A 144179-nucleotide genomic window follows, 5' to 3' on the forward strand; every position below is an offset into this window, starting at 1 on the left:
TGGTAACATGCAAAAGCTACTATCTCTCCCATGGTTAAAGGAAATAGAGCTGTTGACTTGCATTGAATTTCAGGATTCTGAATGACCATAGTTTACAACATTTATTGACCTCCCATCTCAGAGCTAAGAAGTATTTTAAGACTAATTAAAAACATTCTCTTCTATCTTTTCAAGTAGATTAAGTCCAACATTAAATCAACAAGTAGAAAATACTTAACTAGAAATTTGTCACCAGGGACAAATTCAAACGACAGCTACTTAAAAGAAATTGAGCCATATCAAGGGAAAGAGAAATCTTGATTTTCTCAAAATAATATTGAGAAAAAAAAAAAAAAAAGAACTATGGCTTCTCCATAATCTTGGGATGACCATCAGTTTCCCTTACATTCTCTTTTATTCTCTGGTTCAAATATGTTTGAGTTTTTATGTGAAACGTCAAATTATGTTTAACGTCAAATTATCCTCTACAGAAAGTCTTTATAGATTCGTGCTGACGCCTTTACTATGTGTTTAATTTAGAGCATCACAAAATGAGTCTTGCATTGAAATAAGTGTCAACATCCTTAGAAATAGGAGAAAATGTGTGTTTCAGAATCCCGTTAACTCTCTGGCTAGAATCCCAAGTGCTCTGCCCGTGTGACTCAGGGACCAGCCTTTTACAAGCCACTGCTCCCCAGTCAGTGGAAGTTTAGAGCCTCAGTGCCTGCTGGCTTTTGGCAGCCACGGGGGAAGGAAAGCATATCACTTCAACTTCAAAACAAAACCCCAAGAATGTGAAACTCCACAAGCAATTCTTTCCTTTGTATTAATTTGTTACTGAACTTTAAACCTTCAATTTTTAAATGAAGTTTGTTGGTACATTTTAAATACACATAACGATCATTTTCATCATAGGAACTCTGCACCTATACATGACTTATCTCAATTCCTCTTTTTTCTCATCCCCTTGCCATCTCTTTAAGCCTTCTTGTCATCCTTTTTACAAAGCTTTGTTTTCATTTTCTCCTTCCATTTTCATATTTTCTCTTCCATCCTTTCTCACTCCTCTGTGTCTAGTTCTCCTTCCCAATTGAATATTTTCTTCCTATTGTGTAATATCTAGTGTACATTCTGGTTCACATTTGTACTTTCTGTTCCTCACAACAGTGAGATACTGTGCTATTTATCTATGTGTGTTTGATTTACTTCACTTAAACGTGTGTTCTCAAGATCCATCCATTTACCTATAAGCATCTCAAATTTATCCTTCTTTATGACTGAGTAGTACTCTATTGTATTACAAAAAAAAAAAAAAAAACCCATATTTTCTTTATCCATTGATGGGCTGGTGGACATTTGGGCTACTTCTAAGATTTAACCATTACAAACAGTGTCACTGTAAACATGGGTGTACATATATTACTGTGATATAGTGTTTTTAATTCTTTAGGGGAAATACCAAGAAGTGAAATAGCTGGCTCAAATAAAACGACTAGTTGGGGTTTTTTTGTTTGTTTGTTTGTTTGTTTGTTTGTTTAGGAATCTCCACACTGATTTCAACAAGGTTATACAGATTTACTTTCCCACTAAGAATAGGTCAGAGTTCCTCTTCCCCCACGGTCTTGCCAGCATTTGTTATTGGTTGATTTCTTGATAAATGCCTTTCTTTCTGGAGTGAAATGGAATCTCAACATTGCTTTAATTTGTATCTATCAAATGATTGGTGATGTTGAGTAATTTTAATGCATTTATTTGCCATTTCTCTTTATTTATTCAAGGAGTATCTGTTCATCACAGATGGTAATTTTTGGACTAGATCTTTAAATTTGACTGACTTGATTTTTTTGAGTTCTTTGTATATTCTAGATGTTAGTCACTTGACTGTAGAATGGCTGGCAAATATTTTTCCCACACTGTGGGCTGCATCTTCATTATGTTGATTATTTATTTTGCTGTGCAAAAGCTTTTTAATAAAATCATATTCAGTTGTTGATTCTTATAGTATTTTCTTTGCATTCTGGGATTTGTTTGTAAAGGCTCCGCCTACACTGACATCTTCACGAGTTCTACCTATTCCATCTTCTAGCAGGTTTACTGTTTCTGTTACAATTTTTAGCTTTTGACCCATTTTGATTTTAATTTAGACCTGGGTAAGAGACATGGGTGGGTCTAATTTTTTTCTTTGGCATGTGGAAATCCCCCGGCATCATTTAAAAAGATATTCTTCCAGTGAGGGTGTTTAACATTTTCCTCAAAGATAAGGTGACTGAGCTGTTTCATCATCTTCCGATCTTTTTAAGCGATCCTTAGGTATGCTTTTTTCTAATAGTACCATATTGTTTTTATCACAAAAGGTTTGTAATATGGTTTAAAGTCAGGGATTGTGATGGCCCTTGCCTTTCCTTTGTTGCCCAGAATTGTTTTTGCTATTCTAGGTCTTTTCTGTTTCCAAATAAGTTTTAGGAATATTTCCTCTAGTTCTGTGAGGTATTCTATTATTTTGATTGAGATTGCATTAAATCTGTATAACAATTTTGGGACTCTGCTCATTTTCATTATGCTGATTCTTTCTAAGTAAGGGATAATTTTCTTTTCTTGGATAGTCTATTCCATCTGCTTTTTCAGTGTATCGTAGCTTTTGATGTAAAGATCTTTTACTGTTTTTGTTAGGTTGATTTCTAAATATTTCAGTTTTGGGATGATATTGTAAAATGTGTTGTTTTCCTAATTTCTCTCTTGGCAAGTCTGTTACTTGTGTACAGGTATGCTGATTTTTCTGTGTTGACTTTTTTCCAGCTGTAGGACTGAATTTCATTATAAAATCTAGAAATCTTTTTGTGGAGTTTTTGAGGTCTTCTATGTAAAGGATCATGTCATATTCAAATAATGATAAGTTTTTTATTTTAAAATCAAAAAAGAACAAAAATTAGGAGACAGAATTATAAAACAACATAATAGGAAATTAACAATAGTTAATGTGTTATACATTGTTATCTTCTAAATTGTGGAAAAGGAACCATACCTCACTGTTGGCAGGAGTGTAGTCTAGGACAACCATTGTGGAAGTCAGTGTGGAATTCCTCAAAAACTAATGATAATTTAACTTCTTTCTTTCCTGCCTGTATTCCTTTTATTTTTTCTCTTGTCAATTGCTCTAGCTAACATTTCCAGAACTACATTAAATAGGACTGATGGTAGTGGATATCCTTGTGTTATTCTGACTTTAGAATTAAAGCTTTTGGTTTTTGATGATGTTGACTATTGGTTCATTGTAGATGCCTTTTCTCATATTGAGATAAAGATCATGTGTTCTGTTTTCTTTAGAGGTTTTATCATAAAAGGATGTTAGACTTGTCAAATGCTTTTTCTGTAATCATGTAATTTTTGTCTGTTAATATGGTGTACTACACTTATTGACTTATGTTGAACCAATCCCTACATCTTGGAATAAATCCTACCAGGCTATAGTGAATAATCTTGATGATTTGATGCATTTTGTTTGTCAGTGTATTACTGAGGATATTTGCATCTATGTTGATTAGGGAGATTGGGATGTAGTTCCTTTTTGTTGTTGTTAGAATCTTCTCTGTTTTGGTATCAGGGAAACACTTGCTTCCAGGGATGAGTTAGGGATATTGCTTACCTCTTAATTTCATTAGAGTCAGAGGTGTAATGCCATTAGATCTTCTCTAATTTTCTTGTACAATTCAGTAGTGAATTTAACAGGACTTGGTCTTTTCTTGTGATAAATTTCAGTTATACCTTCAGTTTCCTTGAGTAATATTGGGTTAGTTAGAACTTTTATAACTTCTTGACTCAGCTTTCATAATTCATATGTATCTAGGAATCTTTCCATTTATGTGTTTTCCAACTTATTAGAATAAAGTTTCTTAAAATAAGTATTGATAATCTTCTGGATTTCTGCAGGATTCATTGTGATTTCAACCTTTTCATTCTCAATTAAATTTTCTTTTTTTATAAGTTCATCTAAGGGTTTATTAATTTTATACACTCTTTCAAAGAACCAACTCTTCAATTCAGTGAGCATTTGTGTTGTTTTCTTAGTTCCCTGTTGCAATAATTTATGCTCTGATTTTTATTTTTTCACTTATGTGGTTTTGGCTTGACTTATTTTTACAGAAGTTTGTGGTTCAGCATTAAGTTATCTGAGCTTGTTCTGTTTTCTTGATGTAAGAATCTAATGGTATAAATTTCTTACTTTGGGATACTTTAATTGTATCTCATAGTTTCCACTATGTTGCATCAGGATTATCATTTAATTGTAGATACTATTTAATTTTTCTTTAATTTTATCTGTGCCCCATTGGTTGTTCAATAGGATTTCATTTAATTTCCATATTTTTGGAATATTTGTGGCTTCTTTTGACATTGTTTTCCAGTTTCACTGAACTATGATCTGATAATATGCATGGGATAATTTCAGTTCCTTTGCATTGACTTAAGCATCTTCTACAAGCCAGTGTATATCTATTTTGGAGAATATTCCATGTGCAGCTGAGAATAATGTATATTCTGATGTTGTGGAGTAGTTCTAATATTTCATTACTGATTCTTTTATCTAATTGCTTTATTTGTGACAGTAGGGTATTGAGGTCCCCATTAAATTTGTGTTAATGCTTATTTGATCGTTCATGTTTGTTAATATTTGCTTTATATAGTCAGTTGTGCTGGTATTTGGTGCATATATATTTATGATCTTTATCCTTTCTTCTTGGGGTTTTCCCTTAACAAGTATGTACTGACAGTCTTCATCTCTTTTGTTCATTCTTGGCTTGAAGTTCACTTTGTCTACAAATAAAATAGCTAACCCTGAAATTTACTGGGTCCCTGTTGCATGAAGTAGTATTTTCCATTGTTTGACTTTAAGCTGAGAGCTTGGAGCAAAGCATTTCAAGTCTTGAACAAAAAGAATCTTCAATCTAAATTGGTGTGACCTACAAAACTGTCTTTGAAAATCAATGTTGAACTAAGATAATTTCATGATGAAAAACAACTAAAGAAATTTATGACCACCAAACCAATTCTGCAAAGTGTTTCAAAAAATATTTCAGACAGAGATAATGAAGACTACAATCCCAAGAACACCAATAGAAATAAGTCACCTGGCAAGGCAAGCAGTTAAATAGAGGAGAAGAATAGTGAACCAACAATAAGAAAATAATGTCAGTGAAAATCCATGCCAGTTACAACCATCAACATAAATTATCTCAATTCACCATCAAAAGAAACAGACTGTTAGGATGGATCAAGAAACAAGATCCAACAATATGCTGCATGCAAGAAACACATTTAACTGAAAAAGAAAATTCACTGTTGCTGAATTTTTAGATGATCATTTACACCATAGGGTGACCTTTTTCATAAGATGTTTTCTTAATTCTAGGTGTTATTTCATCTGGATCAAGAGAATAAGGTGGTAGGATCACTTCCAGGATTTAGTGATCTGAGGTGCTATCCACTGGTCCCTCAAAGAAAGTGCAGAAATTCTATGGTAACAACTGAAGATGTTCTTCTGAGTAGTAAAATAGGACCAACTGGTGTCAAAGACATTGTGTCACAGGCAGCATATAAAGTCCTACAACAAAGTGCCATGAAAAAGTGTCAGGCAAATGACAGATCTAAGATTCATGAAATGCAATTTATTGGGGGACTGTTTGATCATAGTATGAGCCTAGGTTGGGAAGAACAATTTGTCAGTGAGAGGGGAATATACTACATAATTCATGGTCAGAATTACTTCACACTAGCTGGAACAGATCTGATTTCTCTTATGCTAATATCAAAGAGTAAGGAGCTAGGTTCAGTTTTAAATATTCACATATCACATTAATGGTTTCTTTTTTTATCGGTACCGGGGATTGAACTCACGACTGCCTGCTTGCAAGACAGGTGCTTATGCTGCTGAGCTAAATCCCCATCCCCAACATTAATGGTTTCTTTTACTGGCCATTTTCTAGGAAATTATTCAGAAAAAAAAGTGGCTAGTATCATTCCAAGGCAATAATAGTAATTGTGATTCAAACTGATTAAGTCAAACTAAACCTGTACAGGCCGATTCCCATTCTGTTTCTGTAAGTAAAGTTTAGATCCATGTGAAAGAAAGATTGCAATATAGTATAGAAATCACAATGCTAATGGTTATTAATGTTTATTGAGTGTCTATTATGTGCCACTGTCTTTATTATGATATCTACATAATCATCATAGCAACAGTAATATACAAGAGGTTCTACTTATATAATAGATCTGAGAACACTAAGACACAGATTAAGTAATTTCCTCAAGGCACAGAACTACAAATGAATAGTAACCAACCATTCCAGTACGGTAAGCAAGACATGTGTTTTTGATTTGTGCTGTTGGTTCAAGGCACACTTGAAAGTAAATGTACCTGGATGTTACCATCTCAAATATGTGTTAACACATGGATATAAAAGTGATCATGGATATAAAAGTGATACCTGAAACACAGCAGTTCCTGAAACTGCTCCCTTATGCTTGCCAGTCAGAGATGTTGAATTCTACACAGCATTCCTGTCCCTGTAAAAAAGCGACTGTTGTGCGTGTGGAGACTTAAAAGCACAGGACATGTGATAGTGTTCAGTTTATGATACTGCTGTTGCATACCATAGGAAATAGAGTAGAGGTAGATTTCTTTAATAATAAAATGACTTTGCTATCTTTCAGGCAATCTAAATGCTCACTGCTGTAGAATTGGAGTGAGTTTCTCTTACTTATATCATTTATGCACATATTTGCCCTGAATAGATTGCCTTTACTTTAAAATGAAGTCTTATTTTCTTAGATATTTTTTATTGTTAAGGAAATTGAAGCTCATAGAAGCTAAACATTTTGTACAAGATCATGTAATGAATTCTAAGAGCTGAGGTTTAAATCAAAAATGTTGGTTCCAGAACCAATGCTTTTCTCTATAATATTATATCTGCCTTTATAAGAAAAGGGTTGAGGTTCATTGTTTTGGATTCATATTGCCTCTGAAAATAGCAAGCCACTTGGGTTCCTTGGTGTAATGAACTCTGAAAATGACAAGCCAGCTGTCTGTGGATTTTTTCTTGTCTAGGAAGATCGGGGAAATTAATAGGATCATTAGCAAATTCTAGACTCGCTATATTCATGAAATACAATTCAGCAAAAATATTGGCTATTTGTAGACTGTCTTGCTGTAGGGCATCATCAGTGTTGTACCAGGGATCCAGAAATTTCTTTTCAGCATAGCTAGATGTTATTGGCTTTGTGATACATCCGGCTGGTGTCTAAGTTTCAGCTCCTTGCTTTCTCTCTGATACTTTTTGCCACTATCAAGCCCACTTAAGACAGCTGGGTACTAGCAGTCTCTAGAATCTCATTGCTGGCCCACGATGCAGAAAGTGAGAATAAATCATGGCTATAAGGCTGGCTGGGTTATATCACCTGCTCACGTGGCATCATAGTACCTACAGCCTCTCCCTCCCTCAACTCCTTTGGCCCCTGAACCTCCCCACCCATCAGCACAAAACCAAAGTAGGCTTGTGTTTCTACCTGATCAAGGGAACAAAAGACCTTCCCCGATTGTGTCTGTATCTCTTACCACGTGTTGTGAGGTCATCATAGTTCCCTAGAAGTTTCATGACTTTAGCATATCTTGGTCTGGTAACCTGCCTTGCCTTTTCTATACTTAACATATTTTCTTATATTTTATATTTGACTCAAGTACCATCACACTGGAGGAAGTTTTCTTTCCTCTGCCATTTATCCCCTGAAATGTCACAACTCCTTCATTCTGATATCCCATATCACAGAAGTTAGGGACATACAAATCTAGGTTCAAAAACCAGCCTCTTCAATTACTAACATCAACCATGAGAAACATTAACTTCTCTGAGTATCTCTTCACTTATTTTAAAATGGGATTTATACTAGCTTCCTCAGGAGACTGGTTTAAAGATAAATGCCATAGAGTAATAACATATCCAACATGGCACCACAATAATACCAATCTCTTATAGCAATTTATTTTATTTCTTTGGCCACAAATAAGATTTCCCACTTTGTACATTGCAGAGCAGTTTTTTGCATGCATCTTATAGGCTTACTGCAGCCTACATTTTCTTAGTGTACATAACCTCTGAGCCTCCCAAAAGGACTGAGCAGGGAAGGGAAGAAATAGAATGAGAAGACTAAACCACAAACAGACTTTTATTTGTCACCATATACCCAGCAGAAAGCTCCTGTAGATTCTGTCTTTTTTCTTTTTCTTGGTATCAATCTGGATGCACCTCAGTCTTGATTCTATTCCCAGAAGTCACACTCTGGAGGATAAATGATTTTTTATTCATGTTTACCACACCAGTGTCTAGTACAATGGTCAACGCAGCGATATTTAATGATTGAGTGGGTAAACCACTGAGGCTTTCCCAGTCTATTAAATCTATGAGAATCAAGCACAAGATTTCTGTTAGGGCAGGCCTGCATTTTGTGTATTTTGTACTAGCCCTCGAAAATGGGTAATAGTGCTTTCATGCAAAAGGTTTCATATATGATAACTAAAGGAATGAATGGACAAAGAATTCTTTTCTGGAACTCCTGGTAAAATTTGTCTTTTTTTCTGCTCTGAACCTCTCTGTCTGATGATTTTGTCCCCCCACAGGCTTCATCTGTGTAGCTTACACATGTTTCAAAATGAAGATGGCACAATAATGTCTTGGGAATACTCTCAACTCCAACTACTATTTTTAAAAAGAACAAGAGGAATTATGGTTACAGATTTATATGAGGAACAGCAGGAGTTTAGTATTTGTTGGTGCTGTGGAATAATTCTAACATTTATGGCTCATTTCTCCCTTTCTCTCCTCATTGGGTTTTCTCAGTTTTCAAGCTAGATAATGTCCTGCCATGTTATGAGAAAAATAGTACTAAATCTGTTAGTGAGTCTGTCGAGTCTGAAAACGCATTTCTTCTCTCATCACATTAGTCAGGGTTCTCCAGAAAAGCTGAACCAATAAGCTCTCTCTCTCTCTCTCTCTCTCTCTCTCTCTCTCTCTCTCTCTCTCTCTCTTTCTCTCTCTTCTTTCCCTCCCTTCTCTATCCATCCTTTCCTTTCTCCCTATCATCATTCACAGTGTTGAACCCAGTCATCCCACTGTGAATAATGCCGTGGGCAGGCTTATGTGGTGAGGAACTACAGCTTCCTGACATCATAAGAGTCAGCATGGATCTTCAGACTTGGTGGTGCTCTAGAATATCTACAGCCCAGGGCAAATTTTTGGCTACAACTTCAAGAGCAAACCTTAAGCATAATCATCCAATTAAGATGTTCTTGGGTTTCTGAATATCAGAAGCAAGTAAGAAAATCAATTTTGTTATTTTAAACATCTAGTTGGAGGATAACTTGCTATCCAGCAATAGTTAGCTATGTAATACTGCTTTATCACTAGTGCAGAAAGTTGAAATAAAATACACTGGGACTAGTTTTACCACTTGTTAGGCGTGTGACCTCTGTATTTTCCTGACCTCTCTGAGCCCCAGATTACTCATTTTAATATACTAATTTCATTGTATGATACCCATCTCATAGAGATAAAAAATGTTGAAATGCATATAAATGCACTCAACACTGTGTAACCAGAGCTCAGTGCTAATATAAAATTTCTTTATAGAACCACACAATATAAATCTAAATATTTTAAAAAACATTTTTATCGGTACTTAGTATAAAGTTTTCTAGTTAAAGAACTGGGAGAAGACATATTTGCAGTAAGAATCAAATAAATGTAATATAGCCATCATGAAAAACAGTGTGGAAGTTCCCAAAAGAATTAAAAATAAGCTGTCATATGATGCAGTAATCCTGCTCCTGGACATATAATCTAAAATAAACGCAACCAGTATGTCAATGGGGCATGTATATTACCATATTCCCCGCAGCACTGGTCACAATAGCCAAAATAGAAACAACGTAAGTGTCCGTGAGCTGATGAGTGGATACAGAAAAGATGGAACATACACACAATGGAGTGCTATCCATCCATAAAAAAGAATAAAATTCTGTCATGCGCAGCCACATAGACGGAACTGAAATAAGCCAGGCACAGAAAGACAGGTACCATATGATCTCTCTCACATTTGGAATCTAAGAAGTCATTTTCTTAGAAGTTGAGAATGGGATGGTGGCTACCAGAAGCTTGGGAGGATGGGGATAAGGAATGGGATAAGGATAGGGATGGGATAATTGATCAAAGGATCCTAAAATACAGTGAGTCAGAAGCAAGAAGCTCTGCTGTGGTTCTACCCAGTGTGCAGACTATTGAACTTTATATGTTACACATTCCAAAAAGTCAAAAGAAAAGATTTTGAAGGTTTTACCAGCAGAGAAAGTGTAAAAGTTTCAGGAGATAAATATAGTTAACTTGGTTTCAGTTTTAGCCAATGAGCACATGCATCAAACATCATGTGATACTTCATCAATATATATACAATATTCTGGGTCTCATTTAAAAATAAAGAATCCAATGAGAAGTGCACTTGAAAGGGTCCCATTTATAGAAACTATAGTAGCAACTTTTTTTCTCCTTTAAGGATGGTTTATCCTCAAGAAAATCCTCATTATATCTTACACAGATAGAAACTTAGAGAATGTAGCCACCTGTTCAAACAGATCGCTAGGCGGATATGCATGGAATTAAAATCCTGCTCTTTTCCTCTACATTTAAACCTTTCACCCCCTCTCAAAGGATCATCCTTGGGCACCTGAGACACAATGTCTGATGCTTGCTTTGCTAGAAGTGCAAATGTTCAGTTAAGTATGGTAACTTATATGTAACACTTGTTAAGTAAAATTCCAGCCAAATGTATTGCCTGGAATTTCCACTCAGTGTTATGACTTTTGTTTTCTATTCTAAAATGGAAACTATGCAGAATTTTAGCACTGACAAATATTCATTGTAATTTACCCTGCTGTGGCCAGATACATTCTGTGGCCATATTTAGGCCAGTTCCATCATAATAGGGTCACTGCTGACCTTCCATGCTTCTATGCTATTGGAGTTGCTGATTAAGTGCTGGATGCCCCTGATTTTATCAAGGTTCTGTGATGCTGAAGATATTGCTGAACTAGACACAGTTCTAAAGCACCAAAGGTACTGCAGAAATTCTCACAGCAAGAAGCAGCTTGCTGAAAATTACAGCTTCCCTGTGTATTTAGCAGTGGGTAGGACTTACCAGTTCTGTGCTCACCTTGCCCATGAAAATTACTTCATGATTACAGCCCTAATTAGAGGTTCAAGAGTATGCAGTGGTTGCTGGATTTTCAGAATGATTCTTTAAGACTGACAATTTCATGCAAACATTTTGGGCTGTTTTCCCAGCTTTCTCCAACTGGAGACCCAGATATGGGGATTTGTTAGATTACAAATCATTTACAGAAGCATGTTCAGTATAAGGACCAGCTAAAATCACTTTTATTTTTGCAAAGAGCCACGTTGTACAGTTTAGGAGGGCATGGCAAGGTTGAGCTTGGGTAATACTTACCAAAGAATGTCAATACATTTTAGGGTCTCCCATCATAGTCTGCACTGTCACCCCTTCAAGTAATTTTTCCCAGCTTTATTGAGGTATGACTGACAAGTGAACACTGTATAAACTTATCATGATGCTTTGATATATGAATACATTGTGAAATGATTTCCCCAATCAAGTTAATTAACCTATCCATCACCTTACACTTTGCTTGATGAGAACACTGAAGACCTACTCTCTTAGCAAACTTGAAGTGTAAAATTCATTTTTATTAACTATAGACTTCATGCTGTGCCTTAGAGCTCCAGACCTCATTTATCATATAACTGAAAGTTTGTACTTTTGACATACAACCTGTGTTTCCCACGTCTCTCAGTCTCTAGAAACCTCCATTTTTCTCTTTGTATGTAGTTTAAATGCTTTACATTCAACACACGGCAAATTATGCTGTATTTATCTTTATATATCTGGCTGATTTCAGCTAGCATAATGTCTTCTAGATCCATTCATGTTGTTATAAGTAGTACAATATGCTCCATTTTAAAGACTAATATTTCAAGGTATGCATGTGTATTCTTTTTATTGGTACCAGGGATCAAACTCAGGACTGCCTGCTTGCAAGGCAGATGCTTATGCCGCTGAGCTAAATCCCCAGCCCCCTGAATTTTTTTGTATGGATGTGTATGTTAATCTTTCCATCTGGTGATGCCCATGTGAGTTGTTTCCATATGCTGATGGTGGTGATAATGGGGCCCTGAACACGAGAGTGTAGATGTCTCTTCAACACACTGCTTCTTTCCCTTAGATACATATCCAACAAATGGACTACTGGATCATACAACAGGTTTGAGTTTTTAAAGAAACCTCCACACTGTTTTCTATAAAGATTATATTACTATACATCCCTGCCAACATATACAATGGCTACCTCTTCCTTTCAAACACATGGGTGGCTTTGATTTGGATTTCTCTAATTATTAACAATTTTAAACAACTTTATGTGCATTTCTTGACCATATTGATCTTTTCTTCAAGAAAACATCTATCGGGTCCTTTTGTCCATTTTTTGTATTGTTACTTTTTGTTCTTGTCTTCTTTTTATTTGTTTGTTTTGCTATAGACGTGGGTAAGCTCCTGATACAACTTGTAAATCAGTGCTCTATCACACTTACAGTCTGCAAATATTTTCTCCTATTTTGTATGCTGTCTTTTCCGTATGTGGTTTCCTTTACTGTACAAAAACACCTAGTTTTACAGAGACCCATTTATTTATTCTTATTTTTGCTGCCTGCGCTTTTGGTGTTATATCCAAAAATTCATCGCCAAGACAAGTGTCAGCAGGCCTTTTCCTTAAGTTTCCTTCCAGGTCTTTTTAAAGTTTTATACTTTAATACTTTAATCCATTTTGAATTGATTGCCTGTCAGTGTTTATACCAATGCCATCTGCTTGGCGAGGCCCTTCCTGGCCACTTTGTCAAAAGTGCACCTCTTCCCCAAATGCCTCCTTTTTCCTTCCTTGCTTTCTTTTTCCCCTGAGGGCTTATCAACAGATAGCAAACTAAATCGTTTGCGTATTTTGTTTAAACTAGCATATGTTGTAAGAAATGAAGTTTGTCTATTTAGTCTGCATTCTTAGAATCTAGGAGAGGGTCGAGCTTCTTGAATATTTTCAGCAAACATTTATTAAATTCATTAATATGTATTGGCAGAATTAGAGAGCACATATTGCTTTGCAATGTTTCAGTGTCACTAGTGTGATATAGCATTTTAATATTCACAAAATCCTTCCCATGCCTTGTTCTATTTTGATCCTCATTTAAGGTTGGAAAAGCCAGAGCAGTTATTATCACTTTATAAAAAGTCAGTCACAATTTCCTGAATTCATGTAGTTAAGAAGTGACACAGTTCTGACTTGAACCAGACTTCTGGCTGCATGTGGCATGACTTCTCTTCTTATAGATACAGCTAATGATTTAGAGGTGACTCAGAAAAGAATTCTGACAACTAAAATCTCTGACACTTTTCATGTCCAAATCTTATGCTTTTCCTTCTTTTTTTGTAAAAATAATTCATCAAGCACCAACTATTCTAGTAGGGTCATAGATCAAAAACAGAAATAAAGATCTCCTTTGTTCCCTCCTTTGGCAGTTCTGTATACTGGAAAACATCCAGATGAAAAGCACTGGGCAGCTTTAGGGTACATAGTGGCTCGGGAGGACTGTGTCTACTACACGCTACAAGAGTTGATTTTCCTCCCAGCTTCCTCTTGGTTCAGCATGTGCATTGAAATGAACTGTGCTACCAATGGGCAATGGGGCTTCCAAAGACATGCTCAGGCCTCATCTAAAGAGCCTAACACAGAATGAATCTGTTCAGGATCCTCCAGGAAAACCTTTGTTAATTGGAGCCAGCAAAGTGCTCTGAGTACAGATGACATGGGTTCTGATCTCAGCCTTGTCACTTGCCATCTGTGAGACCTCTGGAAAGTTAATTAACCTTTTCAAACTTTGATTCCTTGCATAAAAAAATAGTGTCATTTCTAGTGTCATACTCCCTGACCTACAATCCAAGCTTCTCTAGTAACAAGTTATGCAGAGGCAGAGCCATGAGCAAGACTGTTAATATTCTTTGTCTTGCTTTCCTTACTTGTAAAAGGGAATAAATCTGGTTCCTTGATTATTATAGTACTTTGATAATTAAATGAGCTAATATATATAAAGCCCTTGGAAAAGTAAATAAATATTATATTTTATCTGACTCATTTGTTTGTTATTAGCATCAAATGAAACACATATATTGTCTTGTGTTAGTATCTGCACAAAGCCAACCTGGCAACAAAGAGGGGATATTTGCCCTGCCTCAGTTCTGTGTGATCCAGCTTCCAGGCAGAGTGTGTTCCTGAGACCATAAGAATCAGAGCTTGAAAACAGGGTACAAGGACTCCATGATGAGCAGCATCAGTGTGCAGAGATGAGTGTTAAGGGAAGTAGGTGACCATAGTTCTTAACAGTGAGACAGTCAACCTGGCTCCTAACAGGTTTTCCAACAAATATTTTAAACCTCCCTTTAGTATTCCACACAAATGCCTATGGCCAGATTGTAGTCTTTTTTGTCTACTCTGACTGTACCAGGAAATTTCCTCAGAAAAAGTAGGACAGAGATGTGAAGGCAAGTGGCTCATTTGTGACAGCAGAAAACAATAGAGGAGATAAGAACTGATGTAAGGATGACAAGACAGCCAGTAGAAAGTGCATAATGGATGGGGCATGCTGTGGGCGGGAGGGTTCAGTCCTTCTGGGCACACCTGAGGCAGAGTCATCACTGCAGAGAAGCAAAATGCTGCAGTGGTATTGATCTACTGAATCCCTGTCAGTCACCATGTGATAGCTGTTTCGGAGCATTTGCTCGCCAGTGTGAGGAAGAAATGTTAATCTCACACTTGGCTGTCATATTGGAGTACTGGGTTGCTAGCTGTTAAAACTCTGCTTTTCCTTAATTAGGTATTAGAAGTTAATGTATTTTGCCGGCTTTTAAGTACATGTCCTCCAGTGTATCAAAAAGATATGATCAAGTTCAGGAAAAGGGTAGTGCAATTTTGCCACTACCACCATTTTGTCTCCACTTTTCCATTAAGACAACACTGGCTGAGTCCTGCTCCATCTTGATCTGTGAAACAGAAATGTGTTTGTCTGACCATGATTGACCCTACACTGACATCTATGTGATCTACACAGACGCCCTGCCTGGCTCTCTGGATGAGTGTCTTGTCATTCATTGATTTCTTTTCAGTGCTGTTTGCAAGCTGCATCCATATGGCAAGCACAACCCACACTAGAACCTGCAATTCTTATTGCCAACACCAAATACATTTACAGGAATGTTTTGGGATTGAGTCACAGAAAAAAAAAAAAAAAAAAAAAAAACCTGAGGTTCACATGTGTGTTGGACCCGGTCCATCCAGGTTGAGTTACATTTCCTTTATAATTACATAGAACAGACAGAGGCAAGACATAGCAGACAGCTGTATCTGCTCAGGGATTCCCTGCAAGTTGGAGAGCATTCCCCAGCAGGAAGTGAGCAGTGCAGAGGTCAGTCCAGCGCTATCACTCCCTGCATATGCATTATGAAGCTTCATCTTGGTGCAGCTACTTCTGAAAGAACTGGGAAGGGTATCATCTTTGCACTTACTCTTCCTACAAAAAAAAAATCACTGGAAGAAATACTTCTTAATATTTTTGATTGGATTACAGAACACAACTGTTTGCAGTCTCACTGTTTGAATGTTCAGTTTGTATGCTTTGATCCTGTGACCTGAAACACTGTTTCTAAGATGATAGCGACGGGGCTGGGAATTTAGCTCAGCGGCATAAGCGCCTACCTTGCAAGCAGGCAGTCGTGAGTTCGATCCCTGGTACCAATAAAAACGAAAAAGACGAAAAAAAAAAAAAAAAAGATGATAACGTGTAACCTATTAACTGGTGATAGCTTACTGTTTTGTTTTTTTTTTTTTTTTTTTTGTAGTTCTGTATTACTTGTACCCTTACACTGTTTTGTTTTGTTTGCTTTTTTTCTCTTTTTCCTTTTAAATAAAAAAAAAATTTCTATTGCTAGATACTCCTTTTACCCTTGCACATTGTTCATAAGGCACTCTAGGTTAAAGACTGCTTGCAAACAGTCACAGTACAAACCCATGAGCTCTGGTCTGAGTCATTCTTCCACCTATGATACATTGTCTCTAGGTAACATTGTACATCTTGTGAGCCCTGACTCAAATGAATTCTTTGTCTCCATGTGACTCCTGTCACTTATCATGGAATCAGTCTGTCTCTTATTCTTGGTCTCATTAGACACAGTGCACGCTTAAATATTAACATTTTCACTACTCCATATAAACACTTGTTTCTCCCAAAATGCTCATAAACTACCTTGAGTACTTGGTACTGGAAATTCACTGAGTACTAATCTTTATATGCTATATAACATCCCATACTCAACAAATCCGTATTTTTATTAAATGTAATACATACAACTGAAATGAAAAGATATGAATTACTTAAAAAGAGCCAGATAGCACATCCACAGATGAAAACAGTTGCAAAGCACCTCACATTTGTAAGAGACATGCTTCACAGCATGGGGCAAAGGTCATACACAAAGTTCTTCAAGGAATTGGAAATCTATTTGAAAAGATAAATGGACAAATACCAAGTGATTCTTTGTAGCATATTATTGATGTCAACTTGGCATAAATTATAAAATATCAAGATATGGAGGGAAAAACAGAGTTCTTCAGATGATAAATGAAAGATAACTATATACTAAATTGAGGTCTGAGCTAAGCCTTGAAGGAGGAGTAGAATTTAACCAGGTTTGAAAAAGAAGCTTATAAAAAAAGAAAAGTCACATCCATTCATATCCTCACCATCACAAAGAAAGGCAAAAATTTTAGTCTGTGATTAAGTCACTTCTGCCAAACTATATAGCTTGCTCCTACCTATAGTCATGTATCCATTGATAAGCACTTCTCCCCTGGATCAAAATACTCTCAATTGTGTTGTGCATAGGGTAATTAGGGTGCTGTCTTTAAACAAGGTCTTGGGTTGTTTTTTTTCTGAAGAAGAGACATTTGTATTAAGACTTGGATACAGCAAGGTCATCATTCAAAGCATAAGGGAAGAACACTAGGCAGAGGAACAGCAAGGGTAAAAGCTTAACGGTGGTAATAATCTTGACTTGTTCCAAGGTGTAAATGGATCATTATGACAAGAAAAAGCATGTGATTAATGAAGGTGTATGGTAGTAAGAAAAAGATGCAAAGGCCAGCAGGGCAGGGAAAGGAGGTTGGGTTTTATGCTAAAGAAACAGAAAACAGTTAAGGAAGTTTGCAGACAACCTTATGATTTCTTCTTTGAATAATGTGTGGAAAATATTTTGAGCCAGGGACAAAAGTGAAAGCAGCAAAGACCCACAGAAAGCTTTCTCTAGGGAGTGATTAGTGGTGTCCTGGACTGAGGCCACCATGGTAGAGATGAGGATGAATGGATGGACTCACAAGGAACAAGAAACCTTTATCCTAACCTAAATCACCAGTATGACATGTTTCATCCCAGCTCACCCATCCCTGCACACTACAGTCCTCCCACAAAAGACAAAGCTGTCACCCTCTACTGTCCATATCAAACTTTAAAATGATGGTTCTAAAACATTGTGTCCTCTTGTGGCTCTGTCTTTCTTTAAGACCAATAAAAAACTACCATATTTTTTTCATTAAGTGTATCTCCTTCCTTCCTTCTTTCCTTCTTTCCTGCTGTTTATAACCATTATGATAATTTTCTTTAGGGTGGAGATATTAATCTATAATGTCTTTCATGTTGGAGGTTAGATTCAATTGTCTCTCTTGATACTAATTTGGATGCAGTAGACACTCCATAAATGTCTCTTACATTAAATTAATGGAACTGAAATAAATGGCAAAAGTCTCATTTTTCATCTCAGAGAAGTTCTTTTGGAATGATGAAATCTTGAGAATGATAATAATGATGTCGATGATGATCATAATAATGATATTGGTCATGCCATTTATTGAGCATAATAACAGACACTGTGCCAAGGACTTCACACAATTTATCCTCACAGCAAAACTATGATGCAACACATATTACCTTTCTCATTTTCTACATGAGAAAGATGATGGTCAGAGAGGTCAAGAATGTCACTCCGGTTTGTACAGATAATGGTTCAGTGTGAGAATTTAAGTCCAGACCTTTATTCTTAGAAAACAACATCATTCAAGCTTGGAAAGCTTGGTACAGTAAAATAATTAAGAATGAACTACAATGGAAAGGAGAGGGGCCTAGAAATTACTAGGGAAGGAAGTTTCTAGAAGGAAGGGAATGGTTTTACAGAGATCAAATAAAGCATATTGGTCAAGGATTTTGTTACTTGGCAATTGTTCATTCTTTTCAGCCTCTAGATAAAGATATCCTTTATTTAAAAAATCAACACTACATATTTCACATTATCAGAGAAACAGAGAGAATACAAATGTTTTATTCAAACCACAGTTGAAACAGAGTCCGAGGAAAAGAACAAAATGGCAAAGCACAGAGGACCAGAAGGAGCTCAGAGGCTCTGTTCTATGCTTCAATCTGTCACTAAAGGTTTCCTGATTTTAACACTTTTTCTAGACATCATTCTTCAGAAATAGTTCCTTAATTAGACTCCATCTTGATTGAATATGTGATTTATGAACCTAACTTTAGCATTTATTGTAGTTTTTCATTTCTATAAAGAACTAGTTATCTGACATCCACCTTGGGTAATCACTTTAGGAAAACCAGCCCTTTTGGGTCATCAGGCTCAAAATAAAGCACCACCTACTTGGCAGCCATGTAAGCTAATTGCAGGCAATGTGCAGAATTGGAAGTATAGGATTAGCAGTAGAATAAGTGGACACAGATGTGAGCAGAGACTGGAGACATGTAACCTAAGATGTTATAAATAAAATGCTCTCAGAATACTACCTTGTCATTTTGCCTATATGTTGTCTATAGCTGCCTTTAAACTCTAGTAGCAGATCTCAAGTAGCTGTGATAGAGAAGCCATGATCCACAAAGTAAAATAAATTTCCTATCTGGCCTTACACAGAAAATATCTGCTTGTATCTATTCTAGATTTTAAAAAGGAAGAAAATAAAATAATATCTGAAGGATCCAAATAGAGATGCCCAACCTAGGTTAGGAGAGTTTTCTAATTCAGAGTCATGAACCCATTTTTTCAGTATGAAGATCACTGATTTAGTGCCAAGAAACTTTTAATTGGATAAAAATCTAAGAAGTAATAATGCTAGATAACCAATGGACCAATCAAACAATAGAAAATATTTTTGAACAAATGTAACATTTATTATTTTCAAAAAATCATCAGTGTATTCATAATATAAAAAATAAAATTGATTTAGAATTTAGAAGTCACTTTTTACTGTTACTTTGAACTGAAAAGGGCATGTAGGGGCACAGAGAGGCAAATTCAACTCTTCTATGCTCCCTTAAAGTCCTGATTCAGTGCAAGGGAGAAACATGTTTCCAGAATCAGGTATTGGAAGCAAAATGACAAAAACTTTGCAACTCATTGCATCTATTCATGTATTTTTCTTTCAAGCCACAACTATCTTTGTAGATCCTAACACATCTTTTTCTCTTTCCAAAAACCTCTTTTTGGCATACATTCCAACCCCATTATTTTCTGTTATTTTGGGTAGATTACTTACCTGTCTTTGCCTCATTTTTTCTCATCTATAAAGTGAGCTAACAGTACCTATTCAGGATATAATTTACATAAAGAATATAAAACAGACCCCAGCACAGATTTAAGAAGTCAGACAGTGTTAGTTATTTTAAAAGTTCAATACACTTTCCTGAAAGAATATTTAGTAAGAACTGAAAATATATTGGTAGGAGTCAAATCTACTCCAGTTGGAAATTTTTTTCCAAATAATAACAGCTCTTTAAAGGTAAACCATGTGCCATGTCTTAATTAGTGTGATTTTTTTTGAGGGGGCTGGGTACTGAGGCTTGAACTCATGACCTCACGTTTGCCAGGCAAGTGCTTTTGCTGCTGAGCTAAATCCTCAGCCCTCCTAATTTGTATGAAATACTCTTTTATAATCACTTTTCTGTTAGACTATAGCCACTTTTGAAAGGATTTTAGTCCAAAAGAAAAGGAAGAAAAGAAATTAGCCTCATGTGTCAGGTTCTGTGCTATGCTGATATTACATAAATCGCCAGAACAGTGTTGCATGGTAGGTATAATTCCCAGGTCACAGCAGAGAAACTCGAGGCTGAGAATAACTTTGTACCTTGCTCAAGACATCTCACTGGTGGATGACCTTGCCATGAGTATAAAAATTGGCCTGGGTTACCTCAATTTTGTCAATGTTTTCAATCAGGGGTAAATTTGGCTTCCAGGGGACACTTGCCAGTGTATGAATGAAGTGGTGAATCAGGTTACTGATATCTATAGAAGCCAGGGACTCTGCTAAAGAACCTACCATGTACAGAGCAGCTGCAAATTATCTGGCTCAAAATGCAAATAATGCTGAGATTGAAAAACCCTGGGCTGTATCATATTGCTTCAGACATTTATAAATGAAAAGAATATACATGCAAATAGGATTTCTAAAGGACTTGCTGAAATAGTTTCATTTAATTATTATTCCAAGTTGCTAATAAAATGTACTCTTTTTAGTCTTTACATCAGGTTTTTTACATTTATTCTTCACCTCATCTGCTGTTTCTTGAGACTTGTTAAAATGATTCTTTGTAAAATGCGTGGAGCATTTCAAGGAGAGATGCTGTTATTTGGCATTGCAAATACTGTATAGATATTACCGTACATTAGTAGAATTCCCTTAGAAGAAACTCAGGATTCCAGACACGATTCTTAAGCCAATCATGAATAATACTGTGCCAAGCAATGATACTTAGTTAAGATGGTTCGGACATTAAAAAAAAATCCATTTGTATCTGTGATTCACAAATTTTGGGACAGTTGCAAATATGAGGCAAATGCTATTGGTGCTACCTTCAAATATCTTTCCCAGGATAGTGGCACCCTCTACACCCCAAGGTGATGTGAGGTCTTTATTACTAAGGTCTCCTTGTTTGGGAGAATTGTCTTCCTTAGGATGAAAGTGTCCCTCTAGAGTGGCCACGTCCACCCCACTGAGTAGTGAAAGGCCATGATCTGATCAACAAAGGAGTTACAAAAAAGTGGCCCTTTTGCCTGTCTTCCCCTATCCTATTCTGCTTCTAGAGATCCCCTTCTGTGAGTGATCCTTAAGAAATCACTTTCACAGAAATATCTACAGAGAACTCTGGATCTGTGAAACTTGAACCAAAACACCTTGAGTCAGGAATCCCATGATGATGAGTAAGATATCCCTCCTTGGTAACAGGACCTTCCCTCTGCTCTGTCCCCATTCTTTAGGGAGTTAGAACCAGGGAAGAAGTGGGGCTCAGAAAATTTTAGACAAAGACAACAACACACTCTTCTTGCTGATGAAAGGACTACTAGAAGTTTGTCTATCCCAACTAGAACTTTTCCTGCGGACAAGAAATGTACCTCCCTGGCTAGAAATCTGACCCCAAAGCTAGGCAAGTCAGCTTGTCATATTCCTCTCACTATGCACACCAGTCAGCTTCCTTTCCTCCCAGTATCAAGCCTATAATATTCCATTAATTATAACAACCAAACTTGCTTTCCATAATGCACTGGGATATGGTGTTAGCCCCAGTGGACAATTTGGCTTTACAATGAGAAAGTGATGTGGTCAGGTTTGTAGTGCTAAGATCATTATGGCTGCTGAGGAGAAAACACTGAATCAGTGGAGAGAAGACACTTAGTTCAGGATTCTAATGCAGTGGTCAGTGCCAAGGATGATGATGGCCAGAGTGAAGAGCTATCAGTGGAGACAGGGGATATAAGCTGTTTCTAGTTTGGGGACATAGATTGTAAGCAGAGCTATCAGGATCTGTTGACAGTGCAGAGGAGAGGTACAAAAATCTAAGGCTACCTTTTATTACGGCCCTCAACTTTGTGTAATGTAAACATTATAAATAAGGTAGGCAGCTATTTGATCCTCTTGTGATCATCTTCACATACATATGTGTGTTTCTCTGTGTTTATGTATAATCCTTTACATTGGAAAGTGATCTGGGCTTCTCAGTCTTAGCACCACCTTTTAGGGAGCCATTTTATGCTTTTTGGGTATGCAGTAGCACTCCTAGCTTCCGTCTTCTGGATGTAGACAGTACTTTCTTTCTTGTTATAACAGTAAAGACTTTGGCTAGTTTTCCCTGGAGGTCAAAAATGCCACCAGTTGAGAACCACTGTCTAAGCAGAAGTGACCATGAGTCTGTGGTCTTGGTTCCGCTTGTCAGTATATATATATATCAGTTGGGGAACCCATTAAATCTCTCCTGGCTCTATTGCTTTCTATATGTTGATCATAAACATGAGTAAATGCTTCTGTTAACACAAGTTAAAAACTGTAAATTAGTTAACTAACCTCATCTTTCTGTGGAATTAACTTCCACTGAATTTTAAACGACTAATGCCTTTAAATGACTTATTAATGTAAACATAAAATTAGATTTTTCTTTTGGAAATAAAAATTGCCCCCACCAATTATAGGGCAGAGTTTTCTCAATTTGGACTTTAATTTGAACAGGCAAAATTTGTGATTAGGCATTTTTAGATTTTGAAATAGCTTCTGAAATATCCAGTTTTCAAAGGGCAGTTGGGGACGTATCACAGCTGTCTTTGTAGGTTTTTGTGGGCTTTTTTTGTTGGACAATTTGATCCAACAAAGTTTGGAACTCAGTTGGAAATATTGAATAATCACAGGCACTGCTGGGTGTTATTTTGCTAATCACATCTGTTCATTTGCCCAATTAGAGCTGTCCATGCAAACAGATACAATTGGCACAAGAAATGTAAAAATTTAATAGCAACCTCTTTTAGATTATGACACATAACTCCTAAGGCTATCTTGAAACAATTTATTCAAAATAATTGCATAACTTTTCTTATCCACTACAAAATTTAATGTTGAAGAGGGTCCATCTTTAAGCAGTTGATCTTTCCTTGAATACACTAAAGTTGACATAAGGTTCAGTTCTTGTTTCCAATCAGAATGGAGTTGAACATAAAGGCTAGATCTCTCCTTAGGTTTGGGCTTTACTTACTATCCCTACAAAATCTACTCCCTTGCCATATTTTGAAGAGATAGATCAGCACACAGATTTTTATAGGATAGCTTATAAGGGTTCTTTTACAAAATCATGGACAAAATACAAGATCAAATAAAATTTCACATTTTTGTGCATGTGTTATAAAATTACTAATATCTATTCTCTGTGTATGTGTGTGTGTGAGTACGTGTGTGTATGCTTTCATGGTATGGATGACCTATATGCAGGGTTTCTACTTTATTAAATCTATAGGTGCTTTTTATTAAATGAAAATGTTAAATCAATATTCTATATCTGTGTTAGCATTTTAGCTTCTCTAAACTTGGCCATTGCCAGAACCTTTTAAGAAACGCAGAGTCAGCTGGAACGTGTCTTCCACTTTTTTGATTTTCCTGAATTCTAGGGACCTAAGATTTCTTTCTAGTATAAGAAGTCAATGCTTGATGCTAAATGGTGGATTTGATTTATGACACTAGTTACACCAAATTAAATATCTGCAGTCCCAAGAGAGCTAGTTACTGTGACTTTGTTTCTGGCCCTGGGGGTGGAAGCCAGGACTTATGTATGCAGTGCAGATTGGTGTCTTAGACAGAGACAACATTGAGATAGCTTTTTTTTGCTGTTGTTGTTCTCTTTGAGATTATTCACTAGTCACCATGTTGCTTAGGTTATTGTAGTGACAGGAAAGAGTTAAGCTTTAGGAAAATAGCATTGGGCTGAGGATTTAGCTCAGCGGCATAAGCACCTGCCTTGCAAGCAGGCAGTCGTGAGTTTGATTCCTGGTACGGAGATAGCGTTAATGGTTGCCCACCAAAAAGAAGACCCAAGATTCACTAATCATCTCGAAACTGAAAAACTGTGGAAATCTGGCTGCAAAAGAAAATAGTCCACATAGGTCATCATCATACTTGTTTTTTGGCATACTAAGGATTCAATCTAAGGCCTTCTTATTGCATTGAAATATATTTCACTCCTACCCCACTGATTTTTTTTTTAGACTATCTTGTCAGGAGCTGAATGGACCAGGTTGAGGCAATTCTTTTGCCTCAGCCTCCCAAGAGTGCTAGGATTTCAGGCATAGGCCACCGGGCCTGGATTATCAGTATATTTTAGAATGCATTCATCCCAGGGTAATTGTTGGAGATTCTAAATCTTTCATTAATCAAAGGAATGGAAAAGAGAGGATCATCCTTTTATTATTTCATTTAACAAATTTGGAATAGCTGGCTTCACAGAGCTTAGTGTTAGACAGAAAGGGAAAAACAGGGCAAATAGGAAATAAAGCTTATGCTTAAGGAGTTTCCAAAGTTGTATCACACTGTCATAGACAGTTCCAGTTGTACTATGTATACAGGAGAAAATGAAATGCATTTTGTGATGAGGAGTCATTGTAAAATAATAAAAGAAAGAATAATTAATTCTATTTGTAAAAGGAACAATGCATGCAATATTAATTAGGATGTTTCTAGCTGTAAGCAATAGAATAATCAATTAAAAATGGCTTAGATTTGTCCTGGAAATGTGGTTAAAGTGAGGATTCTAATTCAATACTTCTGGGATGATGCTTAACATTCTCTAGTGTTAGTATGCTCCACATGCTATTTGTACAGATGACCCATTTGCCCCCCTTTGATTAGAAAAAAAATGAGTTTGCATTATCTTATATAATGGACATAGGTGATTATGTGTCTGGTTTAATAGCTCAAATGATGTCAATGAAAACAGAGGTCCTTTATAAACCTCCTGTTCTCTATCCTCAATCTACCAATTTTTGTCTTTGGGGATTCCCTCTAATGGTTTCACAAAGACTGCCCTGATTCTGGCCATCAAGGATTGACAGCGAAAAGAAGGATATTGCTCCTCTTTCAATCCTTTTATAAGGAGAAAAATTTTCAATGTGAAAATCCAGAAAGCTTTCCTTAAGCTCCATCGGTTCCAATCATGTGTAATGCTCATCCTCCACCATGATGTTTCTTAGAAAACTTAGACTTTCTGTCTCTGTTGTGAGATATAGTCGCTTTACGAAGGAGGCTGGGAAAGACAATGAAGCTTGGATGGCAAACCAACTGTGTTGGCCCCAGTAGGACTGGGATTCTGCTGGCCATGGGACTCTTGAAGGATGGGGAATGCTTTACTACCTTAGCAAATGGAAGGGATAATCAGAATCATTAATAGTGTGAGTCACTTGGATGAGGTCATAAACCTTAATTTATCCTGAAACGGTCTCCTTTTATTGGCCCACTCATTTCCTAACTTTTGTAATAGAGTCCTATACCACCTCATTACTCCTTGCCTCCCTTTATAACTTCCTTACATCTTTTTAAAATTGATTTTATTAAGTACAATTTAGATACACATAATGATCACATTCATCACGGAGAATTTGTACCTGTACATGGTATATCTTGATTTCTCTTTTTTTCCTTTACCCTCCTCTTCCTCCAACCTTTCTTCCCCTCTTTCTTTACAAAAGCTTTTTTCCACTTTATCCTTTTCTTCTCATTGTTTTTTTTCTTTCCCTTTGTTCCTTTCTCCCTCCCTCCTACCTAGTTCCTCATTCATTCAAACTATTTCTTCCTATTTCACAATCTCGAATATATATTTTGGTTTTTATGTACACTTTCAGTTTCTCATACCAGTGAGACAATGCATGTGTGTCTAATTTATTTCCCTTAAGAGTAAGGTCTCAAGTTCATCCATTTACTTAGAAATGTCTCAAAGTTCAATCCTTCTTTGTGTTTGAGTAGTACTCCATTGTGTAACAACAACAACAAAAAAAACCCCACATCTTCTTTATTCATTCCTTCATTGATGAGTAGTTGGGCAGTTTCTACAACTTAGTTATTACAACTTAACTGCTATAAACATGTATGTGCATATATTGCTGTGATATGAGGCATTTAATTCTTTCAGGAACATAGCAAGAAGGGGGATATTTCACTCAAATGGGACTTCTAGTCCTAAGGTTTTCAGGAATCTCCACATAGACTTCCAAAGTGTTTGCATCAGTTTAAACTCCAACAGGCAGTGGAGAAGGGTTCCTTCTTCTCACAGTCTTGCCAACATTTATTATTGGTAGATTTCTTGATAATAGTCATTCTTCTGGAGTGAGATGGAATCTCAGAATTTTTAAAATTTGCATCATGAATGACCAGTGATATTAAACACTTCTTCATTTATTGGCAACATTTATTTGCCATTTGTACTTCTTCATGTAAGAAATATTTTCTCATTTCAGATGCTCATTTTTTGATTGGGTCTTTAAATCGGGTGGTCTGACTTTTTAAGATTCTTTATTTATATTCTAGGTGTTAGCCATTTGTCTGAGGAACAACTGGCAAAAAATTTTTCCACTCTGTGGGTTGTCTCTTCACTCTGTGAGTTCTTTTTCTGTGCAAAAGCTTTTTAACAAGATGAAATCCTATTTTTATTGAGCCTTCATAATATTTCCCTGTGATTGAGATTTTGTTCATAAAGTCTTTGCTTACAACTGTGTCTTGAAGCATTCTGCCTATTCTCTCAGCAGAATTAGTGTTTCTGTTTTAGTATTTAGAGCTTTGATCCATTTCAATTTTAGTTTAGTGTAAGGTGAGAGGGATACTTCTAGCCTGCAAATGTGTCTGCAATGCACCTTGCTCAGGATTTTATAATAGCTTTTATATCTTTCATGATTAAATACTAACCCCACAGCATGCTCTTCAAGACTTATAATAATTTCTTTTCTACTATTTTGTCCAGACTCACCTCCCATGACTTCCCACTAAAAATTCAAAGTCAAAGAATAATTTTGTAATAATCTATGATTAATATCTTGGGTATAAAATTATCTATTTAAAATTCCTTTTAGTATTTATGCAACTGGTATTTACTGGACTTCCCTTGATTAGCAACTTCTATGCTTTGTAATCTATTCCATATGCTAGACACTTAATCATCAAGATCATCCTCAAATATGCAAGAGGTTTTAGTAATAAGTATTCCAGAGTCTTTCCATTCATTAGTGGAGTAAGAATCACTTGTAATCAAAGTTCATTCCTCAATATTAACTTTAGTTTTCCTCTCCTTTCATGGTGTATTAACTTCTGATCTGAACTGAAAAATTTTCTGGCTTTCCATCATTTCAATAGGTATGACATTATTATTATTACTATTATTATTGATGGTGTTTTTCTAAATCTTTCATTAGCTTTATTAATCTCACAAATGCATTTTATGAACTATTTGCTTTTTCCTTTCCTTCCACTGCCCTCAAAATATGAGTCCTCTAGAGAAAATTTACAAAAATACAGCCAAAGCATGTATTAGATGCTTCATAATTGTTCACTCTATTTTCTTTCCTAGGCTTTTATTGAGCAGCTTTATCTACTTTGGTAATAAGGAGAAAAAGATTTCATATATGGTCTTAGTCTTCAGATTATCATGCTTGAGGTCACCTAAAAATGCTAGTTTGATGTTTGCTGCAGTGCATGTAGGTAAGACATTGAGAATGGGGAGGAAATAATTCTCAAGGCACTTGGAGAATTAGGAAAGCCAAGGCTAGTAACTTCTGGTTAAAGACACCTACAGTGTAAGGTGAAGCTGCCTACAGAATTGGAGAAACTAGAAGACATTCCAGTGGGAAGCACACAGAGACTGGAGCACAGAAGAATGGCAAGAACTAGACAAGTAAAATGGGTACACAAAGCTTGTTGGCTATGTATGAAGTTAGAGCTTTATCGTGAAAAAAATTGAGCAAGTGCTGTATAATCAGTTGCAGCCTATAAACTGCTATGAAAAGAAGCGTTGGAGGCTGGTGAGGAAATGGGCACAGCGAGGGTTTGGCAGCACTGAGATGAGAAATAATAGTGCTCTGAAGCAGCGCAGCAGTTGGGAAAGGTAAAAGATGACAGTGTGGTCTACTACAGAAATACCTGATCTCAGAGACAAAACTTGGTTTCATTTTATAGTGTGTATGGGAGGTTAAGAGCGACTGACATAAGCTACATGATGTGTGAAGAGAATAATGCACTTTCAAGGTGACTTCACTTTGAGAAGGTCCTTCTTTGTTAAATTGTTACAACATTGCTTGTACACAGAGGTGTCTTAGTCACTTACTCATTCTGGGACACAATGCTTAGCATCCACAACTGAAATGAAGAGAGATTTATTTTGGATCCTATTCTAATCCATGGTTGGCTGGCACCAAGGTGGTTTGGTTTGGTAGAGGGGTACAGTGAAGGAATACCTGCCACGTCACAGAGGCCTAGAAGTAGAGCATGAAGTGAGGAGCCAGGGAGGAAGTTACACTCTTTCAGGTCAAGTCCCCCATGACCTGCCTCTAACCAGGTCCCACTTCCTAAAAAACAAGTCAGCTTAATCCAATCATCTTCCCAAAACACTGCCTGTGAGCTCTTGAGGCTATGGGAGGAAATCTAGATATAAACAATGACAGGACCTGTGGCAGTCTAACCAATGTCTAGCTCCACTTAACTCTTGAGGAATAGAGCATAGGGATTAACAGAAGCAGAACATTGGCCATGTGTGAATTTCATGTTGTTTTTTTCTGTTGGGTACAATCTCTATTTTTATTGAACTACTGTCAGTAGGCCACACAACATTGCCAGCACACTGAAAATAGAATGAAGGCAATTACCTCAGCGAAGATTAACGCGGGGTGTAAAATTGCACTTATGTAATACACATCTACCAGGCACTGAGACCAGCACTCAGTTGATTTCTTTGTGTATGTGTCACCATCTTAATAGGATGGCACCCTTCATGCCCATGTTGGAAGCATCTATCCTCTACATTGTTCCCTCTGCATTCTTGACACCTTTTTGCAGAGCAGACACTGGAACACTTATCTGCTCCCAGTGATGATTTCCCAACAAGAAGCTGCAAACAGATGAGAGATAATATTAGCTAACAACATATCAGCACTCCTCTGGTGTTTGGCAACTACTTGTCAGTAAACTTCAGGAAAATGCCTGCATTTTGGAGAATGTCAAGCCTGAAAGGAAATTTAGAGATGATTTAGGCTAATCCTCTCTTTTAAAGAAAACACTTAAGCCTGAGGGAATTAGATGAATTGTCTCTAGCCTCCTTAGCCCCATAAATTTAGAGAAAAGACTGAAACCCTGGCCTCTGCTTCAGCAAGTGTATTTCCCTTGTATCCTTGGCTTCTCACAATGAAATAAGAAAGATCAGCAATGTTTCCTTGGCAAATCTCTAAAACACCCCCACTGGGTGGAAAAAACTTTAATACAAAAGAAGAAAACCAACCCCATAATTAGATACAGAACTGTCTCCAGACCAACTAACAGAAATAATGTGCTGGCTTCCAATAAGTGCTCCAGAAGGAAAGGAAAATCAGTACCAACAACTCGTGGCTTCTATGTGAATCTGAGGCAATGGAACTATTTTCATAAAACACAATAATGAAAAGTTCTATAATAGGGTACAAAAGAAACAAGAATAAGTAATTCCAGAGGAGGGCTACTTTCACATCAGTTGTTAATTTTTTCCTGTTTTTTTTTCTTACATTAAAAACCTCCCAGATAATACAAACCGGGTTGCATTATTGTTAACATTTTGCGTCATCATGTAGCAAAGCTTTATGACTTTTATTGAAGTATAATTTGCATACCACATAATTCATCTATTTAAAGCATACTGTTCAGTGATTTTTAGTATCTTTTTAGATATTGAAAACCATCATTCTAGATTTGAGAACATTTCCATCACCCCAAAGGAAAACCACACACATTTTTGTTGTCATTTCCTCCCCCTACTTCCAAAACTCCATTCATACCCAGCTTCAAGCAATCACTAGTTTATTTTGTCTGGATAGATTTTCCTGTTTTACCTATTTTACAGCAAAAAGATATAAAATGTAGTCTTGAAGAACTTGTCTTTTTAACCACCATGATTTTAGGATTCATCCATGTTGTAGCATGTGTCAGTATAGTTTTTTTAAATATATATATATTAATTGATACATAGTAATTACACATATTAATGTACAACAAAAGGGCAACAGTATGATGTTTCAATACATATGTTTAATGTGTAGTGATTAGATCAAGGTCTCTTGCCTCAAACATTTATCATTTCTTTGCTTTGAGAGCATTAAAACTCCTTTCCACCAGCTACTTTGAAATAATTGAATTAAATTCAACCTTTTTCATAGATAAATAATATTACATCCCATGGATATAACATATTTTGTCCATATGTCAGTTGATGATATTTGGATTGTTTCCACCTTTTGGCCATCATGATTCCAATCGACCTAATTTCAATGAAGGTCAAAATATCCAATGTGTCGCATGTAGAACTTATTGGAAAACATGAATTTCGACCTGTAATGATCTGCAAATATTCTAGTCTATCACTCTTTAATTAGTCTGATTTATCTATTTAGACATTAAGATCTTCCCAAAAAGGCAAGCCAAGTATGGTGTGTTTGTATACCATATAAACTTGCTATTTCCAAGTGAGAAGAATATAGTGAATAATGCTCAGTTTTTTGTTTTAAACCTACCAATTGAGTAATATAATGCTTTATGTTAGGAGTCTGGAGTCACTACATCAGGTTAATACATCAGCTTATCCCAGGACAGATATTTGGGATAAAACTGTGAATTCAAATCATAATTTGGGGTGTTCTGTAGTTCAGAGGGGTGAGAAATGGAAGGAAAGGAAGCTGATATCATGTTTATTTTCATGTACTTTAGTTTTGTGGCTAAATAGAGCTCAATTATACTAATTTCTTCTGGGGGACAAATTAGAACCAGCCTCAGAGTCCTACCAACAGTGGAACAGTGAGTGGAATGTTTATTCATCAGTAACTTTCCCCAGCACTTCCCATGTAGTCTTCAAGGTTTCAGTCAACTAGATGGTCCTTGCAGGTAGAAACTATGGAGTTGAGAACAGTGATTCCAAGGGATTTTTATGAAGTCCCAATAGCTACAAGGGACTGGAGTGTTACATAGTCTCTTAATGAAAACATCAGGCGAAGAAGAGTGAGCATCCATACTTTTCAAGTAAATTGCCTGGTGAACACTAAGGGCAGCACCTAGGACTTCTCATCTATAAAATGTGGACTAATTCTGTGTTCACTAAATCATTGATATTTAGAGCTTGAATCACATGGGAAGCAAAATATCAAACTGGATTCTATCACCTTTTCAGTTTATTGCACAGAGGAGATTTCTGCACTGTAGAGAACTATAAAACATATGATTGTAGTATGGAAGAGATTGCACATTTTAGAGATAAGTGATCCACAGTTCAAATCCTGATGCAACAGACAAGACCTGCATGGACCTTGGCAACTTTTTAATCTATAAGAACGAATCCTTTCTCTTGTTCATTGCTCCCTACCCATATCCTAAGTCTCGTAAGAAGTTAAATGAGATTTTAATGGCCTTTTGGCATTCAGGTAGGTTTATCATATGAGTTCAAAAATAATATTTCATATTACTATGGGAAGAAAAAAGAGGTGTGACAAATCCCAAAACTCACCACTAAATGTGGATTAAACTACTATGAGCAGAATTTTATTCTAGTTGCTCGAGTGCGGTGGCAAAAGAAACCATCATATCTCTGCCTCATGAAGCATGTAATCCAGTGAATTATAGACACTGGAACCGTGTTTTCGCATTTAAGGTCTTACTTTTATTGTCTAGAAAAATAAACTTCAGCTTGTGTTATTTACTTGGATTTTAACTTCCAAAAAAATGTAAGCTTTATATCAAAGCCCTTCCTGAAGCTTTACCACTAGAGAAGTTAACCCAATCCTCCTAGTTCTCTTGTACATAATTCCCAGGGAAGAGAGCAGTATAGTTCCAGCTTTGGAAAAGAGTTCTCTAGTAGAATTTTCTAATTGATTATCCAGGCTTATGACTACAGTGACTACAGTGGCTGACGTACTCTTGGGTCACACAGGGATCCATATTTCCTACCAAAACACAGAACTCTGTCATGGTTACCTTTCTGATTAGAAGGTATGAAAAGCAGTCCTGAAAGCTAAAGAAATGAACAAACAATAGAGCTAAAGCAGACCATGTATTCAATTCATACAAAGTGTCCTTTAATAGAAATGAAGCAACAATTCATTATTTTCTACAAATTTATTGAGTGCATTGCAAACAAACACATTTTTAAAAGGGATTATTCACCATTTATTTGTCAGGGAAGTAATAATGTCTTCATTGCATATATTAATGCTCTTCAGTGATTCTAAAGTACTGTGGAACTTCAAAATATTTTCCAGTTTCAGAGAATTAATTAACTCCCCTGTGGAGTAGCTCACAAGTAGTGTTGCCATTTTGGAAATAGAATGATGAGTTTGAAAGGCAAGGAGTATTGAATTATTCATCATTTCCGTAAGTATGTATCAAACACGTGCTTCATCCATGACTCTTGTTGTGCATGAGTGTTGTGAGGATATAAGTGTATTGATGAAAAGCTACAGGAAATTATTAGATAGGGCTGGGAAGAGAGCTCAATTCTAGAGGTCTTTAAAAAACAGCTATGATAAGCAGCCAGGTGTGGTGAGATAAGCCGAGGCAGGAGAATTTCTGTGAGTTTGAGGCTAGCCTGGGCTATATAGTGACTTTAAGTCCAGCCTTAACTACCTAGTGAGATTCTGTCTTAAAAGCAAAAAAATAAAAATAAAAATAAAACTATACAGAATTCAATTTTCACTACTTAGGATCATTACCAAATTTAGAATTTTTTTTTACTTAATTGTCTTGTTTGATGATTATTGATGAAATTATCTCCATTAATGTAAGAAAAAAATGGTCCATTTGCTTAAATCTCTCTAATGATTAGGTAGGTCACTAGTTCTGTTTGCCTGTTAGGTTTTAGATTAAAATGTGTAAAATTGCATGAAGAACAGATAAACTGCTAAAACTGCCACTGCTAAGTCATTCAGGGGCTCATTCTCCAGAGAAGGTCTGGTTACTACTACTGCCTTTAAAACGCGATCACCACACAGTGATGAAGACTGTGAGCATCCTTGGACAGATGTATATAGAAATCCCCACCTGGAGGGAAACTAATTTCTCTCCTTCTTGTTGAACTCCGGCCCAAGAGGCCTAAGCCTCTTGGGAAGTGTGTATTCCAGCTCTAAATAATGTATTTCTATTTCTAAAGGAAGTTAAACATAAGACATTAAGAAATCATACTTTCCAGGATGTATTTTTGCTGCATCTGTAATATACATCATTGACTTTTACAAATCTACCTCAGACCTAGAGTGGCTGTTGATATGAAGGTCAATGAATTTAGGACAGTCTGTTAGGCTACCTTCTCTAGTTCACTAATCAAAAGTTATAAATATAGCTTTTAATACCCCCTTTGTCTCTCTTTTTAATTGGCTGTCAAGACAAAGCAGAGGTAGCAACCAATATTAAGCATAGTATTTTGCTGAGTTGGACTTGACTCTTGGTTGCTACAAAACAAATCTAAGTTTATATCAGAGGTGACAAACTCTATGCCCTGTCATTTATCCTGTTTATAGCATGGATGACACCAACAGTCAGCAAGTCCTATTGATGTCTTGATGAACCAACTAGAGCAGAAAGCCACCAAGTCTAGGGATTTCAGTGTCAACAGTTAGCAATTAAAAAACCAATTAAAGGACAACCATGTTAAAGACACATTCTATGCTTCTCACTATATAATGTCTATTTTATGATTATTATAAAAGTTTTAGAAGATCCTCAACATTTCAGTGATAAAAGGGATAACCACTGTTAATATTGGACTACATATTATGTAGACATATATCAGAAAATGTATTGTGGTTTAAACCAATTACAGATTCAGTGATCACCAAAATATGTTGAGGTTTTAGTATGGACTATAATAATTGCTACATAAATACTACCTCATTTAAAGCACAACAACGCTAGGGGGTAAATAATATTAATTTTACAGTTGAGAAAACATGTGTCCAAGAACACATAGCCAGAAAACAGAAATGCCTGACTTTAAATCAGATCTGTTATTTCCAGATTTTAATTTTTAATATCTTATGTATGATTTATACATTTAAAACTTTGCAATTAAAAACATAACTATTACCCTGGACAATATTTATCTATTGACTTATAACAGTGACTTGATATTGTGCTAGCATTCCGTTGTCTAGATTTACAAAGTATTTCAGCATTCTTCCCTTAGACATTTGAATTTTCTTTTCTGTGAATCTTCCACAAGTATAAACAACACTGCAAAGAACATTCTAATAGTTAAATCTTGGTGTTCAACTTAAATTATTTCCTAAGTAGAAGTATTTAGTAGTTACTAGGATAATAGCAAAAAAAAAAAAAAATCCTTTCAATAACAGTGTCAAATTTCCCTTTACAACAATCATTTCAAATTATATGCTTCTAATGTATATGTACTTATGTTTGAGTCTTAAAATCTCATTTTAAAAATGCAAAAACTACACAAAATTTAAGCCATCATCTTTCCAGTCATGGTATTATAAAATCATGGAAGACAGCATAGGAGTCAGTCAGTGCAATACCCTATGGTGCTTTTAATATTGCATCCCTGGTCTGGGGTATTACTTCCTGTAATGCACAGGAAGTAAGAGATAAAGAATGATTTAAAACATTTCTAAACTACCAAGCATGTTTCTTCGTCTTTTATCAGTGAAATACAGCTTAACCTATTCCAAAGTGCATGCAAAATAAGAGAGCCTCGCTGGAAACTCGGCACTTCTGGCAAGCTTTCAACACACTTGACACAGGTCACAAATGATAAAGATTTTTTGGTTGTTCTCCACCTGGAATGGGTTTGCTCTAGGTCCTGGCAGCTGGCTGTGTAACTCTTGCCTCTGCAGTTACTCAAGAGCTTGGTCTCCGCTTGCTAATGGAAATTCAGCAAAGAAACATGAGATGGTCAGTGGGAGAGTGACAAAAACACATAAGCATATGAAATAGTTTTACATGTTTAGCAAAGGGGTTGTAAATGTGACTATATATGTCTTTCCTCCTTCAGAAACACTGAAGGTTTTATCATGAGTCCTTTTAATTCTGGGGCACTGAGATTTAGTTGTTCTTGAAGTACAAAATGACCTTCAACTGGGTAAATCTTAGTTGAGTACTTATTAGCTACAAAACATTGTTGGATGCTGCAACCTGAATGAAAAAAAAAAAAAAAGAAGGAAGGAAGGAAGGGAGGGAGGGAGGGAGGGAGGGAGGAAAGAAAGAAAGAAAGAAAGAAAGAAAGAAAGAAAGAAAGAAAGAAAGAAAGAAAGAAAGAAAGAGCAAGCAGGAAGAATGCTTCTGGGTGAGTGAGGTGATAGAAACCTATAAATATGTAAGTTCTCCAAGCAATTAGCAAATAAAACTGGCAGGAGGAGGAAGATGAATTCTGCTTGGGGTCCGGTGGGTGTAGTGGGAAGCGCTTGAGAAAGTCTGCTGAGGCTGAGGGGACAGGTGCATCTGTCCTAAATTAGTTCCTGGCAGAGATCTGATTAATAATTAAAAGTGTGAAATAAGCACATCATCAAAACCAGTACTTTTCCCCTATTTTTTCTCACACACACACACACACACACACACACACACACACACACACACACCTATCTTCTTACTTTTTAAAGAACATATACACTCCATCTCTGTAGCACACTCTAAGGCATCCCTAGAAGGCAAGGAACAATTGAATCCTAACAATTTCTGTTTTAGGAAACTAAATTGGGTGAGGACTGGCATTAAGAGCAACAACGCGGCACCTTAACTTTGAGTTGTTTGTGCTGGAAGGGAAATTCAGCCTTCAGTCCAGCAGTGTAGCCTGTGCAGGTGTGTGTGGGGAGGGGGCTGGATCCCACCTTCTCCAGCCCCCACCTCCAGGAGCCTATTACAGTGCTTGGCACCCAGTAGGTGATAATGTGTCGAACTGATTATAAATATCTGCTTTTTCCCCCATGGAAGGCAACTGACCCATCACTACATTTTGTTTCTGCTGTCAAAAAGCAGGAGAAAAGCTGGAGGTGGTGGCGCATGCCAGTAATCTCACTGAGGAGACTGAACAAGAGGATCTCCAGGAGTTCGAGGCCACCCTGGGCTACACAGTGATGACAGGACTACCCTGAACCCCAGACAGAGAAGGAGGGAGTGGGAGGAGATAGAGAGCGGAGCCCCAGCATCCTAGAATAGCTGTGGCAAGGGATGAAGGGGAGCAGGCTGGAGCTGGGGAAGGAGCTAAGGGTCCTACTTCGGTTCATCCCCTCCCGCAGCTATAGCTCAATTGCATCCCCGACTCCATTCAGGACCCCTTACTAGAAGGCGAGAGAGAACAGCCAGGCTGGGCGCTGGCAGAGCTCTGACAGTCACGTTCATCCCTTGCAGCTTTTCGAGTCCCCGGCAGCCTCACCCCTCCTCCCTCCTCCCTAGCCCAGATTTGGAGGCGATTCCCCTCTAGTGACCGAGTCGACTGCATTTGGGCGAGTGGCTTTTTGCCTCCCTCGCGTCTTTGTCTCCTCCTCCTCCTCCTCCTCCTCCTCCTCCTCCTCCTCCTCCTCCTCCTCCTCCTCCTCCTCCTCCTCCTCCAGCGAGCCTCCCAGCCGGGCGCAGGGTCTGCAGCAGCCGCCGCAGCAGTAAGAGCCAAGCCGTGCACCACTCAGCCACCCCGGGCCGCACCCTCGCTCCGTGGCGGCGCCCTAAGACGCCAGTCGCACCACGCACCGCCTGCGTCCCGCTCTCCGGCCACCGCTCCTGAACGCCGCCGCTGTGGCCCGCTAGCCGAGCTCAGAGGGCCGGCGCCGGCAGGAGTGGGCAGCCCAGCCTGCCCGCCGCGGGTTGGAGGTGGCTGCCGCTGCAGCCCTGGCAAAGCGCATACTTCTAGGCATACGCGCACCAAACGCCTCCTTCCTGCGCCAGGAGGATGGAACAGCCGTCCCTACCCGGGACTGGCGCAAGGTAAGGTGCAGCCGCCTGTTGCTTTTCGAAGAGCGCGGGATCCTCCCTGCCCAGGTGCTTAGGCCGTCCCTTCGGGCACAAGTAGAGAACTATCACCCTAGTTCCGGGGTACGTCTGTCCAAGCCTCTTGAGACGCCTGGCACTGACCCTTGGAGAGACCCCGCCTGGAGAAGGGGACCGGACCCGCTCTGCTCCTTCCTGCTCAGCCGGGTGCCATGCAATAGTCTGGAAACTTTTGTGACCACCCGCCCTCCCCGCGCAGTGCTCACCCTGTGCAGGGCAAGTAGCATGTTTAGTTCTCGCGTGCGCCCTTCCCCCAGCTCCCTGGCCAGCTACCTCTGCCCGTTTCTTCCTGTACGCTCTCGCCAGTGGACTTTTCGCTCCCTATGGCTCCCTCCCCACAGGCGAGGGTTTGGGACCAGCAGTGCTCAGGTTGCCTGTAGAAGCTGGGTAAAGGCAGGGAAGGTGACGGCAGAGGTGGGACGTGAGGCAAAGCCGCGGCCATCCCGAAGCTCCGTCCACAGTGCTGGGGGTCAGGCCACCCTTCCGCAAGCCGAGCCCAAATCGGTAATGAGACCCTCGGAGAGGCTTTCGCTTGTCCACCTTAGAACTGCAAGAGCAGATCTGGGTGGCTAAGAAAGTGGTTGGGGAGGAAACACTGCTCGGGGGAGTGCGGGAGGAAGATGAGGGTAGGAGGTGGATTCGCCCACCAATGAGAGGAATGAGAGAACTACAAATGCAGCGAGCAGCCAGCCCTGAGCGGTCATCTGGGGAGGAAAAGGGATTTAAATCCGGAGGGCGCTGGCCCGGTGTAAACACAGGTGGGGGAGGGGCTGTACACCTGGGGAGGCGCAGAGGTGCAAAGGAGCCATGAATTTTCGGGGCTCTGGGGAATTTGGGAAGGCATACTGCTGGGGTACAGCGATCTCCTTGCTCAGGAGCAAACAAACCTCCCTGCTGTAATATGAATACGCTGGCATTTTGGGCGGTGACTGGTCAGATTATGAACTAGAAATGCTTTTCTTTGCTTTAATGGGTCTGTGCCCTCACTTCCTTTCCTCTTCTGTACTCGCCTAATTCCATAGGTTTTCATTTTAGCAGCCGAGTCGGAGACCCACGCCCACCTTCCCTGCCCACTCTTGGTGTCTAGGATGTCTCCAAAGCCCTACAGTCTGGGCGGCAAGCAGAATCTTGCCCCGTAGTGGAGACCGGTGTGCAGGGCGGGCTGGGGAGAGTCCCCAGCACACAGCAAGTAGGTCGGAGTCCCAGTCAGTTGGAGGAAAGCACGGCGGCAGAGGCTGCAGTGGGAACCACCTTTTCCTCACAGCTCGGTGAACTGCACCTGGGCGGAGCAAGGGAGCCCTGTGCTGTGCAGAGAGGATCCGAGCTCAGAGTTGGAGGGCATGCAGGAAAACCGTGCGGAGGGTGTGGATGTCACCTGAGGGGTGAACCAGCATCCAGACCTAGGGCCCCACAGAAAGGCAGTTTAACCTCCTGGCCTCCAGGCAGATCTCTCTAGTTGTTTCAGATGCTTGGGGAGATAAAGAGGAAAAAAGATTTTTCTTTCATTTAAAGCGCAAGACTTCTTTCCTGAGAGAGCCTCTTCTGCTATTACAAAGAAGGGGCAGCCTCCCATCTTTAGCTCCCACAGCCCTCTAGTCCTTCTAAGGGGCATAGGATGCCACAACCCAAAAGCACCTAAGACAATGTTTCTCTAGGAGGAGGTTCACACCCCTTTCCTAGCAGTATCTTTGGCCAAATCAAGTACCTGTTTCCTCCCAACTCCACAGGCGAAGGATTTGGAAGTTTTGCAGATCTGGAGTCACACACAATTAGGTCCTTCCTGTCCAGGCCTCTCATGGGTAGGCTTTTAGTAACACGGGCTTCTTTCTCTACCTAGCCCTGCAGATGTGTCCTCTTTTTTACCAACTGGGAGAAAGGAGAATTTTCTTTTCTGGGTCTTAGACCCTTCCGAAGGAGATATCAATCTTAAGTGCTCCGAGGAGGAGGGAATACTGATGTGTCTCTATCATTAAGGAGCACCACTGGCACCTCTGGAGCAGCTAGTTCCCTGCTTAGCTGGGGCAAACTCCTGAACCCCAAAGGGCCCTAGTGGGGATTTTTAGTGTTCAATTTCCTAGAGTAGTTTCTGAACACAAAGGCCACACACTCACAGCAGCCAAGCATGACTGGTGAAAGGTTTCTGGATTTTGAATTACCTGCATATATGAGGTAGGGTCCCACAAGTAAGACTTAAGACTCATCCCACATGATTTACTTTGTGACACCCAAAGGCATGGTTTTCTCTGGGTATTTTCCCTCTGCATTTATGGTCTGGTTCCCTGAGCCCTTCCATTCCATGTAGAAACAGGTTAGAATATGTCCCTTGGGAACTTGAGAAAAGACTCCATATTCACATTGAGGTTTTCTTTATTTTGTTTTCAGTTTGCTAAACTATTTTGGGGAGAATAAAAGTAATAATAATGGGAACTACTTAGCATTACCAAGTTTGTAATTTGCGCCAGGCACTGTGGTAGGTATCTTACGTTTCTGTTAGTTTTAACTTGTATGAACAACCATAAAAGATGGGTAAAGCTATTGTTATCATTTAATAGCTAGCAAAGCTAAGTTATGGCAAAATTATTTGCTTATTGTTATCCAGCAAATAACAGCGGAGTTGGTATACCAGTGACCAGAGAACACTGGCTATTTCCCGTAATCCCAACTCTGTTTGGTCCTGAAGATTCTTTGTCTGTAAAGAAGTATGGAGGAGACTCCTCTCTTCCTCCAAATCCCAAGAGCACACTGTAAATGCCAGTGGGGCTAGAATGTGGGAGACTAATGTTGCACTTTGTTGCTTTGGTCTGTTGGGGGTAGACTTTGGAAGTATGAGGTGCTAGTACTGAAAGATGATCTAGGGAAAGATTTCAACTGGTATTGAAATTTTTTTTTCTCGATATTTTAGCAGACATTTTATTTGTAAATAGAAAGGGGAATCCAAATAAAAACAGAGATTTGTTTTATTGTGAACAAACAAGCCAATAGAGGCAATTTTAGGTAACACTTGTATTCTACAAGTGAGCACCTTTCTAGGAGTTGAATGGCAGAATGTTGGAGTTAAAGAGAATCTCAGGCATGTTCTCTCCCAACCCAGATGCAAGGAGAAGATTCGATGCTGGGCTGCAGGCTACTTGGTGGATTTATACATAACTGTTATGGACCTACTGTCTTTTGATCCTTTGTCAAATAAACTATGTTGGCACATGAATTGATTATGCCCACTTCTACCATTTTTCAACATCTTAAAATTAATTAGGGCAAGTATTTATTTTGGAAATAATGCTGTGCTTACTTTTCCATTAATGTTTCTCAATTAGCATGATAAAAAATTTAGTGTTCTATAATGTTTGAAACATAAGTAATGTGTCCCTTTTGCAAAATAAGTAAAATAAAATAAAATAAAGTAAAATAAATTTAAACAATAAAGCAAGGAAAAAAGAAAAAAAAAACTCCAGTAGAATATTTGTATCTTCAAATCAGCAAAAGTTAACTAAATGGTAGCCCTTTAATAATTCTAAATAAGAGTAAATGAATTTCTAACCATTTTAGCAAAATGCTTCTATCAGCATTGAATAACTCTGTCGTGCTCTATCTTCAAGTATTTGTGAAAACAAAGCATATATATATATAGTATATATATATGCTTTATAATATTATATTATTATATAATATACATGTTATATAGAATATTATTATATCTTAATATTATAATATTATTATACATAACAACAGAGGGAAAATAATTTTGATGAAATGAACTGATATAATTTCTCCTGGATTTTTGACCCTTTAATTAAACTTCTATATTGATGTGATTGTGAAGTAAAACAATATATTCATAGTGATTGTACCTTGGACTCACAAAGTGAAAAAATATTTCTTTGCTAGTTTCTTATCCCTTACACCCCCCTCTACAGAGGGATTTTCTCCAGTCACTTAGAGATTTCATATATCCCAGGCATTGCAGTGGGACAGAATTCTGGATTATGTCTTTTCTCTAAGGCCACAGTACTATCTTCCCTTTGGAAACAAAGCAAGAAAATGTGACTGCAGGAAGTGAGTTTGGGGATAAGAAAGGTCTGTATCTCAGAACCACTGGGGAAACAAGAGTTAGGGCATATCGTGACAATCTGTTGGGTTTTATGTCATATGGAATAGGGTTTCTACCTCTAATTCTACTCTGTACCAAGATGAAGCCCAACAGTGCATAGCAAGGAAAAATGAGAGGAAGAAAAAGTACAAGGGAAGGAAATGTCTTTGCAGGAGGTGCAGGTTGGCTGATGACGGGCACTGGTGTGACAGAAATGCCCACCATAGGAGAGCTTGTGCCAGGAGCCTTTATCTCCTCCTTCCTAAATCTACCTCAACCCCCCATCTGTGCCAAGCTGACTGATCTGAATCCCAGAGACTCCAACTTCTCAAGGGGATGCATTCACTTTCTAGAGAATTATTACAAATGTATCTTCTTTTCAGGTAAGTAGGAGACAAAAATGCATACCTGCTGCACTCTTTAGGGAGAACCGTTAAAAATCGGATTATCCCCAAAGCATAACCTTCTGGAGGCAGAGACACTGATTTAGTTCCATTATAGCAGAAGAAAAAGTAACCTTGAAATATAGTATGACAAAATGCTAACAAATGATCTCTGTTCTAGGAAAAACAGGAAGTAGAATTCTTTTGATCCTGAGTGGACATCATGGTTTCTAATTTCTAGACTTTTTCGGGGAACCAGGGGCAGTAGCTCTGTCTTTATTTAATTCACATGGTACAAATACTCTCTTTGTATTTTACTGTAGCCCCTATGGTGTAGTATTGCAAGGCCCACACAACACTTCTGGTGGCATAGGTCTCTGAGCAGATATTCATTTCAAATCATATAAACACAAGTGTGCTGACATTTAAAGTAACAATTACTATTCAGCAACATGACCTGAGACAAATGATGGAAAAATGGAAAAGGTTTGTTCAGAACATGTTAAACAAAACTGTTTATGCAATAGGCAGTGCAATTTACATTTTTATATTTTATTGGATATTTGATAATAAAACATAGTTGAGATCTGGAACATCGGACCCAGACTATTTTTAGTAACAAAAGAAGCTCAATGATAAGATTCTGCGAAGCTTGAAAGAAATGTTGGAAATTTTAAGAAAGACCAAAATCAATTTAATAAGCTTCATGACTTTTATTTTAAATAAATGTATAATATCTTAATCCATATTTAGATTTGAATAATCAATAGGACCGAGCATTCATTACATCTGAAGATTATGACTTTTACAAAATCTGTTTGAGAAATGATTTAGAACCAGGACAGAAGCTCTTATATCTGAGATAATAGTATATATTTACATATACTTTACAGAAACAGTCAATTAATGTATCTCAACACAGTATATGAAATGGTCATTTCATTTTAGGGTAAAATCTAGTTGAGCAACACCGTTTTCCCCAAAATAGTAAATTAATAATAAAGGCACATAATTCTTTAAAGCTGAATGAATAAATACTGCAAAAATAATTACTCCCAATGCAAACATTTTATTCTTTAAGAGGCTAAATGAATGGACTAGGAAAGGTTATGAAATGTATGTTTTCACTTTACCCTAATCTCTCTAAGCTACATTTTATGTTAATATTTAGCTGGTGCAAATGTCACTACAGTTTTAAAAAACGCTTTGGTATCTTCTTCTAGCAATAACATACAAACCAGTATTATAAACTATGTCAAGCCATGCTCAATCATGAAGCAATACTTGATACAATGATATGTTTTCAAATATAGTTAATTTCTTTTTTCTTCTTCCCTCTCTTCTACTTCCCTCCCTCCCTCTTGAGTTTCTTCCTTCCCTCCTTTCTTCCATCAGTAATTGACTAAGTTTTCAGTACCTTACTGGGATGGACCATTTTTGTCAGAGCTGTTATATCCCTGGGAAAGACAGGAGTGAATGGACATATACTTGCATATTTGTCCAAATCTAAAGCACAAAGTCATAGGGTTTCTTATCAACCCTTTCTCTTAGTCGTCTGACTTCAGTTCTGATTGGAGAGACATTGATTGTCCATGGTTGCTTACAAAGACTCCACCTGTTAGCAGTGACTAAGCAATACGTTTTCTGTATGCTATTCTGGGAATTTGTGCACAGACAAAATCCTGGTCCAGTGTACTCATCTTCACTACACATCTGGCCATCACAGATTACCAAGCAGAATACTTTCCACTTTTTCCAAAAATTATATTTATGCTTGTATTTTCAATGTTTTTGATCTGTTTTGGAATAGTGTGTAAGTATTTATTAGCATAGACACTCTTTTTTTCCAACTGTACCTCCTATAAATAAAATCAATTTTATTCTCGAATACAAGATATAACGAAGACTATCAGTGCCCAACAGTCAGCTACAGAAGCTGTGAAGGAGGGGTGACATATGGCCAACCAGATCACGAGAACCAGGTGACAGGCAACAGTAAAGCAGCAGCACAGAAGGGGTAGTACAGAGAAAGAAAAGCTAAAAGCATGTTCACAAGCAGAAATCAGTATTGAGAAGACAAGCTGGAAATTAGCACAACAATACTAACAGATATCTGGTAGAACACCTAATGTAAGAATAAAAGAAAAAAGTATAAGAATAAGACAAAGAAAGAGAATGGAAAAAATAAGACCTGGAGAGGAAGAGATGTACAGATTAAGAAACTGAACTAAATAATTCCTGTTTGGATTAGCCCAGACCAAGCTAACTCCTCAGACAGGACATAGTCTGTTTCTTGCATCTTCAAACAACACCTGAAACAACTCAAAAGCCTATTGATGTAGTTTTTTTAATCCCCAGGTCAAGGGGTCCTATGCTCAGTTATGCCTTTGTACCCTTTCACCATCTGATGAAACTGATGGACTCTGGAATGATGTATTTAAATGCATAAAATACAATACATAAAAGTGTAAAAATACAATTTTAACAATAACATAATTTGCTAATTAGAGAAAATACCATTGTTACTAGTGTGTGTCTCTTTTGTAAAGTGGGTATAATAAGCTCTTAGTAACAGGACTAATAACTGCCATCATTTCAGAGTGTGGATAAGCATAAATTTGACTGCAAGATAACTATCAACGGTATGAATATGAAATATCCAAATTATAGTGTTGACAAAATCACTGCTTCTGTTACTACATGTGAGCTTTATAGCTTGAATTAATAATGCAATGAAGCACTATATCATTTAAAGTTAATGTATAAAGTTGTAACTTTATCTATTTAAAATCATGAATGGATCTTCTGAATTTCATTGGTAGATACCTTGGAAGTCTGTTACCTAACTTTGCACTAGGATAGCATATGATTTACCATCTACCACAGGGATATTTTGGAGAATGAGAGAGACCTTAGTTGTTTCTCACAGATAGTAGGTGTAAATTGTAATGGACACGGGCCAGTTGTAATGTAGGGTTCTCCGAGTTGCTTTACGTCTCATAGAGTTATGCCTAAGACCAATTTCAACTTCTCTGGCCTAAGGAATTGACTCTATCTGTCCTATTTGTGAGAATGAAGGGCATTAAAGAAGTGGAGAAGATCGTTACCCAGAAGAAAGTTTTATGAGCCAGTGCCAGCTGTGGAATGCCTCTGTAAGAACCAAGCTGGCCATCTAGTCATCCTGGCTGAATGAACACTGGCTTGGATTTTAATCCCGGAAGGTCCCTATGGTTAGTTTCCTTATAGTCTAGGCCAATTTCATCTGAACCAAGGGAGAACTATCAGGCTATGTTGCATTTCAGCCAAAGGTTTCAGTCTCCCCTCCAGTACAGTTAGATTTCAGCAAAGCTCCCACTTTCATTCCCAACCCACTTCCTTGCTCTCAGGAAAAGGTCTTATTGCACACAGGTGGATAGAAACATGTGAAAAAAGCCCAAGACTTGAAAAATCCTTAAACCAAGTTATGGGGTGTTTCCTAAATAGATGGTGGATATGGTCTGATATTGGAAAAAGGTGGTAGAATGTCCCTGCTCCTTGAGATCAACATGTTTTTATCTTTTTTAATTGGTAAAATGGAACCTGTTTGTTAAAAGAAAAATAATGCTAAACAATATTTTGATTTAGCAGAAGCAGGCAATATTTCAAAATATATGCTCTTTTTGTGTATGAAAGCTGCTTGACTAGGACCTAGGTGACAGTCCCTGTTTTAGCTTTGACTCTAACTATCACGGTGATATTTGACTGGTCACACAATTGCCTTGGGTAGGACAATTTAATGCTAATTGTTTTCTAGAACCCCTTAGAAATCTGTGGTCTATAATATCAGGATGGGTCTGACAGTGTTTTTTATTTATACTCCTTATGATGGCTTCCTTGTATAAACTGGTTATGGCTTAAATTGTTGCTTAAGTCTTTTAGCCCCCAAAATGCCACAGATCCAGTAACCATAGATAGATTGGCACTTTATAACTTGGAGTGTCAGTAATATCTGGAGCACTTCTCAGACTCTAGAATAAGGGTATGAGAGGGAAAGCTGGAAAAGAAAGAAAAGCTGCTTATTTAAGGTGTGGAGTTAAAATTAGGGCAAAACAATTGATAACTTTCCTTGCATCAATAATTGTTATGCAGGCAAGAAATAAGGAAGATAAAAGAGAAATTTCTTCAAAATGACGAATGTGTTCTCATTTTATACCTCACTCTTCACAGCCATATGATCATGGCACTCTCTGCCAAAACCTGAAATGTGTCTTGGTTTTATACAGGAGGGTTACATCCTTACTATGGTCACATAGGTTCTTGGCCTGACATTTTCCTGTGCTTCCTCTATCATGTTTCTTGGAATGCTACAAGTCCTGGTGTATGAAAGTTGTCCCAAATGGGGATTATTTATAGTTCCTTCTCAATACTGGTAGCATGAAAGCAATCAAGAGTGTATACACCACAGCCACTACAACATGCCTCTCTGGAGAAATCTGTTATAAAATTTATAACACATTCCATTCCTCCTGCCTAATAAAGGATTTGCAGTCTTTACAACTGGAAGAGTTCTTTCACATCTCTCTCCCTTTGACATCCTGTTCCTTAAAGTTTATCCCTTTCCCACCTCCACCTCATTTCTCTCTTCTCCTTATTCTTTCTTTCTAGTTATTCATTTATCTATCCATCTGTCCATCCATCCATTGAAACCCATACTAATTCTTCTTTTTCATTTTAATAGCTCATTTAGTGATTGTGGGAAATTTTCATAACATTGAATATGCCTCAGTTCTCTTTACATAAAATTGGTGTAATGATAGTTGTGAAGCACAGATGAATGTGTATAAAGTACTTTTAGCAGTGCCTAGTAAATTCTTAGGTCATTCTTACTAATATTAAGTAAAATATTATTGATCACTTATGGTGGGTCCAACGTTGATTATGTACATGAGAAGAGGTCAATAAAAAAACATAAGAAAATATGCAAGAGCTCTGAACAAAGTCTAGTTAGTGGTTATCAAATTTGACTTAATAAATCCATAGGTATTTGAACTGAATCTTGAAAGATTATCACAAATTCTCATCAAACTGATAAGAGAGATAGAACCATCCTAAAAAGAGGTATATTACCTGAGCACAGACATAAGAGTTAACACAATAAATAGATTTTAGGGTTCTGCATACCTGAGCCTAAAATTCTGGAGGGTGGAAAGGTCTTTGATCAGTTTTGGATAATGACAAAATCCAAATTCTTCAGGAAATGACATGCAGTCTTCTTTTAGTTTTGTGTTTGTGTTGCTTATATCAGTATAGATCCAAGATTTGACTTTAAAAAAAGTCAAATATCCAGATTTTATATGAAAGCTCCTGATATTGGTAGAATTCATTCAATTAAAAACAAAATAAACAAACCAAAACATAACATATCTTTAAGCTATTTCAGCCTCTCACAGAAGAGTGGAGTTCTAGGTTCCCAATCTTACTTTAAAATGGTAACAAGTGAAATTGGAATTCCTTATTTGAAATGTGACTCTTTCATTAATTGTATGGCCAAAAATGAGAGCCCCTTAAGCTCACTGAGCTTCAGTTTTCCTGCAAATATGTCTCTTATTTCTTGTTCTCTATCATTGCTATTAGTAAGGTTTTAGGCCCTAGTAAAGAACTGAGCAAGTGCAAGAATTAGCTGTAGACTGTAGTGTGCTGTGGTAGGGCTGTACACACAATAGCAACTCAAATATATAGTCACAACCGATATCTAATTGTTCTTATGTGCCTTGTTAATTGTAACAGTGGGCGAGGGAAGAGAAATATAGGCACATAATCCACAATTCTTTTATTTGTTAAAAGCATCACAAGGAATTTGACATCCATTTTGGAAACCTGTACATCAGAGATCCAGTTACGAGTTATTGACTGATTCTATATGGATTCAGTATGACAGGAAAAAGGGAAACCAAATGTGTATATGGTGTGTGCTGATTATTTCATTGAGACAGGAAGAGGATTCTCTGTAAAAGAACTAACTGCATTAAGTGTTAGGGTTGTGGCAAACTACACTTGGATTTATATAATTTTCCCTCTTTTGATCCCTTACCATTCTTGGCTGGTTTTAATTATTCAAGATTTTGAGGGAGTGATCAAGCCTTAGAAATGTCAAATTGTTTCTGTGGAAAGGCTGAGCTTGGGGTTGGATTTGGCATTGATTAGAGGTGGGTATACACCCAGCCTGCCTCACTGGCCGGCTTGAAAATTTCAAGATTACTGTAATACCTGGAACATAGTGTTATCTAATTTGTGTTATATTTATTTGTTTTGTTGCCTGATTAAATTTCGAAAGAAGAAATTTTGAAGATGCAGAAAGGTCTTGGACAGGGATACCTGTCCAAGGAGGTACTATCTGAACAGGAGAACTGTTTGAACAATTTCAGCTCCACTGTGGAGTTCTTACCACCAGTGCTTCAGGAGCTAAACATTTTCACAATTCTTAAACAACCTAGGCTGTCAAGACTGAGGTTTCCGATGTCACTTAAGTCCTTTCTCTGGCGATGTATCAGGGCCTCTCCCCTTGACACTGCATGAACTGTCCCAGAAGAGCCAAGGTCCTCCTCCTCTGAGCTGGTTCTGAAACACACTTTGGTGTATTAATTGACATTATAAATGAAGTACTACATTTTGTATTAAGGAAATAGCAAAACCAACTAGCAATGAGATGATATTTGGAAATAAAGACTTTCAAGGACAACTAAGTTCATATGAGTAATCAACGTGAGGCCTCCATGGTGGAACTGCCCCTTTATAGCAAGAGATGCAAGAGAGCTTTCTTCCTGTCTCTCACACCAAGGAAACATCATGTGAGAACGAAGAAAGCAGTCATCTGTGACCCAAGGGGAGCTCATACCAGATATTAGCCCTGCTGACATCTTCTCCAGATCTATAAGAAATAAATTCCCATTGTTTAAGCCAGCTATCCTATGGTACATTGGAAACGTCTACTAAGACAGTAAGTTACTATGGCTTAGCCTGAGCACCTTATATATCTCTTTGGATGAAAATGTGCCTACTTTTCTGTACCAGTAATTGCATATAGTGGATACTCAATAACTACATAATAAGCAAATAAACTTTAATGAATGGAGTGAAAAATATCCAGTTTGAGGCTGGGGTGGTAGTACATTTCTATCATCCCACCAGTTTTGAATGCTAAAGGTGAAAGATTGCAAATTTGAGCCCAGCATGGCAACTTAGCCAGATCTTATCCCAAAAATAAAAAATAAAACAAAGACTAGGGATATAATGTAGCCCAGTGTGAAGGTCATGTGTTTAATCCCCAATAATTCAATTTGAGCATTTTAGAATTATTTGAAAGCATTTTTGCAACACTGAAGACTTCCTACAATCATGAAATTAGAAGTTGAGATAAAATAAGAATCTATATGTGTGTGTGTGTGTGTGTGTGTGTGTGTGTGTGTGTGTGTGTGTATTACGTAGTCTCAAGATATTGACCGTCTCTACTATTTTTGTTACTGGCTCACTCCATGGGGTTGTAATGATAATAAAATAAGTAAAATTGACACGCTTTTCTATTTACCCAGCATGCAAGCTAGTGACTATTTCTATGCATTTGCAATTTCTTCAAGGTCTTCTAGAACTATTCTCAACAAAGAGATGCTGAGTTGGTATACTGACCTGCCAAAACCTAATTAACTGTGAGTTTAGAAAGAGATAAAAGAAAAGTCTCCTTGTTATAAAGAATCATGGAACCTTGATATTGGCTGGGAGTTTTGAGATTCTTTTAATTTGAAACTCCGAATGGATGGCCTATCACAGAAGAATAAGATTTTTCTGACAAAAATGGTAGCTTTTGAATGCTTTCTTGCTCTGAGAAGTACCTCAGACACTATGAGGAGTTTGCCTTTGGCTTTTGCTGCTTGAAAATGGAGAAGTTGTTTCCTCAACATGCTTTCGTCTTTATTCATGTCTAACTGCAGAGAGTTTAGAGGAAGGCGGGTGGGGATTGAAGAATCTGAAGTGCTTAGGTAACAGCTGGCATGCCAGTTGTGTAATGAAGAAAATACATTGACAATATTAAATTGTGGGCTGAATCTCATTCTTGGTGTTTAAGAAAAAAAAAAGAGCATAAAAACATTTTTATAAACAATAGAGCTTTTATACCAGGGTTGTTTCTAACTATTGCACAAATGTGCTGAGAAATACAGGCCTCCAATACTTGGCCCTTTCTTCCCCCTGACTGGGTTTACTGTGCAAATACCATGTAGCTTTCTGTTTTAACTGGAGGGGTTGTCATGTTTCTGAACACTTGTAACTGAGGGAAGTAGTGTCAGTAATAAAAGATAAATTCACTTTTCTTGTTCAAGATGGAAGAGCAAACAGGTTTGTAGAAAAACTACTGGTAATCTGTTAAGTAACTCAGAAATTGCTGTTTCCTTCCCAACCTCCTATATCCCAAAGTTGCAGTCAACTTTTAGGATTTGTGCTGGTGGAATTGTAGGCCATTATGTCTTTGAAAAACCATGCTTCATTTTCTACTTTACTCTGTGTGTGTGTGTGTGTGTGTGTGTGTGTGTGTGTGTGTGTGTGTGAGTGTGTGTGTATGCACATAACCATGGTGAAGTGTGAATATGATGGTGACCTAGCCTGGTAGTGTTTGTATACTTTCCACATGGCAGGTGTCTCTAGTAACAATATATGGGTATTTAAGGTCCTAGATTAGTCAGATGTAAAGAAGGGATTTTAGTTATCCGTTGGCAGTCTGGTGAAACTTGTACACAATTTCTCAAAATATTATTTCTAAATAGAAAACGTAAAGTGCATAAGATTATAAAAAGGGAAAACAAAAACATACTGATTTTCACAGAATTTATAGCATCATGCATGGCCTATAACATTGCCTAATATGTCATCAGTAAAAAGTATCTTAACACATTTCAGTAGTTTGTTTAAATATCATACTAAGCCTGTAGCCCATATATATACTATAGTTTCAAAAAATGCTAGTAAAGAGATAAAGTTCACAGGATCCTGAAGAATTTTTATGTTGGTTATATTATCCGTATTAACCATATTAGAAATTCAAACTGTTAAACCTTAAAATGTTTGCTTTCGTACTAAAAATAACAATAAACCTACTGTACATTAACATAGAACATAATTTTGTGACGAATTATTTTACTTTCAGAAAACGGTTTTGTGAGAAAGGCATATTATGCTACTTTTCCGCACATCTTTTTCATATCTGCCTTTAAAATACCATTCTTATATCTGCTTATGTATACCCCGGTTGTTGTAGCCCATGCTAGGGAGGATTAGAGAAACCCACTAAATATTTATGATAGAACAGGAAGAGAAAAGGCAAATCCTATAAAAATAATATCCCTGAAAGCACCCTGAAAGGGACTTGAGGTTCTCCTGAAACCCCTGTTCTCACCTTGAGAGCTGGAGTGTGGGGTAGAAGTGGCTCAGTGGGCAGGCAGTGTGGCAAGGATAGAGGAGAGAGACTGTAACAGCTTAGGGGAGAAAGATGAAGACACAGCCAAGGTGTACTCACAGCAATGTTGGGTATGAATGGGAAGCAAGTCATAAGAGACAGAAGTCACAGAATGTAGTAATCAGTAAGATGTAAGACAGAAGAGAAGTAATAGTCCCTGAGAAGGTCCTGGCTAATTAGGATATCTCTGCTGGTTGTGAGTACAGGAGTGGGAATATCCTTCAACTACCCCAAGTCAGGCCTGCTCCATGAGACCATGACACCTTGACCTGAGATGGAAGAGCATTAGGAGGTACGTTCCTACAACAACGACTGACTTTCTATGGTATGATCACATGTAAGCAGGTATTAGAGTAGGCAGGGTTACTAGAAACATTCAAGGGGGATAGCCCTGGTAGAATGGTTCTTATATGCAGCCACATGGAGACATGTCACATGCTTAGCAGCAAAGCTGACAGGATGGGATCTACAGAATGCCCTTCCCCTTGGGCCTAGACATAATTAATGGTGGCAAGAACACTTAAGGAGGACTTAGAAAGCCAAAATATGTACTTATGCACAGATTATATGTATGTGTGTGTTTTACTGGGTGCCTGTATAGATTAGTGCCTTTATCAGCCCAGCCTCAGCATGGAGTAGAGGAATGCACTGTCCTGATCAAGTCATGAATGCAGCTGCTGGCTTGCTACTCTAGCCGTGAAAACTTGTACTGGGTCTCAGTGTCCTTGTGGAGGGTGTGACATGCCAGGAATCCTGCCCCAGTGTAAACCATTTGCAGGTCATGATTGATCCTCTGGAGATCACAGAGCTTCCATCACCATCAGAGTCTACCTGAGTGGCATTTCCCTTGTCTTCATTTCAGTCTTGCCCATTGAACGGTGTGGAAATGAATGAGGAAGTGATCAATCTGATGTGAGGAACTAAATATAGGAGCTAGGTTTCTGGGGAGTTGCAGATTTTCTTGCTTGTTTGTACATCGTTCCCACTTTGGCCTGATAACATTAGCACTTCTTTCTTTCCAGCTAACAATGCACAGACACACAGCACATACATACATACACAATCCCTAGGCAATCTGACCACACACTTTTGTGTCCCTAAATGCACACCACTGTGGTATGGGAGACAGTTTGAGATGTGCAAATAGTTTTGCATTTACATATACTGTATTTTGTATATAATGTAGTAAGCATATACAAATCTTATTTAGGGCAATAAATCTAAATAAGTCTAATAAAGTTGACTTTGAGAAAGAGGTGCAGAAGGGCAAGTACAGGTAGAAACTGGTATAACAAAAAACTTGAAGATAGTATTTGAGCAAATCATATATGGGAAGCACCTAGTATGGGAAGTAATCATGTTGTAGAGGCTTTTGTTTTAACACATTCGTAAAAGGAGATTGCCCTGTCAGGTAAAAGTGTGACTGATCAGAAATGTTTGCCTTCAGCCTAAAAGTTCTTGGTGGGAGCCTGAATCATTTTATATCTGCATCTTACTGGTTCTGTTTGGAATTTGTAGACTTTAATTTGGGCATAATGTCATTCAAATTAAGATGAAAAGAGATTATGCAAACACTTGGACTTTGCAAAAATGTCAATTTCATAAAGGACAAAAGAAACATGACTAGGAAACCATTATCAATTAAATGAGGAAAAATACTTATGCATATAAACAGGATAGTTAAGATAGATAGTCTTCTAGTTTCTCTTAGTTCATTGAAAAGAAAGGTTTGTTCTAATATTATTTGGGCAATATCTCATGCCTATATCTTTTACTCTAAGTAACTATTCTAATGATAACAGTATGCAATATTAATTATTATCACGCTCCTATTATCTTGTTTTGAAATTGGTTTTTTTCTTCTTTTTTAAAGTAAAAAATTGAATGGAACTAAGAGATATGCTAACTAAACATAATGTGCTATATTTGATGGGACCTGGATTAAAACTTGAAAGTTATAAAGCACATTTGGGAACACTTAAAGGAATTTGCAAAATGGACTGTTAGTAAATAACAACTTTGGATTTTGTAAGTATGATCATTTTGGAACTTAGGATAATATCTTTGTCTTAGGAAAGTCATACTGAAGTATTTAAGTAATGAAGAAATGAATATTTAGAAATAAATTTTAGTTAGTTTAACTAAAATATACATATGTGTATCTAGATTCATGCATAATGCCCATAATTATATAACTGCACAAGCAATAAATATGCATACATGTGTATAAATACACATAGACCCACACAGACATGTAGACATGTAATAATGCTCATGGAAAACAAGCCTAGCAATATGAATACCTAATTAATAGAGAATGTTCATTGTTGCAATTACTGTAAACATCCTTTAGATTTATTTAGACTTAAAATATTTCAAAATAAGAAGTTTTAGGAAAATCTTAGAAATTTTTGTCTAAATGTTTTTAATCATGTAGATCAAGAAACTGGTTTTGAGGAGAAGCAGAAAAGTTTTCTTGACTCTACTATAGAATGCCTGTTGTGCAGTGATCTGCAGTGGGTTCTCAGCTATTTCAAAGACAAGATTCCTACTCCAAAGGAACCTTTAGATCTACAGCCAAGCTCCACTCAGCAAAGCTGAGGACAGTTCTTGACGACTGCCCCGCAGACTGTGGTGGTGAACCTATGGCATGCATGCCACAGGGGGATATTTGTATCTTGTATACAAATTGTATATTGTATAAGGTTTGCCATTGCAGGCCTAGACTGTTATTAGCAAAGGCTTCACAATAACAGTGACTCAAACAATAACTCTGTACACAGAATGGCCTTTGTTATGATATATATGATTTTGGATAACAATATTTTTTCAATAAACATTCCTTGAGCACCTACTATTTACTATTTTTTCCTCTGAGGCTGATGGTAAGACAGTTAAGATTCTACTCCTCAGCAAGTTTACATTTTGGGTTGTAAGGAATATAAAGTAGCCAAGTACATAATTAAATGAATGGAAAGATTCTAAACATTGTTAAGTCTTGTAGTAAAGAAAATAGTAACGGGAGTAATGTGACATTGGATGATCATGAACAGATTTTCTGAGGAGAAGGCCAGCCAGGAAAGTCTGCAGCCATTAAGATGAGAAAACTACTTGATATTCCACGTCTCTGCTGTTCATTCCTCCCATTTCTAGCCTCTGAGTTTGCTACTGTCCTTGTTAAGGCTCTTCTGAGCCGCAGGGCTCGCTCAAGGTTTGTGTTTGGGCTGTGCTCCAAGCCAGGCACCACGGTGGCACCCATCCAAAGCTGTGCTCATTCTTGTTTGCTCTTTCTCCTGTTAAGGAACTCAAGTGCTCCTTCCTGTAACCCTCTCTTCTTTAGGATGGACGTTTTAAGTTGTTTAATCTAAAGACCACAGAAATGCCATGGTTTGCTCATACTGACATATGACTTTGAGAGGAAGTTAAAGTCCCTGAATAATGCTGCAGGAAACCTTCCAAACAACCATTTTTAGTGGTGCCACATTGGCACCCCTCTGAATTGCTATCTGATTTTGCTAATTCAATATGACAGGTTTCCAAAGCAATTTGAGTTCGTATAGAAGCAGTGAAAGAAAGGGTATTCAAACTCGTTTAAAGAAGCACTGATACTGCATTCTCCTTGCAACACCGATCAAGATCCATTTAGATTCATTTCCTGGAGGCATTAAATATGTTTTATCTTTTCTCTTTCAGTCACCTTTCCAGTTTCTCCTGATATTATATTCATTCTGCAGTGCTTGAATTTACCTCAGAGTATAGAACCAGCCAGCTGTTCCTTCAGCCCAGAGGCTACCACGCATAGGAAAGAAAGGCACATTTCTTAGTATTTAATGAAATGTCAATTTTTAAAATTCAGGCAGAAATATTCTCCTTATGTACAAATCACTCAAGAGATACACCATCAGATAAACAGAGTCCAAAGTGGATTTGTAATATTTCTATTTCTTCCATTTCCAGTTTCCACCTGGGTGAACCAATGCCAAACTCCAGATGGCAGGGGGTGGGCAAGACAGCATGCAGTCAAAGAAATTGTTCTGAGTCCCAGTCCTACCAGCAATGGCTGTGAGCTTGCTTCAAGGCTTGGCCCATAGAACCACTCCACAAAGAGGCCCTACCTGCTCCTTCTGTATCTTGAGTCTTTGTTCTCAAATAGGGAGCCCTTCTCATCTCTCCAGATTATCTTGGCCATTCTTTCTCTCAGGTCCAGTCTTCTTCCTCTTACAGAAAGCACCAAGCATATGTCTGCTTCAGAGATGCTAAACTTACACCTCCTTCCTCTTGGTATGTTCCCCTTTCAGATCACTCTCACAACTTGCTGCTTATCTCTTTGAGTTTCCAGTTCAAATGTCACTCTCAGGGCAAGTTTCTCTCCATCAGGTGCACTCCAGACTTTACTTTGATACATTTTCTTCATGGTATTGGTCACTATCTTCTCTTAATAATTCGTTTATGTTTTGTGATTAGTGTCTGTTTCTCCTTCTCAACCTTGGATTCTATGGTACCAAAGACTTTGATTTTTATGCTTTCATACCTGCTATTCAAGAAATATTTGTTGGATGGAAATTAGTTGGAACTCCGTAAGAAATATAAGGTTTCTGAGAGTACTTTGGAAATTATAAAACACTATAACAAATATCGCACTCTTGAGCCTTTGGTACCTTATCCATGAAGAATCCCTATTCATCGCTCCAGTCTTGAATATCTTTTCCATATTCCTCCAATATTATGAATCACTGTTAAAGGTACGATGTTTCTATCACGTGATTTAGTTCCCTGTACAGCTCATTGGTAAGTGTTTTGAATGAAATTAGCAGCAAGTTTAAACTTGGAATCTGCTACTAACCACAGTAATGCCAATCCTATAAAATACATAGAGCTACAGTATTTATACAGTGTCCAATATCAAAGGGAAGTTTCTTTAGAATTTAAACTGTATGTAGCTTTGATTTATCAAATTTATCCTAAAAAGTGGCATCATATCCCTGGCTTGGGGAGGCCAGAAATGTGTACAGAATAGAACTTAGAAACTAGCATGGTGTTATGTTGCCTCTCTCTGTTTTTGTGTTCTTCAGGACAATAGTGCAGTGATGAATGGTGCTGGTGATGATGGCATCTTTTCCTCATATGGTATAAGTAGTCCCCCCCCCCATCTACTTACCTTTGTGGAAAAATTTCAACCTTTACTATTTATAACCATTTCAGACTTCAATCAGTATTGTAGTATGTTGGCTTTAAAAGAGCCTGATTTAAATTGAGGAGGGAAGGAAGGGGATTGCTGAAATCTCAATCCATTATTCATGATGTTTAGAGGCACACACCTTTTCAGAAGTGCAAAAATCATCCTGATAGAGACTGACTCAGGCAGCAAACAGCACTGATTTCAGAGGATGGAAATCCCTGCTTTCCTGAGACCTTGCTGATAAGGTACGAAACAGTGCTGACCTTTTTAACCCTGCAGTCTCCTCAGCTGTATAAGATATGAAGGGAGGTTCTTTTCGTTTCCATGGAAATTAAAATCTCTACTTTAAGGAAATGAAATCGAATATTGAACCTGGGAAAACTGCTTCACCTGGGTTCTAAAAAAGAGTGTTTTCCTCATTTCTTGAAACATAAAGATTTTATATCCAGAATGTTTTCTGCTCTCCTCTCCAGAATTTTGCCCACGTCAGCTAGAATATGGGGTCTTTGTGGTAAATTCCTGAAAGGAACTCTCAAAAATGCTATGCTATGCATGCTTATGCTATGCACATAGCATAAGAATTTTGATACTTCATTCATAATATTTTTAATGATAGCATTTTTTACATTTAAGTGACTTTGAGAATGAACAGTTGAGGTACCAACTTTGTTATATGATTTGTGCCTTAAAATAAGAAAATTACCCAGATTAAAAATAAATATATGACTGTCTTAAATTTGCAACACTTATATTTCTCCTTTAGGACAACTCACAAGTAAGAATGGACATTTTTTTTCTTTTGGCAATCTATAGGTTTTCTTATGGAGAAGGTAAGTGAAGAAAGTGGGTGAATTAGTTGGAAGACATTACAATTTAGGGGCAGCCCAAAAATATAACTCATTCAGAAGATGAATTAAAATGCAGCTTTTAGAAATATTTGTACTAAAAGCTATTTTATTTTCAAGAAAAAGAATTAGAATTGAAGGCTAGGTCTTACATTCTTTAAAGAATAATTGTATTCTTTGTCACCTGACTTAAGGTTGTCCAGGTAGGGCAAACTTCTAGGTAGAATTTGCGTAGAACATTGCAAAGTGACTTGCTTGTTTTTGAGTTTGGACAGCTTCTATGAGCTTTTACAAGCTAACTAACACGAGTTCTAATGCCCAAAGAGAATGCTTTACTTCCTTTGATTTCTTCTCCATACTATGTCTTTGGGAATTTTTAGTGCAGAATTACATCAATGAATTGAAGAGAAATTTCTTACATTCCAGTTGTGTGTTTACTTTTCTCAGAACTTTCTCTTTCATATTGTTCATATTAAAATAAATTCAAACTCTGAATTTTTATTTTGTGATGTTTGAGTGTCTGTCTAGTGTCATGTATTTCCATCATAAGGTAAATTCCTTACTACTATATACCTGTGGTAGGTCTGTTCTTCCTTGTTTCTTCCTCTTTTATCATCTGTGTATCTTAGATTTTTCTTCATAAAATACGGTTTTATTTTGATTACCATCTTCTTTAAAGAATTTGGTGACTTTCACCTGTCTAAACACCAAATTTCTTAACCAGACCCATGAGGATACCTTATGGGCCCATTCTACTTCTAAAAGTTTTGTGTTCATATTGAAATACTCAAAATGTGTCTCCAAAATATCACTTGGCCTCTTAACATACTCTACCTTTTCTAGAGGCCTGATATTAGTTTCTCTTAGAACTTTCTCCCTTCTCTTCCTCTTTACTTAACCTATGGAATTTTATCCTTTTAAGACCCAGGACAATAACTAATACAAGCACTTTTATTGGCCACTCTGATGGTTCTTTGATTTTAAAAGAAACTAAATGCCCGAGGTAATGTTTTATACTCTATGCTTTCCCCTTAGTGCCTAGCTTGTCATTCTTTACATTGTGGACATTCAGTAAATATCTGTAACCTGCTCTCAGAGGTACTCCTCTTGCGAACAAACACTAAAGCCAACTGGCAAGAAAGATTTTCTGTTGAGCCTTACAATGCAATACAGTCAAACTGCTTTTCTTCCAGGATGTAGGCTACTATATTCTAGATTCTGGAACATATTGGAAAGGGAAGATGATGCTATATATGGCAGTGATGAGAGAAAGTGGCCACACAGCCCCTCTAATCAGTGGCATCCCTAGCACAGGGACCTGGAACAGCACACCTAGATACAGACAGGAAACCAGAGCACAGAAAACGTATGACTATCATACAAACAACTAAGAGGTGTTCTGCTTCTTACTATTGTCAAATGCTGGCATTTCCAAATGACATTAATGACAAAATACATTTTTATCTAAAATGTGTTATAGTGGTTACTGTTGAATTTTAATAATACGTGTAAGCTCCAAAAACAGAACACTATTATCATTGTTGCTGTTTTTTATACTGCATTTCTGTATTTACATGTTGAGCTGAAGTAAGAGGAAACATTAATTGTAAAACTGAAGAAATGGATCTTGAGTTATATTAACTATGCTATTCTCTGTGAACTGTGTCACATTTATGCTTGGCATTTGGATACTGTGATGATTTTGTTTGGCAAGTGTACATTTTACTTTATACATGAATTAGATTTGTTCTGTTTTATGATTATCATTGTAAATGATTTTGTCACATGGATAAGGAGTATATTAAAAATGATTTACCCCAAGAGTCACATGTATTAGCAATTTCTGAGCATCAGATGTGATTTTGCTTTCTGGAACCATTTCCTGGGAAGTCTCCAGAGAAGACACTCAAATATCACCTTATCAGAACGATTTTCTCTGATGAGTCATTTGAAATACAAAAGCATTTATTTCCCTTCTATGTCTCATTTTTTATTATTTTAATCCATTTTATTCTAAACATAACTTATTTTATTCCACCTGAAACATTATGTGTGTGTGTGAACACAGAGAAAAAAGAAATGGTGTCATTTTCTTGTTTAGTATTTATCTGTCTGATAGACTCTAGGTTTCACAGGGTCTGGAGATGCTTTATCAGTGGTGTAAACTGGATGCTTCTGAAAAATTCTGTCACAAAGTTAGTGCTATACAAATATGTTTTTGAGTGAATGAATGAAAGAATGAGAGAAACATCATACTAAATCCTGAAAAGAGCTCTCAGCTAGTTTCTTTTATCTGGAGCCCCTGTGCAGGAGGAAAAGAATGAAGCTGGATTCTTAGTGGGTGCAGGAAAGTACCCTTTTCCCACACTAAAGAATATCACCTTCTCAAGTAAATAGAAAATTGCTCTGCTTTCTTTCTTTTCAGTTCAGACTCTGTAATACAATTTACCTTATATTGAGAGTTTTAGATTTTTCATATATATATATATATATATATATATATATATATATATATATATGATCTCAATGAATTCTCTAGAATTAACATTTTGTAGATAAGAAAATGATGGTTTATAATACTAGAACTTGTCTTGGTCCTGGCACTAGCAAGTGCTAGGGATTGAATTTGAACCCAGGGATAGCTGCAGAGACTGACTCCTAAATATTCTAGGCTCCTAATGGCTGGAAAGGGCAGGAACAAGGTATGTGATCTCCAGGTACTTCTTATGGAACCGAAAAAGATCAGAGGTGTTTTAGCCGGCTGAGAAGTTTGGCTCTTGCAAACTGTGAAAAATGCTGTGTGTACTTGTGGAAATAATGTCAGTGCAATCAGCTAGGACTTCCTGGTCCCTGAGCTCAGAGGAGGGGACAGACCCGAGCCCTTGTGGGATACTGTCCATTTGTACCATATCTGCTACTGCAGCACTTACTTCTGCCAGCATGTGTTACCTGGAAGTTTTGGATGTCATCTCACGGCTGCCAAGTGAGGTGGAGGAGAGAGCCCAAAGGAATGGTCAGAGGAGCTGGGGAAATGAATGCAAGGCTTCAGAGGGTGGTGTGTGGGCTCAGATATAAAGAAAGTTATCCTCCAAGGCAACAGTGCACAGCAATCCCTGGTGTCTGCACAACCAGTTGCACATAAAGTGGGCGGCTTGTTTCCCAGTCTAGGTAGTATTCATAAGGATGCCTCTGCAGAGCTTCTCACTGTGTTCTGTCTTGTCTTTAAAACCAATTTTAGATTTCTTATAAAAAATAGTCCCCAGACTTTGAGTAAGCTTATTGAAAGGTGCATTTTTTTTTTTTTTTTGCTTTTTTGGGTCCATATTATTTTTATTTAAAATCTTATTTTAAATTTTTTTTAAATTTTATTTAAAATTATAATAGCATTAAAGAAAGTAAAGAAAGCAGCTCCCTAAATTTCACTATGCTAAAAAGGTCTTGTCTTTTTCTCGGATTCTTCCTGGTATAGTTCTTTATCTGATCCATACACTAACCTTAATGTGCTGAAATCTATTTCTATAGGAAATTGGTCCCCATACTACCACTGCATAGCATTACCTGGCACAAGAGGCTGTTATGGGATGACAGCATCTCTTAGCAGAGTCACACTTACAGAGATATCGCCCCAAAATTAAGATGGAATTGGGACTAAAACAATGAGTCAGATATCAAGAAAAGATGTTTAAGATTGAATAGTAAAAGTGGCTAAAAGACTTCATAAAAAATTGAATAGATATGGGTGTGGAACGGGAAAAATAAGAGAAGAAGAAAACATTTGTAGGAATTAATGAGAGGCAAATGGTTTGTGTTTCCCTGTCATCTAGTTCAGCTGTCTTGTTAGCCAGGTCCTATCCCTGTTTCCATGAAACAGCAAATTCCTGTCATTTTCTATAGACACGAGAATGAAAGTAATAAAAAGACTGGACATACATGAGAATTCAGATGGTGCAGAAATTGCACTGTCATTAATAATGGTTTAGGAGATGGTGACATGTCGTTTGTCACTGATATAAGCCTTTGGGAGGCTGAGAGAGATGAGTATGAAGCAACGTGTAACCTGTCAAAGGGAAGAACTCACAGAAAAGAAAGCCAATGGTGGCCTTTAAGCTACAGGAATATAACCCGAAAGCTTTTTAAAATTTTCAGAACTTAAACATACTGGATATTTTAGGTTCTTAAATCATTTTTCTTATTATAGGTTTGGATCAGGTATTAGATCATAAATTGTACCATAAGTTATAATGTAGATTATTATTTAGACTAACTATGAACTATTTGTTTTTGAGAGTAGACTGTGTGTGTGTGTCCTGAAGTAGTTAGGATAGCTGTATTGAGAAAAACCATATTGAAGGCAGTAATTCTTCTACTTAGTGGCATTTGCATTATAAAGAAGCAAATTTTGCTATATGGATAATGGAGAAAAGTTTTATTGTGTCCATACCTGGTGGCACCAGATGGCTCACTTTTCCATGACTAATTAACAACTTAAAATAGGCTATGCAATACATTTCCTAGATGTGGAAGCAGTCCAAAGCTTGGCTGAATTACTGTGATATTTTTCTGTTGCTGGTGGTCTGTGTCTAATAATTGGCACAAAGGTGTAATAGAAGCATGATTTAGAATCAGTCACAGGTTTGGATGTCCTGGAATAAGACTAGGATGAATTTAGAAAAGTTCTTAAGTGGATTCTTAAGTCTTTCTCCACCGCCATTCAATTTGTACCAAGATAAGGAAACAGAAGAAGCTGACTTTCCAGTAGAAAGGCTCACAGAAGATCACGTATGTACACATAGCAATGACTCTTCTAGAGATCTTTGAAAAAATATAAGTTCTGGGCTGCCCTCTACACAAATTAAACCAGAAATTCCAAGCTGGAGCTAAGGCATGAATAGTTTAAAAATTTTCCAGATGGTCATGATTTATAGCTATAAAATAAAGCATGGTATATAGATCCTGATTTAAAAAAATTTTAAAGCACTATTCTTGAGTACTTTAGAGAAATAAGAAATGCTAGACTTTTGTGGCAGGAAATGCAGAGGATTTTCTGTGCAGAGAGAATGTCAGAAGCAAAAACAGAGTTGAGAAGGTGCAGCCATAGCCTGGGGGCAGGAAAGACTAAAGAGAAAATACCAAAAAAATTCAGAATGTGTTGTAAAGGGCCTTGGATACCAGGATGATTGAAACATTGTGTGTAGTTTCAGAGGCAGTGGTAATCTGGGAAGAGAGGTTTTGTTTGCTAATGAACATAGCACCAATATATAAAGAGTGCCTTGAAGAAAGCAGAAATAAAAAAATCTACATCACTTTCAAAGAGCATTTCCTACCTGATCTTTTACCTCACCATCTCCATGACTTTCATGTAGTATTTGTAAACATTTTTCTTTAAATTGACCTAATTTTATTTAAATGTATCTATAAATGAAACCTGTCTGTTCCTCTACCTACCTATCACACACTTATATAATGCCCTCAGTGCAAAACTAGAATTGTTTTTCATAAATAGAAGTTTAACCTTAGAAACCAATACCATAAAAATAAAACAGAGTGGGTGCTCAGACTGTCACACCTGCTACAGATTCTGAGTTGGAGGCTTCATCCCTTAATGGAAAGAGAAATATGTGGATGATATTAAAGATGAAGCAGCACTGAAGAGTGCTCTCTCTGAGGATGCAAAAGAGAGACTGAAAATGAGAGAGTTCCTAAACAACAGCTCCACGTTTGCCAGGGACCCCTTTGAGACTGGAATGAAGGAAGCAGGCATTTTGTCAGCACTGGACCCTGAGAATGTGCCAGTTTCCCATGTGTCAACTTCAATGTTAAAGTACCTGCTAGCAATGTGATTGACAAACAGCATAAAGATCATAGCAACCCACCTTGAAGGTGCCTCAGACCTAATCATCCGTCTTACTCAACCTGCATAAAGGGTATCTCCTGCTTTGATACTCCGAGGAATAATGATATTTGCTCTCAGACAGATTGATCTATCTGTTCATTTTACAGATGTGAAAACCAAGAGCTAGAGAGCCTAAGAGACAGGCCAGAGTTTGTAGAAACGCATGATGGAGCTGATTTGAGGTTTGTCTTGGCTGTGGAGACTGTGACCTTGTCTGGTTTTCTACTCTGCCTCCAGATCACTGGGCCTGGCTGCTCGTTTCCCCAGATGATTTTGGATCAATGATTTATGAGGGCCCCAAAGGTTCACTGCAGGAAGGGAATTGATAGTCTGTGTGAAGCAGAAAAAGAGGCTCAGTGCTGCTGCTGCTGCTGCTACTGTCTCCAGTGAGCTGGCGTGGATGGCTAGTTGTGTGCTCCAGCTCAAAGTCTCTAGTGACAACTTATTCAAACATGTAATGACTCATACAACATAAGTTTATTTCTTTATCACATGATCTAAGGCATTTTGAGGTAGGTGTTAAGTGGGAGGCGAAGATAACTTATTCCATTCAGTTATTCAGGGAACTAGACTGACTGTGGCTGTGTTATAATCTTCAATATACAGCTTCTAAGATCAGATTGTTATTTCCATTACGGTTAGCCAAAAAGTGAAAAGGTTTACAGGACCGTGCATGGAACAAGTGCATAGATCAAGACTCAGAGAAATCCTGCATTTCTTACACTCCCTTTTTGTTGGCCAGAATTCAGACACATAGGTACACCTACATTGAAGGAAGGCTATGAAATAAATGAAACCAGCTGTCCAAGAAGAGGAAATGGAAATTAAAAGGACTCTTACCTAGGAAAAAGAGGAAAATGCTTAAAAGTAAGATTCTCAAAAAATAGGTTTTCAGGCTAGAGCCACTTGACACACTTCTTATGAGGAAATGTTTTTAAAAATCACAAAATAGCAAAGTTATTAAAGTTATTTTTAATATCCTTAGCACCTTCTGCTTAAGGGGATATTGCTGGAGAGTTGCTTCCTAAACTCCAATCTCACAGCTTAACTATCCTCTTGTGGGGCACAGAATGAATCACTTCCATGGCTGAAATTCCTAGCATAGCATGTACTGTATATAGTTTTGCCTGATTTATAATTGGATTACATTCACTTTTAAAATGCATTTTATGATACTGACAAATGTGTCCAAGTGGCTGGCATCGCAGTAGTGACTCCTTCTCCTGGGATGGGATGCAGAGACCTTACAGGTCCCGTGTCTCTCTTTTGAGGATAAGGCTTCTACCTACGGATCCCATTCCACCTTTTCTATTTGCTAAGTCACATCTCTGACTTGATGGTATTAGTCATTTAAACAGATTCATGCTTGCTTTTATACCTTGAGTAGTACCAGAATTAGAATGATTCATTACGTTATTTTGTTTTATCTTGTTGGAATCTTCTGAAGCTTCTCATTTCCAGCCATGATGCTCATTTCCTTTGAGGTTACCTTCCAAGTTACATTTCACAGTGATGATTGCCCGGTTTGGCTTTCAATTCATTTCTGGGCTCACCCAGCTATGAATCGACATCTATAGTCTATTCTTCTAAGATTGGAGTGGAATGACTCATTCTTTTAGTTTTTTGGATTGTTGCAGGTGAAGTTGCATTTGCCTTTTTAAGCTGCAGTAAGAAAATAACAAGAGAAATGGGAGAAAATCAGGAAGAAACTAGCTGCTTTGGGTTTCAGAATAATTACTATGTTTCATCCTAGTATTGGCTATCAAATTTAAATAATCTTGATTTTACCACTGCTATATAGCTAGAAGGGTATCATTCTTTATATAATTCTTTGAATAAAAGAAATTTCAAGTGAAATGTTTGCATAATGGAAGCTCTTTGTTTCCCATATTTCTCTGTACATAGAATCACCTGACATCTTCTGAAAATGCAGGTTCTGATGCACTAGATCTAAGATCAAGGGTGTGGTATGTCTGTTAAGATCCACATGGATGCTACTGGCTTAGGTACCACACACTGAGAAGGGAAGAGTGTGTGGCAGGTCCCACTCTTATCCAGGCATAAGCAAAATTCTTTTACCATTTTTTATACAAAATATTTTCGAATGATGTGGTTTCTATGAGAAGAAGCAATAACCAAGTTCTACTTATGGTAATAGATAAAGAAATTGCAATCAGCAAAGAAAGTAGGATCATTTATTTTTTTTTCAATCTACAGTATTTTTACAAAGTGTCTCCTTAATTCATTGTGAGTTTGCATAATTTAAGCAGCGCCACTGCTAAGATTTCATCTGCACTGACAGTGAGAAGGAAAATAACAGATCTTATTCCATACAAGTAGCAGTTGTGCAGGCATGAGTACAATAAATTATCTGACAAAAGAGACGATTGTTTAACTGTCAGAGTCAGTGTGAATGGGGATTCACATTAAGGATCTGGGTTAGGATCAGGTGTTAACCTGATGATTATTTTACACATTGCATTTGGATTTTTAAATAACCAAATGCAGGGTAAATATTGGTAACATAACTTCACAAATATATTCTTATGTTTAAAAGGGTAGGTGGACTCAAATATCTTTATGGTACATCAGTAATATTCATGTGATGGTGGTTACTGGTTGCCAAGCTTTTGGCAAATACTAACTCATGGAATCCTCGCAAAAATCCTTTATAGGGCCTACTACCTTGTCTCCACTTTATAGCTACACGAAACAGTCACAATAGAGTTAAGTACATTTGCCACATTGATGGAGCTTAGGCTCTGAATCTTTCTCTTGTCTCCTTTTCCCTGGTCTCATATACAGAACTCATGCCCAGGGGAGTTAGGTTCACATCCTTTTATTTGTTTTTATCCTTGAATAAATCTTTTAGCCTTTCCGTCTTATTTGAAATGGGCCTAATAATTCCCTAGCAACCTTTTAGGATTGAGAAATTAAGATAAATAATTCATATAAAATTATATAAATTTTATATGCATGATATATAATAGAAAGATGACAGATTCGGGAATTAAATGGGCAAATGTAAGTACTTCATTTGATTACTATTCCTATTGGAATTGCCTAAATATCCAACTTATCTATCTTTATCATTAGCATCTATTTCTCTACCTTATTTCTTTAGGAAAAACTTGCTTGTCCTGAAACATTAAATGAAAAACAAAAATATTCTTTTTAGGTTTACTCTAAATTTTCCTGAACCTATGATGCCCTATATAGGCTAAAAACAATGAAAAGAATGATGATTCTTCTGATTTCATCTATCTATATATACATTGTGAAAGACTGTCCCGTATAGAGTCTTCTGCGAAGTGTTAACCCATCTGGATTGAAATGATTCTCCCACACTTTCTGTATTTAGCTCCTTAGGTGTTTTGTGATGAAATCAATTTCATCATTGAATTTTGCACTCAAATTTAGCCCATGATTTTTCTGGTTGGCTTGAACCATAGCAGCAAATTTCTTATTCTGCAAAAGCCCTAAGTTTTCAAAGAGTATCAGCCTTCAGCCTGTATATACTTTTCTCACTCCAAATTTGAGCAGTAGTTAAATAAATATTCTCTAATAATTGTATTGGTGTCCTGAATAAAATTCAGGGTACCTAAGAATACAAAATTATATAACAAAAGATTATAGATTTTGCTATGTCTCAGGTTCCTGAATATATGTGGTGGAAATGCTTCCTGGCTATAGATTAACTTTCTTTTCTCTTCGGAGTAAGTCATGTTCGAAAAACAAATGATTTTCAGTCCGGAACTTTATTCAGTTTCATTTCATTTAGATCAGAATTTTCCCCCCTTTCGGCCACAGACCATAATAATTATTTTAGAGTAAGTATTAGACATATATGATTAGGTCTCTCAAACTATCAAATTCAAAACAGAACAAAGATGGAGTGAAAATTTTGTCTGTAAATAAGTAACTTTTAAAACCTTATTTAATAAAAGGAGAACTATCAGACACATCACTCCTTTAATTATGGTTCTGTAACAGTGTTCATTTAGATTTCTGAAATGGGCAGTATAAGACAGAGTAGTTTTGATGCATCTGTGTCTTTCAGAACATTCCTTACCTTCTCTGATGTTTGGATCAGAAGTTGACAAAGGAGGATGATCGGTGGGGAATACAACTGATATCTAGATATCTAAGATATCTAGATATGTATTCCTTGATGTTAAAAATTACACACAAAAGGCATTGTTGAGATTAGAGAGAACTCATCTCAAATCCTGATTTTTCCAATGCTCAGCTGCAAGAACTTAATTGACTTAACTATTCTATCTAAGGCTTATTTCTTTATTCTGACAATAGAAACAATTATGACACATATCTCGGGGTGAGGTTCAGAAGAAGATTATATAATCATGGTGTATGGCATATGATATTTTTAAATAATAAAAATGTCAACATAGGAGTTATTTTAGACAATTTTGTCCTTGAGCTACAATTAGCCCATATAACATTATAATTATTTTTCTTGAATATGTGCATAATTTAAGAAATGTTCTACAAGTATAATGAGCAGCTCTCAAGCCATTGATAGAACTGTTAACCCCAGAAGTGTAGCCATCCTTGGCTGAAATCCCTAGGTTGACTACATACATAAACACACAAACACAGCCTTTCTTTAGAATGAGATCTTGTGTGAAGCCTTTCAGTATGGATCCAAAGTAATTTCGTGCTTAAGGAGCACATTTACTACCTAAATGTGTACAATAAACATAGTGTAAGTCTCCATGCTTTATCTAAAACTCACTATTGTTGTTAGCTCATGTTGGTACTATATGCTTATTTAAAGTAATTTAGGAAAATGCTAATAAATTGGAGAATGAAAATGTGTTGCTCCAAATCTCATTCCCCGTGCCCAAACATTGTTCATGTTTTAAGTCTGAAGCATTTTGTTGTTGCTTATGATTATAACTGTGCATGTAATTTATTTATTTATTTTTTAAAAGTAGGATTAATTTATTGAGAAAGTGATAACTTCCATCTGAGGGAGACAAAAGGGAGCCTGAAATGTGAGTTGTCCTGTACATGTGATTTTCTAACTTACCTTTTTACTATACTTAAAAATGTTTTCAGACACTCAATAAAGTTCTTACAACTACCAGTTTGAAGCTGTGTAGTATCATGTTCGGTAGATACGCTATTCTTAGTCTAACAAATTCTATAGTCTAAAGTGTTTGCTATCACACATACTGCTGCCATGCACATCTGTGTGCACACTGATACACAATATTCCAGGCAGTGGTCAAACCCTCGTCAAGTCTGTGAAACTTAGTTGACTTTGGTTGATGCAGCTGTCCTTGATTTCTCACGTTAGATGTTTTAATTTTCTCACATTCCTCCAGCTCAACTCAGCACCCAAAGTTGGTCTCTGATATTTCTGTACCTTTTAAAAGTAGAACGGTCTGGAAATCACAGAACAGAGAACAGTTATTTGAAAAACTTGCACTGGGAACTTTGAATTACACTTTCTGATCTCAGTGATCCTTTGGAAACTTCCAGTTATCCCTGAGGCTAGAGGAAACTAAAGTTCCTGTGAGAAATGCTGCTGTCCTTACTGTATCGCCAAAGCATTTACTATCTGTTCCCCCATACTCCCCCCAAAAAAATCAGTCTTTTTATTTCACTATTAAAAATGCAAATTTTAGACCTTATAGAGAAAGTCCTCGGTATCTTTTTGAGTTACATAATTGAGTCAGTTTTTCTAGCTATTAATGCTAGCCTGCTCTATCTTTTTTTCTTAAACCACTATAGTTAATTAAATTCATTTGCTGTTCTTAGACTCTCTGCCATGCCCTACTTGTGCCCCACATTTTGAGATCTAGGCAGTTTTGCAGAAGAGTGTTTTTGTTTGCTATGACTGCTATCAGTTTGATACGTATGAGTTTGTTAAATTTGGAATTCATTAGTACTGATTAATAGTTTCTGCCACTCTATCCCCTTAAAGAACCCTCTTTCACCCCTTAGCTTCCTCCTACTCCTGATGTACCTGGCAATCTGACCCCTTCCTCAGAAAACCTATGATTTAACTCCTCAACCCTGCTAAAGTTACAGCATTGTCTAGGTGATGGGTGGCTGTTTAGGCTGGCAGATTAGGTGATAGATAGATAGATAGATAGATAGATAGATAGATAGATAGACAGAGAGATAATTGATAGGTAGAGAGGTAAAGATAGATAATAGATAAGCAGGTAGGTACATAGATATAGATAGATGATACATAACAGATCTGTGTTGTGTGTGTGTGTGAGTGTGTATGTGCACATGTGCATATTTTAATGCCAACCTTACCTCCTTCAAACTGGGATTTCTTGTAAAGATCTTAGCTACTTTGATGCTGGGGATCTCTTGATTCCCACACTACCACACCTACTCTGTGTTCCTACTGACTCAGCTTCCTACTTTAACAGACAGAGCAGTGTCTTCTCAGATTGATAGACGGATGATAAAGCTAATTAGTGTCACCATTATTTTTAGGAAAGTCTGATAATGGCCTTCTGCTCCTGTTACCACTCCTCCAACTTAGGGTACTAAGGAGTTGAAGTCAGATGGAGCATGAGGGCAGGAGAGATCAAGGATGTGCGCGTGCATCATTCAGGGCTCTTTCTAGGAATAAAGTTGGAGACTCGGGAAAGGGAATTGAGTTCTCATGCTGGCTTTACCACTCTGCTACTGTTACTACCAATGCGTCAGATTCAAGAAGCTCGGGGTGACTGAGATATATTTAGGCCTCCCATATTAATGTTACCGGTAAAAATACCTCTCTAGCCATTTCCACAGACTTCTCCCTTTTGCATTCAGCTTTTGCCTTCACTAATTCTGTCTTTGAGAAAAGTGAACCCTCAATGCTGATTCTTGTGAACCAGAGTGAAGTGTTAAATTTGCTCTGTTCATATAACGATTTGTGGGATTCCTTTTCTAGTTGGCCTTGTTGAAAGAGCGCATTGATTATGTTTTTATTTTTCCACTCAAACATGCTAATATGTCTTCAATTTGCTATTTGATTTTCTAGCAAACTTTTGAATATCACTATGTCTAATTCTCTTAAGACATAGAATTTTATTAATTACTGAAGTAATATTGGAAATTTTCATAAATGTTTCATTCAAATTAATCATGCATGAATTGTGTTGAACTGAAAGCACTTGTGTGTTAATTGTGCCTGGTGTTTATGTTGATTAGGCAATTCTGTATTAGTGCTAATCAGAGCTGCCTCGTGACTTTCAGCAATGACAAAGCTGCTCATTGACTGATTTCAAATATTAGTTGTGTCTCGCTTTTGCAAAGGGGGAGAGCGAGTCTCAGTATGATGGTGTTAGTCTTCACTCTGAATTGGCAAAACAGAAATAATTCTGAGTTTTAATTGCATTACTAAAGCCAGGATCCTGAATTTGTCTTTATCTTGTTTCTCCCTGTTACTTTAATATATTTATCAATTTTTTTTACAATTTTTGCCTTTATATATTTCCTGGCTTTCATGTGATCCTCTAGTTCAGGCCCAGGAACCTCTTGCTTGGTCTATCATAATAGCCTTTGATTTCATCTGCATGCTGATAAAACTGCACCTCTTTAATTCAGCCAGCGATTTTTCTACAGACACATTCAAACATATAACTCTCTTGCATAGAATCTATCAGTAAATACTCATTAAACATAGGAGAAAGCTACTTAGAAGGACAGAGAAGTTTTCTTGTGCTGTAGAACTTTGCCAGTTTCCTCATCTCTAGACCCTCTCCAATTTGGACATGACATCACATCAACACCAAATTACTCCATTCTTTTCTCTGCTTCTTACTCGCAAGTTTTGGTCCATAATTTTTGCTCATGTAATTTGTTATCTTTTTATATCCTTAGTAATCTTTATCTACATTTCAGCAGTTAGCAAAGCCTATTGACTCTTCTAGGAATTTTGGCAAAATATTCGCCTATAACTGCTGAAAATTTCACCATTCATTCACATTCTCTCTTACTGTCACAAGTGCAAAGATCCCTGAGAGCAGAGAGTTAATTTATTTTGTTATTCTCAGATTCCAGCATAAAGTGGAAAGTCTAGTAACTATTGCAGATGGAATGCCAGCTCATTATTATAACCAGTTGAGACTGAGGCTTTTAGAAAATAAAAAGTATCTTTGTTTTACTCCTCTAGAAGCCAACCCTGGTAAAGATTCATGTGAAAAATTGACTTTTTGGAAGTGGTCCTCTTAATCACTAGTAGAAAAATGAAAAAGTGAGATAGGAGTGAAGAAAAAGAGGCCAAGTAAGGTTGTGCCCTCAAGAGAGACCCATAGATAGTAATTCTGGCTCACTCTTCTGGGAGTTCTGGAGACAATGTAGGTACCACATCTAATCTGTCCTGCCAAGAACAGAGAAGCTGGAGTGTGGATAAGAATACAGGTGCAATGGCTTAGGGCTTCCTTCCATTTGAAACATAAATTTCCAATCACTTGGCTTCTCATGCGTGTAGGAGAGCAGTTCTCAAAATTGAGTATGTTTGAGAACCACATATAAGCCTTCATAAAATCCAAATTGTTGGGCTTATTTCTAGAGCTTCTGATCCAGTAGATCCAGATTAGTGTTCAAGAAATTGTACCTCCAGCAAGTTTCAGATTGATATTTATGTGGGCGATCTGTATCTTATATTTTGAGAAGCATGGGTTTAAGCAAAACAAGTTATAACTACCTGAGGCCCATTCTATAATAAAGATATGGGTGCCAGGTACTTAGAATGAAAGCATGTCAGAATTAGGTATACCTGGAAATCGTCAGAGATCCAGGGAGGTGTGAGCAGAGAGCTTCAACAGCCTCTGCTATTCCAGTTTCTAATCAAGGGCAACATTCTAGTTATAAGGATCTGCTTATCTCCAGATTTTTCTCAATAAAACTTCATTTTGCTGAGGTTGACAATCACTTATGCTAAACTATTTCTTCTTATGATCTTCATTCTCTTCTTACTTTTCTCCTTGATTCTGCTAAAAATACTTACTAGAGACACCATTTCTTTGTCTTCATATGTTTTTCTTGCTAACTGACTTCCTCATTATATTCTACCAAAACAAACTTTAAAATATTTCTATCTAGCTAGAAAAGAATGAGATTAGGTACTGAAAGAGAGGTGAAGCAACACACTGTAAAAAATAGCTAAAAATTAAATTGGTTAAATTAAAAAAACATAATAGCTAAAATAAATTATTTTGTTGCTTTGCAATTAAGCTTTTGTAAATAGGTGAAGGAACTATTGGTGATTGTGGGAATTCTAGTCAATCCTTAGGCTTACTTTTATTTTTTTCCAATAAAATCTCTCTGTATTCATACTGGTTGTTTGAAAGTGTTTCATGGAGTGCCCCAAGGCCCCTGATGTTCTCCAGAGGAGCTCATGTACTACAAAGTCTGTCTAACTTAGTGCTTTGAAATAAATATGAGAGAGCCCAAAGTTTAGTGTTCTAATTAAATCTGACATCATGCTGGAATGTTTGCAAAGGTAATAAATCATTTAAGAATTATGAAACAGTCCTTTTACATACTTGTTTATTACCTCAAAATCAACATAATAGAAACACACTAATCACTTACTCTATGTAAAACATGAGAGTTGGAGGAAAATTGAAAACACTGGGGAAAGAGGACCTTTGGCCTTAAGAAGCTCCTTGGGAGATGCCTTTGGGAGAATGTATGTTTTGGGTCACAATTTTAGCTAACTGTGTTGAATTTACACCGACTACAGACAGAATACACTTCATGGAAGAAAGTAGAATAACTAAGAAAAAAGTAGGAGGCAAATAGATTATTGATGGTGAAGAAAAGAGCAGGAAAAGATATAACCCCTCTGTGTTTATGAATACATATTTTAAGACAGTAGAGTTTTTTCATCCATGCCAAGACACAAGAGGTCCATATAAAAAGTTATCTAACAAAAAGATTGAGAGTTGGTGAGACTTTAAATGGTTTTATCATTTATTAGATTCCTATCATAAGTATGGTGGTTCTATGCTGGCTTTATCAATCAGTTCTCTCAAATACTTGGCAATAAATACTTATTTAGAATACTAAGTTAGAATTAATTTAAATAAGAAGACAATTGAAAAGTTAGAACACAGAGCTTGTATAGCCGATGCAGTTTCCCCTGTTGTTCTTATCTTATACTAATATTGTACATTTAATTATGACTTCAATATCGGTGTGTTCCTGTCAGCTGAATTCATATTTATGTGACCAGTTTCCCCTTTAATATGCGTTAGTTTTCTAGGATCCAGCTCAGGACCTACACTATATTTGCATGTCATCTTCTACCAACAGCATGACTTGGACAGTTTATTTTTTTAATTTTAAAAAAGCAAAACAGAAAAAAAGGATAGAAACAATACAGAATTTCAAAACAAATAGTAGGAAGTTGACACTAATTAATATATTATGTATTATCTTAGAAGTAAAGATTTAAACACAAAATGATCAAACAATAAAAGCACAAACTGTTCTTTAGGATGAACTAACAGAGATTAGTAATATAACTATCTACCTTGTATATATATATATATACATGCTTTTCCAGAAAAACTGAAAATGACATACTACAGTGGCACATGTGCACTCATGTTTATAGCAGCACAATTTGTAATAGTTAAGTCTTGGAAGCAATCCAAATGCCTAGCAACAGTGGAATGGATAAAAAAAAAAGATGTATTTATATACCATGAAATATTACTCAGCTATAAAGAAGGATAATCTTGACAGTTTTCAGTAATATTTGTTAGGTATTTTGTAGGACAAAAAAGGCTATTCTAATATAAATAGGTCAACTACAGTATTTTTATCAAAGATAAAGAATTTGGCTGGAAAGAAAGATATTGCTAACCACTTTTTCCAGCTGCAACAGTTAAAACTAATAATTTACAGTTTTGTAGCAGTGCATGTGTTCTTTAATGCTGGTAAATTTTCCCTCTCTAGCTCTATATTTACTGTTTTTAATGATATTTTTCAAGAAAAACAGTGCTGTATTCAGACTGTTGCCCCAATCCCACAGCTACTCAGCCCTTATGAGATCTGATAAAGATGCTGACCTTCTAAGTGAGTTTTAAGAACTTGTAAAACTTAATATTAACATTGAATTAATGCATTATTAAGTTTATTGAGAGATCTAGTTTGTATACCATTAAAATACCTGTTTCTTATGCAAAGTGCCATACATCTTTTAGAATAAAGTTTGCCTGCCAGCACAAACATCTGTAAAATATTTGACCTGCATGTAAAGAGACTTCAGGAAGATAGTCCTTTATTCCTTTTTCATCTAAAGGTGGTTTATGACAAGCAATCAAAAATAGAAAGAGAGCTACAGATATTATTTAAGAATCTATTTCCCTTCCACTGCACTGTTCTACCAACCCTAGAATGTGGACATCACCTTACTTATGGCTTTCTAACTGATAAAACTTTAGTCTACCATGTCTACATTCCATGTAATCATAGAGCAAGAGAAGCATGTCTTCTTTCACATAAAACGATTTCCTTTACGTGCAACATGGTGTTTCCGCCTTCTATTTCATTGACCACAACTTCATCCCCAGGGCTTTCCTTAAGACAAGGAAGGCTGGGAAGTATGATCTTCATGTTAGCAGTGGTGAATCCAGTAGCAATAGAATATCTCATCAAAAAAATAATGAGATGAGACATTGGAAGACACACAGTGTTGACTGAAAAACTGGAAATTTTGTGTAATAATTCCCCAATGCACAGGCACAGGTAATTGGATTAGCAAAAATTGTCACTGCACCATGACTATTTTTTTCACTCAACATATTTTTGGACTTAGTCTTAGTTTTTTTATAGTGTTTTAGGCATATACTATAAATAAATTCAATGATTGGAATAATTTTTGTGTTGCAATTAAATACAAAGATGACAAATATGGGCTTGTGCTCTTTGTAATCTACATAGGGAGTATGTAGAGTGTTAAATTGTCTATTTAGATTCATAAATGAGTCCTGGTAACAGAACTAGAATGGCTTTGTTTCACAGGATATGTACTTAGAAATGATTAAACTCTTCCTAGACATTTTAAGTAAGAGCCATGACAGAGCCAGTCACTAAAAAGTCCTGAGGTTAGAGAGACTAATGAGGCAGGATCAGGAGGCTTGTGAGACCAAGATATTGCCCTTCAGCTTAATGAGTGAAATATAGAAAAACTTCAAGAAATGTTATGGAAATATAGTTTTCTAGCCATAAACTTAGCTTTTATGGAGTCATGGTTTCAGAATATATACTCTACAATTTCCTATGTCATTCCGTAGGAGTGGGTCTCAGAAAATAGAAACAATAATTAATGAAATTTCTAGCTCATTAAATTTACAAAAGATTGTTAGGAGTTCCTAATCTAGAGGCACTCAGACCTTTTGTTTGTTTTTCCTACAGCGTGGGTAAGTATTGTTGAAAATTTGGAAGATGCAGAAAATTTGGAAGATGCAGATTACCCTAAATTATTATTGCTGGCAATGAACTATGACCATCTGTGTTAGTTACTTTTCTCATTGCTGAGACATAATATCTGACATCTAAAATTTAAAAAGGGAAGGTTTTTAGCTCATAGTTTGTAGAGGTTTCCAGGCATAATTGGCTGACTCCCGGGCAAGGTGGGAACAGTTTATGGCAACAGAAGACAGCAAAAGCAGCAAGTGAGTGACTTTAACAGCATCTTTTTGCCATTTTTATTCTCTGTCTAGGCTGCTGGGATTAGGGCAATGCCAAACCAGTCCGTGAGTTGATCATATACCCTTAATCCCAACATCACACATTCTAGATTCATACATCTTAAAAAACAAACAAACAAACAAACAAACAAACAAAAATCTATGACCACATGGGGCTTTGGAGGACATATAGACACAAACCATAACACCATCTCAATGTATAAGCCTTTGGCTCCTTTTCAGTACAGATAGGCTACAAATTTTTATAGGAAAAAGTGCTGGGATGCTATCTAAAATCTATTTTATACCATACATATTGTAGTAGAAAAGACAATTTTTAATAGTTCCCATGTGGCAAGTAGAGAGCCTTGGGGGCTCATTGATTACTACTTAAAAGGATCCTCAAACCCACAGCTTATTAAACAATCTGTAGACTGAGTAAACTAATATGTCACACGTTCAGCCACTAGATAAACATAAAAAGGTGCTATTCATTTAGATTTATAAATATAAATTTTTCAAGACTCCTACTGACTTTAGAGTAACTTGCTGCCATTCGTTAATCTTCTTTTGATGAACATTGAATGAGTTCAACCACTACTTTTCGATAGGTCCACAGATGTCCTAAGATTCCAAAGTGTGATGTTGCTTCTGAGAGTTGAAAGCAAAAATGTGATGAAGGGTTAAGTGATTTGTGGAGCCCTGATTTTTCTGTGTCACACTTCAGACCATGCCAGTTGGATCCTTTCAGAATACCTCCATTTGCTTTGATTTTTCCCGATAGCTCCTTTCCTTAAGGGGAAGCGAATTATTCACATTGTTGAGTGGTCCTTTATCCAAAGTAAGAATAAAAAGCCTGGACAGGTTTAACTACATCTAAGAAGTGAAAGATATGATTTCTAAACAAAAAAAAATTTAAATTTTTGAACATTTATAAAATAAGAGCATAATGATTATTACCTTTTTAGTACAAGTTTGCCCTAAGAGTGATGCAGGTGAAACCTAATACTTAGTAATTTCTTTGTTTATATATTTTAAGATTGACTCTTTGGTAAAAATCTCTTCTGTTTGAAGACAGAAAACTAACAACTTGGAAAATAAGAAAATTTACCCATTTGTCATTTTAAAAAACCCATTTTCCACACTCTATTACTGTTCTTCTCTCAGAATAAAACCTTACTTAAAATCATTCAGTTGTGAGTGGAAGACGATGTTTTAGCTTTTCCATAAACAGAATTAACTGGCAGATACTTCTTTCAGGCCAATTATTTTGTTTTAGTTTATTTTGACTTAGTCTTGATTCAGTGTACTTCCTTAGTGGTGAGCACTGGCTCACAGGTAAAGAAAGATCAACTTCTCCCCACACTTTCCATTGCTTGCCAATTTTAACAACACTTCCTTGAGCTTAGTAAAATATTCTTTTTCTTTCTCTGTCTTTATTTTTCCTTTTTTTCAGTACCAGGGATTGAACTCACGACCTCAACCCTGCCTGGCAGGCGTTTATGCCGCTGAGCTAAATTGAGACTGAGGATTTAGTTCAGCAGCCTAAGTGCTTGCCTGGCAAGTGCGGAGTCATGAGTTCGATCCCTGGTACAAAAAAAAAAAAAGTGTATTTTTCCTTTTAAAGTTATTTGAATTACTATTTCTGATGCTCTCTGGACCTGATTGAGTTTGCTGACAGTTTAGTGCCTCATTCTAATCATTTCTCTCCTTTGTTACATTCTTTTTCATCCTGTGTGAGCTATTAATCTATTTCATTCATCACAGCGAAAGACATGAAGCTGATTTAGCAAAGGATGTACATTTCCTAGTGGATGCTCAGTTACAAAGAGATGTTATTTCATCCCTTTGCCTTTCAGAAATAAGAGGAATTAAACTGTCCTCTAGAGTATAGAGAGACACATTGGTGTTTTCCGAAATTACCAAAGGATTTTCTTGGGTACCTTCTTTGGGATTGACACCCTTCTCCCACCCACTCCTTGCTGGAAGGTTGGTGATACAGTGGAATGCTCGTTGTGTTTTGATTTTGAAGATTTCAATTCTTATTCTCTATACTACTTGTATTTTGGAGGAATTATTTGTTGAACTCTTTAATCTTGAATTCTTTAATCTAAAAAATGAAGCAAATTATGTTCTCAAGTTGTTTTGGGACCCCATCAAATACCAAGTGTACCATTAACATGACAAGAATTATTGCCGTGTCAACTGTTTTATTAACAAGCTGAAGGCAAATGTTATTTATTTATTTATTATAGAGCAATGTAGTAAGTCCAAATATGAATTTTCAGTTCTTTTGTGTGAGCTTCAGCAAGTTACTTGATCTCCATGTCTCAGCTTCCCCAAGCATAATATAGAGAGAAGTATAATTACTATATTAACCAGTTAGGAGAATTAAAAACAGTAATTTACATGGAAAGTTCTGTGTGGTGTTGGATCCATAATAAAGGATCAACAGGTACAAATGGCAGGGAACTATCAAGGAGAATTTTTATATTTTATTTCTTCCACTTAATATGTGTTCATTGTGTATGTCAGTTGCATAACATTGTGGTGATCACTGGAAAAGACTAACATACTCCACCTTCTTATACATTTTACAAAATAATTTTTAAATGTAAGGTCATCAAGGTTGCTCTCATTTTGCAAGTAGAGTTCAAGCTCACAACATAAAGCATGCTCAGGTTATAATCACATTATTTTAAATAGAATCACATTCAAGGTCCTCAGTTTTCTGTCTTAAGATGCTTTTATGCTTATAAACTTGACATTGACATTCTTGCTTGATAGAAAACTCCCAGAAAAGCCAAAAATTAAAATGTTGGATTTTTAACACAAGATCTATTTAGTGGTTAGAAAACTGAAAACCTAGTAAACTAACAAGGACTCCTTGATAACCTCATTTTGAACATCTTATAAAGACTTTTCGAAAAGCAAAGTGTGCTGTTTGTTTCTTGCTTCCAGTTCTAGGTTTCAAGCAGTTGCTGTCCAATAGCTGCAGAATTCGTCCTCCAAAAGCCTGCTTCTTGATTCAGCAGTCAGATTCTTTATTTGTGTTTCAATTCTCATGTTTAAAAAATTGAATATACAAACATCAAATATATACACGCATATGTGTGCATATTTCTGCATATGTATTGTATAGTATAAATAAAGTTGATATATCTAAGGCAATGTTAGTCCTTTAAATGCAATTTAAGATAAAATGGAGCAGTTTGAGGGAGAGACATAATGAATTTTGGAGAGAAGAATTTTGATTTTTCAAAAGGTAAAGCAGAGGACACCAAAGAAGAGAAGTCACAGTCTTTAATTAAGTAATTTGGGGCAGGGGAATGAGATTACATGCACTGTTACCAATTTGGTTTCTTATTTTTATCCCAGATGTTAAGTCAGTTCTTAATGATTTGATAAATTTGATAAATGAAAACATCCATCTTTTGAAAGGGAGTGGTGCTGTAGTTTTATATACAGAACCATATCCCCGGTCTCTGCTCCCAATCTTCAACCTGTTCTGCCCAATGCTACTACTAGTATCATTACTGAACATGAATTTCAAATTTATTATTCAGTTTCCATCAACAATTGAAACTTCAGCCCAAATCAACAGCTCAAATGAACATAGGCATTTAAATATCTGCTTAAGATTTTTAGCTTCCATATACTTGATCTTTTGCCTTTTGTGTCTTTGAAGTTGATTTCCAACAAAACATGTTTAAATTTTTTGAGCATTTTAACTCAGAAACAACTCTATAGCATGCTTTAGAGATGGTCACTTTTCAAAGAACAAAATTACTTTTATCATCCACAAGAGCAGCTGTGCAAACGACTGTCAGAGACTGGTAGAGCTGTGGGTAAAACGGGAATGGGAGATGGTGGGTTAGGTTTATTCACTGTTCCAAAGATTTGCTTCATTAGCCCATCCTTAGAGCATCTGGAACTCAACATCTAGCCTTGGCAAATGTCATCTATGCCACATGAGATGAATCTGAAAGATTACTCTTGAATAGTCCAAACAAAGTATGCTGTAGAGGCAAGTAGTCTTTTTTTTTTTCTTGTTGTTCTTTATTTTGCACAAATGTCAAATCAAAAAAAAAAAATGAAAATGTCCATAGAGTGCTTTTATTTTTATTACAAACCATATTCCTAAAAATTAGAACATTGAACTTATAGAGTCTTTATTTTTTCCTATTCTGAGGTTTTCATTGCAAGCTGCCCTGATTGTATTGCAGGTACTTTGTGGGATGAAAACCCATTGAAGAGGGACGGTGTAGGGAGATTTGGGGATAAGAAGAAAAAAATGACATTAGAGTTGAGCCACAGAACAACAAAAATGTACTTCTACAGGATATTGTCTGCTGCTTGGGAAGAATTTGAACAGTACCCTAGAAAATGGGGCATGCAGTACGGTAGGAAGGATGCAAATGCTTACTGCTATTTGCCTCTTTTCTACCTATTTGCAGCCTACAATGTAGAAGGAAATATTGCAGTTATTAGATTTAGATCTAGGATTTTCTCCAAAAGGCTCATGTGGTCAGAGGTTGAGTTTGTAGATGATTGGATCAAGGGTGTTCTGTACTCCGTGGATTAATTTACTGAGGCGTTCAGAGCAGAATGTGCTGTTAGGGGCAGGATCAGGTTAGCAGAGACTCACTGACCTGGAAGGGTGCATCTCTTCCCCAGTGCCTCCCTACTCACTCTGCTTTTTGACTACCAAGGTACTAGAAGTTTTTCTCTGCCAAACCCTTTTTCACCACCCCCTTCTTGCCTTGAAGCCCACCAACTGTGGACTGAATCTTTTAAAAACCATGAATGAAAATCAATCTCTTTTCCTTTGAGTTGTGAATATCAGGTATTTGTCCACATGACAAAAAATGAATCAATAACTGAGACATGTTGTGGTCCACATCCCCTGGCATAGCTCAGAATGTAAACAATCTTTCTTCTCGTTTAGGGTTCTGACTTCTTTTCTCTGTGTCATATGCTCTGTGAAGTCCCCATTGTTGCCTCCCTTAGATCACCTCCATCTCATCTCAGCTGCAGAGCAAACAGACCCCTGGACTTCCTCAGCAGTTTGGGTGAAATAGGAGAATTCTAGAAGAGTTTTCTTAGCGTATCCAGAAGATGGAGTGAATGACAGCCTTTCCACTTCAGGCCTTTAGGTTTCTTTTGCTAAATTTGGTCCCTGGGTTGTGGGCCACATCAGAAAGATAGACATGTATTAGCAGGCCCAATCTCATTCCTTGATCCATCGCAGGTTATGAATAATAAGTAATAAATAGGTATCAATGAAACAAGTAAATTTAGTGATGCTGAGGTTTTGAATTAAGAGAATGGCTAAAAGTCATTTAAACTATCTGAAGTATTAGAGCAATCATCCTCTACGTTTTATAGGAAAAGCTAATGAAATTAGTTTTTGGATTAATATTGCATGACTATCAGAAATGTGTTAATGCCTTGTATTATTCCCAAAATTAATTAGTGAAGATCTTTCTGAAGTCTGTGGGAGGGCTCACTATTTCCAATTTAACAGGTTAATTTTATTTGGTAAATATATTTCATCATGCTACCATAGGACAAAAGCAAAACATGTATTTATGAATGTGAAAAACCACTGAAGTGAAATTAAATGGACTAAAATAAAACTTAAGCTTTTGACTAATTTAGCCAGATCAAAATAAAGCAAAATATTGGTATCATGCAAGTGATTTTGTACTTGGATTCTTATCTAATTTTCTTCTGAAAATGAATGAAATATGATCATTAAAATTTCCAAATGAATTACATATATCTAAACATATATCAGGCACCTCAGAAATTGTTAAAATCAAGCTTCTCCATTGAAGCAGGGTCCCTGTTTTTTACTCGTAATGCCTAGCACAAGGTTTGACATCCTATAAATACATAAATGCATGTATTTGATGACTATGGGGTTTATAAATATTTACAGGATTAACAACTTGAATATCCCATGAGAACTAAAACTGTCCACTTCTAAAGATGAACTCATTCCTGCCCCTTCCTTATCTGTTCCAACCTACAACCCATTTCTTATGCTGTGTTTTCGTTCTCAGTGAAGCATCAACAAGCCCAGCACTGAAGTGGCCAGATAGACCTGGACCTCTTCATTGTCACTCCTTAATATTTCTCTAATACAATATCTTTAAATATGACTTAAATTGGCCCAGCATATTTTATAGTAGTGTGTTGAGGTTGTATGCATTGACTTACAATGATAGAACCCCTGAACACAGGCAGAAATTACAAGGAATTCGCCTAACATTTTCTAGTCTGACTTTTTGTTTTCTGTGTACTTTACCAGTGTTTTCCCTACATGGTTCTTTCCATCTAATTTCTACTACATATAAGAGATATTTGTTTAGGTAGGTAGATATTATAGATGGGAACCTGTTCGATTTCCTAAAACAAGATGGATACATTAAGACACAGCATGTATAGGAAGCCAGTGACTCTTAAAATCAGACTAGGTGCAAATATCTGAGATACCTTGACCAGCTGACATTCAACTGCCAGATAAATCAGAATCATGCCATCAGCCTTGGATTTTAGCTGTGGCGATAGGGTCCATGTCTCTCTTCTCAAGCTAGACACACAATCTGCCAGCTCCCCACTGTCTCCCTGGCACTCCAGGAGGGGCAGAGTGGAAAACGCGGCTGGTGGCATGGAAACAATTCTCAACTTCTTTTGGTTTGCCTAGAATATTACAAGCTGTGTGAAGGAGCTCCACTGAGTGCTGTTTCCATTTTTGTCAAACAATATGAAACTGGAGATTTGATGATGATATTACCAAAAAAGAAGTTACTTATAATAGCATTTTTCTTGTATTGTTTAGCGTATCTAGTTTAACATATAAATATATATCAAATGACAGATTTGCATCAATAATGGTTACATACAAATCATAATTAACAAAACATAATTTAGGATTTTTAAATTTCTAAAGTAAGATAACATAAAAATCTTTAATCACTTTTCTTAGTAAAAGCTAGTTATTATTCTAAGATGTGTCCTTCCTATTTTTTGTAGTAAAACACAGCACTACTGTTATGAAATAAAGGTGGGATGTGGCAAATACAATGTGGTGATCCTATATCAATCCTTGGTTTATTTTTTTTCTAAGCTTTATAATGTCTAATATCAGGTCAGGTATCTACTAGCTTTGCTTTGAAAAAGGAGTCCATGCTTATGCAATGCAGGTGTTTGTGCTTACAAACCACAACACAGAGCTAATGAGAAGTCACTAGCAGACAGAAACAGCACTGGTCTAAGGGTAACAAACTAGAGTTCAGAAAATATGCACCCTCTCTCTAGCTCCGTCCTTGACAAGTCATGAAGGTGAATCACTCCTCTCCTGCAAAATGGAGATAAAAACATACCTACTTTACTCACAGAGATGTTGATCAATCAAAGAAAATAGCATGCATGGAGAATTATGAAAACTGTACAGTACTAGGCAAAAATATGCTGGCCAAACAAGAAGCCATGTTTCCCTCCGAGAAGTGGGAATGTGAGTTGAGAGGGTGATGTTGAAAATATCCAGTCTATGTGCTGCAGAGTCTGTTCTTCCCACCAGCTGCTAGGTGAAGTTGTATTTGAGAAAAGTCTGGTTGGTGACTGCAGTGGTCACAACTCTGGGGAGAGGGCACTGTTTAAAAGCATTTGCCTGTCATGGAGCTACTGCTGCTGCCAGGGGTTAAGCTCTTCCTCGTTGTCCTGCTCCATTTGGGAGGTGCTGGCAGAATGCACATGTGGAAGAGATGGTCTGTACATGTCAAAGCAGGTTGACCAGTAGACCAGTTGTTTGGAGACACTAGTAGTACCCCTGTGCCATGCAGATATTTAAGGCTATTTACAGCATATAAGAATAATACCAAAATTCCAAAGAAATGCATTGTACATATATAGCACATTATTTTTAATAGACAAAGTTGAACTACCAATATAAATAGCCATATTAGAATATATTTAAGTTGTTTTAGATATATATGAATATCCAAGAGAATTTCTTGCTAAAATTTGTAAACACCTGGCAGAGGTGGCAGAATTCTTGTTTCGTGTTGATGCTCAAGAAACCACATTTTGCATTCTGGAGAATGTCAGTATCCAAGACTTGCACCTAAGAGGGAAAAAAGTCACATAAGAAGCATGTGTGACACAGGTTCTTGAAGCTCACTCTGGATGAAGGATTGGAAAAGCACCATAGAGCCGAGTATAAAATAATTAATCTACTGGATTTAGACATACAAATGGTTTTGGAAAATATTCAATACACAATTCAAATTGTATTGAAGTTTAGCCAAAATCTTTGAGTGTAAAGAGGAAAGGAAGGCTTTCCAGGACAAAGAGATATGAATTCTCCCCATGAGGAAAAAAAAAATATATATGTTTTTTTTTTTTCCCCTGTTGTTTCCTCATCAGGAAAACAAAATGAAAACTAGAACACTTCTCAAGTCAGATCGTTTAGGAACATTTGGGTGGATCTGATGTTCACAATAGTTCTGCTACTCTACAACAAATACAATTACATTTAATGAGAAGTATCTTAACGAATACAGCATAGGATTATGTGTCTTGTGTTGCCATAAGCTGGGCAGCTGGAACCATTTATTTCCCAGTTCACTCAGTCACTGGTTTGCTCATCTAGATATATAAACAAGGAGGTAAGAAATTCTCAAGGTTGGACAGTCTCTCTCTTCAGGTGCTTCTGTAGGAGCTGCAAAAGCTTCCCCACAGCCAGAGGCACTTCCCTGTCTTCCTCCTCCTCCTCTTCCTTCCCCTGTGGGGCCTCAGGTAAGGTTGAGTCCTCAGTGAAACAGCTCATGGTTTGGTCCAAGCATGAAGCAGTTAGCCTTATGGCTAGTTAAAAAAATTCACCCTGACTTAGTTCTTACGAGTGTTCATTTCAAGCTGTTTGATTTTTAAGTTGTTACTAAATATCAAGGAAACTAAGCAAAACTTACATTATAAATCTGAGATTTATTATATTTAACTGCATTGATTTTAAAGAATAACTGTTTTCCCAAGTTTTATCTACATTTCAAGAGGAAAGGAAATCTCATCATGTGTCTTGCTTTTCCCGCAGAATGGCGATGTTTCAGTTTCCGTGCATCTCTTCCTTACTAAGAGGCGCAATAACATGAGAGCTTTTCACCTGAGTAGCTCCTTGATGAATTTTGATATCAATTCATAAAGAGCTATTTATGATTCTTTTCCCTATGTTTCCACTTACAGTGAAAGAAGACAGCCACTTCAGCAGCATGGCTATGAATTGCTGTGGTGTTTAATATGATTAAAGAATTTCTTTATCAGCTTAGAGTTCCAAGTTGGCCATTGGAATGGAGTAGAGGGTAGTCTTTTCTAGTAGAAAATGTGGATTACATTTCAAGCAGCATTAAGATCCTGTATGTATAAGTGTCCTCTGCAATATTTTTTTTCAGAATGAAAAGTATTTTCTCTCCACATTTCATTTATAAACAGCAAGTCAAGACTAAAGAAGACACTTGGCAGACCACGCAGTCTTGCTTTCATTTTTATGGTTGAGTTCACAGAATGTCGGAGTGGTTGGGTCTGTCAGTCAGTGAGCCTCAGATGCCCTCTTCCTCCCCATGATAGCTCATCTTCATAATATTCAGGCAGAAGAATTATTTGTCAAGTAGGAGGTGATGGCCCTCCTGTGTGATGTCTCATGAGTATTAGGAAGACACAGTGTGTCGTTGCATTGATGACTGAATCTGCAACTCCTTCTCAGTATCAGGAGCACCACAGGCTGCAACAGTTGGTGAATGAATTCCATTGCTATTTGCTAAGACGGATATTCTATTTTTTGGGGATTTGTTCTGTAGCAATTTTGGGGCCAAATGGACAGTAGGACACGCTGTATCGTGCTTTACTGGTCACATTCTTTCCCTCCAGTCACGTTGCTCACTCACTTTGTCCCTCAGATCTTCTTGGCTCTACCAAGTTACAGACTCAAAAATAGCTAAGTTTGTTCTTAGGATCCTCATCTTGTTTCCCTTATTAAAATCTGAGGCTTTTCTTTTACTGCTCTTCTCCTTTACACATATGCACCAATAAATGGAAAAGAAAGAAAACCCCAGGCCAGAATCATATCTGGTAAATGAAGGCTGTGATTTAGAAACAGACACAGTTTGCCACTCACTTCTCATAATGCAGAATGCAAATCCATCCCTTTGTCATTTTAAGATGCATTATTAAATTAATATAGGTAGTGTCCATGCTATGTTTGGCTGTTGTAAGGAAAGAATAGCTGTCATGAAGGGCCATGTCACTGCAAATTAGTTTCTATCCTAAGAGAGGGACACTCTCGGAGCCATACTTATGAGAGTATAGAAGTTCCAGCTGACATGCAATTTTCTCCTATTTTTATCTGCAGGCTCCCTTCATTTTCCCTCATGCTGTGCCTGTATCTAACAGCAAAATGGAAAGTTAGTACAGTGATGATGGAAGAAAACAAAAAGAAAACCTTGAAATGGGGACAATTGTTTTCCTGTTTATACAACAGATAATTTAAGTAACTTGCTAAAAGTCACATGGCTGATTTAAGTCTCAGATGACAATTTTGATTTCATGGAAACAATCTGAAATGTACTTTGTATTCAAACCTACTTTTGATTTTCTTAACTGAGAAAGAGATTCATAGGTTTTAGTATTAACTGAAATTAATCTTCAGAAAAATTTTCACAAAAGTCCAAATCTTCTCGTTTCTGCCATGTGAATTTTTTTACATATTGTTTTAATGTATTAATCCAAAGGTATCAATAACTTGTGACTTTTTTATTGCAGTTTTTATTTATTTATTTTTTGAAATATGGTCTTGCTTGTAATTCAACCTTGCCTTGACATCACTGTGTAGACCAACATGTCCTCAAATTTGTAGTGTTTCTCCTGTTCAGTCTCCTGAGTGCAGGAATTGCACTCAAGTGCCATCGGGCCCAGCGAAGAAATCATGATGTTTTTATTTGTTCCAGAGCAGAGACTTTCCTGGTAAAAAAAAATATTCATAGAGGAAGAAGATTAAATGTTCTTCTTGAAATTTCTAAAGATGTTTAAGAATTTTGCTAAGTTAGGTTTTTGAAATATTTGTATCGATCTGTTTAAGAAGTAGTTTTTGCCTTTTTAAATAAAAATTATTTAAAGAAAGAAAACAAACAAAACAGTAAAAGGGTACAAGTAATGCAGGGTTTCAAAAAAAGTAAACAGTAAGAAATCACTAGTTAATAGATTACATATTGTCATCTTAGAAATAGTTGTTCAAGTTTACAAAATTAAAGCATACAAAGTGGACGTTAAAACAGTGAGACTGCAAACTGTTGGCTTCAATGATCCAACAAAAACTTATATGGTCATCTATCTTTCACACCTAAACACACTTGCAGTTGTATCCTTTAGAGCACTTTCTTTTCCTCTCTTTTTTACAATAACAATTAGACATTTTGGGTTTCATTTCTCCCACAGTTATTACATTTTTTTGGAAGAAAATAAAACCAAATGTGGCAAAACAAAGCAGAGTCAGTCAAAACAAAGGATGAGCATAGTACATGATGTAAAAACAGAATACAAGAGTAATTTTTGTCTTTGCAGAAGTAAGTACTGATGGAATTTTTCCTGCGTGCAGTCTAAGGCTATGAACTGAGAATGTATATTTCTGTATGGACCTGGGAAAAATGAGTGCACAATCTATTTGCTGGAAGTGTAGCCCACAAAGATTACACATAGGACATCTTAGCAGTCCACCAAAACCTCTGTGGCATCCTCTCACAAACATGCAATTTCTATTCTTCAGCCCAGAGTCAAATAAGAAATAGCTTTCTATCCATCCCAAAGAACACCGAAACCCTATGAGAAACATGCAAGTATTGTTTGGCATTGCATTTGATAAAGGAAACTATATAGCTTACTTTTTTAAGGGAAAAGATTTATTTAGCTTTAGTTTGTAGAGATACCAGTCCATTTCGCTGGCTCCAAGAAAGGATGGCATTGCGGACAATGATTGCAGAGGAAAAACAGTTCATGGTGGGCAGAAGGTAGCAAAGTAAGCAAGGAGAAAACCACAGCTCGTTCTACCACTTATGGAGTACTTAAGGGAAAGTAGTACTCATACCCTAATCCTAGTGTCCTTAATCCTAGCTTTGTGCCATGAATCCATCCTAGTATCACACACTGTGTATCTAGCCATCCCTGAAAAAGTCCACCTATTAACACATAAGGCTTTGGAGGCACATCTCGGCACAACCATAACGAGTAGTTATGAGGGCTCAAAAAGAAAGCAAGAGAGCCATAGAGAAAGGCTCAATTTTCTTAGAGAACACCTCATGTCTTAGACACTTTCCCACACTGCTGGTACAAAACATCTGATACCTACAAACTAAAGGAGGAGAGATTTATTTTAGCTCACAATTTGGGAGGAATATGCCCTTCCATGTCACACCCCCAGTGGCCACCTCTCCAGCTAGATTCTACCTCCCATCATGTAAGTTATGAACTCATCAGTGAATTAACTGTTCAGTATAGCACCCTCATGATCCAATGACCTTTCAAAAGTCCCATCTCTGAATGCATAAAGCTTTTGGGGGACATTTTAGATCCAAACCATAATACTACAGTAATTCTGAATAGAAGATTTCTAGGAACATGAATGGGAAAACCCCTCTGATGAACTCTCATGTAACAATGCAGATTATGTTATTGGAAAGTGATTTTGTTATAAGTGACAAAGAACTTGGCTGAATCATGTTTGTGTGTTAGAGTTTTATGGAGGGTAGAAATTACAAGTAATGGAACTGAATATTCAGCTTAAGCTATTCCTAAGCAAAGTATAACCTGATGTTTTTCCTACTCCTAGCAACTTTTTTAAGATGCATTTTTTTTTCTTTAGACCATGTTTGCAATCCATAATGATTGCATTCCTCATGGGAGTTGGTACATGTATATAACATATCTGATTTCTTCTTTCATCCCCTTCCCTTCTCCTTCTTGTTTTGTTCTCCATCCCTTCATTTCTTGACCTTCTTCCTTTTTTCAAAAGATCCTCCTATTTCTTTTTCTATATTTTATTGTACTCTTTATTTATACCTTGGTTTTCTCATGTGAAAAAATCATGCAATATTTAAGCTTGTTGGTCAGATTTATTTCACTTAAAATTATGGTTTCAAGGTGCATGCATTTCCCTACAAGCTTATGCTTCTTTATGGTAGAATACACTTCACTATGTAGAAATTCAGCAATTTCTTTATCCATTCATAGGTTGATGGCCAGAAAGGACACTTCCAAGATTTAGACCTTATAAATTGTGCTGCTGTCAACATGGATATTCGTGCTTCACTGTAAAATGATGCCTTTAACTCTTTCAAGAAGATATCTAGAAGGAACAAAGCTAGGTTGAATGGAACTTTCATCTTCTTGAGTCACTTATGTACTCGTTTTCATAATGTTTGTACTAGTTTGTATTTCTACCGACAATGTAGAGGGGTTCCTTTATCCCCCACAGCCTCTCCAGCCTCTTTCATTTCCTAATGATAGCCTTTCTTTCTGGAGAAAGATGAAATCTCCAAGTTGTTTTAATTTTCATTTTTCTAATGGCCAGAGACATTGAATAATTTTAAAGTATTCCTTAACTATTTGTACTTCTGAGAAGTGTCTATTCATTTTGGGTGATCACTTTGGATTGGATCTTTTATTTTGCAATCTATTTTTTATTTCTTTATATGTTATAGATATTATTCCTGTCTGAAGAATAGCTGAAAGAATGTTTCCCATTGTATAAGTTGTGACTTCACTCCGTTTTCATTGTTGTGCAGAAGCTTTTTGCTTGATATGATCTCATTTGTTGATTTTTTGATGTTATTTCTTGTGCAATTGGAGTTGCATGCAGAAAGTCTTTGCCTATAACTGTAGTACAAGAGTTTTACCTATTTCAGTTTTCAACAGATTAAATGTTTCTGCTTTAATATTTAGATCTTGGATCCATTTATATTTCAGCACATAGTGATAGATATTCAATTTTCTGCATGTGAATATCCAATTTTCCTAGTACCATTTGTTAAAAAGGCTGTCTAGCCTCCAGCGTATGTTTTGGCCCTTTTACCAAAGATCAGATTGTTGAATATGCATAGGGTGTTTCTGCATCCATTATCCTGTTCTGTTGATCCACATTTCTGTTTATGTGTGAGTACCATGCAAGTTTAATCACTGTGGCCTTATAATACAATTTAGAGTCAAGGATAGCTTCCTGCTTTGTCCTTCTCTAATATTGCTTTTGTTATTCTGAATCTCTTGCAATTTTATGATTGTTTTCTCTAGTGCTGTGAGGGAAGCTATTAGTATTTGCATCTGGATTGTATTAAGTCTGCATATCAGTTTTGGAAACACAGCCCTTTTGACAATACTGGTTTAGTCTATCCAGGGACAGGAACTATCTTTCCATTTTCTGATGCCCTCAATTTCCTTTTCTGAACATTGCAATTTTCATTGTGGATGTTTTTCACTCCCTTAAATTAATTCCTAAGTATTTAATTTTTCTTGATGCTATTGTGAATGTTATTATTTTACAAAATTCTTTCTTGGTGACTTCATTATTAGTGTAACTATAGGAGCACTATTAATATTTCATATTGTTTTTTTATCTTGCTACATGGCTGAATTTGATATTAATTATAGAAGTCTTATGGTGGAATTTGTTAGATTTTCTATGTGCTGGATCATGTCATCTGCAAATAATGATAATTTGTTTTATTCTTTTCCTATACATTCTTTTTTCTCTCTTATCTAATTGCTCTGGCTAGTGGTTTGAATATGATGTTGGCGAGTGTGGTGATAGTGGACATCCATGTCTTTTTACTGATTTTAGAGAGAAAGCTTTCAGTTTTTACCCACTATGATACTAGCAATAGGTTTTTCTCAGATTGAGCTAAGTTCTTTTTAGCATTATACTCTTAAGGGCTTTTATGATGAAAGATGCTGGATTTTGTTAAAAATTTTTTTCTATGGCTACTGAAAAAATTTTATGATTTTTGTCTTTGCTTCTATTCATACTATGTATTACATTCATTGATTTGCATATATTGAAGTATCTTCGCATATCTGGGACAATGCCTACTTGATAATGATGTGTGATCCTTTTCATGATTTGTTGTGTTTTGTTTGCCTGTATCTTTTGAGGATTTTCACATCTATGTTCATTAAAAATGGGGAATGCCTCATGAATTTGGATACCTTCCTTGATTAGAGGTCATGGTAATCTTCTCTATATTGTTCCAATTTTAGTATATATACTGCCAAAATGGGCATTGGTATTCAGCAAATTTTGCTTTTTTGTAATCAAAAGAAATAAGCCAGTCATGGTGGTCAATATCTGTAATTTCAGCACTCTGGGAAGCTAAAGCAAGTGGATTGTAAGTTTAAGTCCAGGCTGAACAAGTTAGTGATTTAGTGAGACCTTTTCTCAAAAATTAAAAAAAGAATGTTAAAAAGAGGGCTGGGGATATAGTTCAGTATAAAGGTCCTGGATTTAATCTTCAATACTACATTTAAGAAAAAGAAAAAAGAAAGGATGGTCTTGCCAAACACATATTTTCAAGTATCTCCTAGAAGCTTCCTATCTAGAAAGATGAGTTTAACTTTCATCTTTCTTATTTTTTTCTTAACAGTAAGATTTTGATCTAAAAGCAAAAGCCTAAAGATAAAACTGGACAGAGAAATGAAAAATCTTTTTTTTTTTTTTTTGCACTCTTAAGTATTTGTTTTTTTCACTTGTATATTACAAAAAGGACTTGCATACTGTGGTCTGGATTTAATTGTTAAAAAGACATTTTGAGAAAATGAAAAAGATAATAAAGGGTTGAAGCCTAAATTATTGATAGTTTCCTTTCTTTTCCTTTTTATTTTTTGCAATACTAGGAATTGAATCCAAAGAATATAGAACTTTCACACTAAGTTAAGACCCCAGCTTTTTATATTTAACCTTTTTATTTTTAAAAGCTAGAATTGCACCTTCACACATGGCTGGCTATGTCCTGTTCTTACTGATATTTCCTCATACTTTTCTATTGCTTTTTATTTATGAAAGTTCTTTTAAGTATAGTTAACATGATGTCGGTCCTCAGTCACAATAAATTGCATGTACAAACATAATTATAAGTATGGATTTTGTGGGAGGGAAGCTTGCAGTATTAAATATTTAGTGCAAGAGAGAAATTGATTTGAAAAGTAGGGTTGATTTAAATGTATGCGTTAAAGTATATTAACACATACATGTAACATGTAAACACCCTCTTTTTCAGTTAGTAGGGAACTAATAGATATTATTTCTTCTCAGTAAGATATGATATCCCATAGTGTTTGTGAGTTTAGGCTGTGGAATTAGGCATATCTGGATCAAAACCTAGGCTTTACAACTGAGTTCAGCAAGCTTGTTTGAGCTTTGATTTCCTCATCTGCAAAAAGGGATGATAGTGGTTTATACTTTTCAGGGTGGCCTTGCAGATGCAATAGAATAATGTTCTGTGTGTAAGGCTTGTAGTCCAAAGTAAGGGAGAAGTAAATGTCAGCCAATCCGGTGATGTTCTTATCACTATAATATTATTGTCAATCACTGTCTGGTAGTCGAAGAGCAACCAGATGGTTGAAGGGTCGAGTATAAATAAAAATATTTGAAACACACAAATACTCTTTGTTGAATATTTTTAAATGATTCATTGAGTAAGTCAGTATATACAGCCAGAGTTAGTAGTTACTCACCTTACACTGTAGCCAGTTGACAGTAGTTTTATAACCAACTCTTGTGTAGCTCTTCTATTTCATAACCCCTTTGTTTTTCTCACACATTTTTGAGGACTGAGACCCACTCTGTACCCAGCTTGCAGCCAATTATTATTGAATTTCCCTACAGACTCAAGTTCACCTACCCTTTCTCCTTCGCTTCTCCTCCCCTGCTGTACCCCCACTCCTGTGCTTACACAGTTGTCCCTGCAAAAGAAAATGTGTTTCGTTGCTCTTGATCAAGTCACATGGTTTTCTGAGAAACTACATTTTCTTTTGCTTTGTTCCTGGTGGGAAGTACTATTTTTATTCCCCCAGGAAGTCCTGTAATTGAGACAGGAAAATATGTTGCCTGGCCAAATGCCACGGGAAAGACAGTCTCCAATCTGTACAAAAACTGAATGCTCCCTTCAGAAGTGGCTATTGTTCACACTGAAGCACTAGTGGACCTCCCTGCAGCTCCCTCCTTCCAAGTTCTCACATCAGGGATGGAATTAGCCCAGTGAGATATTTCTTCCCCTTCCCATTGTATAGCAGAGGTGGTATTTGGCAACAGTACATTAAGTATCAAAAGATTGTTGTTTTTCCTTCTTTGGCATCAATTAGCTCTCTATTTCCTCTTTTAATTTTCCATTGTGATTACCCAAAACAGTACAAGATCTGAGATTTCCTAATTTACACCCAGTATTTCTCTACACAGGCATTCTGCAGTATGCAACATACAAAAGTCAATCCCCTTCCTCATATTTTAAACCAGTGAAACTCAGGCAATAAAATTGAGACATTTTATTTATTCAAGTCATGCTTAGTTGTAGGCAATGCTGGGAATTCCAGGGCACCAGTTGGGACTAGGAGGAGGTAAGAAAGGTCACCACCTAGAAAAGGCAAGCTAAGAAGCTACATGTGGTTTCTCTTTTCTCAGCCAGGAGAGGAACACCATGTTTAGAGGGACAAAATAAAAATCATCTATGCACCTTATTTTTTAAAGTAACTTTGTATCATTCTAATTTACAACTACCTCTTAATTTACTCCAGCACTTTAATTGATGGACATTTATATAAGAAAGTTCTGAAAGATATTGGTTTCATGATTCTTTGCTCAGTGAGCAGTTTCCTATTCTATGTGTAATGCCATTCAGTGGTTCAGTGATAGAGTATGTATAGATGTGCTTCTTTGATAACTTATTCCAGTCTCTCAGTTATCTTCTCCCAGTAGCAAACATTCTCTAAGATCATATCATCAACATTTCCTTCAAAGTACAAAATATCATGTTCTTAAGTTAAAGACAATTATTTGTTCATTAATAGATGCAGTCATGAGATAAGGTATTTTCAGGTTATGCAATTTATCTTGCCCAAGTAAAGCTCCATACATGTGTTTTTTTTTTCTATTTTTTCCCTAACACTGGAACCTAATATGAGTGTCTTAATTTTTCATGAATTATGTAGCCATTACTTCTTTGTGATCTATGTTCCTTATAACTTCAACAATGCTCTTTTCAATATTTAATTTGAAACCAATTTTTTCTTCAGTTTTCATTTGGTCTTTCATAGATCTCTCCCTTTGTCTCTCTGTCTCTGTCTCCTGCATCTTTCACCTCCCTAACTTGCATTTCTTTTTTAATGTGTTACATTGGCTCTCTTTTTGAGGAATATACCAACCTTGTGTGCAAAACTAAATCTGTAACTCAGAGCAAATGATACTGTATATATCCCAAAGATTGTGAAAAAGAAAAGTAGTGATTATAAACTATGACATACATATTAAGGTTCTAGGGGAGCTGAGATTTGACATGAAAAAGGCTTATTGAGTACTCTTGGGATTGGCGTTTGTGAAAGAGATAGGAAAGACTGGAGACGAGAAGGGTAACTGTGCTGTGCACCCAGCAATAATGTAAGCTAACGCCACAAGTGTCTCAGGAGCTAGAGTAGCCCTTCAGAGCTACCCCAGATTGGGTCAAAATGGTGAGGTCTTTTTCTTGCCCCACATTCAGGCATTAGATTTGGAATATTTCTGGAAGTAAAGTTGTTCTCTGCTACACCTTCCTTGAAGGGTCCTATGCCTGCAAGCTCTCAGCACCAGCAGCATTGCCAACAGCTAAGACAGGCCCTGCACTGAAGGGGAACTTGGATGGTGATTCAGTGTGACCACCACAGTCCGATTAAATCGGGAAACTGAAGACCCCAGTCTAGTTCCTTTTGATTTCATAAATTCAGAGTGAAGAAGACAATTCTGTGTGCCGCAGAATTCCATCATCTCTCTGCCATCCGATCTGTGTTGAAGACAGTGTCTTTAAAGGTATGGAGGTATTTTTTCTTCTTCTTAATTTCCCTCTCATGTTTTCATAAAGCTCTTGCTTGCTTCTGCTTTTGCCAGCCTGGGCATAGACCTTTAACATGCCCTCCTCATTTTCTCTTTCCTGCTGTGTCGGTGAGGGCATTGTCTGCATTGCAATGCTCTAAAAATGGTCTCTTTCTCTTTTCTTCTGCTTCTGATGGGCTAACGTGCTTCCAAACAGTAGTTTGTTTAATAAAATTTGAACTACTGTCTGTTGCACGCTGCTGCTAAGCATATAATTCCTGTGCCTTTTCTTTGAAAAAGCTACCGTTGGAGCAAGCTCCCCACTTTCTTTCATCCCACAGATCATTTCCATGCAGCCCACTCGATATTGCCTGGCAGCACAAGGGACAAGAATAGCAAGGAGAACTGAAACCCACGGAAGAGCGGCAGCCTCCTCCTGCCTTGTGTACTTGTAAGCTGAGCTGCTAACAAGTGGCAGAATTGATTCATTTGAATTCCATCTCCTTTCATTTCCTCTGTTTTCCCTTTGGTGTTGGTCATAATGAGCATCGGAAAATGACCCAGAACAGAGGAGGCAGATGGAAAAAGAAGAATGGGGTTGAGATAATCCACAGTTCAAATAGTCAGAATTAGCATTCACCCCCTGCCTCCCACAGTCCCTTTCATCTCACTGTGGCCACTGCACAAAGCTACCAAGGAAGTATTCATTTCACAGGTAGCCACTGCGATGGTTTTTTGCTTTGTTTTGTTTCTCAGAACTTTTTCTTGCCTTGGTACTGTCTCATTAAAGTGTCCATCTCACTGCTCTCAGAAACAGTTCAAGCTTTCCTGGCATACTTGGGAGGACATAACACAGAAGCTTCTAAGTGAAGAATATTTAAAAATAAAACTATGCCCATAGTTCTTGCCAGCCTTTGTGGTATCTGCTCTTTTCTCCTCCATTAAAGAAGAATGGTCTCTTCTGAGTGGAACAGGTGCACATTTTAAATAAAGGACCACAGAAATAATAACAGTGATTCTTTGTGTCAGGGAAAAAAGTTCAACCTAGGCAGGAACTAATCACCAGCACCAGTGAGAATGACTGTCGCCATCATCCTCCCATAATCACTGCCTGGGAGATCCACTCCCAGTCCTGGCTGCAGGCCAGAAAATATGGTTTCTGCTATAAATCACTATCGGTCCATTGTGAACAGATCTGTTCCCATTCACAAACAGAAAAGGATTTACTTCTTGGAAAGTGGAAAAATCAACTCTTCAGGTAACCAAGACCTCAGTGTCCTCATCATAGAATGAGTACCACCTATTTCTGTAGCTGAGAGACCTCAGTATCTGCAGCTTTGAAACGTTCACTGGAGCTCCAGAGAGTTGCCGCAGCAGCTGAGCACAGGAGCCCTGGAAGCCTCTCAGATGTTTCAGGTCTCTGAGGGTTTTAATGATGTCTTTCCTCCTAAACCTCAGACAAAGGAGAGAAGGGTAAAGGGAAATGCTGGTACCATTAAGGTAAAATTTTCACTTAGTATAGATTCAGTGTCCCCTTTCCTCCATCATAAATATTTGAAGTTCACATTTCAACTATTTGCTTCCAAAATCTATAGACTGTGCCACTGTCATAGGCTTGGTACTAATCCATCCAGAACACTAGGACTAGTCCTGAGATGCTAACCAATGATAACTAAGCCCTCAGAGAACTCACCCTCTTGGTGATGAGGGCTATCTCTGGATGGATTCTGAGTGAGAGTGTCATCTTTGTGACTTAGCTAGGCATCAGCTTTAATAAATTGGATATTTCATTCCCATTTCCCCAATGAGAGAATCGTTTTGGGTTTATTTAGAAATTAATTGAACAAGTAACACCTTACCATTCATGGCTCTTTTTCCTCCTATCTCGTTTTCTATTTCCATGTGAACTGTATAGAGATTTGTGCTAGCAATTTACACTGCTAAGGGTAGGAGTTCAGCCCTTACCTCATCGGACTTTTGGGTTCTTGAGAAGCTCCAGCAGCTTTATCAGCTCCACCAGTCACTCAGCTTTCCGCTGAGCTCAATGTTCTGGGCAGGTATTGTGTCGTCAGCCCCCAGGCAGCTCTGGAAATGCCCACAGCTGTGACATTCAGGTGGTACACAGGCTCAACCACACATGGGTGTTTGCTCTGTTATGTACATTGCTCCCATCTGTGACTTCAGTAATTGCTGAATTGGAAACAGAGAAAGAGTAAGAGATGCTCAGGTGGGCTCTGCTTCTGCTCAGACTGAGTGTTGCTAAATCAGGGAATCAAGGGTACCATGCCAGCCACTTTGCCTTCCTGTCTCATAAACTGTGAGTCTGTGTAAAGCAACAAGGCTCATGGAAGGTAGAAATAACAGGTTGTACATGATTAAATACATTTGCACTGATTGTGTGAAAATTGGATTAATACAGTAGCTATGTATCACAATTCCTGAAACTATCCCACAGACAATGAAACTTGTGAGTTCATACTAATATGATGATGCTCTGCTTTGTAAAATCTGTGAAAGCATTTAGAGGAGACAAGGTGGGGATTCATTTTATATTGTTCTAGAAATAGCTTTCCCTTTTCAGCTTGATTTTCTTGGTTTCTCTGGACTGATTCTTCTCATTTTTACTTATCTTACCTGCCAGTTTGTTTGCTGAGACAGAGAAAATGCTAGGCTGGGGAATTAAATTCAGGTTTATTTAAACTGGCAGGCATGTCTGAACCAGGACATAAGGGAAGTCTTACTGTGTCGTGAAGACAATTAAATGTGCTTGGAAAGTTTTATTTGGTTTGTTGTTGACAAAAGTTAAGTCCCTGGGTAACTTAATTTTTCCGGCTGATTCCCAAAGGAAAAAAATCAAGCTAACTCACAGCAACATATTTACTTGTGGAAATTTGATGAACTGTGCAGTATGGAAAAGATAGCCATAATCTCAGTTCTGATTTCTCTTTTTCTTCTTCAGTTTCTTTCCTGTGAAAGGAACATTTCTTTTTTTTTTTTAAATTTTATTTAAAAGGAAAAAGAGAAAAAACAAAGTGGTGTAAGGGTACAAGTAATACAAAACTATAAAAAAAATTAAGAAATCACCATTTAATTACACATTTATCATCTTAGAGATAGTTGCTCAAACCACAGTATCAAAGCATAAAAAGTGGACATTCAAACAGTGAGACTGCAAACAGTTGTGGAAAGGAACATTTCTTTTGATCAGGAAAAAACCCTATGTCTAACTGAGGAGGTAAAGGGCTCAGGAGGAGCTCAGAGAGGCTGAGTATTTCTAGAGAGGCTTCAAGCCATTTATCTAAAATGTACTTCACCCTTGATCTGCTGGCAAAATTTGATAAACAGGAGTCAGCCAGTCTGATGATCCCACTGAAGAACTAAATTTCCATCAATAATATTCAGACAAATTATTTGTATGACTTTGTGTTAGCTGGTTGGTTTTATGTTTTGTCCTCTGCTTTAAGGAAGACTTTAGTTTCTTTGACAAAAAATATATATCACAGGAAAAAATAAGCAAGGAAAACTATGACTTTACATAATCTCCCATCCAATCCTTAAGAAAATAAAATTTTAAAAATTACACAGAGACAAGTACATCGGCACATGCCTGTAATCCCAGCTCTCTGGAAGACTGAGGCAGGAGGACTTCAAGTCTGAGCACAACCTGTATAACTTCACAAGATCTGTCTCAAAATAAAAAATAAGGGACCAGGTATGTGTTGTACATTTAGGATACTTAACAGAATGAAAATTGAGAACATGGAATCAAGGGAAAATTATATGAAGGTAAGAGATTATTTATACACCACTTAGCTTCTGCTAACATGGTGGAGGATAACTATTACACTTTGATGGTTTATAGTTCTTTAAAGAAAAATTATAGAACTTAAAAGAATTGCTTTTGTTATAAGGTGATTCTTGACCGCATAGACTTCCATTTTGTACACTGTCTGTGTAATCTGTTTAACTTCAGACACTTTACCTACGTCGTTGATTCTATTACTAGATTTTTGAATTTCTGATTAGGGAAAAACATTGAATGGGTGGATAATCTAAGTGTACTTTATTTCTCTATTCACCTCTAAAATGAAATCAAGATCCAGGTCTGAGTCATTCCATAGTCTCAGTGTGAGCAACTTAGTGAGAATTCAGGTGAGGTCCAAAAAAGGCTTATTGGGGAGTAAAGGGCCAAAATAAACTTCTTAGGGTTCTACTCTCCAGGTCTGATTATGAAAAATAGGCTCTATAGACTGAACATTGGAAAAGAACTTCATACTATCCAGATGCAGGCAACAACTCCTAACTTAATAAAATATTATTTGTTTCAGTGTTATATGATAAGAATTGACATACATGGCATTTAAATTCATTGTTGAATCTCCAGAACCTTTGCTTCTTTTGTAGACAACTCTCAGCTGAAGAGCTGAGAAAGCTGGAGAGAATCAGCAAACCACATACACTACATACTTAGAGCTACCACACAGGCTCTGTTTGCAAAAATGTGTTTAAAACCGAAATCCTGCAATAGGAGAAATAGGTCACATTTATTATACTCTGGTGCAAGCTCTGCCTGAAGTACTTTATCTAAATAATTTCTTTTAATCATTGCTACAAATAGAAAAAAGAAAGGCCTGCTTTTATGTGCATTTTATAGATGGAGAAACCAAGGCAAAACAAATTTATTAAATGAAGTGGGGTTTAGACTCAATATTTTTCCTGAGCTTCTGATTGCTGAGCTACATTGATACAGAATTAATTCTACACCAGAAAGTGTGCTAGACACCAGGGATAGGTGAGCAAACAATATTTAAATTTGTTATTCTGATTTGACCTTAGGATTGCACAAATGTCTTTCATCTGTGTATCATTTTTTTTTCTGAACTACTTGGAGGTTACCATAACAACTTGGAGCATTATTAACTGTGAAGGTCAGCAAAGAGAATTAAATAATTTGGTCTCTAATGACAATGGAATGACTGATGCCCTTCAGCATTTAGAAATTACAACATTTTTTAAGGAGGTCTTTATTATATTTTTATTAGGAAACATCTTTTGTGATGAGTTGTTAGTCTGTATCTGTTAAATATCAATCAAGCCTGTGACATGATAGTCTGTATCTGTTAAATATCAATCAAGCCTGTGACATGAAACATAAATATATTAATGGCATTCATCATTAAAGTAGTTATGTGCATTAATTAACTTTAGACACAAAGTAAATCTCCTCAGTATAGTGGCATTTATTATTCACAAAATGATGAGTAGCATGATGATTTTTTAAAGTCTTGACTGGGGGCATTCTTCAGTATATCGTCAGCCGCAGGTTGGGTAGCTGGTGCTAATGACCCCAGGCTAAGCTTTTTATACATTTGCGGTATGACTGGCTCTGTGCTGGAAACACTGGGTTTTCCTTTACATGCTCGCTCATCATCTAGCAGCCTAGCTGGGGCTTGTTCATTTGAGATGGACAGTGTTCCTTTTGGATCAGAACTAGCATAGTGTCATTTCTGTCAAAGAGAGTCTGATCAAAGCAAAATCTGAAGACAACCTAAATTCAAGGAGGCTAAAAATAGACTCTGCTTTCTGATGAGAGGAGGGTAAGGTCACATTACAATAGAACACAGATGGTTCAGGTTGAGGAATAAGGGAAGCCACTTTTGGAAACTGTCAAACCACATAGAACATATTATCATAATCATTTTGCAGATATGAACATGGAGGTCCAGTGTTAAGTAACATGCCCTTAAAAATCATGAAATTATTAAGTAGCAAATTCCTTGAAGTAACTAGTAAAGTGTTGAATATGAGGATTAGGAATACTTAAATATGTCACATTTGAAAGCCTCTTTCTAAAAACACCACTTTATAAGCTTTTCAAGACTTTTATTAGCTATATAATTAAATGTTATTTTCCCAAATGAAAATAGGGACTGAAAATAGTGAAATTTCAAGGTATAAAAATCTAATATAATAATTCACTCATTTGCAGTTATAGGCAAGAATACTTTTAATAATAATTAATAACAAATTAATATTTAGTTACATAAAAGTGACCTTTATTGTTTTTCATGTGTGCAGTTATTGATCAGTGTTCTTCTATGGTAATATTACATAACTGATAATAATCAAATGCAGACAGAATTCTCATTTGCAAAACTTAACACCTTGTATTCCCACAGTACATTTGTTATACGAGAGCGTTTAACTAGTAGTACCTGCAGTACGGATAGTGTCAGATACTGTTCAGTAGATGTGAATTTAGCACATGCCTCCTTCTATGGATTATTAGACTCTAAAATTAATGAACCATGGAGGCACCTACAATAGAGCCTCCAGATATTAACACATTGTGGACAAATTTATGGCAGATTCTTGAAAAGCTTATGTCCATTGGTTCCCAATGATGCTTTTTTTCAGGTTTATATGCCTTTAGGATATTCATTTGGCAGAATTTTTAAGCACCCAGTATTCTATAGAACCCTTGGAAAATTCAAAAATGGTTCTGATCTTTTTGCAGTTTTATTCAGAGTCAACAATATTTGTCAGACATCTACTATAAGACAGACATTAAACAAAAATATACCTGAAATACGTGAAATAGGTATTAGTCTCATTTACCATTGAGAAAACTGATTCAGAAGAGGTAATTGACTTAACCTAAAATTCCCCAGCTAGCATCAGAACTAAAGCAGAACCGGATTTTATCTGGCATCAGGGCTTTAACATCACCTATACACTATGCTAAGACTCAAATCTTTAAATGATTGCCCAGCAGGCTCACTGGTAAGGAGTGACACAATGTTGTATCTTTTGTAACTCCTGAGGTTAGGTTATCAGTCTATGCCTACTAGTCAATCTCTTCATTTATTACCTAGTTGTTATTATGATCATACTCATGGCAAGAAATTGCAACAGTTGGGAACAGTGTAAGATAAAAATTAAAACTTCTCAGTAAAATCAGCCTTCAGGTTCTTAGAGGTAAGACAATGATTTTTTTTATTGTTCTTCCTATTTTTTATAGCTTTTGCCACTGTGTGTTTAAGAGAATCTTCCTGTTTTACGTAAATAAGATCAAACGTACCAATTTTTTCCTCAGTAGTGTATATTTGACATTTGAAAATCCAGATTTACATATTGTTTTGTTCTTTTTATTTATATACCATGTTTATTTGGTTGATATATTTGTGATGAATGTTGAGAGTAATTGTTTCTTTTTTTACTTTATTAATATCTCTTTTTACTTTTTTACTGTAACAAACAGTAACTCAAAAAAGAAAAACATATCAACTTCTTTACAGAGCTATATTTTTCATGGAAAACACATAAAGGCATCATTTTTTCCCAGTTACTCTTGGGAAGACTAGTGAGCGCCTATCTAGAAGATGATAGAGGATCTGTACATGAACTCATTTTTAATATAAATTTTTTCCAAAAGGTAGGACACTGCTCTGCTGGCCTTCTCTGTTCTATCCAGAGGTGCTCACCGGATGCTATGATGACTAAGGTCTACAAAGTCTTTGAACAAGATGGAGTAATTCATCCTCTTCAAACTACCACCTTGCCCATGGCACAGCCCAGCTTTACCCAATTTACTTTGGATACTGTGTACAGGTACATGGAACTAGATACATGTAGACACTATGGACACAGATGCATGTAAACTAGACATATGTAACCAACTCTCTCTCCATTGAAAGTAATTACTTGTCATGTTACCCAGTGGTTACCTGAATGATGTAGACCATGAATAGAATTATTTTAATTCCATGTTATAATATAAAAATGAGAGACAAAGTGATTGTCTAATGAAATAGTACATAAATAAATATAATATAAAACTCCACTCACAGATTATGACCATTTAGAACCTGGAGAAAGACAGAAACACAAACTTGTTACCTATCCTAAATAGCATTCATTAAATAATGCATGTATATATGTCTAGAAGAGTTAAATATTTGATTAGTTGCAGGTTTAAATTCTGAATAGTCTTCTTAATGTATAAAAATAATTCTATCTGTTTATAATGGTATTTGTGTAATGTTCTCTGTTTGTGTATGGGAAGACTGAATCCCTACACAAAAGTCTCCTAGTCTTCAGGGATCAACATCCTCTCCCCCAGTGCTCAAGGATGCTGCTGTCATCGAGGTGATCACATGCACATCTCTGCATGGAAAGTTCCCAGTTTGAAACCATTGTTCCAGCACAGTTGTCACCATCCCTTTATACTCACAGATGGGGCATGTGATCTGTCTGTTCAGCCCTACCACATTTTTTTCCTATCCTCATGTTAGCATGCGCCTCTAATACACACTATTCTTAAATGAAAATTTAGTTTTTCATAGCTGAGAAAAACTTTCACAGGCCGATGATTTTACCTCATGCTGAAAACCAAAGAATATATATATATATATATATATATCCAGTGAAATTTTAAAGACATTGATTATTTTGTTGAATAGAATTTCATTCTTGGGATTCTTTACAAATTCTGAAATTAGAAAATTTTTATTTCTAATAATAGCTAATAATCTTTCACTTTATTAGACTATATATATGACATCTTTATTTTCTTCTTTTGGTGCCAGGAAATTCAGAACTAAGCCAAACACTTGGTTGTGGCAAAGGCTGTTAACTCATATAGAAAAGAGAGTCTGACAGAAATGACTTTAAGTTCTTAGCTTTTCATGGCTACTGTAACAAATTAACATAAACTTTGTGACTAAAACAATGTACACCTACTGTCTTCCATTGCCAGAGGCAGAAGTCTGAATTGGGTTTGAAAGGGCAAACGTTAATTTTGTTGGAAGACCACACTTCTTCCAGACTCTAAAGGAGAATCCATTCCTCATTATTTTCAGATTCTAGAAGCTGGTACTGTCAGTATTCCTGAATTTGAGGGCTGCATCTCTTCAGCCCCTACTTTAGGAATTGTACTGCCTTCTCTTTCTCTGTGCCAAATTGTCCTTTCTTTCCTTATAAGGATGTTTGACTACATTTAGAGCTCATCTGGATAATTCACAATAACCTATCTTGAGATCCTTAACCTAATCACATATGTCACGTCTCTTTTTACATAAAGTAACATTCACAGGTTCCAGAGATTAAAACCCAGAAAATTTAGAAGCCAATCTTTAGGCTTACCAAAACCTACCATTTGGCTTTCAGTGATTCATGTGCATTCTCCATGTAAAATATATTCATCACATTACAATGACCCCTGAAAATCACACCCTATTTCAAAATCAACTCAAAAATCCAAAATTTCAGCTAAATATCACCAATTTAAAGCTCCCAAATCTTGTTATTATAGTCAAATATGGAGAGATTCTGTAAATGAGCTATGCTTTGGAAAAACTTGTTTCTGTCTTTAAAGCATTAGCTCCACTACCCTGTTAATAGTAGTTACACACAAAAAGTTAGTCACAATCAGGATTATTCCCTTCATCCTCTCATTCACTGTATCCCATATTCTCTTTACCATGCCATGATTCCATTGATCTAAAGTTTTGAATACAAACCATTCAAAACCTCCTTAAAATAATATGGAAAAACTAATGATAAATAAAATTTAAATTACTCTTTAAAAATAAATTTAAAAAGGACTGTCGGAATTGGGGTTCAATTCAGGTTAAATATGCTTTGGCATGAATACTGTACACATATTGGGAGATCTCATACTAGAATTTGCTTAAAAAATAAAATGTAAGGCTCACTCCAAAAAAAGGTATGATATTTTGGGAAAACAATTAAATACTAAAATTTATGATAGATCCTTATTTTTTGGCAATTGAAAGTTTCTGAAATACATTTTCTTAAAGCCATTAGGCCCTTGATGTGTATCTTATTCATGTTATGATTTATTATTGATGTATTGAATCAATTCCTCAGCAAGTAAAGCTTGGAAATGTGAGTGATTTGATAAACTCCTGGAATTTATTCTTTGGAGACAGGTTTGACTCCAATTTCTAGCTGTTAGTTTTAGATCTCATTCCTGTGCTTTTTCCTCCAACTCAGTAACTATTATCACAGCTCTAGCAGAAGAATGATAGTACAGTCAATGTTAAAGTAGGGTAAGTTTTCTCAAGGAAAAAATATTAACAATTGTGAACCACAACTGAATTCAGCATAAGTTAGTGCCTCTGAGGGCAGTTTTCAAGCTATTTTGAACTCTGGTGAGTCTTTGATAGGTACATTTATATAAACTATATTTTAAAAGCTTGCAAAGCTCTCGCTGTTGTAAATGCCATAGGCACTTGCTAGGAAATACTAACAGAGAAACAGAAGGAAAACCAAAATGAATGGATTCCCATTTAATCTCTCCATATTGCAGCATATTGCATAATCACTATAGATGTTAGCCAAGATATAGTGGTATCTTTATCTTTTGCTGTATATCCACAGAGGGCTGAAGTCTTGTTTTCAAAGGCGAATTTTTAAAATGTATTTATTTTCTCAGTGAATTTGTGAGTCTGAAGAACTCCTAAATCCACTTTAAAATGCTATCTCCTGCAGGAAGGAGGCAGTACATTCAGAAAAGTGAGGTTCTTTCCAGTATACCAAGGTTTTACTTACAGATGTACTGTGTGAAACCAGTTTAAAAAAGGAAACTCACTCCTTAAACTGATAGAGATCTGGGATAAATATCAAATATCAAAATGACATGCCGTTTTGATTAAAAAAATGTTGTTTCAGACTAGGCTTTAAGAGATTCTAACTGAAGAAGGGGAAGTGGGATTGACTTTCCCAAACCTTGTAAACAAAGACCAACACAGAGCTGGTTTGACATTTGAAATGTAACACTTGTCTCTCCATATTCAAAAGTGACCAGTAAGAGAGATGTGTAAACCAGCAAATGTTGAATGGAAAGTTTTCTGGGGAGTATCTGGGATCTAGGACCTGTCCTGCTTACTGAATGAAAAGATGACTATAAATACCTAAGGAAGGAGAAGTCTGAATAGAAAATCTGAAAAGTTAGTAGAAAATATTCTGTAGACTGAGCATACTTCTTTGATTCTGGGACCATTCCATTCCACCTGAAACACAGTGTTCAGTATTGTCTATTCCTAAAAATCTAATAGTCACTCATTCTGCAATTTTATTTGCCTGAAAATAACTGTACCTTCATTCTTTCTTTTAAAGGAAATGGAGAAGCCAAGATATAGCTCAGTAGCATAAACACCTGCCTGGCAGGTGCAGTGTACTGAGTTCAATTTCTGGTACAAAATAAAAGTAAATGGAGAAATCAAAATATATCATGGATAGTTACAAATTCTTTATTGTGATATGATCATATGTAATCAAACATATACAATATGGGAGAAAATGATATGAACACTTTCATCCCTAGCAAGAGTCTGTTGCCAAAGACTTCTAATGTGATTTCCCTTTTTAACTTTTTTGTGAGGCAGTTTTTAAAAAATGTTTTAAAAAACATATGAGAAGTAGCAAATAGTGGTGAATACTGTCATGACAGTAAAGGAAGGTAATCTTCAGGACATTACCCTGTATATGTGGTGTACATGTGGGTTGAGCTTTGGAAGTGTTTGGCCGTGGGGGAGGCTAAATAATGTGATTTTGAGCCAAGGCCTGCATCATGATAAGAAATTAACTGTGCAAGTAAGAATAAGATTAGCACATTTAAACAACAAAGGAAGGGAACTTAGTTATTGTTGCATAACAAATTACCACAAACTTACTCACTTAACACAACATGCATTTATTTTCTCCCATGTTGTGTGGGTCAAGATTTTATCTCACTTTAAGATCTGTGCTTAAAATCAAGCTTGAGTTATCACTTCTGGGCAGTATTCTTATCTGAGCTTGAGGTTCTATTTCAATTTCAATGGTTGGCAGGACTCAGATTTTTCTACTTATAGGACTATTTTTATTTTATTTTATTTTATTTATTTATTTATTTATTTTTTTTTGCTGAATATTCACACAGTTGCTTTTACTTCCTAGGGACTGCCTTCAGGCCCTACTCATATGACACTCACAATATGATGGCTTGCCTCTTCAAGGACAGGAAGAGACTGTCCAGTCAATTAAGACAGCCTTATGTAATGTAATCATAGACTGAGTATTCACCATACTTGCTGTGAAAAATAACTAATCAATAATGACTGCATCATCATATTTATGGGTTATACTCACACTCAAGAGGTATTATATAGAACACATGCACACCACAGCACAATTCTTGTCTTGGTGAGCACCTTAGAATTCTGACTGACACAGGCAGTGCAACATCTCTTTTGTAGGTGAGGTACCAAGTTAGAGACTGTGTTAGTTACCTTTATTGTTGCTGAGACAAAATACTTGACATCCAAAGTTAAAGGAGAAAAGGTTTATTTATCTCACCGTTTGTAGAGGTTTTGAATTCACAATAGGCTGTCTCCAAGGCAGGTTGGCATCAAGAGGATAAAAAATAGTTCATAGTGGGAAGAAGATAGCAAAACAACAAGCTCTTTCTATCCCTTATAGCTCATCCAGTCTACTTAGGGCACTAGCATTCACACCCACCCTTAATCCTAGTGCCCTTGATCCTAGCGTTGCACTGTGAATCAATTTTAGTGTAACATACTTTAGATCCAACCATTTATGAAAAAATCACCATCAATGATTGCATGAGGATCTGAGGGACATCTGCACACAAGCTGTTAGGGAGAGCAAAGCAAGGGTAAGCTGATGCAGGATCTGCTCAGCTTTAGTAGGGAGTCTGAGTTTTACAATGATGGCAACTGAAAGTTAATGGAGGGTTACATTATCCAAAAGAAAATTTTAGAACTCAATTCTCTCAAAATCTAAAATCGCAAACAGATCACACCACCTCCTGAAGCCTTAATTTGCAATTTTTCCCTTCTACGATCATTAAGATTGCACGTCATGATGTCATTAATGTATGCATGACCAGAATAAAACGCTAATTTTATTACCTTCACTGTTTATGTGATTTCTGTTACATGAATTATCATCTTCTAGTTCCTGAATGAAAATTTCATTTAAGCCTATAATTTTGCTCTTAGTTTAAGATCATAGATTATTACTTCATAAACTCAGTTATTTTAAAGCACCTTAGAAATTACATATGATAGCTTGCCTAGTCCAAAACATGAAGTAAAACATTGAATTTTATATAATATGAAAACTGGTGCTTCACTCCTGAGACTCTCTCCCATCACATTTCCATCAGCCTGACTGTCTCACATTCCAGATGTCACTTCTCCATATGTAAGCACCTGCCTCTTATAGCTTGCATCTCTGTCCACACACACCTCCCCCCCCACACACACACACACAAAGCCTCACACAATCATAGGTGGGGTTTTTGAGATGCCTGGATCTAGGGTGTGAGATGCTGAGATTAATAGCGCCCCCCTCCTTGAGTAGCGTAGCTGGCACCACTCAAAGGGCAGGTAGCTTGGATGAAGCATAAAGACGGCCATGGTGGTTATTGCTGCTATTTCACAATTCGGTTATCTTTTGTCTGTCAAAAAACATTTCCCCTCTGTGACGACCCTATGGCCACCCTGCTCTAGGGACAGAAAACTATGGACTGAAACCTCTACAAACTGTAAGCTGAAATAAGCCTTTCTTCCTTTAATTTTGGATATAGGGTATCCTGTTGGCCAAACGAGAATAGTAACTAAGATTTTGGTATTACAGAAGTGAGATCATTGCTATGACTGTACTTAATCATGTGGTTCAGGAGCCTTTGGAAGTTGTGGGAAGAGTTTGGAATGGTTTGGAAATGCCAGCTAAAGAAGCATCCCTGAAATACTTTTAAGCTGTACTTCATGGAAGATTCTGGTCAGAGCTCAGGAGACCATAATGCTGATAGAAACACTGGTAGTAAAAGCCAGGTTCAGAAAATTTATGCTGGGAGAAGGACTGAGATGGCTCTTGGACTCTAGATCACGCATTTTACACTTTGGTACAAAATTTATCTGCATTTTGCTCTTGTCCAGAGACTTTTCCTGAGACCAAAATTAAATATTTCAGACTGATTAATCTGGAAGAAATTTGAAGGCAGTCTAATGTTTAGGGGGTGGCATGGCTACTGTTGGGGGCTTCTGGCATAATATATATAGAGAATCACATACAGAGAACCCAGAAGAGTGGTTCAAAACATTTTAAATTTGGCTGGCAGGAAGCTCTAGTAAATCTTTGGACTGCAAAGATAAAGCATGTGAGAAATTGGTTGTTGAGAAGGAAAAAAAAAAAAAAAACATGTCTAAGATGCCCTGAGAACATCACAAGAACGAGCAAAACTTCATCCTCTGCAGCCTGAAAATTACAAGGGAGTAACACTTTGGTTTGAGAAGAAAACCCCAAATTCCCATGTTTCAGAGTGACAGTGTGTTAGGGAATGTGCTCCTTGGGATTTGGCTCATAGCACTTAACAATCCAAGGTACTCAACCCCTAAAGTCAAGGGAGAAGGAAGTCTGATTACTGCTCCAGCTGCTAGCAGAACTTGGCATCATTCACATAGTGCTGGTTTTAGGTAAATGCAGAATGGAAAAGTTGTGGGGTCAGGCCTGCCCCCAGATTTCCACCCAGGTTTCAGAAGAAAGCCTGAGATTTCAGCCTTTGTGCCTCTGAGCGGTCATTGTGTGAAGCTTTGAGTGTGAAGGCAAAGGTGCAGTGAAGACCCCAAAAGTTTGGAGATGCCAGGAATGTAGATCATTTGAGGAAAGCTACAAGAAGGGAACAGGGTTTTCCCAAGAGAGAATTCACAAGAGCTACAAACGCCTAAGTGTTGACATAGGGTTAGGACCACCCAATCCATTTTTAGTTCACATCTTGTCGCGGACTGCATCAGGTGCTGGACATGAAACTAAGGATTTAATGTTTGTCCTGATGGATTTTGATTTTATTTTTATTTTGTTCTCATTCCATTCTATTCCCCTTTGTACCTTTGAAAAGAAAGTAAATGTCTATCTCATGTCATTATATGCTGGAAATTCTCGACTTTCTTTTCATTTGTACAATGAAAAGAAATGTATGGGTTTACCTTGAATCTCAGAAGAGACATTAGGATTTTTTTACAGCAGTGCTGAAATTGTTAAAATTTTGGCAACACTTAAAGATCTACTAAATTATTTGCATAAAGTATGTGCATGTGTCATTGGAGGTAGAGGTAAAATGTTATGACTTGCCTCTAGTTGCCCCTTCCCCTAAGGCCCATGGGTGTGATTTTTTGGAATATCAGGATCTAGTATGTGTGATCCTCTTAATCCAGAGGATTAAGTGCTGGGGTTAAGGATGCCTCTCCTTGGGTGTGGGTAGCACCACCCAAAGGATAGATATCCTGGATGAAGTACAAAGGCAGGATTGGTTGCTGTTGCTGTAGCTCCATTGTTCTTCCTTCTTTCTGCTAAGAACTATTTTTCCTCTCTGATGCACCTCTGCCATGCCACCCTGCATTGGCGCCAGCCAATGATGGACTAAAACCTCTATAAACCAAAAACCAAAATAAACCTCTACTCCTTTAATATTGGGTATTGTGTATTTTGTCTCAGTATTGAGAAGCATAACTAATGTGCTGCCCTTCCATTTCATTTTGCTAGTATATCTCTGCCCTACCAAAGACTCCTACGGGACAATGAGGATGCAAGATTCTTTCCCTTTGTGGTCCCCTTTTCCTTTAGAGACCATATTTGACGCATAGGAAATAGTTTCTTATCCCTTAGTGACAATCTCTGAGGGTGCAAACTCACTCCAACATCAAAACATCTAATTTTATCTCCCAATAATAAGTGGCTGGTTCTTGTTGTAGGAGATTCTGTCTCTCCAGTTCCAGGGGTTGGGAAATACACGGAGAGATGATTAGATATGCACCCCTTGAAACTTTTATCCTTATAGTAGGCAAGACACCGTTGGATCACAGAACATGTGCCAGCCAAGCATCATAGGACAATTTAACTCTTCATATTTATTCATTTAACTAAGAACCTATACAGAATCTCAGCTTTATTATCCTGTGAGGTTGGCTCATTACTTAATAAATCTCTGACTTGTGACAAATGCCAAATAAATGATAGCTATTTTATTATGAAGTGAGACTAGATCCTAATTCATTTCAATAAATGTTTATTAAATTTTTACCATGGGAATGTGAGAATATAAAAAGATCCTAGCCTCCAGATCCTTTTAACAAGGTAGATGAACTGATGTCCTTAAGGTAAAATATGAAAAGATAAAACATTAGAAAAGATAGATATCTCTGCTTAGTACAAAAGGAATAAGCTGAACAAGATACAGTGCATAGGAGCTAGAATAGAAACTAAACAAGCAGTGAAAGAAATAAAGATCTCTTCACCAGGGTGGCACACTCCTGTAATCCCAGTGCTCAGAAGTCTAAGGTAGGAGGATCACCATGGGTTTGAATCTAATCTTAGGTATTTAGCAAGCTCAAGACCAGCTAGGATGGCATAGAATGCATCAAAGAAAAAAAAACATTAAAACGATAAAATAAATAAATAAATAAAATAGAAACTTGCTTCCTGGAACAATTGTGGACCTATATTATGTTTGTTGTAAATTTAATATTTCTCTGCTCCTCTAATACATGCCAGACTTGACAGCTTAGGTCACAGCTACTGTCATTAATGGTCACCTAAATAACTCATGGGCAAGACCTTCATAATTAGATTTGAAAACAGAAAAGCTATTTGCATCATACCTAACTTCAATTGGGATAATTTCCAGCGTATTTCATATTTGTGAAATGCAGTGCCATAGATTACTAGCTTTCTACCTGTTTTTACTCATTGAACTTTTTTAGATGACATGGATAGAACAGTACTGGAATCTGACTCTAAGAGAAGGCAGTGCAAATCTCTTCTCTTCCCGAACAAAATGGTGATTTGAACTAGAGAATATTCCAATGGAACAGTAAATCAAGGGAGAGACAGAAGACCGACTGAAAATTAAAACTTTTCAAGGAATTAGAAAGAAAAAAAGAAAAACAAGTGGTATATGGCAGTTGGGGGAGGTTGTGAGATGAAATTAAAAGGTGAAAATTATGATTTTATTTTTAAATATGCTCAGTTTGAGGCCCTGACAGCGTCTTCATGTGATATGTGGTTGTGAATGGAAATGTGGAAATAAAATTCATGGCAGAACTCAGAAGTGAGTGGAGAAATGTACTACAAACCTGTTCTAAAAGAACAGCTATGGAGGGAACCACCTGTTTAATACAGTCTCCTGAGTTCTTTAGACCCCAATTCAACTTCCTTGAATGTTTTGTTCAGGAATTGCATGTATTATAGATTATGCAACCTATACACACTTTATAGAGAACTTAGTATTTTAAGTACGTCAACCTTTAATATCTATGACGGATGAGGAATAATGCTAATTTTGCAAATATTGCCTTAAAATATCAATTACTCAAATTTTAAATTTGATCAACAAAAACATGTAAATGAAAATAAGTAAAAGTTATTTATTCAGAGCTTTCTATAATGGGGGGGGGTCAGTCTTTGATTTAGGCAAAGACTCACAGATAGGAAGGGAGTATAGAAGTTTTAGAGCAGAAAATAAAAGGTAAGGATTAGGTGCACATTTTTCTGTTTGGTCCCCGTACTGGAAGCAGAGACAAAATTAGAGAAGCGGCCATTTATTGATCCAGTTCTGCATTCTTTGGGCTGATTGCCACAGAGGTTGTGGCTTGGCTGCCTGTACTTGTTACCACCTTTTGGGGTCAGTTTTCTATTTTTATATGTTGTCCTTTTATAAAATCAATGCATCATCTTCAAATATGTTCTTCTGTTCAAAATTCATAGTCTTCTCATCAGCTTTCATACCCTAAATTGTCACTGTCCATTTTATATGCTGAACAGTTACTTTCTAGGCATTAAATTTGCATTGGTTTTTAGCTTATCTTGAGTCCTTTTGTGTTATCATTTAAATATTTATTATGAAATAAAACACACCTTTATAATATAAGAATTTAAAATACTATGGAAGTGCCCCCTACACAGATCCCCCAATTCCACTGCCTACTCAGAGTTTTACCATTATAAGTTTCTGCTGTACTCTTTTGGGAATAATTATGTAAGTGTATATACCTGTAGTTGTATATTTAACTCCTATTTTCCTCACAAATGTGATTATTCCATAAGTACCTTTATATTTAAGCACATTTGGGGTCATCTTTGGACATCTTTATATCAATACAAGTTGGTCCTTAAATTAAAAAAAAATTCTAAGTATAATAGCCCTTCTATCACTAGGACAAAATATGTGACATACGCAACTGAAATAGGTAAGGTATATTTTGCTTTATGGTTTCAGGGGACTTAGTCTGAGGTCAGCTGGCTCCCAGGCACAAATAGCATTGTGGAAATGACAGAGAAAAACTCCCCACATGGTAGCCAGGAACTCAAGAGAGAGAAAGGAACAAGGACATGAATATACCTTTCAAGGTCTCCCCTCCCCACGGCTCACCTCCTCCCACCAGGTCCCACCTCCTAACAGCACATTCCACTATGAACTCATTAGTGACTTTATCCACTGGTGAGTATGACACCCCCATAACCCACTCACCTCTGAGCATATGAGACTGTGGGGGAAGGAGTATTTGACAATGCTTTGTCTTCATATGTTTATTGACACTAAATAGTCTTCCAATTTTAAACAAGATAATAGAGAATTTAACTTAGTTTATTTTACTGACAATGAGATAAGAACACTTTTATATAGTTTGTTTTGTATAATTATATATATTCATCATCTGTGCATCTTCATGTTCTATTTATTTTTCTACTGGTTTAGCTTCTTATTCCTTGTAAGTACCCTTCATATATATAAATATCTTTATATCACCCCTTTGTGTTGCCATCTGTCCTTTGGTTTATGTATGGCCTTACTTTGTTTTACCATACAGAAGTTTTAGAATTATTTTATTGACTTTTTTATTTTTGGTACTGGGAATTGAACTCAGGACCTTGCACTTGCCAGACAGGAACTTATGCTGCTGAGCTGTATCTCTGGCTATAGATGTGTTATGAAATGTTTGAAATTTTCTATTGGTTTGGCTTTTGTGTTGTGAGGTTAAAGTCTTTCTTGTTTTACTAAGTTGTTAATTTTTTGCTTTTTAATCAGATCCTCCTCTTTAGTAGCAGAATTACACAAAATACAATTGGAAGATATTGGTCTTCAAGGTATTTCTTTTTTAATTGGGATGCTCAGTTATCTCAGAAGGATTAATAACATTTTTGGGGCTGGAACCCCCGAGTTGCTCTGAGGATTCTTTAATGATGTGAAGGAAGAAATAGGAAACTGCACAGAGCTGTTAGTCACTGAATGACTTATCTTCTTATTGAATGAACAGTCTGATAGATTCATTTTTGTCTTCTTTCTGGAAACAATATTTGACTATTGTCACTCAATCTCAGCATGAATTGCTTTAACTCAGAAACTCAAGCTAAATAAAAACAAAATTGTGGAATAAATTGTGAGCAATTATGAATTTGGGGACAAAACGATCCTATGTTTAGATGCAGAGTATAGGTAAGCATTACATTTAGAAACAGGATGACTTCCTGGTGAATGCATTAGAAGAAAATAGGTGGATATGGACAAGGTCCTTCTGTGAATGAACTGATAATTACAGCGAGAAAGTTAAGAGACACAAAATAAGTTATTCAACTTTGTCTGCCCTTTCAGTGAGTCTGGTTACTTTTCAGAAGGTGTTAAGAGTGAGTACTGCTGTTGATTTCACCCTCACAATGTGATCTCGGCCTTTCTTTATATTTACCAGCACTTTCTGAAGTTGATAAGAAGGCACTCTTTTTCCTGCAGCTAGCTTATTTGTTGCTTTGTGTTTGTGTTCAAACTTGCTTCAAAACAGCAGAAAAGAGTTTTTGGTTTCCAACTCCTATTTAGCATTCTCTACTAGATGATAACTAGTCCAAAGAATATTCACCTTTTTTTGCCTTTGAGGTTCAGGTCTTCACGTCCTTTCCCAACAGCTGAGGTTAGTCAACAAGCTGATAATCTCTTTGGAAATTAGTTATTCAGCACTGTGTAATGTAGAAGCCATTCTTTTATTGTCTTGTGTGAATATAACCTTGATTCCACCTTCAACCTCTATTTGACTCCTTGGACACCTGTCTTAGTACATTAGTTCTGCTAAAGCAACCAAAATTTATTTTCACACTTCTAGAACTTCAGAAGACTAAGATCAAGATTCCAGAATATTTGATATCCAGTGAGGACCCAATTCCTAGTTCAAAGATGTCCATGTTTTCTCTGTGTCTCCACATAGCAAACGGGACAAGGACATTCTTAGGGAACTGTTTTATTAGATCGTTAATCCCATTCTTCTGAGCTCTGCTCCCAAGATCTAATGCCTCCCCAAGGCTCCCCTCTTAAATGTTCTCCTATTAGAGATCAGATTTCAATGTATGTTTGTATATAGAACACAAATATTCATATCACAGCCACATCACAGGCCTGAGATCTCCATATCCTGTAACTCTTGTCACTTTATCCTGGCTGAGGATAAAAGACAAGTCCCAGTGGCCCAATGGTTTAGATGATCATAGAAACTTTTATTCCATTGTCAAACAATGTAGAAAGAAAAATAAAATATTATATTGTGGTCTAAAATCTTTAAATGTAAGAAATTCTTCATCCTCCTAATAAGATTCCCCAGAAGATGTGACCTACTTGAAGGATAAGGGATTTCACCTCAAGATAGATTGAAATCTGATATGAAGAATTCAAGATCCATCCTACCACTTCTTGTCTGTGACAATGATCATTAGAAGGATTATTATGGAGAAACCACGACTGAGTCCAGAGATGTCTACTTAGATAAAGTTTTATTCTTCCTTCCATCTTCCTGGAACTTTTCCCTATGGTGTTTCCAAAATTCATCATGCTAGTATGTAAAACTAACAGACACTTGATGAGCTAATGTTTAATCTTACAAATACTAACTAAAATGATCACCATAAGGAAGAAAAGGCACCATTTAACTTATTGGTATTGTACTGCTTCATTGATATAACAGATATTTATTTAATTCTTATAATAATCGCAGCACTGTGGTAGGTGGTGGAGACATATGATAATAGTGACTGTACTTCAGCAAGGTGGTGCTCTTACTACCTACTAGGTACTGTGCTAAGTGCTTTCTATGCATTATTTCATAAAATCTTGAAATGAACCTTGTATTTAGTTGCTTTTATAACCTTTATGCAAATATAAGGAAAATGAAGTTGGCTGAGATTGTATAATTAGCCTAAGAGCACATTCCTAAAGGAATTAAAGCTGGTACCCAAGCCTAGGGTACTTTCTATCTCTAATTGTTTCCTGTTATTTCTACATGAAATAGAAAATAAGCCTACTCCCTTTATGGAGCTTATAGTCTGAATCACAGAACACAGAAAAACTCCTTTAAATAATCTCAGGAGGAAATTGAAGTGCCTAGCGCTTAACAGATTTTAGTCTGGTTACATATATTCAGTATAAGGAGGTTCGTGAGTTGGCATGGATACCATATCATCTCTAATCAAATTCATCCTGTCCTCTATGTCCTTTTCCCGTCTTCATGCTGGAAATTTTGCCTTGAACTTCTGTTCTCTCTTTCTTCTCTAACAGTGTCCCTTTCCACACCTGTTTATTTTACCTGTTTCCCATCTCAATAATTAGGAGAGTCGCCAAATGCCATGCAATGAAGTTTGGGAGGAAATCATGGAAGAGAGGGACACTTCACTGCAAATGAAATGAGCTTTTGATGGATGGCTTGGTAAACCTAGCAGTTCCTCTTCAGCATTTTCTGGCATTTAAGGGACACAGGATTCCAAAAGCACAGCCACTCAAGTCTGCTGTTGTTAATCTCATTTTTTCTCATGATTAACAACCCAGTTCATTATGTTTTCAGTTCACATTAATCATCTCTTTTGCAAGTTTGGTAACATTTGGAGTCATTTCCCTCTGTATTTATCCATCTGGGATCTTTATAAGAGATAAGTTTTCAAAAAGTCATTTGGTACTTATGCAGAAAGTCTTTTGATGCTCAGTGCTTAAAGAGAAATGAATGTTCTTAGATCAGAGTGGGAAACTTCTGAAATCTAGCATCAATTCCCTTCACCAGACAGAGGATCCCTATACCTGGCTTGCATCTTGGACCAAGACCCACATACAAGATATTGAGCTGCCACAAAATAGCATAGAAATCACCAAAACAGTAGTTGCTGAATCCTGACTATACACATGGAGCAGATGGGATCGGAAGAGAGCTGTGAGGCTAGTGGGAAGAGTTGCGAGATTAATGAGTCAGAACACTTTGGCTGGAGTCCTGTCTCTATACCTACAAGCTGTTTGACCTTGGGAAAATCATACAAACTCTATCCACTCATCTCCTCTGTGAAATGGTCTCAAAGATGTGTCTGTTTTCCCTATAGTAGAGGATAGTTTTGAGGGTTAACTGTATTGCCATCTCTGCTCTTAATGAGTTTATAATCTTGCTTGTATCATATAATTTTCTTATTTCTGTGGTTTTTTCATAAATAAATATCTACTCATTGAGGAATTCTCAGAGGCTAGTACTTCTTAATTCTCTTCTCAGATTAAAAAAGTCTCCTAAAGATGTGTCACATTTTATAATCTGCTGGGGAGGAAATATGCTGTTTTCAGAATGTAGAGAATCTTTCACAAATTCAAGAGGTGTCATATAATCTCAAGGGGTGATAGGGAAGCAGTTCTTCTGAATTTGAATGTTTGACTTCTCCTAGAAGCATTTTGTTGTGATGGTTAGAAGGCAGTCACTTGTTTCTTAAGTCACATAAGATGTTTCTTTACAGCCAATATTCCAAATTGGGCATCGATTCAAAAGCCATGACAGATACTCCTGCCTATGGTCATTAACCATGAAATATTGGTATTATTGCTCATTGCCTCCCAAGTTCAGTGGTAAATTACATTAATGCATTTGTTACTGTAGAGAGGGTGAAAGGCATAATTAAATTTTATTTGTGTAAAATGTAGAAGGGTTCCAGAAGAAGAGTGGTAGAGATGAGAGAAATTGGAACTGTTTGCTCTAATTCTGCACAGCTATAAACTAGGTGACAGAATTTGAGAATGTTCTTTGTCCTAGTACCTGAGATTTGAGCAAGAGATTCCCATTTCACAGATAATTCCCAGTGGCATTCATGGAAATTACCTGCATAACTGACCTGCCTATGTAGAATGCCAGATGTGTGAGAACTTTTTTAATTGCAATGATCCTCCCATTGCAGAAGAACTAATTGCATTTGCTTTTGTTTCTTCTAGGTTTCCAAGCAAGGCCAGGATTAATAAAGAGACACATGTGTTAGCTGCAGCCTTCTGAGTCACGTATTAAAGAAATCAAGGTGTGGACAGAGCTGGAACCATTTCCACACGTGTTGGAATAAATGAGGAATGGACTTGTGATTATGCTGACATTCCAGCATGAATCTGGTAGACCTGTGGTTAACCCGTTCCCTCTCCATGTGTCTCCTTCTACAAAGTTTTGTTCTTATGATACTGTGCTTTCACTCAGCCAGTATGTGTCCCAAGGGCTGTCTTTGTTCTTCCTCTGGGGGTTTAAACGTCACCTGTAGCAATGCAAATCTCAAGGAAATACCTAGAGATCTTCCTCCTGAAACAGTCTTGTTGTATCTGGACTCCAATCAGATCACATCTATCCCCAATGAGATTTTTAAGGACCTCCATCAACTGAGAGTTCTCAACCTGTCCAAAAACGGTATTGAGTTTATCGATGAGCATGCCTTCAAAGGAGTAGCTGAGACACTGCAGACTCTAGACTTGTCTGACAACAGGATTCAAAGCGTGCACAAAAATGCCTTCAATAACCTGAAGGCTCGGGCCAGAATTGCTAATAACCCCTGGCACTGTGACTGTACTCTACAGCAAGTTCTGAGGAGCATGGCATCCAATCATGAGACAGCTCACAATGTGATCTGCAAGACTTCTGTGTTGGATGAACACGCTGGGAGACCATTCCTCAATGCTGCCAATGATGCTGACCTTTGTAACCTCCCTAAAAAAACTACTGACTATGCCATGCTGGTCACCATGTTTGGCTGGTTCACCATGGTGATCTCATATGTGGTATATTATGTGAGGCAAAATCAGGAGGATGCCCGGAGACATCTTGAGTATTTGAAATCCTTGCCAAGTAGGCAAAAGAAAGCAGATGAACCCGATGACATTAGCACTGTGGTATAACGCTCAAACTGACTGGCTCCGAGAGAAAGTAGTTTGCTATTGCAGTAGAATAAGTGGTTTACTTCTCCCATTCATTGTAAACATTTAAAACTTTGTATGTCTGTTTCTTTTGAATCATGCCACTGTTGAATTTTTAACATAACAAATGATTTTAGTTTAAGTGATCTACCCCCTTAACCATACCCCTGATGGTATATTCCTGAGTAAGCTACTATCCAAACATTAGTTAGAACCATCTCACTATTTAATAATGAAATTTATTTTTTTAATTTAAAACCAAATAAAAACTTAACTTTGAACCATGGAAAACAGAGTGACTTATTGGTCAAGAAAACAGTATAGTCATTCCACTTACTTTAAAGAAAAACAAACAGCTCTGTGAACTTAAGGAACCATCATAATGATAGATATATTATTAAGTCTTACTGCACACAGGGGAGCCATAGGTGGATTGTTGACCACTTTTAAGTATCTTTCAGACTTTAAAATTTATACTGGACCTTAGCAAACCCAAGTAACTATACAAAGTGTGGAATCCTGCTGATATTGAAGGTAGAATGCATCTTGGCATTTGATTTTTACAAGGTGTTTTTAACTATAAAGACAACATGCTAAAAATATTTACTAAGATTTTAATCTGTTCTAGACACAGGGGAAAAGAATAAATGGCATATATTCAGTCCTTAAGTTACTTTCTGGTGGGTCAGGAGTATGTAACAAATACAGACTTAACTATGCTAGAAGGGAAACTCTTTAACAGTAGCAGAGCATCAACCATGTGAAAGCACTCTAAGGCATTTTGAATCTGTTATCTCTAAACCTCCAGTAAGGAGGAGACAGTGACCATTACGCCATTTACATTAAGAGAAACTACAAGTGAAAGTGATTCAATGGCTTGCCAGGTAGAAAGCATTTAAAACTAGAATTTGAACCAGATCTGTCTCAAAAGACTGCAATTTTCTCATGATAGTCCTACCGAGTTGGTTTATGGAGGTACAATTTACATGATACAAAATTCAGCCACATTAAATGTACAATGCTGTGAGTTCCGAAAAACCTGTATAACTGTACACCTGTCACACAATCAAGATACTGTGTTCCTTTCATAGATCAGAAGTAGGGGAAATACATTTTTTTATCTTAGAGTTGGAAATTATGTTTTGGATATTTTTCCATTAGCTTTAGGATGGTATGACAGATGATCATTGGCAGTTAAGTGGAATCTCACAAAGATATAGACAAAGTATAGAAGCAGAAGGAGCAAAGGATAAAGGTATAGAGTGATAAATGGGATGAAGGGGTTTATGTAGGTAAGAAGTGAGAGACATGTCTGGAGCCAATAGTGAAGTGTAAATTTTGGATTAAGAAATAATAGCAATTTATCATCAAATCTTATTTATGAAGCAATTACTGTGCACCAAGTGCTCTCTTTGGATTACCATCATCCTTGTGCTTATATCAAAAGACTATGGTACAATCTTTTGGGGAGGAGGAATCAGCAAAATAGGAATATTTAACTGGCTCATAAAGGGTACAGCAGATATTAAGCCTTGATCATTGAACCCTCAACCACTGAACTGTACTATACTGCCCTAATGCCAGAGACTTTAATACATAGTGTTGGTGATTCCTCAGCCCATAGAAACATCCTCTGTGATGTTTTCACTTAAAAATAGCAGCAGAAATAGCCCATTGTGATGCATGTATAGGAAAGGTCCTCTGACCTTTAAAGCATACAACTTTCTACAACCAATACACACTTACTTATGGACCTCTGGAAAAAAGCACATTTCTGCCCTTGAAAAGTTCCCTAATTCCTATCTGTGGCAATAATCTATTTAAGGATTTACTGGAGGGCCACATCAAACCAGGACCTGGGGCAAGACACTCAGAACAAAGTGGCACACACTTACGGGCTATTAGTTGTTCGCACTCACTTTAGCTCAGCGAAAAAGTGTTAAATCCTATCTAAAAGCCTGAGACAACTTCCATTTGTGAAATCCAGTACAACAGTCCTAGAAGTCCTCTAGCCCAGAGAGAAGAAAATCAGACTGTGTGCTTTTACCTACTAGATTCGAGCACCTTCCAGCAAAAATGGAGCTTTGCTAAAGATTTACCGCCCCCTGGAGGACAACATTATAATATATTTTTGTAAGTACTGCATAGAAAGATGCCTACCTGAACTGATTGCAGTTTTCCGCCAAAAGAACAGGACAATCAAACCTTTGCTAAGACAATTATTTAAAACATTAAATAAACTGTGTTATTTGAAATTATGACTCACTTATGTTAGAAAACTTTTCATAAATTAGATAATGCATTCCAGGTTGCTTCCTCCAAATATAATCTTTACATCCTTACTACTAAGAGCTTCTTTTCCTAGTGGCCAGTTTTATTAATGAAGTGAATGTTCTCATAAAGAACAAAATCTCTGAGGACTGTTAGAGGTGTAGTCTTATCTTTGTTCATATGCAGAAACTTAAATCACATATTTGGCTTGCACGTCTCCACATACATCAAGTTGAGGGTATGTCATACTGGTTAATAACAATTCTTGTCCCTAAATTCTATATATACATCATCAACTAACAACTCTCTGAATGTTTTAAAAAATAAACGTTAACTTAGGTTGCCATGAGTTGAGCATCAGTAGTAGGAGAATAAAATCAAAGAAAAATAAAATAACAGATACCGGCGCTATTTGTCAGCAGCAGTAAATGAAAATGACATTCTCATCAGTTGGTAGGCATTAAACTAAGTGTATGTTGGTGCCACTGAACAGAAAGAACTCATAGAGAATCACATATGTACAGAAAAATATCCAACATTCTAGCTCTTAGTTTGATTCTAGTTTGTTTCTTGATTTTCTAAACCCTGGAAGATGTTTATAGTCACAGTAAGCTACCTATTTTGGGATTGGAAGGGTTTTTGTTTAATTTTTTTTTTGCTAGTATGTGTTCAGAAAACATAATGATTACAGTCCTCATGGTGAGTCGGTACAGGTGCCTACCACATTTTAATTGTTTTTTCAACCCTATTCCTCTCCTGTCACTCCATCTCTTGATCCTTTTCCCTTTTGAAAACAATCTATAACACTATTTCCTATAATTTGCCTTTGTTTTTGCTCTTTATTTATATTCTGAATTTCTCATGTAAGAGACACTATGCCGCAAAAGTTTTGAAAATTAACAACCCTCTCATTATCTCAGGTACATACAACCTCACTTCCTAAACAGTTTAAATAACTGTACTTTTTATCTCAAACTTTTCCACTGGAATCACTTTTTTTAACTACACCTTTATAAATTCAAAAATATCTGTAAATTTTAGTCTAATTTTTAATGATATGCTTATCTATGAAACAAGAAAAATCATAAGATAAGCCAATTTTACTAGAACATTTTTAAGAAGTGATCAAAATTATGTAATGGAACATTTAACATTCAAGAACACTTTGGCAAACTGTAATGCACTGATATACAAAATTTGCCAGATATGCGCTGTTCTTTTTTTCTGTTCTAATTCACTATAATAATTCTTGTCAAATCACAAGCATACGGCAGTCAGGGATTGTGGATTAGTTTTCCTTATTGGCTCAAGACTTTCAACTCAACAGTAAGCTTGCTCATCTATCTGGCAGATTTGGGTAATTGGAAATTCTGCTCAATCAAATGTTCAGGTCACTGAAGACAGGAGATCTCTTGGAATATCAGGGCTAGAAGAGTCCTAAGGATAATCTGATCCACTTATTTTACAGGTTTTGAAATTGAAGCCCTTGCAGGATTAATGACTAACACCTATTACATCTCCATGTTCCCTCTCCAAATTCCCTAACCATGCAGCAGTTGCCTCTCCGGATAAATTGTTTCCCAAACTTCAAAGAAACAGAAGAGATAACAATATATACCATGAAATTGTCAGTGTTTATCAGCAAATATCTTGGAATAATTAAAAGGCAAGTAAGGTATTTACATTGCCACAGGGTTATACTAGATATAATTCCAAAAATGATGCTTCTTCAAAATAAGATGAGGAGATACATTTAAATTTGTAAATTGCCCCGAGATAACATTTTCAGTGCTGTATGTGGCTGACCTGGCTTACCAGGAGAAAGATGGAGAAAATGATTCAGGTGCAGCTTCCTGGGGGTGAGAGCTGATGAGCACTGAGGAGCAACACAAACCACAAATATTCCAGGGCAGCCCTGCTGGCAGGAGCAGAGGAACTGACCTTAAATGACGCCCTTCTCTATTTCCAGAACTCTGATATGTATGGCTTCCAGAAGTTGCATGATTGATGCATCGTGGCTGGGTTTGATCCAGAAGAGTCAAACTAGATGCAAATTCGTTACTGAGCAATCTGACATTGTGGTAATTTGTAACTTTCTCCTACTATTTCCCTAATTCATAGCAGTGCATGAGAATTCAGGGGTAAGGAAGACTGATATGCTTTATCCCCAAGTTTCCCACACTTGTAATATGAGTGGCCCAGAGTACATCAAATGACTCAGTGGGTCACACAGAACTGTTCAGGAATATTACTGAAGGACTTTTCTTCCAAGCTTAGGCTGAGAATTACGCTCTTGAGGCCACAAGGCGGACATTCAGTCCATGGTTTGTGAGTGAGTGACAGTGAAAAAGAAAGTATCCATTTTTATGGCTCTAATTTCATCATTAAAAGAACTATGAGCTAGTTATGAATCTCTTAAGAAGTGTGTCTGTGCGTGCATGTGTGTGTGTGTGTGTGTGTGCATGTGTGTGTGTTCACATGCACATTAGGAAATCATGTATAATTCAGTTCTGAAACATGAGGAAAACTGTTATTGGGAGCACTGACAATGAAATATATTTGACAGTCACAAACGGTTTGGGTTTTAGAATTCTGAGAAAATTAGTAGAGGTACTTTTCAGGCTGTCCCCAAGATCAACAAAAAGTTACACCTGTGACTCAGAGCAACTGAGTTCATTAACTTCATGAGTTGTGTTCCTTGTAAGGCTGACAAATATTCTGTATTTGCTCAGTACTTTCAAAAAAGAATCAATGCATTTGTTTTATTTGCTGTAGGTATACAGGCATCCAAATGACAGATGTTCTCTGGATCTGACCTTAAAAGCTAGGTCTAAAGTGATTACATTATGAATCTAGGTTTGAACACAAGCTTCATGGTTTTTTCCTTTGATTTTGTTTTCAGATGAGAGTTTATAAGATGGAAAGCAATCTAAAATCTGGATGTTGGTCTAAGCATTAGCAAGCTATCTGTTGAGCTAATAACACTGATTGTTTAATAGATTTTAAAATAAACTTTTCCCTAGAACACAGGATGGGTTTAACATGAACAAATCTACCTTCCTGGAAATTATCTGCATTTCTTCTGAAAGAAAATATCTGAAAGATGCTGGTGTTCTCTCAAACTTGGTCATCCTCACAGACAACCTTGCCCATTAACAGACTTTTTAAGGCTTCAGCAGCAGTGCCAAGAGAATATGAAATGAGAAACTAGCAAAATCTTGGGAAGAACAAAGAAGACTGACTTAAACTGACATTTTCTTTACCATTGACCAGACCTTCTATCTCCACATTAAAATATGAACCAAAGAATTTGCATAGAAATCACAGTTTTATACCAAATAGTCGCACTTTCTGCATTTATCGTTTACTTGGCCTGGCATATGATTCTGTTCCTTCTTTCCCTAGCTTTCACATTTATAATAAGTACATACTATCATTTCCCCCATTTTACAGGTGAGGAAACCAAGATCCAAAAAGAACTTTCCCAAGACTACATATTTACGCAATAGTGAGGCCAATCTAATTATTGGCAGAATCCTTTATTTCACTTATGTTACATGCATACATGGCTACGTACATGTAAGTCTTTACTTTTACAAGGTCTTTTCTTAAAACTCATGATAGCAAGTGTTGGAGGGTATGGAAAGATATTTTTCTCATTTTTCACAAGAGGGAAGTAAGCTAGTGGGACTTGGTGTTTGAAGGCTGCAAAATCCACTCCCTATCTACACCCAACATATATCCCCAGGTCCATAACATAACTATACCAAAAGTAAGCTAGATTTTGGGGCAGAAATACACGTAGTGACTCTCAGTTGTGAGAGTGCTGGTCCTGGGTTCCCCAGTTGCTCCTACAGTAGTGCTGAAGGTGATGTTGATGTACTGGTTTGTGGCAGGCATGAGCACCCTCACTCTTACCACTTCCATCCACACCTGCCAAATTCCAATTAAAGTTTCCTGCATGCAATGCCTGAGGGCTTTCTCCAGCCACCATTGCATATTTTATGAATTACACGGCAGGTTGAGGATGCTAAGAATAGCTCTAGATTGCTGATGCCCCTCTAAATACACTATCGCATCACAGTAATAAGTTTGGTGAGTTTCTGTAGTCTTTCCTCCCTGACTTTCTTTTCTACACTGTCACTGATGTTTTCTTAATCTTACAAATCAATTTTCTATACTCAAATCTTTGTCTTTGTGTCTGATTATTTGAGGAACCCAAACTAAGATACTTGAATATCTTATTCTATATCACTGTTTTTCAAACTTATTTAGTGATAAGGTACTGTGAGATAGATTTTGACAAATATGGATAATCAGTACACCGGGATCTCTGAGGAAAGGTTCAGACCATGCATCTTTTGCTGGCCCTCCACTCCTGCAGATGTCTACCATGGTTAGTCAGGATAGGAATCCAGACTTATGGGGGATCTTGTGCTAGAAATTTCTTCTGAAACAGTGTGCTTGGCAAGACTTTGCTTTGATACAAAAGTAATTCTTTTTGTGGACAGTAAATATCCTGTCAATGCATAATAAAGTTTCATATTGGGAAAGTCATAGGAAAAAATCTGAATTTCAAAGATAGTGATTCTCATAGCCCATCTAACAACAGCCTAATTTCTCCAACTTTTGACCACCTTTTTTTAAATAAAAATATCAGTTGTTCTGATTGCTCCTAACTCATTGTGCATATTTCTATTTTAAGTACTTAAGAAAGATCAAACTTACTGTGTAATTACATAAGGAGGGGGGAAATATATGTTTATTTACTGCTTTTTCAAATGTATTGATTGTTCTAAGACTCGTTTCATATTTTATAATGCATGAGTTTATTATCATTTGTTTCCCAGAACCTATTTTCTTGCTTCATAATGTCTGATATTCCTCTTTGCTATGTAACTATGTAAGAAGCATCAACATTCAAGATCAAACACAACAAGTCTCCAATCCATAGATACCAAGTCTCTGGCTTTTCCTCATGTGACCTCCCCTTTTCCTGGGAAAGATGGAGATCAAGTAAGTGAAAGCATCCTTTTCCAATGGAGGAAACTGAGATGTAGACATGCTAAACAACCTGCCTAAAGCACATCCAAGTAATGAGTAATGGAGCTTTGACTTGAAGGAAGCTCATTTGACAGCAAAGCTCATGTTTTGCCCACTTCTCATTTATGAACCATGAAGATTCTTTGGAGAAAAACCAGACAATTCCAAGAACCATAATGATCTGGTTTGAGGGACAGAAAAAGGTCATATTCATCCTTTATTCAGGTTTGCAGACTGTGTTGTCATTGTTTCTGATATTGGAAGACAACAAGGTATATTTTAGTTGCTTTATTATTTTGCTTTTTCAATTTACTCTTTATTACTTATGCCATATTTTTTTAGTTAAAATGTTAATCTCAAGAGTTATATATTAAAGCATTGACCTCATTACCTCAGAATGTGATTATATTGGAGATTGGACAATTAGAGAGACAATTAATGTAAAATGAAGCTATTAGATTGACCCTAATCCAATCTGACTCTAATCCTTATAAGAAGAAGAAAGTCAAGTTAGATACACAGCAAGACAGAAGGAATGTATCAGCAGAGAGGAAAGACCATGTGAGGACACACCAAAAAGGTTATTATCTGCAGAAGAGAGACCTCAGAAGGAATCACATCTGCTAAGAGCTTAATACTGGACTTCTGGATTCCAAAGCTTTGAGAAAAATGGATGTCCATTTAAATAACAATATCGGTGGTGTTTTGTTACGACTCACCTAGCATGCTAATATTCATGATCTCTAAGGAACATTTTGGAAAGTTTTTTGGGATCACTTGATCCCAAAGAACATTTTGGTCTCTGTAAGAGATAGTGTAAGACAATTTTAGGAAATACAATGAATTAATGCACCATATTTTGGGAATTTATGGCTGGATTTTTCTATGTTGTCCTTAGTTTTCTGTTTGGAGGAGGGACAAATTTGCTTTTAAAGTGAATCTATCTCTGTTTTCTGGAATCAATTCATGATAAGAAGTCAAATAGTAACTGAGAAATGAGGACTTCTGTGTAGCTATAAGAGAGCAAAAGAGATAAAATTAATAAATAATCAGATGATGTTGGTTTCATTTCCAGGTAACTATTTTAAAAGGGGGAAATTAGCTGTAGGTAATGAAACATCTTAACTGGAGAAATGATATAATTATCTGCATGGCCTGTATTTAATTAGATACGAAGTTTTAGTCTGCCCTCTGTCCCAGATTGATTGGGAATTTTCCTCAAAGCTAAAAGTCCCAAGAGCCCATTAAAGTAGTTGTTCTTAAAATGGGTACTTTAAAATGAAAAGAAGCTTTCATCAATTGTGTTCCAACACTTGCACAGTGGGTTGGCTTAGAGTTCAGTGTACTTCAATGATCACATCTCTGATTAGGAGCTTTAAAATCTCTGACCAGGATTGGAAAGGAAGCTCTTTGACCCTCATCTCTTAAAGGGCAACAAAAACATTGTAATTGTAATTGGCTTCCTGTTTATTGCATGATGCAAGTAATTGGCTTGGCTCGCTTACTGGGAGTTACGGTTCTACCAGTAGAAGACACAAAGGACATCTGCAAACCAGAAACCTGGATGTCAGAGACAGTGGAAAACATTTTAGAAAATAGTTCATTGTGCTACATACACATTCAGCTATAAAGAGCTCCTCCAGTGCAGAGAGACCCAAACTACACAGTGTTTTAATTTGCCTTGTCGTATGAAAAAAACCCCACAGGACTTGCTTTATGTTGCTCATAAAATTTAAATATGTTCAGTATTATAAAATCTGAGGGCACAGAATCATCTAGAAAAGGAGACTATTATTAAAGAGCGTGAAGAAGGAAAAGTGTTCTGCCATTCAGAAATAACTACTTTTTTCTATTTTTAACTATTTTCTATACCCCTCTGTGAAATTTTATATAAAATTTCATATAAAAAGGTATTTAAGGAAAAGGAGAATGGGGAAAAAGAAGAATCAAGATAGATTATGTAAATATGAATATTCCCTACGATGGGAGTGCTCTCTCTCTCTCTCTCTCTCTCTCTCTCTCTCTCTCTATATATATATATATATATATATATATATATATATATATCAAAAGAGTACCAATAAAATTAATTTTAAAAGGATACATTGTGCACATTGTTCAGATATATTTAATTTCTTTGTATTTTTTTCTCTTTTTAAATTCACACTTATTTTTACTGATGCACACAAAAAATAAAATTATATACATTTCTGGGGAGCAACGTGAAGTTTTGAGGTAGGCATGTGCTGCATAAAGCTCAAATTAGAGTAAACATCTATTTCCACAAATCCTGAACCTTTATTTCTGGTGAGAAAATTCAGAACCCTTCCATCCAACTTATTAAAATGTAAGTTCTTAACTGTTACCCATAGTTACCATGCAAAAAATTATCAACTAGGACTTCTTGTTCATAACTATAACTTGATACTGATTGATCAGCCTTTCTCCGTATCTACCAGCATTTTATTCTCAACTGATGAGATATATTTTCCACTTTTTAGTGCCTGTTAATAATAGAAAATAGTGTCCTTTATTTTGGGGCATATTTTGATGATTTTCGGTCCTACACCCACATTGCTCCTTCCACCTCCATCTGCTTCCCTGTTGCCAAGAGTCTGTCTCCTGTGTTTTGTCATCTCTCTTTATTTTTATCTATCATCTATCTATCTATCTATCTATCTATCTATCTATCTATCTGTCTTTGTATTTAGGTTTCTTTTAGAAAGAACACATACATTCAACTTCTTGAGACTGACTTATTTCTTGTAACATGTTAGTCTCCCTTTCCAATTTTCTTGCAAATGACTTGTCTTCATTCTTATTTGTAGGTGAGTAATACTCCATTTGTACATAAAGCACATTGTATTTATCCATTCATCTGCTGATAGACATCTAAGATGTTTCCATAGCTTAGCTATTGGGATTTGTATTGCTATAATATGCTGTTTTTGATTCCTTTGGAAATATACCCAGGATTAGTAGAGCTAGATTAGATGATATTTCTATTTTTAGTTTTCTGAGCAATCTCCACACTGATTTCCATAGTTTTTAGTCATTTATAGTCTCACCAACAATGTAGGATAATTGTTTTTGCTCTGTATCCTCATTAGCATTTTTCTCTTTACATTTTTATTAGTATATGTTTGCAGTATATAATGATTACACTCATCACGTGGACATCTGTGTTTTTTTTGTGTGTGTACTTGATGATGGCCATTCTTACTGGCTAATTGGGGTAACATGGAATTCTCAGTGTAGGTTTGATTTGTATTTCCTTGAAAGCTAAATGTACTGAACATGCTTTCACATATTTATTGTTAGTACTTCTTTGGAGAAATACGTATTCAATTAATTTGTTCACTTTTTAATTGAGTTGTTTGTGGCTGTTTTTCCAAGGGTGGAAGTTAATTTTTAAAAATTATTTTTATATTCTATATATTAACCCTGTGTCAGAAGAGTAGGCTAGCTAAGCTTTATGTTCATTTTTGTAGATTGCCTCTTCACTCAGTAATGTTCTTTGCTGTCAGAAAACAGGAAAGCAAATCACAATACAAAACAAATTAAATACCTAGAGACCAGCTGCTTTAGACTCCACATGAGTGTGATCATGTGATACTTGTCTTACTTGTCTTTTTGTTTCTTAATTATTCTACTTAAAACATAGTGACCTCCAGTTCCATCTTTGCTGTCACTAAGGGTAGGCTGTTAATTCTTTTTCACAGTTGAATGGTATTCAGTTGTGAATATATGCCACATTTTGTTTATTTATCAGATTATGGTCACTGATTGCTCTCTCTTTTGGTAATTGTGATAACCTCTCATCATACTTATGACAGATCTCTTACTGCTAACATGCACCTTCTTCATCAAATTTGGCCAGTTTTTTGGAATGATTTTCTGTATCTATTCTCATAATACTTCTCAGAGATAGCACTCTTATGTGCCCTTGGAGATACTTGAAAGAGTACCAAGCTGGAATAGGAGTGTGGACAACTTTATTTTTCTAAAAGGTAATTGTGAGTAGCACTGAGAGTGGATTATCAGGAAGGAGGTGAAATCTGAGGATGAGAACCCCAGATATTTGCTGCATTAATCCTGGATGAAAAAAGCTGGTGACCCATACTGGAATTATAGCAGTAGGAACAGAAAACACATAAATTCGATAGTTGCTTAATAGATGCTATCAGACATGTCTTATTTCATTTTATTTTATTTATTTTTATTAGGACATACTTGTAGCACATACAGATTACATGTATCATGGGAAATCTATACATATATGTAACTCCTATTAATTTTTTTTTGCTTTTCCCTTTCATCCCTCCATGCACTCTACAACTCTTAATGCCCTTTCAACTTGAAAAAAGTTCTATTTCTGTTTTTCCTTTGTTTTTTTAACTCCTTTTCACCTACTTTCCTTCTCCCTCCCTGCATCATTTTTCTTCCTTATTTGAAAAATATATCTTCCACTTTCTATTATCTATCCTTATTTTAATCTTTATGTTTCAAGTTTCTCACACACAAAAAAGCATGTAATACTTAAACTCATGTGTCTGATTCACTTAAGATTATGGTCTCCTTACCTACCAATGCCTCAGTTTGATTATTCTTTACAACAAAGTAGCACTCCATTGTATGTTAACACCACATTTTCCTCATTCATTTACCTGTTGTGGGTATATAGGATGCTTCCACGATTTAGTTATGAATTGTGCTGTTTTAAATGTAGGTATGCAAGTATCACTTTAATATGATCATTTTAATGCTTTCAGGAAGATTCTTAGAAGGGGAATAGCCCATTCAGCAAAGGCCTGTTTTTAATACTATCAGTCAATCATTGTCATTTTTGTATTTATTCTTATTGTTGTGTTCTCACTCTTAAGCTTAATAATCATGAGGTTGATGATGGAAATACATGAAGTCAATGAGACATCATAAACCCAGCTTAATCATGCTGGTAAACCATCTTAGTTTCATTGTTAAGTTCAATTTGATCTAGGCAGAAAATAAAAACTGATGTAAAATTTATAGGTCTGGGGATTTAGCTCAGCGGCGTAAGCCCCTAGCTGGCAAGCACAAGCTTGTGAGTTCGATCCCTGGTACAAAAAAATTATTATAGATCAAATGATTTTAAATCCTTTGTGGTCACAGTAGGATAAAAATAGTTTCATTTGGAGGTATTAAAGACTTTTAATTGTAACCCTTTTTCACCTTGAAGGAGAATGTTAATGTAGTCTATTAATTTTTGTTCAAATGCTTGTTCTGAAAGTTGTCATCAACTAGAATCCCTGACCTTCCAGCTCCACATGTCCACATCATTACAGAGCCGTTCCTTGGAAACTCTGGGAAGTCTTTGTGCTCTTTGTTCAGGAGTTTGGGGCATAGACTGCTGTACTCTGAGTTCACCAAAAGAGATATTCTTTAAGGAACAACTGAATATTCTAAGCCACTCACATGACATCACATAGAGTCTAAAAACCAATAAAAATACATATTATAGAAGATTAGTGTCTTTGATAATGGAATACACTCTTCTTAAGATTCAAAAGAATAAAATGGTCTCTAAGATCCTTTTGTGTTACATCAACTATCATATATGCAACATAATAAAAATCTGGGTAGTAGTGGTAAGCAATTACTATGTGCCAGATATCTGGTTAAAGTCCTTTTCATTCCTTTGTTCATTGTTTCCCACAGCAGCTCTCTAATACACATTTTCACAGTTGATGGAACTGAAGTACAGAAAGGGTAATGCACTCACCTATGATTACACCTTTTCAAGTAATATAGCAAGCATTTCGCTTGAACAGTTTGACACGGGAAGCCACCACTCCAAGCCACAACTTCCCAATGCTGTTCCAAGCCAAGAGAACACAGCTTTTTGTGTTTTTCATTATTGTGATGATTAACACTTGTGTTAATCTAGTTAAATTTAAGAACATGCATGTTTACCTGTGTTATCCTGTATATCCTAAATATCTTGTACCTCACCAGGATTACAAGGATCCTGGCTTCAATCTTACAATACATGGTGAGCTGTGCTACAGCGTTTTAGATCAATGTTACTTAACCTCATCTTTGTACTATCAGTCCTCAGTCCCCAATGCAGGCATCACACATTGTAGGGAAGAACAACTGGTGGGTATGTTAAAAATTAAGGGATACAATTCTATGAACATTTACTATGTATGGGCATTTTTCAGATTAAAGGACACTGAGTTCCATGAACACTTATCATGTGGATTTTAGCAAGGCTACTATAACTTTACAAGAATTCTTTCTCATGATAAGTAGTAGACTAAATAACTTAATAACTACAATCCTGCTTGATTCTTGTTCATACTGCAACACACTCCCTGTACAATTTACCAACTACTTGAAGACTTGACAGCAATAGTCCAAGGAACAAGTCTTACTTAAGACAATAACTTGAAATATATCACATTATAGGTGCATCCCAAATCCCAATTTGTGCATTCTTTTTTGCTCTTCTCTATGATAAATTGAATGCTTTAACCATAATATACATACTTTTCTTTGGGAAAGTGTGCAATAAATTTAGTTTCCAATTTCTCCTAAACATGATAAATCTCCAAAACATGGTTTATTTATTCATTTGAAAACAGAAATCAAACGTAAAAAAAAAAAAAGAAACCCAGAAACAGTGGAGATGATGTAGCTCCTGTATAATTGTAAACCACCTCTCCTCAGGGTTCAGTCTTGCCTGAACTAATGAGCTTTTCATGTTGCTATTTAGTGTAACTTTATGTTGAGGTAGACATGATTATATAGAAATAGGAAGTAAAGAGCAAAGTTTAAAGGATCAATAGGAGTAAAACTAATGCCTCAGTAGTGATTCAGTGCCACCTGACTGGAAGTGTTAACTGAGACAGAAGAAGAGTGTGCCAAGTCAGAGCTTAGGCTTCCGTGACATCCAGTGCTTCCAATTACCCGCTTTTGCTTTGCTACATAACACAAGAAGGACATATTCTCCCAGCCACTGACTAGGGAGGGTGAGCAGATGCAAAGCAGATCTCTTCATGTCCCCAAAACGTACCATCTCAAAGCTTAATGGAGTCTCCCTTGCTGACTTTCAGAAAAGTAAAGAAGAAAAATAACTGTTTCCTCATTTAAGGCATGAGCTTTATAATTTGTTATTTATGAAGTATTCTGGTCTTAAGAACTGATTAATACAATCCATAAAAATAACCTTGAAATACATCAAAAGGTGAAGAAATGAACAATCAAAACTATACTGAAGTTCTTTCTCAGTGCAGTCAGAATGGCTATCACAAAGATTACAAATACATGCTTGCAAAGATGTGGAGGAGAAAGGAACCCTTTTATACTGTTGCTAGGAATATAAATTAGTACAGTCATTATGGAAATCAGTATGAAAATTCCTCAGAAAAGTAAAATTAGAGCTACCATTTGATCAAGATTTAACAGTCCTGGTGTGTTCCCCAAAGAGTTAAACTTAGTGTAGAGATTCCTGCATAGACACATTTATTGCAGGGCAATTCACAAAAGCCAAGCTAGGAAACAGCTTAGGTTTCCACAGATGCTGAATAAAATATGCATGTATTATTCACCCATAATCCATAATGAACAGAGTCACGGCATTTCGAGGAAAGTAGATGAAACTAGAATCATCATGATAAATGAAAAAACCCAGACTGAAAAAGAGAAATGCTATATGTCTCTTGTAAACGGAATTAAGAAGACAAAGAGAATGGGGGAGGAAGAAGGGGGGAGAGAGAGAGACAAGGCAGGGAGAGAGAGATTGAAAAAGGAAAGGAGACAGAAAAGAGGAAAGAGCTGGGCATGGTGGGACATGCCTGTTAATCCCAGCACTCGGGAGGCTGAGGCAGGAGACGCACTGCAAGTTTGAGGCCAACCTGAGCTACGTAGTGAGTTCAAGGCCACCCTGAACTACATAGTGAGACCCTGTCTCAAAAAACATTACAAAACAAAACAAAATAACAAAAAGTCAAAGAAAGTATGTATGTGAATGTTTAGATAAAGCTACAAAGAAAAAAAATGTGTACAGATTGATACAGGTATAGGTTTAAAAGAAGAGAAAACAGGAGAGAGATGAGCAAAGGAGATAAGGGGATATGAAAATGATCAAAAGATACTAGACGCTAAAATAAAACCCTTTATTCTGTTCATTAACTTGCACTAATAACATAAAAGCAAAAAAAAGTATATTCTCAAGTATTCTTTTGTAGTGAATGATTCTCAACAATAATAGGGATAAATTGATCAGTGCTATTAATGAATTTTGAGCCATTTCTTTTAAAAGAAAGTATATGTATAATATGAATATAAATAATTATGTTTTTCCTTTGTAAAATTCTTTGAAAAAACTATTTATCAGTATCAAAATATCCTTCTTGTCTGTTCAGTTTGATTCTGTCATAAATGATATATGACAATGGAGATGAATTTTGCTCAACATTTAGTTCACTTCTGAAAATTGCCATAGATGAAATCGATTAGAACTATTCCAAGTCATGGGTCTACATTTTACCATAAAGTGCCTCCATAAGATTGGCCTGAATCTTCGTAAAATTTGAGGAAATCATAACCCATGGGAAATGGAATTTGTCAGGGTATTACAAGATTATTAGCACTACATAAAAATCAAAACACTCACCACACCACACCCTGGGGCTTTCCATCAGTACAGTTGCAACTCACTGAAAACATAAGTGGGTACCAGTAGCACCAAAAATGTCTACTCTACTTTGCCCTGTACATTCTCATGTCAAATACATTTAAAATGAACATGTTACCTGGTATGATCTAAAAGAATACTTCACAATATGTGTCACTATACCTGACATAGGCACAGGGTGATGTAGGTCCAGGTTTGAGTCTTGGATTTTTGCATTTATGGTGAAGTTTTTTGGGATGACTTAAAATTTATGAACTTCATTTTCCTTTACCGTAGAATGATAGATAGGGTCATTAAGAAGTTTAAAGGACATGATGTATCTAAAATGCATAGCACAATACTGTGATATAAAACTTGAAAGTAAGGCTTGATGCTACCTGATGCCTTTGCATTTAGTAAAATTAAGAAAAATACGAATGGCCAAAGTACAAAATTTGCTCCTAGATCAAATCTATGAGCTAAATCTACTCTTCGTAGTGGAAAGAAGCACAGCCCTTCTTATTCCTGAGGAGGAGCCTCAGCAGCAATAACACAGAGAAATATGCAGGTGTGATTCTGCAGGAAATGTTTCTGAGTCTTTCAAATAAATTGCTGTCTATACATTCTACTCAAAGCATGCAAATTAAACCAAAGAAAAGAGAGAGTGAATGTGTCCCATTTAGCATTCTTTTGAAAAGACAGAGTATCAAATTTGAATGTTTTTATATCCAGTTTGATGCTAAGATATTATTGATACCTTTGATTCTTACTTCAGAACTAAGAAATAAGCTCCTGAAAAGCATAAATTTTCCCCTGATGCTCTTCTTCATTATATTTGGAATAAAAAGAAAGTCACAGTTTAATGAAGACTTGAAAAAACAATGTTGAGATGACAAATATTCAAGGCATGGAAGCTAAAATGTGACATAAAATACAATTACTAAAGGGAAATAATGGTACCTTTTAAACTTAAAAAAAAAAAAAAAAACATTACTGAAATCCAGGAGTCACGCATGAAGCCAAAGTTCTTTCTCTCTTATAGTAGGGGGAGGCTCTAGGTCATATTATTGAGTTGGAAGTTGAAATACAATCTTAAACAGCTGGATTAATGGACAAAATCATGTTAGCAACATGGAAAGAGTTATTAATTTTCAGAATAAAATAAATTGTAAACTTTTGATAATTTCCCAAACTCAAACCTGAGTAAGAAATGATAAATGACATTTTTAATTGTCCTGATTTTTTTTAAGGTTTACTGGTAAAGTAATAGCTTCTAAGTATGTTTTTCAGAAACACACACACACACACACACACACACACACACACACACACGGAGGGGAGGGAGATTTCCGTGTTATCATTTTTGAACATGGACTTCATTTCTAGTCCAAGTTAATAAAGGAAGTATAATTTAAGAGTCATTGTCATGGTAATGTGAAACAGTTTCAGATTAACTCGGGGAAAGTGATGAATTATTTCTTAGATATAATAAAACTATGCTACTAGTTCATGAGAAATCAAAATTAGATTAATACGATGTCTAGTATTTGTTATCCAGTTGTCTAGTACTTGAAAATTTAAAAAATGAATTAAACATCGTGGTATTGGGATTTGTTTTAATTCAAATATTCCTGGAAGCATTCACGACTTAGATTATGAACTATTTTTCATTGCTCCTCTCTCCACTTCTCATTTCTGCATCCCAACTGCACAGAGAATGAGCTGGGCACCTCCTTCTTACACATATGAGAGAAGTCTTAGATACCAAGATGAGCAGCACCTGCTGCGCAGAGGGTAAAGAACAATGCCAAACAATGTCCCAAATTATAAAATTTGTTAGATATGAAAAGGGGCAGATGGATTAAGTTTTGACTACATCCTTGACAAATCTGGTGATTCCCAGAAGGGAAAGAATTGGAAAATGAGGACACTGAGTGAATACGAATTAAAGGGGGGAAAGCTCAGTATGTAGGTGGGCAACAAGTCGGTCCTTGGACGGCCCCCCTTTCCAGAGGTTCACATGGTATTGGTGACCCTTCCATGTGCAGTGCTCTGATCCTGATGACAATCCTCCACATCCCCCCTCAGCTGTCTATTCCTTTGGGTGATCCCCCAAGCAGCTTTAGTCAGAGGCCTGTAAAACCTTGTTTGGGATCCACTGATCAGAGTAGGTATTTATTCCCTAGAGAACTGAAGAATAAATGGAAACAGAACTTTTCAAATGGGAAGAGGATCAGCAGTCGGAGAACACATGAAGAGAAGGAAGGACAAAAAAGAATGATCAGCATTGCGTACACATACAAACTTCCCCAGTAAATGTAATTGTGTGCTGAAAATATGTATTAACAAAAAAGAAGAGAATTCATTACCCTACTTTCTAGTCATTGGGAAGCATATGTAGCAAACTGCTGAACAGGCAAGAGCTTCTATCTGGGGTCTAATGTACAGTAGCAAACAGGAAGGTTGATATACTCCAAACTATGAGCTTCTCTAAGGGACCACCCTACGAGCAGCAAAAATAAAAATGATGAAGAAGGATGATGAGATTTTGTTTGGTAGCTATGTTTTTGGTTATTCTGTATCAGTTATGTTCTACAGCTACAAAACTATACAGAACTACGAAACAAAAGCATAGAAAACCAACTTCAGTCTGATGATCAATAAGTAGACAATCTTGACCAAACAGCCAATACCCTACATCACTTTCCAGAGGGTCCCAGACAGAGACACCAGTCACCAGGCAAAGGTCCCTAATACAGATGCTCGGCTCATTCCAAATATGCTAAAGCCTCTGCAGCAGTATCTCCTTCAGGCCAAACCCAGAGGAAATTGGCAGGGAGTGGAGATGGGTAAGGGAGAGAGCAGTAACTCAGGAAAATGGAGTTAGCTGGTGACCTTTTGAATCTAATCCACTGTATCACAATCTTGGCCACACAATACAATCTTCGGGGGGAAAACATTAAAAGTCCTAATGTCCAATTAATTCAATATTCTGAGAAACAGAATCCAGAGTAAGTAGTATTTTAAACTCCCCAGACAACTCTGATTTCAAAAGATCAAGATTCAAGGTGCAAGAATCACCACAGTAGTCCACTTTTATGTCAGCAAAATGCCAGGAAGCACAGATTCAATTCTACAGCTATTGGACGTTTTGAACAGTCAAAACTAGTGTCATACAGATCTACAGGAGGTACACTATTGTTTGCAATAGTTCTCAAAGTTAGCTGCATAGAAGAATCCCACGGAAATTTACACACACACACACACACTGAGTGAGAGAGAGAGACAGAGACAGAGAGTGAGAGAGAGAGAGAAAGAGACAGAGACAGAGAGAGAGAGAGAGAGAGAGAGAGAGAGAGAGAGAGAGAGAGAGAGTCACAGATCCCAGATCATCACAGGCCGATGAATTCAATCAGAACTTTGTCAGGTTATAACACAGATGTAAATGTTTTCAATTTCTTGGGTTATTCCAAGTCCCATTCCTACAGTTCAAGTGTTGTTCTAATTAAAATATACAGAGGAATCACCTGTGGTTGTTGAGTAAACTACCGACCCAGCTTCACTAAGTCTGGGGTAGGGCAAGATTCTTATTTCTAGCAATGCTCCAGTTAATGTCAATGGTGTTTTCAATAAGCTATTCTTCCAAGGGAGAGGGTTTAATTTTCTTGTCAAAAAACCACTGAAAGACATTAACACAAATCAGCAGTTTCCTTGTGAGTTTAGAGAAGCCCCTGTGCTTTTAACAATGATAAGAGAAAAAAAAATCTAGCAAACAACCACAACTACTACCACATGCTCCTGCTTGATACCATACTTTCCTTTCATAAATAAGTTTTTGGAAGATGAGATGTGTCCACAGTCTTGTAGCCTGTGGGCCTTGCTTTTATCAGTTATGCTACAGGCATTAGGGCAACCCTGTTAGCAAACCTACAGACTTGGAAAGGCTGGCTGGAAAAATAGAGCACATACATTTTCTACTGTATGTGCTCTATTTTTTCATGAGGAAAACAAAACAAAGGGGTGTGATTTTCAAGATTAGAGATGTGGTTAGTGAAACTTACAAAACAATTCAAGTTCTCTGGTAGCTAACAAGTAGCTCCTCCACGTTCATCTACCCAAAGAAAACAATGGAATAATTTTGCTCTAAAGATACGCATTGTATGAGACTTAATCTAAAATTATGAATTGTAATATAAATACATGTATTACTCTGTAATACAGGCCCAATACAACAATTGTATAACTTATTATTTACAGTTTGGGGATATCTGATATAAGAAATAATGAATATGAAAGATATATATGCCTTAGCTAAGTGAAAGGTAGATTTGCTGCCATTTATAATTTAAATTACTCAAAAAACCTAGACTCAACCAGTGCTAAATGTTATATACACAGAAAATAAGATATGACTTCTGGCCTTGATAAATAATAGTCTACTAGGAAGTCATAACTACTGTTCACCTAGAGAATGATGTACAAACTTGAGACCAAAGTCATATTTGTGAGCATTTCTTCATCTAATAATTTTTATCAGGAACATTTTCAATACTGGTGATATGGGGGAATGAAACGCCCAACCTACTATGTTTGTAAAATTGAAGAATGAATTTAGGAACAAAGGAGGTGAAGAGTATAATATATTTATTGTGAGAAAGAAAGCTTCCTTCTGGAGATAGACAAAAAGGGTCCCAAGCACATTGCCAAGGGCTTTGTCTTTTTCAGGGGCTTTCATGGAGTAAAATCATGGATTCAAGGTGGGGGAAGACTGGGAGCTCACACAGCAGATGGGCACGAGGTGGGACATAACTATAGTTAGCCCATAAGATCAATAGCTCAGGTAAAATTGATTACTTTAGGGACAAATGGGGAAGCCAGTCACATAGAAAGCAGGCATTCTTACAGAGCTGTGACTCTTTCCTAAGGGGATGGGAACTATTTAGGGTATCAATCCCAGGATATCGGTGCATTAGTATGGGCTTTTGTCTTGAGGCCTGGCCCACAGCAGGAGGTGTCAGCTTCTCCAGCATCTGACAGGTGTTTGCACTGGCTCCTTTGAAGACCTAGCCCTATCTCACTGCCTATACTGTTTCTAACTAGCTCAGCTGCCTACAACACTGGGATAAACAACATAAGAGGAACACAGACAAAACACACATTATTTGAAAGATATAGAAAGAGCAAGTCTACAAATGTTATCAAATTTGATAAAGGTGGGGATCTGGGGGGAAGTTTTGTTATGATTTTCCAATATGAAGAATGATTGTTCAGAAGTGGATTAGAGTTTATTTTAAAATTCTCAGGAGGATAGTTCAGCAGAAATGGTAATACTTATGAGGAGAAAATTTTGGATCAGAGTAAACCTGCAGAAGGGCACACACATGTTTACTGTCAGACTACCCGATGAGACTCCTCTGGCAGGAACCAGATAACACCGTTGGGGAAGGTGGAGAGGACCACATACGAAGGGTAGGAAAGAGCACAGCATGATGCTCAGAACTTCAACTCTTAGAACATAGACTACATCTCATGCCACAGGCCATTGCCTTGTTGATGGAAAATTAGCAATTTTAGGGTGTCCAATATTTAAAAGAAGGTAGGGCTTGCATGTGCTCAAAATCCGAACCACAGGATGGAGTACAATCAACAAGAGTCACCATGAAACTTAAAGGTAAACTGTCCCAGAAGAGAGTTGGAGCAACTGATAAGAACAGGTTATTTTCAGCATGAAAGAAAGGGAAAGAAAGGGTGATTAAAGTAAACAACAGGGGCTGAAAAGTAAAATACAAGAGGAAAAGTGTAGCCTTGGAAATATGACAACTCCCTGGTAGGTCAGTATCCTGGAAGAGGAATGTAGATAGGAGATGGACTTAGGTGAATCACTTTTGATCAGACTACATATAATCTTTAGATTTGAAGCACATCTGTGTATGGTATAAAATGTATGATCAAAGATATCTGATAGTTGTAGAAAATCAGGCACAGTGCTTTAGACTAGAAAAAAGATTTACAAGTGGAATTTGTGTTCATGAAAAGCTCACTAAGGTAAATGGTGCCTCTTGCTCACCCTCCAACTGAATGCTATTGGTATAAATAGTCCATCAATTGATTCCCTCAAAACCTTGATAAATTTCATTTAAGGATGAAATCCTCCTCTTACCCATGCACTCCAGAGCACACAGTAGTTGTGTGGAGGGATTAAGCAGAGAATGAAGTTTCCTTATATTTCTAAAAGAGCTTGCCTTATAAATAGCATCTCTGCTAATCCAAAAAAGAAAGGATTTAAAATTTTAACATCCTTTCCATCACTTTCATATTTCATTTATTCTGTACCAGCTGATGGTATTTCATTTCCTGCTGATATTTTAATTTATCCTATTTCTCATTATTATTACATATGAGTCTCCAGTGATACTAAGAACCATTTGTAAAAAGTTACTTCTTTGAAATGGTTGTAAGAAAATTCCAGATATAATCTTACATCCTCAGAATTAATAATAAAGCCCTCATCCATTCCCTCAGCCTTTATTCATTCTTAATAGAACACACTTTTAAGTCTACCTCATTGAATTATTATCTTTAAATCACTAGTCAACAAAGTTACTTGAACATTCTAGAAACTGGATTTACATATTAAATATATTTAATTTTTTTTTAGAAAATCAGAATAAAGGGAACATTCTTTGGTTTAGCAAATTAATCAGGATAATCCCACTGCAAATCCTCCTGCTAGTGGCAGATTTGCACAGCCTCACTCAGCACAAAGTAAACTTTCTGCAACATAGTGTTTCACTCTATTATTCTGAAAAATCAGACCTTGAAAAAAGTTTCCTGTCTCACCTACCAGACGATTTGAAGTCCTTTAATTCTTAGTGATTTATCATGTTAAAAATTAACAGTAAGGAATAATAGGTGTTACAATAACATGGGCATAGAATTTGCAAAATTATCTTAACCCTGTCATTGCTTATCTTATCTCATTGCTTCATTTCTTTGTACTTAAAATTCCTTTCTCCATTTCCAGTTCTCATTCTTTGCTCTTTCAGTCCTTTCTTCCTTTTCTCCTATTAATACCTTTTGCAGAACTACAATAACCCCAGAATACATTCCATATAAAGTTCCTAGAGAAATATTTTTTCTCCAGAGAAAATTTTTCCTGAACTTTCAAAGAGACAGTTTCTTTGTCATGCAACCCTATCTCCTTTGCAAAGAAATATGGCATTTGGCTTACAGGATGTTTCAAGACTTCTCAGCTTCTTTGGAGCTGGAGATGAAGGGAAGAATGGAAACGTGTGACTGGCAGTGAGTTTTCTATTTTTATCCTTGAAGTTTCCAGTCGATAGTTCTTTTCTGTAGGTGATTTTTACCACTATAAAAGTTGAAGGACAAAGATTGATCTATTTCCTTTCTAAATAAAAAAGAACAGCTTTTGTGAAAATCCTGTAGAAGTTATATTCTTTCAAGGACAAATGGCTTTTCTTTCTGAGGTTTTGGGAATTCTACAGTGCTTGCCTGACAGAATTATCTGGAGACCAAAGATAGAGACTGTCATAATTAAGTTGGAGGTCATCCATCCAGGAAAACAACAGCTTTCCAGGAACAGCTATTGCAAAGGAATTTGTCACTTGTGATCAACATAACCATGAGTTGCAGCTCAGCTCAGCTCAAGGTGCAGCCTGCCTATCACTTATGCAACCTAGGAAGGAGTCATTCTGATTAAACAAATATGCTAATGGATTGTATGAAATTCTACACGTTAATTCTACACCATTACCTATCACAGTGTTTTGTAAACATTATTCTATTTATGTCTTCTTCAAATAGCTGTTCATTATTTGAAGTCCAGATTGTTGTATGTATGAGGTATGCTAAATAATATTGTGAATATTTAAATAAAAGCAATTATTATGGTGAAAGACCATTTCCATAAATCTTCTGAAAAGTTCATCATTTTTTTGTTTACTTAGAGAAAAAAGCAAAACAGAAAAAGGGGTAGAAATAATACAGAATTTTTAAAAACAGTAAGAAATCACTAGTTGATAAATTACATACTATAATTATTTTGAATGCAATTATCCCATCATTCTTGCCACCTGCTGAAACAGTTCTGGAAGTCCAATTCCATGAGCATCTGTCATCACACTGTCCTGGCTGTCTTGATGTCTCAACTCTATTTTAATCCATGGATTAAAGGTGATCTGTGTTTTCCTTTCCTGGTGATTTTAACTTCAAGGAAGAATCAGAAGTTAGTCAATGCCAGATCCAGTGAATAAGATGGATGAAGACACATTATAATATTTTGACAAGACTTTCAGCTGGGTGGCCATGGGAAGCAGCATTTCCTCTAGTTTTAAACACTCACAAAGAGGATTTTCAGCGCTGCTTCAGAAAGTGGCAAGAATAAAAAAAGACCACTTCTTCACTGTTGGTGGGAGTATAGACAGTTGCAACAACTACGGAAATCAGTGTGAAGATTCCTCACACAACTAGGACTGGAGGTTCCATTCAACCCAGCTCTTCTCCTTCTGGGTATTTTCCCAAAAGAATTAAAAATGTCATACTGAAATTAAAAATGTCAAAAATGTCATACTGTCATATGTGCACCAAGCTTTGTAGCAACATAATTTGTAATAGCTAAACCTTGGAAACCAACCAAATGCCCAACAACTGAGAAATGGATTTTTAAAAAGTGGTATTTTTATACAGTGGAGTACTACTCAGTTATAAAGGATAAACTTGAGAGATTTATGGGAAAATGGATGCAACTTGAGATCATATCCATAAATGAAATAAACTAGACTCATGTGTCAACATCGTATAGGCTCCCTAGTGCAAGAAGCTGAAAAAGTAAATAATATCCAAAATGTACAATAGATATTGTGAAATGGGAAGAAACTGTTCAAAAGGAATGAGAAATTGTGATGAAGGAAAAGAGAAAAGACGGAAGGGAAAAGGAATATATATATTTAAGATAGTTATACTACTAACTTCAATTAGTTAATTGAAAAGAAAGGTTTTTGCCTGTATTGTTTGATAAGTTTTTCATGTCTATATGAG

The 144179-nt window shown here is 36.7% G+C and overlaps 1 protein-coding gene and 1 non-coding gene across 8 annotated transcripts; one reads left to right on the forward strand and one right to left on the reverse strand.

The window, feature by feature from the left end:
- Positions 1-36808: 36808 nt before the first annotated feature.
- Lrrc3b (leucine rich repeat containing 3B) lies at positions 36809-119440 on the forward strand. 7 transcript variants are annotated; one of them, XM_063257044.1, is made up of 5 exons: positions 36809-37192; positions 94651-94896; positions 95241-95350; positions 102335-102510; positions 118193-119440. In XM_063257044.1, exon 5 carries the CDS (start codon positions 118352-118354, stop codon positions 119129-119131), a length of 780 nt encoding a protein of 259 aa, XP_063113114.1. In that variant the 5' UTR covers positions 36809-37192; positions 94651-94896; positions 95241-95350; positions 102335-102510; positions 118193-118351; the 3' UTR covers positions 119132-119440. The 7 variants fall into 7 exon arrangements, with proteins under 7 accessions (XP_063113114.1, XP_063113117.1, XP_063113115.1 ...); XM_063257047.1 differs by lacking the exon at positions 102335-102510; XM_063257045.1 differs by lacking the exon at positions 95241-95350.
- LOC111754721 (U6 spliceosomal RNA) lies at positions 91021-91127 on the reverse strand. Its single transcript, XR_002789391.2, has one exon. It is a non-coding gene; the product is annotated as a U6 spliceosomal RNA (small nuclear RNA).
- Positions 119441-144179: the final 24739 nt, after the last annotated feature.

This window comes from Cavia porcellus, unplaced genomic scaffold, assembly GCF_034190915.1.
Source record: "Cavia porcellus strain 051 isolate PalLab524CR breed Dunkin Hartley unplaced genomic scaffold, mCavPor4.1 scaffold_10, whole genome shotgun sequence".
Classification (NCBI taxonomy): domain Eukaryota; kingdom Metazoa; phylum Chordata; class Mammalia; order Rodentia; family Caviidae; genus Cavia; species Cavia porcellus.

Bases quoted from the DNA above. Each gene is read 5' to 3' on its own strand.
- Lrrc3b (XM_063257044.1), top strand. From the start codon at position 118,352: ATGAATCTGGTAGACCTGTGGTTAACCCGTTCCCTCTCCATGTGTCTC.